This window comes from Micrasema longulum, unplaced genomic scaffold (assembly GCF_059751315.1).
Source record: "Micrasema longulum isolate JH-2025_06_02 unplaced genomic scaffold, ASM5975131v1 h1tg001935l, whole genome shotgun sequence".
Lineage (NCBI taxonomy): Eukaryota > Metazoa > Arthropoda > Insecta > Trichoptera > Brachycentridae > Micrasema > Micrasema longulum.
The window spans coordinates 106,143-213,068 of record NW_028279109.1 but is presented as its reverse complement, the minus strand read 5'-3'; the positions used below and the strand labels follow the sequence as shown (position 1 = coordinate 213,068).

The window sequence follows — 106,926 nt, the reverse complement described above, 5'->3', positions numbered from 1 at the left end:
TCCAGGCTTGAGAAAAATCACATTTATTTTTTTCTGTTCTCACCGGGAATTTAACCCGGAACCTTCCGTGTGTGAGTCAAGCGTCTTGACCACCACACCACGGAGGCCGCCATAATATTTCTAATAAAAATTGTTCATAACTGCAAGGATTTAGACAAGCTCAAAATATTTTTGATAAAACCAGCCGTTCTGAGAAGTATAAAAATTGAAAAATATTTTCAGACGTTGCTTAGTTTCGAATTTTTCGAATCACAGCCTCGTTGAGATTTAAACTTTAGAGCTAAGGGATGCTAGTCAAATGTGCTAATCATTATAGTACACAACAGATATCTCAATTGTAAATGCCGAAAAGTTTGCTTCACCCGCGGGGTTTCGAGTTCGATGCCTAGTGAGTTTGCAAGAATTGAAATATTCTCGAGGTGTTTTCTCGATCTCGCAACCATCACCGAAATTGGGCTCAATAGATAAATTTAAATAGTAAACGGTGTATCAGATTTATGTGGACGCGGAACTCTTCGTCCCTCACTAGGCGAAACAGCCGTCACGTCACGGACATGAAATCTCTTGGCGGGATCATTGATTTTCTTTCGGTAGCTGGTACAAATAGTGAGGGAATTTTCTGCAGTGTGGTATCGGTGTTATCGTGCACACTTACCGGTGCCTTGGACCGAAGCCAACTCTGGGGCAGGCAGATCTGCGGCTGGCGAGGAGCGGGAGGGAGAGGGGGTGACCTTGCGGCGCGGTGACCCACGGAAAGGTCAAGGCCCAACTCTCTGACCTGTTTTTATCCTCCTCTACGTGCCATATGATTGTGTCACACGGACGTGCAATGTTTATGATATTATCTTATCTGCCGACGCCGACCTCCCGAGGGCGATCGTCGCAACATTTTGACATTATTTTTTTGTACCAGTTAACTTAAAATCGAAAGGCCCAATATTATACCGAGGCTTAAGAAAAAAATGGATCATTCCCTTATCTGCACCCAATCGTTCATAGGGCACTGTATCGGTACACCGATATATTTTACGTACAATATACAACAATCTCAATATACTGTCGGCCTCGTGGTGTAATGGTCAGCGCGTTTGCCTACCATGCGAGAGGTCTCGGGTTCGATTCCTTAAATGTTTTTTTAAAATTATTTTTTATTTTATTTTAAATTTCATTGATAAACCCTTACGGGTTAGGTACATACATCTAACAAAATATTTTTTACAATATTTTGAGTTTGTCCAAATTTTTGCAGACAAAGACTGGATTCAACTCCCTGGGGAGCTGTTTATATCAACATATTACAACCGAGATGAAGAACATTTTAGAGAAGGTAATACTAATAACTTCGCAAACATCAACAGATGATAGAATTGAAGGAATATAGATGTTCAAATATAGGCAGAATGGTGAAATATTCCTTCAATTCTTTTATCTGTTGATGTTTGTGAAGTTAAAGAGCTGAAACCTTTATTTATGCGGGTGAGATTCATCTAATTGAATTATTTCACCTACATACTAGGCAATGCTTGAAATTTATTATTTTTTTCAATTTCTATACTTCTTCATGGACCAGGTGGATTTATCAACAATATTTTGAGTTTGTCCAATTTTTTGTAGTCAAGAACTGGATTACAATGTTACACAGTGTGTAAAGTGGTCACTTAAACCAGCCAATGACAGGTCATAAGCCCTGTGTTATTTATCTCTGTTGTAATATGTTAATAAATAATTGTAACAGACCAATGCAGCGCCCTAAGTACCATCGGGCTCAGATAAGGGAAGGGTGTGATGTTTATGAGGATAGTAAAATTGCCCTGGGGAAATTTCTTATTACTTACCCAAACCGTTTACTTTCAGAAAATAGATTATAGTCCTTAAAATGTAACATGATTAGAATGACAGTTGTCAGAAAAAGTGACGACATAACATTGTAGTAACGTCAAAAGAGTTATTTATATTGACACACGAAAAATCATTTAGCGATCATCTGGCGTGTTAATTTATTTTTTTATTACAATGCTTGAAACATAAATAAACATTAATATATAAAATCAGCTTTAAAACTAAAATAAACCTTATTATTAATCTTTGTTTATCATTTTGCAAAAACGTTAGCAATGGGACAAATTGATCGAATAAAAAAAATATTCCTTTGATTTTGTTCATGAAAAAAGTATAAATGTCTCATTTTTTAGTGAACAATTATGTTAAACACACTATAATAGGTTTTTTTTCGTTTTTTATATCAATTTTCGGAAACAGAGTTTCATGATTGCATGAAATAACTGATAAAATCGATTTGATCAGTGATCAGTAATATGCCATCATTCTAATCAAGCTATATTTTAAGGACTATAGTTAATGACTATAGTTTTTCTTTTTAAAAACTTATTATGAAAAAAACATTTTTATTTTGATATAAATTAATTTAACTTAATTTAACTCTATGCAATGGAAGGGGGAGAGTTCGGGGTAAAAGTGGGAAGGAATACACAATAGAGATAAGATATTGAAAGGAGGGTGAGTGCCGGGAACAGGGTGGACGGTGCACTAAAATCTACTTTGGCAAACAAATGTTTATCGCAGGAGGCGAAGCTAGCAGTTCACAATGGAGTTCTAGTGCCGGCTCTAATGTATGGGAGCGAAGTATGGAAATCTGGAAGTGTTTTCAGTTTTCAGGCATTAAGTAATAGGCGACAACTGATAGCTTCATATATACGCTGTTTCAAGGCCAGACCGCGAAACTTCCGAGGAACATTCCTCAAGGTTAACTTTCAAATTAATTCTTATAATTTTTTTCAAAAAACGAGTCTTTTTTATCAGAATCTGAAAATGGAATAAATCCTTAATTTCTCGTGCTAACATCCCTTCTACAAAATTCACAACGCAGTTCACAATGGAGTTCTAGTGCCAACTCTAATGTATGGGAGCGAAGTATAGAATTGGAAAAATAATGATGGAAGTAGGTTAAATGCTGTCAAAATGCGATCGCTCAGGCGAACGAGTGGTAAAACGATGTATGATAGGTGCACAAATGTCGAGATCCGTGAACTGTGTAAGACTGAGACATGCATTATCAAGAAAGTGGTGCTGCGTTGGTTTGGACATGTAGAGCGAATGGACAGCGAAAGAACGGCTAAAAGGATCTACGCGAAAAATATAATCATGCCACAAATGTAAGATATTTTTTTTTTTTTTTTAAAGTTCTCTAAAATTTTATTGTATTGTAAAATTGATTGATACAAGAGAGTAGATAAGGAAAGGCTAATTGAATTTAGGAACTTTGAAATTAAAAAATGAAACAAATTTTATTTTACGTAAGGCGGATATTTTTATGTCATGTTAAATAATATATGATGAGCAAAGTAGCGTTAAAAAATTTGACTACCCTGGCAACACTGAGTCCATTTTGTTTTTTTTGACAATCTGACAGATGGAAAAAATAATTCCTTTTTAGGTAATGCATTTGCTACTCACACATGCATTTGCTACTTACACATGAAATGTGATCCCATCCTGTTTCTTTTTGATCCCAAGCAGTATTTCTACACTTTAAAACATCACAACACGACATAGTTTAATTCAAATCGGGAGTTGCGTACTAGCGACGTCTACAAAGAAACTAATGGGTCAAAATTAAAACTCCCTTAAGAGTTGTTTAGTCGCCTTCTGTTTGATGCGCATTTGCGGTTTCTGGACTGTTCTTAATTCTATGGTTTGTTAATTTTTTTTACATGCTGATATCCCCAATAAAAATTAAAAAAAGGAAATAAGGCAATCTTATGTTTCCAGTTCAGCTTTGACTTAATTTTTCGTGTTAACCTTTTCAAAAACGAACCAGGGACCACATGCATGATAGGGTTGGAAGACAGCAGCCTAACCACTGCACCACGAAGCGCAGGGTTTGTTGATCCTATAGGGTACCTAATTATCTTTTCGAAATTGAGTATTTGCATGCAATTGTCAGTAGCCTTCATCAGTTACAATTCAACCGATCAGTTTCATGCAAATATTGCAATTTTCGTATGGAAAATTCGAATACACAACATCAACAAACTGTAGGAAATTTTGTGTCTATGTATGTTCAAATCTCTGTTGACGAATACTGAATTAAATAATTGCCAACGGATTTTCATAAAGATAAACAATATTTAAATTATCACTGTCTTTACGCAGTGTAACAAATTATTTATTTCATTACCGTCCGGTTTCAGAGCCACTAATTTAGAAATGAATATAATCCTATTTCGTATTATACTTTTATCGGTGATTACATAAATCTAATGAATATCTCTCCTAATCTCACCTCAATAAAGGTTTCAGCTCTTTTACTTCACAAAAGTCGACAGATGGAAGATTTGAGGAAAATTGGATGTTTAAACATAGGCAGAATTGTGAATGTTACACAGAGTGAAAAGTGGCCACTTGAACCAGCCAACGACAGGCCAGAAGCCCTTTAAATGCCTAGACTTTCATATTCCCTTCTCAAAAATGTTTTCCCTCTCTGTTGCAACAAATTTAGAAATTCATTATGTTTGGTTTCACGTTTTCGTATTTTTTCATTAATTCATTAATTTGATTTGACGTTTAATGATCAGTGTGGCAAAGTGTAATCGCATGCAAAAAATAGAAATCTACAAATAAACAATACTCTAGGGGCTAAAAAAGATTCATAATAGAATCGTTACAAACGTATATTCAATACGTACATATTATAAAAAAGAAAAAAATACATGAAAGAGACTCATGTCAAAGTAGTAGGAGAATCCTGCTCCGGAAAACCCCTTCGGATACACGGAACAGATCAATATCCAGAGCGATGTTGTTCAGCATAGCGGTAGCCCTTTCAACAGGCAGGTTGGTCCTGCATATCGGAATATGAAACAATATATGGTGACGCTTTCTAAGGTAATTATCAGGAACATACAAACCAATGCTCATAATAATCTCAGAATTATCGATCACACCGCGCAACAATCAATAAAAATATGTAGTCAAATACACATTCCTTTCAGTCTCTAAACTGTAGTAGCCAAGCATATCTTGAAGAAACTAGAAACTCGGTCGGGTAAAGCCAATGATAATACCCGCAATCTCTCATGTAGAGATATCTCAGAAACTTGCATGTAAATACGCGAGATAAAAGTGTTTTCTACGGCTTCGAGAGCAGTTCAGAATAGCACCGCCTGGACCAGTTGACTCGGCGGACCGCCATTGGTAAAATTGTGTGCCTACAAATGGTGTAAATTAAGCGGTAAATTTACTCCATATTTACACAAAATGGGTAAACAAGAACGATCGTGCCGTTTGTCATTTCAAACCAATTAAAACTACCGGAATTGTGTCTTTATGCTGAGTCAGAAGATTAGCGAAAATAACAGAATTTACCAGATCAAAATAGAGGAATTAGATAATGCAACGTGTACAGGGATTTCGAAACTCGCACGATTTTTGCTGAATGAATTTCAAATGAAAACCGAACTAAACGAGATCCCTCGGGATCAGCGGGGCTACCCAATTTACGTACATACATATAACTTTACTTGTGTACCTATATCTACCAATTTGATTTGGAATACGATAAATATAAATCCATATCCTGAGGTCACATTATTTTTATTATTTTATTATTATTTATTATTGTTTAAAATGTGAAAAAAATATATATCCATACCTACCATACTACATACTATTTTACTCTTATTATTATTATCACTGCAATATTTCACTGTCCCTGGACTGGAACCTGAAGCATAAGATTGATCACCTTACTTTTCATGGAACAAAAATGGTCTAAAGTCTGTTCATTATTATAAGAATTTCCAAATAAACAAACCAGCCGCACACGGCTATCACAATACCCGACGGAGAATAGCCAATTTCACACATATCATCTTAATGTAAACGGCATCGTAAAATTATAGTGGATTGACATTTATTAGATACGTAGCATTCTAACAGAGACCCTCGACCCAGATATAGAAATTAAATGCAGAATTGAGACAGCAAGAGCGGCTTTTAATAAAATGAAATCCCTCTTCTGCAATGCTAATCTCAACATGAAAAAAAGGCAAAGATTGGACTCTGAAAGTGAACACTGTGAATAGGCTTGAGGCTTTTGAGATGTGGTTGCATCGCAGAATGCTTAACATATCTTGGACAGACCTAATCCGAACTCCGAAGTCTTAAGTCGAGCTAGAACAAACAGAGAACTCTTAACCACCATAAATTTCGAAAAATTTCATATCTGGGGCATATAATGCGTAAAGAAAAGTACCACTTGCTTCATTTAATTTTGAAAGGCAAGATTGAGGGTCACAGGGGGGCTGGAAGAAGATAGATGTCCTGCCTGCGAAATATACGAGACTGGACTGGCTTCGGGACTGTGGAGCAGATTTTCCGGGCAGCACAGGACAGGGAGACTTTCGCCAGAGTGATTGCCAACGTTGGGGATACCTGACAGGACACTAAGTAAAGAAGATACGTTAGTACCTATTTAAATTTGATAATATTTATATCTTTAGTATTTTTTTATAAAACTCTATAGTTGATGACTTAGATAAAAATATCAATAAAAACGCTTTGGTTAAAATATTATATAAAAGAAAAAAATATTAGCGTTCTTATAATTTACCCAAATATTCCAATTTTGGTGACCATTTTCAACAAGTTGTAAATAACTCACTATTAGAAAATGGAAATCAAGTTGGGAAGAGTGGGGTTCGGACCTCGGACCTCTGATCCGACAGTCGGCAGCACTAGCCACGGGACTACAACCCGAATCAAATAATATAGTAAAACTTAACAAACGAGGTTTAAATGATAATTTAATCAAAATCATTGTTTAAATTTAGCGAGTACTCTCAGGTAAAAATCATGCAAAAGGAAATCGACTGGAGATTAGTCGGTCTCATAGTGTACGGGTCATTGCATTTGCCAGGCACCAAATAAATAAATAATTGTAAAACAATAAATATCGGTCAACCGTATTGTATTTTATCATGCCGTATAGATTTTGGTCGTAGTGTGAAATTGACCAATAATGCGATATCACGCAGTGGGCTTGTGGTTTGCACGTGCACAGCGATCCAGTCTCCGTGAATATACGGTAGATACGCTGCTAAAAACTGTTTTATTTATTTATTGGATGGATTTCAAACTGTCAGTAGGGTCGCAGTGAGTCGCATCTTACCGGAGGGTGTGATTCTATAAAATGCTGCGAACGCCCTGTTGCATTCCATCGGCGACACTACTGACTGGACCGACTCGTTAACGTCCACGTCGCGTCGCGAACCCCGGGCGATGGGATCACACTCATAACGGTGTGATCACAGCAGATAAGGAAAGGATGAAAGGCGAGTTTCTGGCGCCTCAAAACCAAAACCAACCAGTTAGGGGAAGGTAACCCCGACAGAAAAATCCACCAGAGAAGGCGACGGGAGTTTTCATGTCGCTTATTATCATAATGCAACTACGATTTGAGAAGAGATGAAAAATAGTGTTCTAGTGAGTGCAAATGGTACGGCATGCTCATTCAATCCATTTACAGTTAAAATGTCCGAACTCATTTTTTTGGACTTAGCACGTTTGTCTTCTAGACCATGAGTTTACGGCTAGATCACTACAACTGCGTTGACGATTTGATATAGACTTGGCATTTAATTACACCTATCAATTTCAATTAGCATTAATTTGGCAATGCTATTTACATTCCACGATACGGTGCTAATAATTATTCCATTACAATAATTCCACTACAGTCAGCAGAGGGCATAATGTCCGTGCATAAGGTGAAGTGCGGTATCTGCCGCGGTGTGCGGTCCGCGGTCCGCCGCGCCGTCCGCCGTCCGCCGTCCGCTAGCCGCGATCGTCTTTCGCGGGGAGAAAGTGTGCCAAGGTGGTGATTGCGACTATCGAGCAATAGTGATGGCCGCTTTACTATCGATACTGACAAAAAATCGACAGTCGAAAAAAACAGAACGAAAGCTAAAAAAGCGAATTTTGTCAAAAAGTTGGAAATTTTAGAGTAGAATTTTCTACATATACTGCATTGAAAATTCCAAAAGATTATTTTGTATCATATGTTGAGCTGAAGAGGGCTGCAGAGAATAGAGAGCAGTGGAAGACGAGATGCAGGACTTTGCTGTAAACCGATCCCCAGAATTGAGATTGCGAAGAAGAAGATTAATTAAACGTAGTTAGAACGTAGAAAGCAGCAATTTTGAAAAAATGATATATTGGTGTTATCAGGGGGAAGTGGGGTGCAGTGAGGTCAATTCTACGTTTGGCTAAAAACAGCCAGACAGCTTTCATACAAATACTGTAATAATCACCTTCTGAAAATAGTGTCGATCACAAAAATGGCATTTCTCAATTTCCAGAAAACACCCACAACACAGAAAAATCTTACAGTACTTTTAAAATCATTGAATCTGGTCAAACGCATAATTAAATTTTTGTTTGTTATATAAAAAAAGGATAACGAATTCATTGTTTTTCATTTGTCAAAGTCAAAAACATTCCAACTGTTGTGTACATTTGATTATTCACTATTTTCATAAAAGTGCTATTATCTCAGATTCACTTTTCTACGGCTGGCTGCTTATTGGAGGTTGCGTGGGGAAGCATTTAAAATTGATATTTAATGCCCTTAAATCTATACGCCCACGAGCGTTGATCCTTAAAAATAGCAAAGGCAAAATGCCTCTAATATACGTAATAGTTTGGCAGATGTAAAATAGACATACTTTCAGCAAAATACGGTTAATAATAATTGGCTTTAATCTAAGAAGATTTAGACTTAATCAAATATTCTTTTCTACAAAAAATAAAAATACTTTATGGTTGATCACAGACTTTTATTTTAGTTTTCAACGGTAAAATAATATTTTAACTCCACATTACAACTTCACTGGTTCCTATACCTGTAATTAACTTAATTAATTTTACAATGCCTGTACACTAAACTTGATGCAAAATATTTAGCTCTGTATTGAAACACGCGGGATTGTAAATCTTTGATCCCGCAAATACCCAGATCGCAAAAAGGCTGCGGGATTTGAAGCCCTGAGCGAAATTAAGATCATGTATCTTAAATTTGTAATTTAATTCTTCAATCATTATTTATTTATTTATTCATATTTTTCGCTTACAAACTATAATTGATAATAAAAATAATGTGACCTCACTGGGGTTTCCCGTGCCGAGGACAGTATAGTATATTATAGTAATTCTATTCAAATTCATTTTCTGAATAATAATACACGGTACAGACAACAACAACAACAAAAAACCATCATCCCCGTAGGGATGGGCAGAGAGGATATAAGTCCCCTACTCTTGACATGTCCATCTTCAAATATTTTATGGACTTGATCGTGTCATGTTTTTCTCGGTCTTCCTCGTTTTCTGCATCCATCAACTTTCGCATCGTAGATCCTTTTAGCCGTTCTTTCGCTGTCCATTCGCTACATGTATAAACTAACGCAGCACCCCTTTCTTGATTCTGTCGATAATGCACGTCTCAGCCTTACACAATTCACGGATCTTAACATTTGATTATTCATTTGATTATTATTCATACATCGTTTTACCACATATTTACCTGAGGGATCGCATTTCGACAGCATTTAACCTACTTTCATCATTATTTTTCCAATTCCATACTTCGCTTCCATACATTAGAGTTGGCACTAGAACTCCACTGTGAACTGCTTTGTGAATTTTGTAGAAGGGATGTTAGTACGAGAAATTAAGGATTTATTTCATTTTCAGATTCTGATAAAATAATACACGTTTTTTGAAAAAAAATGTAAGAATTAATTTGAAAGTTAACCTCGGGGAATGTTCCTCTGAAGTTTCGCGGTCTGGCAGCGTATACAGGGTGTTCTTAAACCCTGTCATATCCGAAACCACGATGATCAGTATGAGCAAGAAGACATATTGGCACATTACAATATTTTTTTAGAAATACTAAAATCTTAAAAAATAAAATATTTAAAAAAACAAATGGTTGCTTACTTCTGCAGGGGAGAAACGAGGAGGAGGTAGGGGGAGTCTGATACACCATCAACCGCGCGACCGGGCCCCCCTCGCTTCTCCCCTGCAGAAGTTAGCAACCATTTGTTTTTTTTTAATTTTCTTCGTTCTAAATATTTTTCTTAAATATGCTAATATGTCTTCTTGCCCATACTGCTCATCCTGGTTTCGGATGTGACTGGGTTTAAATAACCTCTGTATATGAAGCTATCGGTTGTCGCCTATTACCAAATGCCTGAAAACTGAAAACATTTCCAGATTTCCATACTTTTATTTCGATATAGTCTACATAAAATGACGATTCCGCGAAATGTCGAGGCTCTACAAATTACTTACGCAAATATTATATAACTATACAACATTTATGCACTCATTCCACTTCCCAGTGCTGAGTTTTCACCCGCTGTAAAATAACCCACTCCACGATCTAACGGAACCTTCGTGGAAGGACACGGCCATTGGTGGAATTCTTGATTCCATATTATCATTCCAGAAAGCCATCGGTGCTCGAATAATATCGAGACAATCCAATATTCACACTCGTTACACTTTGATCCGATACACGGAAATGTAATCCGTAATTTACGCAAATCTAGATTTAATTTAACAAACTCACTGAATAATTTGAATTACCGAGTCAATTCTTGGAAATAAGAAAGCGCAAACAATATTTACTAGCAGGCAACAGTCTCCTATCGCTCCGATGGATATTCACCCCCTCATGCCTCGCTTTATCGGCCCTGCGGGCCTAAGTTGATTAATTAGAATCTCGGACACTGAAATTTCACCCATTGGGGATATTAAACTAACAAACAAAAAAGTTATGCTACATCTGATGTTTTGTATCTTCACGGGATAAAGGAAAAGCTAGACTTAACGCTCTACCACAACTCGGTTCCCATTTTCCAATAGTGAATTATGTATTTATGGCCTCCAAAATTGAATCATAAGAACAATTTTTTTCTTTTAAAAAAAAATACAAAAAGAATAATCAGTCACTCAGAATAATGCTACCAAAACCACATAAAATTTACCGATGTAATATTATATTCAATATCCCGATGGCCTCCGTGGCTCACGACTCACGCGCGGTAGGTTCCGGGTTCGATTTTCGGTGAGGACACAAAAATTTAATGTGATTTTTCTCAAACCTGAGTGTACTGTGCCGTAAATCAAAGTGAAAAAAAACCCATCGCACAATGAATTTCATCGAAATTCTACTGTTTATTAAACATTTTCTATTTTTCCATAGATTTTTTCATTAACTATTTATTCGTCAAAAAAACAGGCAATCCACTTATAAATGAATAAACCAAATATTCTCTTTTTCTGTTTGCTCAGAAAGCTACTTTTTCTGCCATCTGTTTATTTTTAATAATACTATTATTTAAATTTTTGATATTACACCACAACAGGTCAGGAGGCCCAATTACAATGGTGACTTAACCACTAACACCACGGAGGCCACCTATTATGTTATTTATATTATGCATTTATATATTATTATAAATACTACTTATCCTTCGGTCGTACATAATACATGTGTTGATTTGTTAACCATTATTTTCAAAGTTGATGAATTAAAATTATCATTTTCCTTGTAATTTCATGGTTTCTATTTTATTGAATGAAATGTTTTTAACGTAAGTAGTTTCTATTCTGAAATATTGTGATCAAACCAGCTGGTCCAAGAAGAAGTATAAAAAAAATTAAAGGCCATGCCTAGTCGGTATCTCAAATATTCAATCGGATAAATCTTTTCGCAACAATAAAGGCTTCAGTTCATTAACTTCAGTAAAATCATCAGATGGAAGAATTTAAGAAATACGGATGTTCAAACATAGGCAAAATGCTGAACGTTACGCAGTGCATATTTCCTTCTCTAAAATGTTCTTCATATCTGTTGTAATTTGTTAATTGTTCTTTAGGAACAACCAGCATCAAACCGAAAGGTCTGTGACAAAAACCTACGGTAAAATAACATAGGGTGGATTGATTGTGTGTATTTTAAAAATTATATTTATTTATTTAATGCCAGGGAAACGCAACAACCAGTAGAAATACCACTGGGCCGACTAATCATTAATCGATTTTCCTTTGAAGGATTTTTACCTAAAAGTAACCGCTTAGTGAATTTTAAATAAATACAGATGAATCTCTTCACAACAAGCGATCAGGGGCCTAACTCGTTCGTCTTTTGAATCGTATGCGACTTTCGTAATTCGACGAGTGCCAGCATTCTTGAACCACCCCTACGAATGCAGTCGATAGAAAACCAATCGACGTTATCTAGAGTGCCACAAAGCATTCCATGTTGACGATCGAACATCGTAATTTCAGCTGTCAACCTTCCTTCTTGTAAAACGCTCGGTGTACTGCACAAGTCACAGTTTGGACTGTATTCCAGAATCCTGAAGCGAGGGGTAGGTGTTGGCCGTGTCTCGCTGCCGACGTCGCTCTTGGGGTCGTAAATCCCGAAAGTTATGATGTCTTGAAATCCCTCTCGAGTCCGGTGTCACTGCGTAGGCCGGTAGAAGATACTGGTTCGTAGTCCCGGGGTGAAGCGATGGTCAAGTCCAAGGGGTAGATCCGGTATAGTAGAGCGGGAGGTCGGGCGGAGTGACGAAATGAAACGATCTGACTAAGGTGAAGTCTCGAGGCGAACTCTGATTTATTATTATAATATGTACACATTATATAGGGCGTGTTGCGGGCTCCCGCTACCTCCGCCCGAACCGGCTTTAGGCTAATACGAGAGTGGGGGGGGGGGGGGATACCGCCCGCACTATTCCCGGCCGGCGCGCCTCCCCCAAAGTGCATATGGGGAGGTGCCGCACGCGCCACATCAATTACAAAATGCCTTTTTAAAGGCAAACATTAGTCTCGTTTACAAAAGTGCATTTTTTAAGGCAGACCCTAAGGTCTCTACATTAATCTCGTTTACAAAATGCCCTTTTTAAGGCAGACCTTAGTCTCGTTTATAAATACATTAGTCAAACGTTTAGCTCCAGGCCCTTTTTAGGGCCTGTAACATAAATTTCTATTCTAGAGTACCCCGGTATCGCTAAAGTCAGACCCGAAAGTGGAATATTTATCCTTTATTGTAGGTCCAACATTTAGCCGACAGACTATATTATTACAGGGCCCTAACTATATTATTGCATATTACATATTTTTAACCGTCCGTCGCACTCGGCATTCACGTTTGAATGACGAGTGGGTACTTTTGCTGTATTTAATCTTAAAATGTACAACACTGATCAATGTTATAATGATAGCGTATCAATAAATATGCAATAAATATAACTGTATTTATTTTTGATCCACTATCAAATGAAGTTTCACTAGAAACATGATTTAAAAATTACTTTATCGCTCGTCGTATTTGAGATATGTTCGTAAATTATACAACATGTTTTTCAAATCCATAAAATGAATATAAAATATTTCTAATAACATGTAGATGTGTGTTATGTCAAAGGCAAATAATAATTTGCAGTGTCTCAGTAAAACATTTTCTTTTATTTTTTTCATAATAATCCATACACAAAATATTCAACGGAAGAAGTCTGACAAGAAACAATAAAGGTTAGAGAGCTATTGATAAATACTCATTTTTTAGTGTTGTAACTTTCTCATTCGTCATTGTAATTAAGTTGTCGGAGGTTTTCAAGACTAGTATTATGACAAAGCAATCGAGATGCCCAATCGACTATTGTCGAGGGGGTGACAAAATGTCACATCTTGCTCTTTAACTTCACTAAAATCGTCGAAATAATATAATAAATGCCTATCCACCCTAACTTTACCGTGCGTGTGGATTTGGACGAAACGTGAGAAATGGGCCAAACGGTTAATAACGTCACACAAATAACTTCGATGCAGTGACAATATATTGTATAATACGAGTATATCTCAAAATTATAGAGATATAAAAAACAAACAGTCACGCCGCGCTTCTCCGTATTCATTTTTCATAATTGATACAAATCTCCGATTCATACATCCCACGCATGCACGGCACGGCGCACGCTGATTTATCCGACTTTTGACATGTCCACCGTCAAGTTCGTGTTTTTTTTGTTGGAAGTTCATCGTAATTTTGTAGAAATAAAATGACAGGTTGATATATATTTAATCCACTAATCCGATCATTTATAAAGCACATTTTTTTGCGAAAATGTCAGAATCGCAATTTTCACAAGGATCTGCGATATGTAGAAACAATATATTATCGTAATAATATAAATACAGGAAAACTCCATTTATCTGAAATTCAGTCACCCGTAATCAGTCACGTCGTTATTTATTTATTACAACTACTACCATCGCGCTATTTCGTAGTCAGCGCGGAAGATTAGCAGGCAGAGAGAATGTACCGCCACACACGTCTATCCCGGCATATATTTCTAGCTCCACACTCCACACTCCACACTCCACACTCATACATCTCGGCATACATGCCCTTCGGTTCTGTCTGCTTTTGACATGACCAGACTTGAGATTTTGGTTTATCTGATCATGCCACGTCTTCCTTGGTCGTCCTCGTCTCGCGTTACCGTTCATTTTCGCCATACATACTTGTTTTACCATTCTTTCGTCGTCCATTCGTTCTACATGACCGAACCATCTCAGAGACCCTTTTTTAATCTTATCAATTATACTTGACTCAGATTTACACTCACGCCTGATTTCATCATACCATGTCATACATTGATTTCCCACATATTCGTCTAAGAGATCAAATTTCAACCGCGCTCACTCGGCTTTCATCCTTCCTCCGCTAGTTCCATGTTTCACTTTCATATATAAGTGTTGGGACTAAAACTCCGTTGTATACTGCCAGTTTAGCATCGATTGATATATTTTTATTAGCAACTACTGCGCTGTTCATTTTGTTGCCCGTATTCACTCTCCTTTCAATATCTTTTTCTACTCTTCCATCTCTTGAAAACATGCTTCCCAGATACACAAATTCTTCTACTTGTTCGAGACATTCGTTGTTTACATTTATTTATTTTAAAGGAGATGTTATACTAATAACAAATAAATTGAATTGAATTGAATAAATTTGAATGTGATTTCAATTCGTTGTATTAACTTCAAAACCAATAAAAAAAAGTGATCTTGATGTAAATTTTGTGTTTTCCAAAATTTACTTATTAATTATTCCTCTTCTCCCGGTGCCTTGTCGGATTCCCCCGACGTTGTTGAAGCTGTCCTGCGCCACTTTTATATTCCGCAGCCAGGACGACTGCTCGTTGATGCACCAGCCGCGCCGTAGTGATTCCTGGTAAAAGATGCCCAGAGTGGCTTCCCGTTGCCTTCTCTGCTGGATTTGGTTTGGAACAATCACAAGGTTTGGACGCGCCAGAAACTCGCCTTTCACCCTTTCGCTATCTGCTGCGATCATACCGTTACTCAAAACATTGCCTTAATTGAATGTTTAATGAAATTATCCGGATTTCTACATATCCGGATAACGTCTGGCACCCATTAGTCCAGATTAGACTGTAAGATATTAAATGCAACCAGCCCGTGTTGGGTATCCCACTTGTGAATGACTACGAAGATCCGAAGTAGGCCAATGTCGATCTCAACTAGGGCGCTTAATAAGCACCATTTAACTTGGTGGTGATCTTTATTCTCGTTCCGTTTTACTCATCTAACCTGATACTACAATATAAAGACTAGATTGATTGACACCTGTTATTTTTCCTAGAGTTTTTTATTATTATTAATAAAACGTATAATACACGAACAAGATATTGTACTCCCAGGGCTGATATTCCAAACGCTCTCGCGGCCGTATTATCTCGCGTATTTACTTACAAAATACACGAGAAAAACTGTTTTCTCGTGCCGCGACAGTGGTTCATAATAGCACCCTAAGAGTAAAAAAACTAATTTGGGACGATACAAAAAAAGAAATAATTTTTATGACAATACATAAAATCAGTCAATACAATCTGAAATAGTAATAATATTAGAAACATAAGACACAGTGTTCTGTGGGAAAGTGTCGCTAGGAATCGAACCAAAGGTCCTGTTTAAATTTATTTCAACAGAGAGGGAAAACATTTTTGAGAAGGGAATATGGACGTCTAGGCATTTACAGGGCTTATGAAAGGTTTCAGCTCTTTTACTTCACAAAACTCAACAGATGGAAGAGTTGAGGAAATGTGGATGTTCAAACAAGGGCAGAATGGTGAATGTTACACAGTGTGTAATGTGGCCACTTAAACCAGCCAATGACAGGTCATAAGCCCTGTAAACGCCTAGACGTCCATATTCCCTTCTCAAAAATGTTTTTCCTCTCTGTTGAAATAAATTTAAATATGAATAACTCCCTAGGGAGGAATTCCAGCCAGTCGCAAGCATTTGGACATACTCAAACATTGTCAAAGGTCCTGTGTTCGATTCCTAGTAGGGAGCGTGTGAAATATCGATTTTAAAGCACCTGAAGCGTAAGACTGGTGACCTACATATCGGATGATAGAAATAAGCTGCATTTGTTATTAATATTTAAAGCATCAACTTCGTGGTCAAACATATATGTTACTTAACGTTATTAAATATTTGTACCCACTTACCGGTAAGAGACGGGTACGTTTCGAAACCGGTAAACATATAAAAGTCGGTACCTAACTGGTTTTCAAATGCAGTGCCCTATGAATGATAATGATGACGATGGGAAATGAGAATCTTTGTTTTTTTAAGTAGGTATCTCATGATGTGAAAGTAAATCTCAAAAATTCCTAGTCGGTATATACGAGTATATCTATGGGGTTCTCGAAATTCATTATATCTTGCGTAAACTAGACAAGACGGGGGGTTTGAACCCTGTAAATCCTCGCTTATACGTCTTCGTGCCGGTTGAATATATAAATTACACGTACGTAAATGAATATCCCACAAACATAGAAATTTTTATTTTATTTTATTTAAAACATTATTTATGTTTTGAATGCGCGATTGTTGTCAACTCTTCTAGTCAACCGTAGTAGGTACTAGGTACTTGCGAACCAATACGATAACGGCATTGATTGTGAATAAAAAAAAGTAATGTATATTATGTTCCCTATCAAACAGAAATTAATATCAACATTCGTTTTTGTTTATTCATAAAGCGATTAGATTAATTAACAAACTGTTTATATCATACTATTATAATGTATATTATAATATCTGTACCTCAGAGAATAAAACACGGGAGTCCACTGTTTGCCGTTTTGAAGTTAAAAATGCAGAAATGTGTATCAAACATCGAATTTTTTCGTAAAATATTTTTTTTAGAGTTGAAATAAAAGTCCACTTTGTTCTAAAGCAAAAAACATCAGTAGTCCTAGAGATTTTAATGTGTATTATTATCAAGATAATAATTATTTTCCATTGAAAGTTCTTTCTAGATTAAAATGATCTCATTTGGTTCAAAAGTTAAGATGTTTTGGAAATTGCACGATCACAAAATCTTGTTTCCTGGGGTGCTATTCTGAACCGCTCTCGCGGCACGAGAAAAATGGTTTTCTCGAGTATTTTGTATGTAAATACGCGAGGTAATACGGCCGCCAGAGCGTTTGGAATACCACCCCTGAACAGTTTCGATCAATGTGACTCCCGCGGTTTATCCTTTAAGGTACAGTACAGACATGATTATTTATTATGTACTTACCTGTTTCGATATTTTATACTGTATTTATAGAAATTAATATCAACACTTAAGAAGTTGCATTTCTCTAACCTTTCCGAGCGGTGGTGTGGTCGGGCCGGAGCGCACTGAAGCGGCGCTCCGGCACTTTTTATCTGGCGCTCCGGCTCTGGTCAGGAACAAATATTACGTTTCAAAAATATTTCTACTTGAGTCTCTTCAAACAATTCGAAAGAACAACAAATGTATTTATTTCCGATAACTGGCAAAATTATAAACATGTGTTGCCCCCTCCCCCCTCCCACTTCACCATAGTGGTGGCGGTGCGCTCCGGTACTTTTTTATTCAGGACTACACCACTGTTTCCGAGCCTAAGCATAAAAAAATCGTGAGTTCCTGAGAGGGGTACAAAGAATACCTACGCTAAAATACTAAAAATACGATTAAAAAAATAAATAAATATGTATTTATGTTTGTCATGGTAGTATTTATAAAACTGTTTCATAATATTTTGAGTTTTCTGCGAAATTCGTTTTTTTCATAAAATACTGTTGCGAGAGGATGTTAATATATCAACATCGCGCTGCTCTCGTTGTAACACGTTGAACAGCACCGATCTAAATTACAAGCGCACAGCGGGAAGTTGAGAGAGAAATGCATGTAAAATGTAAACCACGAAATCCGGATTTTTGTGGTTGCGGCTGGAAAAAAGCGACCAAATAGCAAACAGCACACGTGCGAACTGACCAACATATCAAAGATTATAAAATTGTAGAGCGATGAATTGTAATGTTTGCTGTTTGCACGGGGTAAAAGCAATAAAAAATGTGAAGTATTATTGAAAAAGTTTGGCAGAAAAATATTTTTATAATTTTTATGCATTTTGTGGGGTAGGTATAATGCAAATATTTTAATCAATATGATTAGTAACAAAAAAAATTGATAATAATATACTCCTGGGGAACCCTAGATACCCCCTTTTAATTTTGTACCTTTTATACAGCATACTCAATTTCCGTATGTTTTTCTATCCTGTATTTGTCAATACTGTACTTTATTTTTTTAATTGTACGTTGTTTATGTACTTATGTGTATGTTTGCCTCATAGGCGTAAACATTCATCATTCCAAGTTTGCTCCCCAGTCGGAGCGTACGATGTCCACGAAGATCCTCCGGCATCTCTGTCAGCCACCAGCTCCTGTTCATCCTCCCTTCAGGTTCGCGTCCCGTAGTTCTGAAATGAACTGCCGACGAACAGTCAGCAGCGGACGTCCAGGACGTCGAGAACCTGATGCCTTGTTAAGTAATAAATAATAAAAATAAAATAAATTATAGAAATAATATTATGGGTACATCTAATGTCACTTTATTATTAAAATATATTATTTACGTGGCGCTTACAATGTGAGGTAATAAAAGAAACAAGTTGTGAATTATGAGGTTAAGTCGCGAATTCACGGATGAAAGGTCCGAGGTTCGAATCCCGATCTAACATACCTTGAATCTTACTTTCAAGCCCAGTGTTATCAAAAGAACGCAAATATTAATTTAGAAAAGCAATTTAGGAATGTTTGTTTTAGGATGTACCGAAAAACATCATCATCATTCCCTTTCCGCACCTAATGGTGCATAGGGAACTGGATTGATACAGCAACCGCAGCGTATCGTGCACATTTTTGTTACATAAAGGTAAGATGATCAGTCTTACGCTTCAGGTACCAGTCCAGGGACTATGAAATATTCTTGTTTATACAACACCCTTTAAAATAAATATTTCATATCAACCATGTCGGGAATCGAACCCGAGACCTCTCGCATGGTAGGCAAGCGTGCTGACCTTTACATCTCGAGGTCGGCAGGAATGTAAATATGAAAGATCTTAGAACTACTAAGTACACCGCAAGACAAATAAATTTACGAGTTCTCAAAAAAAACTAAAATTGACATATAATGAATTATTCTTGATATTTAATTAGTTTTTTTTATATTGTTTGACATATGTGATGACTACTCGTTATTTCAAGGTTAAAATAAAAAATCTTACTCATGAATTGTACTTAGAAATTGCCATTATATATCAGGTATCAGATTACCCGAACCTTAGAGACCCATAACGGTTCATTTATGGTCGAGTGTTTGTGATGGATTAATAAAAGACATGTTATTTTTTAATTCATATTTAAGAAGTAGGTTCTTATCGCTTTATTTTAAATTAAAGTATTTTACATTTAAACATATTTATAACATTTAAAAATATTTAGTACTTAGTGAATTCACCTTTATTTTTTATAACATGTAAAATTCTATTATTTAGAGAAGCGTAAAGCGAATCTAAAATTTCTGATGTTATTTCTTCTTCCCAAACTTGAATTAAGTTTTTTTTTAATTCCTCAATGTTTTTTAATTTTTTTTTCCCGACTTTTTTTTTCATAATCGCCCATAAATTTTCTATCGGGTTCAAATCAGGGCTATTCCCGGGCCACGTCAACGATTTTAAGCCAATTTTCTCCTTGAATTCATTGATCTATAAAAAAACAATAAATTATTTATCATGTGGTCACAAAATGCATTTAAAAATATATATATTTGTACTCACAGTGCGGGCTCTATGGCACGGCGCAGAATCGTCCTGAAAAATTGGGTCCGCGGTATACTGCGTAATGTCCTCGATTGTTGGAATAATATGTTTTTTTAACACTTTTTTGTACTGAATGGCATTCATCGTACCCTGTACAAAATTTAGAGGTCCTAAACCGTATGCTGTCATGCACCCCCAAATCATCACGTAGGGTGAATGTTTAACGGTTCGAGTGACGCACGACGGATGATATCTTTCCCCACGTTTTCGTCGAACTATCTTTCTGCCGTCTGGACCAAAAAGGTTGAATTTTGATTCATCAGAGAAAACAACATTTTGCCAATCCTCCAAGGTCCAATTCTGGTGCTCTTTCGCCCAATCCAGTCTAGCCTTCTTCATTTTGTCCGTGAGTAATGGTTTCTTTGCGGGACTCCGTGCTTGGAAACCATGCTCCAACAGCCGCCTGGACACTGTTTTTACTGAAAATGTTGATGTGCTGGTAGACTGCACCTCTGCGTGTATTTCAGGTGCCGTTAAAAATCGATCGCGCATAACAATTTTTTTTATTAAGCGATCATCTCGGGCAGATGTCACGCGCCCCCGTCCGCTTCCTTTTTTCCGTTCTATGGATCCAGTTTCTTGGATTTTTTTAAATAAAAACCTCACTGCACCTTCTGAATACCCAACTCGACGAGATATTTCACAATTAGATATGTTTTCTTGCGACAATGTGATTATTTTGGATTTTATCGCAATCAACATTTGCTTTGCACTTTCCATGATTGTTGTGTTATGTTCACTCAAACGCGGGTAAAACAAGACTGTTGAGACATTTTAAAATGTAAATATTGTAGAAAGGTGACACATAGTGTCCTTAATTTATTAAACAAAAGAAAGAGGTATCGATAAAGGATTTCTTAGAAAAAGGGTTCAGTAAAGTCAAGGGGCGCGGTAGCAGGTAAACTCGTAATTTTTTTTGTCTTGCGGTGTATATAGGTGGTCAACAAATCACAAAGTCCGAACTAATCCGACAAGTACTGACCGCAGGTTTCGGCTGTGCCGAAGTTTCAACCAAATTTTGGCCGAAACTATTTTTATTGGCGAAACTGACCGGAACCGAAACCTAAACCTAAACCTCTGTCGGTAACTACAAATAACAAGTAGCTACTTTCAATTACATTATCTGCTAACATGTGCAATATGTCTTATGTCCAGGCTACCTTGACAAAGGAACAAACATGTTCTGAAACCAGTCAGCATTATTTTTTTTGTTGTGATTTTATAAAAAGTAAATACGTTGTTTTATATTATTGACTATTTTTTTCTTTTTGGAAAACAATTAAAAAGTTTGTTGTAAGGAAAAAGATGGGTTTTTTATAAGAAAATTAAACGGATCCTGAAACCACATAAATAAATATTTATTTTACATAAAAATATATGAATAATATCAAGCATTTCTTTAAAAATCTAAAGCACTAATAAATCAGTTATAAGAAAAGTTTGATTGAAAATTTGCGTGAAAACACATTTTCTTTTATAAAAAAACATAAGATTTGTGTATAATGATAAATACATATATAAAACTGCAAATAAAGGTCAACCAACACCCACACAGTACTAAAAATAATAATGAATTGAATAATGTAACTACATATTATATGAGTAATGACCCCATGTTGTTTATGCAAAATATGCATGTAAAAAGTAATTGAAAATGTGAATCAGTAGCTAAAAAGAAAAATATGTATTTGGAAAATGCAAAGTAGAAGGTGACAATAAAGATATTAATTTTATTATCACTTATTTCATTTAATTTATTAAACTATAATAGTCACAATAGTCAGTTAAAAAATTAATAGAAATATTTTATTAGTGATGTTGATATATATTATATGTATTCTCATAAGTGTACATTTTTAAGAAAACCTTCGCTTACGTCTTACCTTTGCTTTGATTTTTTATACTTTTTCTGTAATTTTTCAAGTCTCTTTTTTATACATATGTTTTATATTTTAGTCAAACTTAAGAGGAAACACGGTCTCACTTCCTGTATTCTCGTATTTTTCCCCTGGATTATGGCATTAGAGCAATGATTTTTCACACTCTACAGATATTAACCATTGGCGCGTTCCTATCATTTTGTTTTTATAATAATTTGTTTACTGTGGGAACTAGGGTCATTCAAAAACCCTTAAAAGCAACCAGTTTTATCTGCCGTCTTCAAACGTATGGTATGCAAATAGGATAACTATTTTTGAAAAAATAAAAACATACCAACACAGAAAACTTATTTTCGATACTCTTTATTAAAAAAAAAACAGCAAAATCGGTTCAGTTTTGAACTACAGAAATGGGGACAGCAAAATGTCAATTTTAATTAGGCAAAATTAGTCCGTCGTGCTGTTGTCTTTTTCGCACAGTATCGGGGAGGTATTTGTGAGCGACAGAAAAAAAATTAAAATACCTATTCATCAAATTTCTCACAGTCCAAACTTGTACTGTGCAACGAGTTTTTCTGAAAGTCATGTTTTATATGGAAGCGCAGGAAAAGAAAATCGTTAGAAATGTAGTGCTGGCTTAAAAATATGCAAATATTTCATAGTTTTGAGTAAAACAAAACTAATTCGATTCCGAGTAGGAGGCGGATCATCTTGCTGGTAGCAGCAACGGGTATCTCTCATTTCAGGAGGCCATTTGTTTCAAAATATATCAGTTATAATTATTTAATTAATTACTAACTTGAAAAATAGCTGGCCTAGCTCTTTACTTTCTTGTCATTGATGCTTAAATGACTTACCCCATTATTCCTTTAGCTGATATTGGTTGAAAAATGGATGTCCCCTTAGATCCCTATCAATAATAATAATAATATTCACCACAAATAATAACACTCGCCGAAGAAAATTGAAGTGAAATACGAGCAGCAGTAATCCTGATCGCTGATCAGTGGAAAAATATAAAGTAATGAAGCGATGGAAACTTCCGCATTACTGTTTGCTATTAATAAAGTTCACTACAAAAGTACTCAGGTATCCAATAGATTCATAAAAGATGATAATATTATGTTAGTTGTCAAACCCATTTAGATATTTAAAAAAACACTTAATCTCTTTGTTTTCAGATGGTGTTATTTTTATTTTTTTAATGTATAGTTCTGGTCCAAATAATATCCACAATGAATTGAAAACTAATTTCTAATAATCGATATAGAATGGATATTATATTGAAGATGTCGATTGTGTGTTTAATGAAATATATCATTTTCATTAAAAAAAACAAATCATCGGTCGGCGTGCAGTACTTTACCGCCAATTAACTTTTTCCAGGAGACAGTAAAAAGTGTTTTTAAAATCAAATCGAACACATTATTTATTCCGATCCACGGCAGTGTTCTTCTTCAGAAAGTCTGGCTACTATTGATCCCACGGGTGTCGTATGATTAGGGGACATTCAATAAGAGTTAAAAATCCCCCCATATGAAAGGATCATTTTTGCTAAAATTGTAGATTGGCGATATAATATAACGTGATATTGAACAAGAAAAACTGTGATAATTTTTCAATACTGAATAAGCATGCGTAAAAGAGGATGTAAACATTTATATGTCACTCGACCCTTTGAACCCTCGTGTAACGTAAACATCTATCAACATTATCTGAGAGAGCTCTTCCAACCTCTATCACAACACGGACTATCTCTTCGTTCTCTCATTATTGAGAGAACCCCTTTATTACCCTTTCATCAAAACTGGAAACAATATGATCATCGTAACGATATATTTATAAATGTTATTTTAAAGTAGTATTAATAGAATTTCAGCTGGGGTATTCGTGGTACCTTACTAAGACACTCGCCACTCCTCTTCAAGCTCGGAAACATTAAAAGTGATAAAAAAAAAAAATTACCGAGCAGTTTTTCCTTTTATTTCAATTAATGTAAATAGTTTATTGTTCTGACCGGGCCAGTTCTTTTTAAAGTTTATTTTAAATATGAGAATGAAATAAATACATTTCAAAATAGGATGAAATTCTAACTGTCAGTTTTTGAAAAAAACGAGAGAACCCTTTTAATACCCTGTCATTGCTCTAATTTTCTTGCCTCCTCTTTCAAAGTAGTAGCCGCTCGATTGTGGAATAATCTACCCACTAATGTTAGAGACGCCCCCTTCTTTAATTACATTTAAGTAAAGATTGAAATATCACTATCTAAATATTTAAGTTGTTCCTTTATCCTTCTTCTTTCCTTCCTATCCTCTCTCCTCTCTTCATAGTATAGCATTCATTTTTGATTAATCTTTGTTTTTAATTGTGTATAAAATCATAAGATTCAACATGTCCATGTGCTTGTAATTTTCTCAAACTGAACGGTTTGGGTAGGTAGGAAGAAATTGCCTTAAGGCAATATGCCCGCCCTTATATGTATATAAAGTGTAAAATAAATAAACATTTGCATGTATGTATTTATCTAGAATATGTTTTACTGTCATGAATATTGCGACCATTTCACTTTTGATTCCGCATGATATCCTTCAACAAAATGTATCCCTATTGACAGTACATTTTTTTCCCAATAGCATTCCAAAATCTGATAAATTTATCTGGTATTGAAATGATTAATTAAGGTAGTTAATTAAGGTAGTTATTTTTAAACTAAAAGATTTTACAATAATTTTATTTTAATCAAAATTAATAAATATTTTTAAGATACATTAGAATATTTTCAAGCAATAACAAATCACAAAGATGATTATAAGACATATTTTTTTCATAAGTAATATTCTATATTCAGCATTTCATTTGTACGACATCATTATTATAAATCATACTGTTATTAAACAATTTGTAGAGATTATTTATATGATATTTTTGAGCTACAAAAAATACTTCGTACGACCAGAAATCGTTGTTAGTGTTTTTTTTTTGACATAATAACAATATAAACCTAGTTGTTTGTCAAAACTTGAGATTATGAGAGAATTCATGATCATGAATTGAGTCTAATTGGATATAGTGTTCAAGTGTACCAGAAATCAAAAACTAAGTGGATTCTCATTAGTATAATTAAATAATGACTATGCATTTATCTGTGAGCAAAAAGAATTGAAAGATGAGTCACAAAAATCATATGTTGAGTTAGATGCAAAGTATTGCATTAAACACATACATCTTTAGTAAGGAAAAATTAGATTATTCTAAAACATCATTTTAGAAGTCTATTTAACACACTAAAATTCAGTACAGGTTGACATAATACAAGCCTCATAAATATATTAATTAGCACCTGTGTTTCTTGCAAACATTCGATTTAAACCCATCTCTCCTCTTTCCACACAGATATAATTTTGATTAATCACAATGTAACCTTGAATATTTTACAAACACATAAATCGATAAACATTATAAAAAATCTCCCTAAAAATGGTGGCTGCTCAACAACTTATATAAAATATAAATTATAAAATGTATATAAAGTTAACAATCCATAAAGTTTGAAAAACATTTTGAATACATAAAATGCAAGATTCTCAAGTAATCAAAACTGTATTCTATATTTGTTAATGCTGCGGTCGTTCCCTTTCGGTTCCCTACTGAGAGAATTACCTCTGCGACTCTGTGACGAAGCGTACATGGCCTGAAGGCGAGAAGGTGGAGGAAGGGAACTCGCCGAGTTCTCACTCATCGTAGTAGACCCTCCCGAGTCCCTTCCCCCTTTGACTAATGACTCTCTAGAGTTCCCACCCATGGAGATGTTTTTCATTATAGAATCGCGGAGAGACGAATTGTTTCGTATGTCCATTCCTTTCATAAGAGACTCCCTCGAATTAGACGTCGATGCCGATGATGAGCCGGGAGCTGACGGAGTCGTGGATCTGAGAGATGGCTTGCGAAGACTTCTCGGAGTCGGAGAGTCATCGTTCAGCCTTCCGTAGTCTCCCAGCCGCCGCGGCGTCGGTAACAACGGTCGTGCGGGAGATCCCCTGTTGGACCCTCCGGATATCATTTCGTCTCCGCTGCTCTTCTTAACTTCCGTATCGCTGAGTCTGCCGTACTCGCCGAAACGTCGCATGGACGGCTTTCTGGGAGGACGGGGTAAACTGGATGGAGGAAGAGACCCGGATCTCCTGGCTTCGTTTTCAGCTGCGTCCTGCATCCTCTGTTGCTGCGAGCTCAGCCCTTGCTTCTCTAGTAACATGATCTCTTCAGGACGGCCTTGATCGTGAGGCGGTCTGGTGACCAGATTCCCCAGAAATCCCGGCTCAAACAGCGCAGCTGTACCGGAAGGTCCCGTTAAGGGTTTCGTCAGTTTTCCTTTGCGCGGTCCCGTGCTGGCTCCGGAGAATGCCGGAAAACAACAAAGTCCACGCTGAAATTGGAAAAGAGGATTCTAAAACCTCAGAGGTGGCTTGTCAGCAACAAGTACCGGATAGTAAATGTGCAAACACAATATTTCCAGTAGCATAATTAGTAAAAAAAAAGCCAAAACTTACTTGTGTATTTTTAGTGCATTCTCGGGCAATGGGCGAACCAGCGGTATTTATTATTGCAATATGTTTATGTGTGCCCTATTTCAAGGTTCAAAATAAAAACTATTTTAGTTTGTAAAATAAAACACGTGCAGGAATAATATTATAACTAAAGCTGAAGGACGTTGCTTTACTCGGGACGTAAATAAATATGTATGTACGTGTTCAGCTGTTGATAGGTTTATACATACATTCAACACGGGGAGTAAACACTGGGTTAAACTATAAGGTTGTGGTGAAATAAAAGGCACTTACTTTATATTACACAATTTAATAAAGCGTCGCTTAAATTCGAAGCAAACTGTATTTGGTTAACATCATTAGACAAGTTTCAATAAATTAGTTCTATCAAAAATATAATGTTCTCCAAAGAAGAATATTGCTTTATTTACCCAAATCAGATCCTATAATAAAGGCACAATAATATTACGAACTGGTTTTATCCACGATAAAAACAATCTTGGAAAATAAAGGAACTTTTTCTTTAAACCAATATCAAATAATTAGTATATATTTTTGAGTCAACTTAGTTACGCAACAGAATGAGGAAGTTCAGTGGTTTTTTTTATTTGTTGATAGACGATAGTTTTTTGATAAAAATAGGGCAAAATTTAAAAAAATATATATATTTATGTATCGTATTATCGGCGTTATGATTTTTGTTATGAAGTTTCGAATTTTGAAATGACTGACGTCACGAGTTCTCGACGGCGACTTTATTAGGTTAACACTCTAAGATCACAACACTATCATCGGTTGATTAGGAAGAACTAGTAACGTCGTTCAAAGTAGTTCGTTTTGATTAAAATATTTTTTCTCTTCATACATTTTCAAGAAACTTTGCCGTACAATTTAATGTTCTAATTTTTACCGCACGTAAGAAAACATTGTTAATATCCAATTCCCCATTGCACTGAACCTTCTCACTCTTATTTTGATATTTTTAATTAGTTATAAAGACGGTGATTCCAACAAACACATCATTGTAATAACGGTCTTACCTATAATCCTAACGTGATATTTATGACCGGGTTTAAATATATGGAAATGGAAAACATTCTAACACTTTTAACGGAATTCAGATAACATAGTTTTTTTTTAATAAACATATTTCAAGTTGTTCATAAAATATATCAAGTTGGAAAAGTCAAATATCTGAACACGGAATAGTTATGCAATTTTTCATTTCCTTATTAACAAAGTCGATGAAATAATCAATCGGAAATAATTATACTAAGATTTAAACTCAGAATAACGAGTTTTATAAGTAAGACCGCTAATATATTTAAAAATGGATAGGAAAACAATGGTAGAATACATATATAAGTTAGTGGATACTATAATACTGAGGAAATTACGCAATAACACAGAATATAAATGATTCTTATAAGTCAGATAATAATCTATTTCTAAATAACTTTACTGAAATTGTGTGTCACAATTTTACAATCTTTATGCAGTAATTCAAAACCAAACATGACACTCTTCGAATCCTCCACAGAAAAAACTCTTTAATTAGGTTAGCTACTTTAGATTTGACTATTTTTTACTAGTCATTTGGACCGTTCCGTTGTTTCTTTAGGGTGATATATTTTTAATGGATGCTTTTTATTTCTATTTTGAGAGAATAATACCGTAGCGTGATTATAATATATTTTTATTTTAATATTTAGGTTAATTGACAAAAATATTTAATTGATCTATGAATTTTTAACATTTTGATGTATAAAAGAAAATTTCATTTTGAAAATCTAAAGTCAAAAGAAGGACCAATTTGAAGCTGAGATTCTTAAATTTGAAATGTTTCGAAGCGAGGCGAGTAGTGTTAAAATTAATATTAATAGGACTAAATATATAATAAATAAGCTTTGGTTAAGCTAAACAAGGGTATAAAAATTATAATTAGTACTTAACATAAAAGCATTATGTAACAATTTCAAAATACAAACATATTTACATATCATCGTCATTATCTTTCCGCACTTAATAGTGCATAGGGCACTGCATTGGTACACCAATCGCAGCGTGTCTCGATCAGTCCAGGGACTATGAAATATTCTAGTGTGAAAACACCCTTTTAAATAAATATTTCACATCAACCATGTCGGGAATCGAACCCGAGACCTCTTGCACGGTAGGCAAACGCGCCGACCGTTACACCACGAGGCCGACAATTTTATATAATTACTTATTTTATTTTATTTGATCTTCTGATAAGTAATGTAAGTTAAATTTTGAATACTTTTTACAGATACATTTCTGTACCTTAAGAATAAAACACGGGAGTCCACTTTTTGTTGTTTTGTCGTCATGCAGAAATTATCGCAATAGGCTATTTTATTTGCGAATAAATCACCGAAGTTCACTTTATTTTAATGCGAAAAAAATCAATAGTCCCAAATACGCTATTTTTGCATGTACTTTTATTATCAAAATAATCATTATTTTACATTGAAACTTCTTTATATACTGAAATAATCTCATTCGGTTCAAAAAGTTATGACATATTAGTTTTGGAAATCGCACAATCTCAAAATCTCGTTTCCTGAACATTTAGTTCAATGTGACTCCTGTGGTTTATCCTTTTAGGTACAGATTTTAAAACATGGAATGTATTTGTTCATTTGTTTAAAAAGTTTAAAACTTTAAAAGCAACAGTAAAATAAATCAATGTATCGAGAGCATAATTTCTGCGAGAAAAATGATGTAAATATAATGAGGCATCCAATATGGGAGATTACCATAAAAAGTCCATTCCAGATTGTTCTTATAATCAGCAAGTAGAATATTATTTAAAGCGGAATATTAGTTATTATCTAATAAAAAATGACATTTTTCGAGTTGCTTTCATTCCATAATTAAATGCATTTTATATAATTGAAACCGCTATAAAATACAATAGCGCAATTCATTCTGAATTAGTTCGAAACAACTTTTGTTATGACACATTCAAACTACACAACTCTGTTAGTAAACTAACTTACCTAGTCTGATAACATCTCGTCTCGACGAGACATTACTATAAAAGTGTGTCAAAACTAATGACTACCGAAGTCCGTTAAGACGTACAAGAAAATTCAGCGGTTTTTCCATTTCTTTTTTTAAGAATGCCGGCATTTAATGAACAGCCAAGCCGTTCGATCGGGTGGCTGATTAGCGATTTGGAGGCGACATAACTACAATCATAGTAATAAATAAATTGTTATAATTATGAAACAGGGGTCGGGATTATAAACGCTGCCTTTATTGGTAGGTACATATCGAGAGGTTATAAATTAAAATATAAATTTATGTACGAAAATGTGTATATTTGTATAAAAATTTAAGATATCTTCGTTGGTAACCTGTAACTGAACATATTTATTTATTTTTCATACAGAAAACTTAATTTCGCTTTTAGATAAAATTGCAGATAAATGTTAACTTCCCACTAGAATACGGGCCCTGGACTACAAAATCTCGTGACCGTGCGAGAATTGACCCTTTTGAAATGTGGTGTTGGCGTCGTATGTTAAGGATTTCATGGACTACGAGAAGAACAAATGATCCGATTCTCGAAGAACTGCCGGCGTGTAAAACATTTTTTATATCTGAACTTTCTTGCTATTATAAAACTAAAAATGGCATTCATAATTTAATTTTGTTTACTGTAATGTAACACAGTTGTCTACGAACATATCTCTACCTATTATAAAACTAACGATGACTAATGTAAATTAAAATAGATGGGTTAAACTTTATATTCAATATAAATTGACTGACTGGGGGAGTCATCCTTGTAAATAAAATATTTTTTCACTAAATCTATAAAATATTTGGTATATGCCTAGAAAATTACGCAAAAATATATATACACACATACGAGTACTTCGTTGACCGATAAACAAAAATAACATTTCTCAAAATACACCTTAACAAAGAAAGGAAGATCATTGTTGGTACCTACGCATTTTATAAAAATACAATTCTATTATTTTATATTGTAAGCTTAACTCTTAAACTTCCCAACCGAGACTATCATCTGCTCTTTCCAAATTAACAAAAAAAACCCTATCTAAAATAGATTAAATTAAAACATAATTATATCTTTTTCAGTATTTTTAGGCATGCGTGATATAAATTATTAATTATTTATTTACTACCCTACACACAGAACACCCGGGTTTAAGAAAAATCACATTTAATAACCCGGAGCCTTCCGTACGAGAGTTGAGCGTCTTAGCCATTACACCGTGAAAGCCAACCATTAAGGGTGTTACCAAAAATCATAAAGAGGTAATGCTTTCAAATATCAGTCTAACGCTTTAATTTAAGAAAAAAAGAAATGTTTTATTGTCCGCAACAGAAATCATACCCAGAACGCTCAAAATACCAATACAACTTGCTAGACTCTCCATGGTACTAACATTTACTAAACAAAAAACGTGTAGTTATTATATGTACATTAAATATATTTATGGAAACACCAGTGCAATAACTTAATTCTGGTTTTCATACAAAGCAAAACATAATTATGTAAACCTAAAACCCTAGGAGTTTTTCTATATATGTATGTATGTATATGACAGAACACTGATTATATTTTAGTATGTAATTAAAATTTTAATTATAACTTGATGTCAAATCAATATAATTGCCTCATGGATCAACTTACGCCACTGTGGTGTAGGAATATTGTATTTGGATATATTGAATACCCTGACTGATAAAGATACATAGAAAATTAAAACAGTTGGTTTAGTAAAAAAAAAAACATACCATGCAAACAATTAAAATTCTTAGAGAGGAACAATGGTAATATAAAATTATTAATGAATAGGCACACATAGGAAGATTCTTAACTCTAATATAAATACAAACAAATCTCTTTTCTTTTTGATCATGGGGGCTTACCATCTGGGCCGTGCTCTGGAGATTATATTGGGGTCTTTGCCTTACCTGGAAGGATATTAAGTTGGCGGAATTAAGCACAACTGACTCATTTATAAAACTTATGTTAAAAAAGCTTTCGATACAAGTATAACACGCCTTTAATTTAAGCTTTTCACTCCATACAAACGGACACATCGACTCACATCCACATTAGTGAGTTTGGTGAGTAAATACACACTACAAACACAGCCCATAACCAACATCTCTTGTCCTTGCGATATTTTACTATTACTACATTACGGTTATAATTTAAATAAATTTCTGTGCGTACATTTGCTTATTGGGTATGTTTATTGTAGAAGCACCAGAGAGAAAAAATGTTGGTACAATGGCAATAATCATGTTATTATTAGATATCACAATATGCATATAAATCACAAACTTACAGCAATTCAATACAAAATTATTGGGAATCTGCCTATTTTACATACATAATTTTACATATTTTTTAGCTTCCTTACAAGGAATGTTAATAATGTTAATGTACATAGTACATACGCATGTAATATTGAACCACCAGTCTGTTTTAACTTAACTGAACAACAGTTAATATAATATTATTAATCAGATCTTCGTAAAGGCAATCTAGGGAAGGCATCGTACAAGTGACAAGATAAATTTGTGAAGACATATGGCACAGTTATGCAGCAATATAACTGCAGCACATGACAAACGAGGAATGTTCATACAAATCTAACTGTTATGAGATTTCTACAGGAAATTAAACACCACAACTTGAAAAACAGATTAGGAATGTGTTTTCCTACATAAAAAAGCTTTACAGGATTTTGTTTGTAAAAATATATAAGTAATTCGGGGAAAATCACTCAGTTGCGAGTTATTTGGGGGCACTCGAACCACTGAAGAATGGAGATTACTAGAATATTCCATCCAATTTTTAGGATTGAAACGCTCGATCGAATGATAACTGTACAGAGAACAATTTTGCTGATGATTAAGAAAACAATCGACGAAAGAAGAGACGAGCATCACGCGCTAGGCTTAAAGAGATTCCGGAAAATATGTGTGAGATTATCGTCCAGTTGTCTCCATTAGTCAGTGGTATGCGATCAGTAAAAGGTCTCCCGCTCCGGTGGGGGCCGGTGAGCGGGCGGAGGGTTAGGGGCCATCCTGGAGGACAGCGACAGCCGGGAGATGGAGTGACCGACCTTGGACAGGAGTTGGCTGTCCAGCTGACTATCCAGTTTGGCGAGCTCGTTGTCTAGAGTGCGCTTCTTGCCCTCGAAGCTCGTGGGATCTGATGAAATTTAGAGTAATTAACGTAAATATAGTCAAACTTGGTTATGACGCTCACGGGAATAACGAAATCTCGGATATAATGAGGAAACATTAATTGAAATATCATCATATAATAGCAAGTAAGACAGTGCGCCGGGAAAGGGGATCCACGTACTCCACTACGGTAATGTGTCCTGGCTGGAGAATGTCTACAGACTACTCACCAGACTCGGGGAGAGAGTTGGCGGTGGAGCCGTACTTGGGAAGCAGCTGGTGTCCCGGGGAAGGAGAGCCACGTACTCCACTGTGGTACAGGGGAACTGTGTCCTGGCTGGAGAATGATGCGGCAGAAGAAGAAGGACCAAAACCTACCGAAATACCATTGAATTCAGAATGTTATAAAAAACAATCAGTCAGGTTTGGTAATAAAAAACTAAATGTAAAAAATATCTATAAAGAAAGTGTAGAGCCACTCACCCAACTCCTCCCTGGAGTTATTCCTCAGCGAGTGAGTGTGCGAGTGTGTGTTGTAGTGCGAGTCGCTCCCATCGCTGGCGTAGGACATGGTTCCCGCCTGACTCTGCGTGTGTTTCTGCAGAACTTTAATCATAGCATCCTTCTCCGCCACCTTCGACTCTAGCTCCTTCAACCTGTGCACATACATTAGCTATCACAGTAAGATGAGGTTGATCACTCCACTCTCCATTTGAATAACATAGCAAATTAATCATTTACCCGCGGGAAGTTTTATATATTTTACCGTGCCTAATTCCACCTCAACCCGAAAACACGCAAAAATATTACTCTATATAGAGATTAGCGATGGTACGACGGAATACCTCGATCGAGACGGAGTAGTTACCTTCCTTCGAGGTCAGCGCACTTCTTCTGGGCGTCGTGGAGCTCATCCATGTGGCGGATCTTCTCGTTTCTCGCCTCGGCCATCAGGCGCTCCGCCTCCTGGGACGTCTTCTCCAGCGCCGCAATCTTGGCATCCCTTCGAACAAATAACATGTCTTTTATTACTGACATTAATTTAAGTACTGAGGTGGCACAGTTAGATAGATGGCCGTCTGTGAAACCAGGGTTGCGGGTTAGATTCCCATAAATTCCTTCCAAATCCTCTCTTGGCGAGCCTCCAAAAGAGAAGGTTGGGTTGTTACTTTAAAAAAAAAAAAAAAGAATCATTATATGAGTGAAAGATTCTTCAGATACCACATCAAATCGCCAAGAGACTTTTACAATAATCTTCATGGAATTTATATTCTGACTTACATATTTAAAGATAATATTTCCAATCGAGGCATTCATTAAAATGTAATGTTTTATACGTAGGAGTTTTCTGTTCCCAGCCAATTAAAGAATGCAGTACTGCTGCTCCGCTAAAATCCTGAAAAACAAAATGGAGTGGAGCTAAGTCCCTTTCGTGGCTTAGTGGTTGGCATGTTCGCCTCTATGCTTAAGGTTAAGGTTTGATTCCTGGCAGAGTGGGCATGGAATTGGGGTTTCAAGGTGGTTCCTCCATCGCAATATTTCAATGTACCCGGATTGGCACCAGAGGTGTAAAACTGATCTACTTGAGTAATGAGACAAAATTGGAGGATCAATGAAGTGCCGATGCACCACTGGGTGCATTATAGGAGGATAATGAGTTATAGGAGAATTACTCATTATCGCACCGCTCCTATCGGAGGTTGGCGACAATCACTTGAAATACTTCTTGATCCTGGCCCATTCCAATAAGCATTTCTTCATCTCGTATTCTAAGCCAATGTAGAAGATTCGTAAGCCATGATGCTCTTTTGCGTTCCATAACCAGTCTACCCTATATCTTCCCTTCCACTAAGCACAAGGGTATATTTTCCCCGCACATGATGCCAAAGGATGCGTTATTTTGTCTAGAATAACAATCCCTTTTTTGCTCAAAGTAAAAAATTGTTAATGGTCGTGTGTAAAGTTGCACAAATTTTCCCCTTACTTCGGTATCCCGGCCGCGTCGATGGCCGCCTGGCGCAGGGCCGCCTCCTCCAGGAAGCTCTGCTCCCACTTGGTACACTCCCCCTCCAGCAGCAGCAGCCGCTCTTCCTTCTCCCGCAGGGCCCGGCGCAGCTCTCCCTCGCCTCCCCCCGCCCCGACACCGACGCTCCCATCCCGTGACCTGAGGGGAGAGTAAAAGTCCTCATTATCGAGGAAGGAATATCGTCATCCTGACTTCTAAAACTCTTAAGTCCACAAATGTTCAAAAATAATATTTAAGCATTTTTTGTTAGGACTTCAAGTAAACTATGTGTGTAAAATTAGTATATTCTTACAGTGTTGCATTTTTATAGTGAGAAGATCTTTTAATATAATTATGTATCCCCGTACTGCGGGCCAACTGTTTGTGACACCTGATTTTTATAATCCGAATAATTTCTATTAAACTTATATGTTATTCTTATTTATATATTATGTAGGTGCATATAATATGCATTTGTGTGTTCATTTTGAATCAACGTTCGCATATTGTCAAACCTTATTTTATTGTTGTCATTATTTCGTATTTACTGCATTTTGTGGTTACCTACCGTATTGTATAGGACTCGTCGCACATTATTCATTCGATGTGTATCAGTTAAATTTTAAAATAAAATGCTTTTTTTTTTTCAGAATGCGGTTTTGAAATTTGACATAATTAAAAAAAAAAAAAAATACAATTTATATCATTTCGTCATTTGAATTTTAACAAAAAGGTTTCTAACTTTTTACTAAGCTCTTTATTGTAGCATTTTTAATACAATTTACAAGTTTTAAACAATTATTTTTTTATACTTACGCACCCACACACACGCACCCTCTCCTTCATTCATTCCCACATGCACATGTATCCTCTCCCTCATTCATTCTCGCATACACACATTCACATACACATGAATACAAACGTCACACAAATACAATTACTAAACTTCTTTTCTTATATATGATGTGTCATTATATTTACAGTGGATTTTTTTAATTGGCTTTAGCATTGTTAAGATTTTTCTAGTTATTTTGTTTATGTAATAGCTGTAAAAATCCCAAATAAAATAAAATAAAATAAAATTATTAAAAATAATATAATGTGACAAAATAGTCAGCGCGTTAGCCTGCCATGCTAGAGGTCTCGGGTTCAATTCCCGACATGGTTGATATGAAATATTTATTTAAAAGGGTGTTTTCACATTAGAATATTCCATCAAATCGGGTTGCGGTCCTGTGGCTAGTGTCTCGGAATCACGGACCAAAGGTCCGTGGTTCGAATCCCATTCTACCCCAACTCGATTCCATTTTCTAATAGTGAGTTATTTACAACTTGTTGAAAATGGCCCTCAAAATTAAATATTTGGGTAAATCATAAGAACGCATATATTTCTTTTTTTCTTTAAAAAAATAAAAAAGTTTTTTTTGTGGGTGTGAAACTGTCATTAATGAAGTAAAAAAACATAGTCTCACTAACCTTTGGTTCTGTAATTCCTTCTCCAGCTGTGACCTGAGCTTCCTCTCCGTCAGTTCCCTCCTGTCGGAGGCTTGCTGTAGGGAAACGAGCGCTCGTTGCAATTGAGCCACCCTCTCGATATACCCTTGAGCATGACGGCACTGAAATTTCATCCACATTACAATTCTCTTTATAAATGAGAAACAGACTTCATAGTACCATTAAAAATTAATAAATGAGTTGTATCATTACAGTAGCAATATAATTATTTGTCAAAAGCGATATTTTAATAATAGGTTTGATAAAATGTATGCTAAAAGAGGTTTTTTTAAAAATCCCAATTGCAATGGAGAATTACAGTACAAAGCAACTAGGCTTGAGAAAAACCACATTTTAATTTTTGTGTTCTAACCGGGAATCGAATACAGAACTCTTTGTGCGCGAGTAAAAAGTAGAGATTTTTTCAAGATAAAAAGTATTAAAAAATATTGAATACCTCTTCCTCAAGTCGGACAACATTACTTTGCGCATTAGTAAGTGCTGTATCTAAAATATCGATGTGCGTTCGTTGTTCTTGTAGAGTGGCTCGTTGGGCCGCTATTTCAATTTCCTGACGTTCCTTGGCGCAAACTAGTTCCTTATCTGAAATAGAGCCGATAATTTATCATAAAAGTTCAAAGGTTAGATTAATTTCGCCGCAAAGGTTTGGAGGTTGGATTGATTTCACCACAGAAGTGTGAAGGTATCCAAACATTAATTAGATCATTTTGCAGTACTGTCTGTGGCTGAACATACTTTGTGTTATTAGTTGCGCGATGAGCATTTCTCTGTTCTGTAACTCCTTCCGCAGGAGGTCGTTGGTGGGCGTCATGGACTCCAGTTGTCGCATTCCCTGCCCCGACAGCAACTCCACCTGAAATGCAAGGTGCTGATACTGTACACTCTCAATCCGTACCTCCTAGCCAAACAAATTTACATTCAACGGGAAAAATTCATATAAAAATCCAAAAAATTTCATATTGATTTACTGGAGTGTAAAGCTTTATTTTTAAAATTTCTATAATAATTAACCCTTTTTGTCTAAAGGAAATATATATTTCTTCAGAATGTTTGAAAAAATGTGGAACGAAGTTTCAAGAGACAAGAATCAAAAAATAATTTCAACTACATGATAATATTGATGGATATTATTAATAAAGGTTCTTTTAATAGGAATGATACAATTTTAAATGGCTATAATGGCAACACTGCATATTATTTTTTATCATTCCTTATGTCATTTGTGTACAGTATAGTATGCCATTTAATCATGGAAAGATATACGTTTCGACAACGTTTAGACATTATTAAATTGTTTTATCAAAATCAGTATTCATATATGGATACTGAAAGAAATTTAAGAATAATTCATGGACGACATTATTCGGTTAATCGACCCACTATTCGTCATATTGTAGACAAATTAGAAAATGAATTTTCTTTACACAATACAAGAGTACCAGTACGAGAAAGAAATGCACCTACACAAGAGAATATTGATGCAGTAGCAGCAAGTGTAAGAGATAATCCAAATTTATCAATTGAACGCTATCCTCGAGAATTATATCTTTCTCAAACAACATGGGGAATTTCTAGAAAAAAATTGAGCTTACACCCTTACAAAATTCAATTGGTTCAAGAATTAAAGCTAGCAGACTACAACCAACGTCGTTTATTTGCTGATTTTGCTTTAGAACAAATCAATGCAGATCCATTTTTTACCGTTCATTGATGTTAAGTGATGAAGCTCATTTTTGGTTGAACGGTTATGTAAACAAACAGAATTGCAGGATTTGGAGAAACGTGTTATTGGTGAAATAACACCAAATTTATGTGAAAAAGTGATGGAAAATTGGGTTGACAGAATGCGGTATGTACAGAGAAGTCGTGGTGCTCACATGAATGATATTATTTTTCATACTTAATGGCATAATGTAACCTTTCAAATAAAATTAAAAAAATTGTGTCTCACTGAATAATTTATGTATTTTTTTAAAATTTTAAAATTGTATCACTCTTAATGAAAGACCCTTTACTACCTAATTATTTTACCTATTGGGAAATACTTGTCTATTTTAAATATTGCACGCCAGGGGTGTCGGTGTCGAGGGTGTTACACTTACGGAGTGCACAATTGCAGTCTAACATATTTATCTATAATTTCTTATGATTCATCAAAACTGCCGTAATACAAAATGTGCCAGTCAAAACATATATATTAAGTGTGAAAATTAACAATTTATTTATTAGATATTTTTTTTTATATTTGCGGCACTCTGGACGGAAGGGGCGGGGGGTTATGATATCCTTCCAAAGATTTGGTTAGTACCTGTTCCCTGAGGGCTTTGTTGATATCGTTGAGGTGACGACACTCGGCCTGCAGTCGGCTGCGCGCCGCCCTCTCCAGCCGCTCCCTCCGGTCACAAGACCCCACCAACTCCTCGTGAGCTCGATGGACCTTGGACACCTCCTCTTCCAACTGAACAAAAACGGTTTAAGTTGTTAGGACCATTAAGATTGTACCTACTGTTGGTATTGGGGTTTTGTGAGGGATCAATAGTGCTATGGCAAAAGGGAAATTCACGGAGTTCGATAAGGTCATGTTAGGATCTGTGTTAGGACTTTGCAAGTATTGTCTTGATGACTTGATGCACTTATGTGCTTTGGAATGCAAATTGTTTTTCTTTCGCTGTTTGAGTGCCTGTTGTATTGGGCGAATACTTCGAATGTTTATATATATATATATACTAGCGGACCCGACAGACGTTGTCCTGCCCGGACGTTGGTTTGCCTGCTATTTATTTATTTATTTATACTTTAACGTTGTTTGTATTCTATTTTTTATACAGAATAATGTTCCCTCACTGGGGTGTCCCGTGCCGAGAGAAACATTTTACAAAATGTGAAACATGCTTTAAATTAGTTATTTAACAAGGTTAACATAATAATAATAAAAAAATCTTGGAAAAAGACTTTTGATAAGTAGGTACCTAGGTAATTGTTTGTGATTAAATTCCAAAACTAAAAATTGATGATATTCCAATATTGAATTTAAGTAGGTACTTGTTTATGGTTGAATTCCAAAACATAAAATAAATATTTTTTCAAATATGGCATTCTTTTTGCAAACGTCAAACTCCGGACAAAGGGGTGTACTTATGTAGGAATACGATTTTTAAAAATGTATTAAATTTAATATTATTTTAGTGTTACCAAAAATTCAACAAAAAGAAAGAAATGGGTAGAAATTATAAGGAATTTAAGGAAAGAATCTGATTGAGGTCCACAAAAAACAAATGCTGTTTGTAAACATTCAAAAACAAACTTTTTTATACATAAAAAAACAATATCTTTCCATTTTTTTGCAAATGCATTCTCCTCGAATGCAACCCTGGTAGATCGATGAATAAAACATTCATGCTCCTAACTTTTTTTTTACATATTCGATTGAAGATTTTAATATCTACGAACACGCACAGCGCAAAGATCTATATTTCTCTGAAAACCGCACAATTTTATACTCTATTTTTTAACGCGTGTAAGAAAACATTTTTGAATACAATTTCCCGTAGGGCAGAAGTTCCTCGTTGAAATTTAAAGGGACTGTAGATGCATATTTAAAGATTGCTTAAAATTAAACTAAAACATTTTTAATTTGTCGACCGACAAGATACTACGCCTTCTTTGAACCCCTTCAGTAGAATGGTACAGAAGATGCAACGTCGCTTTCCTACTCGGATAGTTATGAAATAACGAGAACCTTATTAGATTTGGCAATCTTCTGCCAAGCGTCCTCCAGCTGATTCTTGAGTTGTGTGTTTTCCCGTACGAGCATGTCCAACATGTCGCTGTAGCAGGCGATGTCCTCCAGTTCCCCATTCTCCGGCCAGCTGCTCTCGCTGCTTCCCGGTATGGGACGCACACCCACACCCACACCCACACTGAAAATGCATCATTCAAATAAATAACATAGACAAGAAAAAATAGCGCAAAATTATTGTGATTGAAAATAACTATTTCTTTTTAAAAAAATAAATTTAAGCTTGCTCTTCGATAACTTTCCTGTTCACTCCATTATTTTTAAATCGATACAATTTTTTTTACTTAAATACTTTGTCATTATTAGTCTGTAAAAATAGTCTAAATTTCAAGAGGCATAATCTGCGGACTAAAAATAATGACATTTTATAATATAAATCTTAAAAGTATATTTTTAAACAGAAATACCTTAGAAAATGATAATTTTTATCAAAAATGTCACTCAACTTTATTTTTTTAATGGCGCTATATAAAAAAAATGCATTTTAAAATGGTAAAATCACGTGATTTCCTCGCTTTCCGTGCATTTAACCAAACTTAATATAATCGTTCCGGACGCGCTGAGAGCGATAAAAGCCATGGAATATTATGTAATTGTTTGTTATAAATAATGTTTGATAGCATAGGTCCTCGGTATATGTGAAAGCCAAGTGCTGAATCCATAATAAAGGCGATTTGATCCACTTTCGTATTCGGTCTCAGCTATACCGAGGACAATGTAGAATAGGATTTTATTTGGATAATTTTATGTTGATTTATGTATTTTGTATATGTTTATTTGTAAGTATTCATTGTTGTATGTTGTGCGCCGCGCGGCATACTATTGACCAAACCCGCGCGCGGGTGGACGACGCTATTTACGTGGCAGGCCGTTGGGGAGAGTAAGGTGGGGGAGGCCGGGCGAGTGGTCGCCCGTACCCCCCCTCCCCGGCGGTGACTCACGTACATGGCGGTGACCGCGCGTTCGGGCGACGGGCAGTGCGCTTTATAATGTGTAGACTTTAAATAAACAGTTAGTTCACTCAAAACAGTACTACTGCGTTTTACTCTCCGCTCCTGCCCTCCACTTCCCGCTGGACTTCGTGCTTCGCTGCTGCCTTTTGCCGTGACTGCCCTGACTGCGCTCGCCTCTTTGAACCAACAGGACGCGTTGGAAAGCCCTTTTCAGGGCTACTGAGGTTGACTTAGCGGTCAGTGCTTTCTCGGTGCGTCGGGCTCAGGCCCCCCATTTACGCCGGGTGGGCCGATTGAACGGAACCAGGGAGACGAAGCCGCCACCCTCCCCTGTAACGGGTCGGTTACAATAATTATGTACATTTTTATTGTTTCTCAACCTGGAAAGATCCGGTTGTGACCTAGAGAGGCTCAGCTTATCCTTGTTGAGCCTCCCACGGGGCTTGGAGCCCCCCTTGGCCGTAGTCCGGGTGCCCCCGGGGGGCGGAGCACTGGGGGAGCGTGAAGAAGGGCTCTGAGTCACCTCCTTGGCCAGGTGCTTCAGAACAGACGATTGGTTCAGGAAGTCATCTGGTATTTCGTTTATTTCCTGGAATTACAATTTCTCGTAAGTAATTGAAATAACAAAAAAATAATATACAGTAGGGCCTCGACAATCAGACGGACAAGAAACAGGACCTCGGTGGATTACCAAGGCGTCCGGATTACTTTTACGGTAATAAAACATTTACGTTTAACTTTAGTAATTTCTTTATTTACCAAAAGACAACCTCGACAATATTAACAATAATGAATAATAACATGCAGGAAGGCAGCGGTGTTTGAAATGAAAATAAAAATATTAAAAATTAAAATCCGTCCGGATTACCGCGATCACTGATGAGTGGGGGTCCGGATTAGCAAGGCTCTACTGTATTCGGTATTTCCATTGGATCTTTTACCAGTAGATTATACTAAAATAATGTTACATTTTCATTCTTTGTACACCAATTTCAGTGTTTTGTACATTTTGAAATTCAACACAGATCATTTTTAGTCTTGTACAATGAGGAACTTCAGCCCTACGGGTATTATTACAATTCCAATGTATTTATTTATTAATGGACTTAGTCCATTCAAAAAATGGCAAACACATATCCTTATAATACTAGGCGCAGTGGAAATAAAATACAAATGAAGAAAATTGAAGCTAGGACAAAAAATTCAATAATAATTACTGCTAATTATTACTATGTGTGTGTGAATGTGGGAATCCCGCGACAGCACTGCTTTTGTTGGTAGTTTAGGTAGATAGAATAATACCATAATATACTATACCTACATTAAAACTAATAATGCCTTTTGCTATTATTATCAGAAATTAGTGTTGATCTGTAAGTTCTTTTACAAACTACCACAGTTAACACTGGTGATATCCATACTAATATTATAAATGCGAAAGTGTTTGTCTGTTTGTTGCTTCATGTCACGACAGAGCTACCGATTAATGTGATTTTTTCCAGAGAGCTGATAAGTGTCACAAGTTACTATTCCTCCTGAATATAATATTAAAACAGAACAACAATGCTACGTCGCCATAGACAAATGGATCGTCGTTTTATTTGCAGAGTTGGAGAACTGGCAATCGATACAGGCTACTTGTTTCATCGGGAAAATTCGAGGAAACTAATTTCTCAGAAATACCAAAAAAGCGAAGCCTCGGATAAAAGCTAATATGTATAGAAATAAAATGTGGCACAAATCAGATTAGGATATTACTATCTTAAAACCTTCACCTGAACTCCATCTGATCCATTGCTGTACATCCACTGTTGAGTGGGGGATGGAGTCTCAATGAAGCTGTTGCTGTTCCTGGGAAGAGAGTTCCTGTCCTTATGCGAAGAGTTCATGGCGAGAGGAATACCGCTCTGCTTTTTACTTCCCTCGGCTTGTCCCAGTACGGAATGGAAACTCGGAGACTGGCTGGAACTGTGGGTCGATATATTGGACGGGTGATCCCTGATTCCTGAAAGCCTGAAAACGAGGATAAAAAACGAAACATTAATATTTTTCGTCAAGAAAATTACCTTTCACGTTGAATTATTATGGAATTTAAAACTTTGTGTTAATAACATTATTTCTCACAGTACTATCTGCCATTCCCAGCAAGAAAGCAGTAGCCATCATGTTTTGAGGGAATTGAGGTTCTATATATTTGTTTTTTTTTTTTTCAATCTTAGATGTATTTACTTATAAAGCCCGTTTTACATTGGGCATAAAATGGTACAAGATCTTGTGCAAGTTCTTGCGCAGTTTTTTGAACAATAATTATTGTACCAAATCTTGGGCCATTTTATTAGCTGTTTTACATTGGGCAGTTTCTTGCGCGTAAGCATGCGCAGTATGTAGTATTCGACGCCATTTGCTGTTTGACATTTGACAGTTTGCAAATCGAGCTATTTAGTGACGACGCCGTTACTGACAACTAACAATATATTATTATTTTTGCGATCAACAACCAACCCAAGGCTTCTAAATCAACATGGATTGTGAACATTTGCTCTTAGCAGCTTTTGCAATATTTACAGTCTGCAGTGTATCTAAAATGCTCTTCCTAAAAAATGTCAAAAAAATTCAATGCCAAAAAAAAGATTTGATCTCAACTATTTTAACTGTTTTCTTCGATTATTGAAGGCATAATTTAAGAAAAATGGAAAAAAAAATATTTTAATAACTTTCCTCTTCAATTCATTATCTTCAAAATCATTGTTTTGTATATTTTATTTAAATGCTTTGGTCTTTATATTTGAGTACCAATGTAGTTTTTAAGCGAAATTTCAAGAGGCGTAATCTGCCGGTCAAAAATAAATTATATTTTAGTTATATACCACTTATAACTGAATTTTTATCAGAAATATCTTTAAAAATGCATAATTATCAAATTTTTATTTATGTTTATTTCATATTTAAAAATTTAAAAAGATCCGCGTTTTAAAATAGCAAAGTCGTATTATATTCTGACTTTTCATCAGACTACAGACGTAACATTTGTATTGTTGGATGCGCGCGCAGATATTGGTTTATATTGGTTGAAAAATACGCGTTCTATCTTTTTCTGAATTTGACCATAGATTTATTTTATTTTACATAGATACTGGAAAAACATACGATTTGTAGATATTGAATTCTACGATATAATTATCTCCTCAGTGTTTCTCTTTGCTTTTGTAATAAATGCCTATTTTAAAAAATATATAAAATGGCTTTGTATATTCAATTTAATGCTTTTGCCAGTAATTTGTTTTTTTTTACGAATAAAAAAATTAAAACAAAGCATTCTTTTTTGTTTATGATCTCTTCAATTCCCTTTTAAATAAAACCCATTCAAAGAAAAATGCCGTGAACTTTTCCTTATATAAATATAAATAAATAGATTTTCATCTGAATAAACAAAATTAATTCAGTTCGTCAATTCAAGTCAGAACTAAGGGATGCGAACCATATTCGAGAGGATGCGCAGGAACTGGCAGCTGACAGAGAGATGTATAGAGGCTTTTTGTGGACACCATATGATCCAACAAGGGAGCAGTAGAATGATGATGAATAACATTATTTGGCACAGCGTTTTTAAATCACGGTTTTAAAATTTGAAAAGAAGTGCGTGTTTAAAATTAATCTTTTCAAAAAGAGTCACTAATTAATTACTATCTCATTAGTTTTGGTTAATATCTCTAAAAAAATATTAAATTTTAAAAACATACAAAAAAAACTTTGTGTACTTTATCTCTCTACTTATTTATTAAGTTTTTCATAAATAAATCGTTGATTTGTTCTTTGTTAGCTTTTTTTCAATTTGTGCATTGGATAAAAAACATAACACAAGCAAAAACAAATAATTTAATGGGCCTTGAAAATTTAAGTTGACAGGTGACAATATGTTTCTTTTTTGGGTGATAAAGTGTGTGTTGGATTTGTTCCGACGTTTCAGCTACCATTGCAGGAGCCATCTTCAGGGTAAACATGGTATCACCCAAAAAAGAAACATATTGATAACAGTGACCGTAAAAATCTTCGCACCTATTTGACAGATGACAGTTAACAATATAACAGTGGGATGCGAGCGCAGATATTGGCTCAAATATTGTATGAAAAATAGGATGTGTTCTAGTTTGACCTCATATTCCATCCAATTTGTGTATGTACGGCACAATATTTATTGGTATGATTTCTTCTTCAACTGCCTTTGAAATAAAACGCATTCAAACATAAATGTCGTGTACTTTTATTTGTATTTTAATGAATAGATTTATATCTGAATTAATAACATCAATTCAGTTTGGCAGTACAAGTGAGAAGTGAGAAGTACGGTACGCGAACCTAATTAGGTAGCTGACAGAAATGCCCGGAGGCTCTTTATGGACACCATATGATCCAACTGGGGATCCGATATGGAAAGATGATGAATAGTATTATTTGGCACAGCGTTTTTAGATTACAGAATGCTCCGGTATTAATCCACTTTTTACAATTTTCGCTAATTGTTGTCTCACTAGCATTGATTTATATTCATATCTAGAAAATAATACAATTCAAGAAAACATAAAAAAACATAATGTAGGTACTCGTAAATATCTACGTGCTTATTTTGTTTTTTCAATAAATAAATTGTTGATTTTACAATAATCTTTCTTAGTTTCCATTCAAATTAAATAAATAAAATTACACAAGCAACAAGAAATAATTTAATACGCCTTGAAAATTGAAGTTGACAGATGACAGTTGACAATATTATAGTGGGATGCGCGCGCAGATATTGGCTCAAATATTGTTTGAAAAATAGGATGTGTTTTACGTTTATGGAATTTGACCACAGATTTCATCCAATTCGTGTATTTTAGACACAATATTTATGTGACCAAATTCTGCACAAGATCTTGTACCATTTACTGACCAATATAAAACGGGCTTAAGAGTAAGTTGTTTAGAAGGATTACAATTATTTATCAGATGACATTAAAAAAACACTTTTTAATTTTTGGTAGATACTGCTCTATTGACAGGTGTTACCAAACTAATACTATATTACAATATTTTGAGTTTGTCCAAATGTTTGTAGACAAAAGACTGGATTTCACCCCCCGGGGAGTCATTAAGATTAACAAATTACAGCAGGGATGGAGAACATTTTACAGAAGAGAATATGGAAGTCAAGGGATTTACAGGGCTTATGAAATGTCGTAAATGCCTAGTCTTCCATATTCCCTTCTCAAAAAATGTTTTTCCTCTGTTGCGACAAATTTAGATCTAAATAACTCCCAAATCCAGCCTGTCCGCAAACATTTGGACATACTCGAAACATTGTTGCGTATATAGTCAGCTACATAGACCATGTCGGAAATGAAACTCGAGACCTCTTGTGCAGACTGAAACACCAGACCAGAGGTTGACAATCTTGCTTTCTACATAATCTTACATATATGTGCATTCTTTCATCACTTTATCAAACCATAAACCAAACCTAGGGTAAAAGATAAAACTGGCAAAAGGTAAATAAATGTTAGTCTCAGCTTTTGTTATCTAAACTAAATACTGTAATAATTAATGCATTACATTGAAAGTGGAAACAGCAGATTGAAAATATTACAAATAAACTTAAAAGACTAATGCATTCATTCAAAATATAATTAATGCAAAGGAACTTTTAAAGATTTATTCTGCATTGTGTCGATCTATTTTGGAGGGTATAATCGGATGGGGCGGTGCGAGTTACACAGTTTAAAATAGTGTATTTGTTGCGCAAAAATCCGTAGTTAAAATAATACTGATAGAGTTCTGATACAGACATCTACTGAAGAAATATTCCACAAATCACCACTTATGACACCAAAGCAATTATACGCTAAAACAATACTCGCTTACAGATTAAAAAACTATTCTTATTCAAGCGTAAGACATATACCCAACAATACAACACATACAAATAATATGATCACTAGATCCTCAACACAAAGACAATTTAAACAAATACCGAGTAATACCACTTTCGGACAAAGGGATTTTGAATATTATGCAATTAAAATCTATAACCTACTTCCATTATTCATTAAAACAATTAGTAACGAGAAAATGTTCAAAAAGGCTTAAAAAAATGGCTAGCGGAGATAGGTATAAGTAAAATGGATTGTCTCATTCGCCCAAACCAATATTGAATCACCCGCTAGACAAACGTATAGTTTGTGTTATGTTTTCGTTCTTTTATTGCACGTTTTATAATTTAAATAATATAGGTATACAGAAATGAAATGTAAACATAAATACGTAGTGTTTAAAACTATCTTAACATTTTGTTATTTCTCTCTGTATATTCTCTTCTTTGTATATTCTCTCACATGTAAAAAAAATAAAGTGTCCTCAGCATGGGTAACCCCAGTGAGGACACATTATTTTTATTATTTGTTATTGTTTATAATGTGAAGAACCGGGTGGTACATAAATATACCACCAGAATTGAGGAATTTATTTTCTTATATTTCGTATTAATAATAAGTTTTGTTACAAGAGCATCGGAATAACGTACGCTGATAGATCAGTCTACCACTCAGCTTTTTCAAATACAATAGATTTATTATCTTAAAAAATAACATATTCTATTAGGTTTGCAAGACGTAAATCAACACAAAACATGTGTCCTATAAAGGGTCAAGTTTACCTTCCAGTCCACGGTTCATCTTGGCCGGCATTATGAATAATCAGAGTGTTGTATGACGATGAAGACACATCTAAAGAGCTCCGATTGCTGTTCCCCCCGCCACCGATAGATTCCTTGAGAGAACTTCTGTTGCTACTGCCTTGTAATGATTCCTATGAAACAAGAAAAATATAATTATTTTGAATTTTTTTATATGTTTTTATAGCCGTTCAGATACACTACGAGTTTTTCTGGATTATTTTGTCATGTATCTCTATGTCCAGGCAGATGAAGAATACAGTTCTACGTGTGAAATAGAACCAGAACCCTGGATGAGTGTTTTCGACTCGATGGTTATGTTTAGTATAAAACAGTATTTATCGATATTATTCCTGGCCGATTACCTTTCTTTCCCATCCTTCCCATGACCAATCCTTATGGTACCTTCTCAACACCAAGACAAAGAAGAAGAAGACTTATACAAATAGAACATTTGGATTTGGAACATTATTAACAAAATTTTGACATTACAACACGACATTTATAGTGAACTTTCATCATTCAGTGCCCAAAATAGAAGAATATCCTCATCGCATCAGAGGTAGGTTCATTTCCGTGCTCTTTTCCTTTACTCCAATATTCCAATCTCACTTAAAATTGAATAATATTCATTTTTTAAATTATACAGTCCGCTTTTCGTCAACAGGCTAATCTCCTGAATACGTCAATTGAGTAAAGATAAGTCCGTTCGAATAATGATGATGATGATGATGCCATGTGTCATTCATCCTCTTTGATGTTTCGGATCGCATTACGGCCTCCATCATCGGGGTTGACACATCAAATAAACATAATTTTTTTTTACATTTTTTTTTTTTTTGCACCACAATAGACCAGGAGGCCTAATTACAGTGGTGAATTACATCACAGAGCACCCAGGCTTGAGAAACATCACATTTTTAATTTTTGTGTTCTCACCGGGAATCAAACCCGGAAGCTTCCGTGCGTGAGTCAAGCGTCTTGAACACTACACCACGGAGGCCGCATTTAATCAATATATATCGAAATATTATCATAATGCCATTTTTATCTAAAATAAATAACTGTCATAATATTAGAAATCAACATTGGTTTTTCCCTCAATTATGATTAATGTACATGCTATAGTTCATAAGATTAATTTTATTTTCTACTTAAGTGCCTTGAATTATATAACTATATAAGGACATTCAATCCATCTAATTTTTACATTTGTTTGAAAATGCCCTAACAAGGCGAAACAATTGTCACGAAATTTTTGTTTTTATATTTGTAAAAATAATATAAAGTGTTCAGTAGACTCAAATCAGTGTTTGATTTCTAATATTATAAGTTTAAATATGGAGTTCTACAAAATAAGCACCAAATCAATCAATCAGTAAATAACTGTGTTGGAAACCAGAAATCGAGTTGCGGCAGAATAAACAATTGAACATGAACCTGTGATCTGAAGTCCACATTACCACAGGACCACGACCCAACTCACAATGAATGTACACACAATGTAGAATAACCTTGATCTCTTTGATAATGACAATAATTGGTGAACCCAACATGTAGATGTAAAGCGTGTGGGAGTACACTCGTCACGTGAACATGAATCGAGTGGTTTACCTTAAGTGAATTTCTGTTGGAATTGTCCTGCATATTCTCCTGCCCCTGCGGTTCCACGCGTGTGGTATGTCTGATAACGTATCTCTCCTCGTTGGAAAGGTTCTCGTTTGACGTGGAAACATCTGTCTCACTTCCAGATAAGCTCTGTGGAAAGCTTCCTGGAGCTACAACGAAACAACGACATTCAATTGACAGATGTTATTTAGCCAAATTGTTATTTAAACTTACAACAATGATTGTTGATGCGGCCATGATAATTAGACAATTTAAATACCAAAAAGTTTCGATGAATGAATGCGATGCATGAACAAGAAAAAATAAATTGAGGCACATTTTTTAGACAAATTAATTTATAAATTCATAAATAAAACTACAAAAATAATAATGGTCTCGAAAACAAAATTGTTATTGTTGTTATGGATAATATATATAGCGCCATTTTTGTAAAAATCACCTCAAGGGCGCTGTACAATAAATAAATATCCCAGCATGTCTTGCAGCTACAGAGTGCATAAACTATTGGGATTCTAGTTCCTCCTTTCCAATTATGATATATTTCAATTATAATAGATTGGAGCTAGATTACAGCACGTCTTGCAGCTACAGAGCGCGTGGATGTTAAGTAATCTAACCCCCATTTACATTATGTTTTAATTTGACAGTGAAGTTTAGTGTTTTAATGATATGAAAATAAATATATTAAAACTCATTTTCAAAAATAGGAGCTGGATTATAACAACTCTTGTAGCTACTGAGCGAATGGACTGTTGAAATTCTAGACCCCATTTACAATAGGACTCCCTTGGGAGGAAATCCAGCCTGTCTACAAGCATTTGGACATGCTCAAAACATAGTTGATTAAACTAAATGATGTAAGAAGTATAAAAATTTGAAAATGGTTTTAAGGCGTTGCCCAGTAGGTGAATTGGTTCAGCCGGATGAATCTCGCCCACATAATAAAGGTTTCAGCTCTTTTACTTCACAAAAATCAACAGATGGAAGAGTTGAAGAAATGTGAATGTTTAAACATGGGTAGAATGGCGAATGCTACACAATAAGAGGTCATAAGCCCTGTAAATGCATTGACTTCCATATTCCCTTCTCACACAATTATAACAAATATTTATTCCAACAATAAGACCACTATTCAAAATGGATTTTGTGTCATAAATAAATAAACTGACACAATAATATTAATTTACCTGATTGTTTTCTGGCCATTTGTACTTTATTAGTAAATTGCAGGAATCTACCCGTATTGTGAAGAGAACTCATTTCTGAAAAGAAAAAAAAAAACACTAAATCTATAGAAACCCATAGAAATTACAAATATTACATTCACAAAAAATTAGACCAAAAAATAAGTCAAACTGAGTCGCCAACTCTACTATTAAAGAGGAAGTAAATAACAACAAAACAGTTTGATTGTACAAGCACTCTTAACGTAATAAACAGGATTACAAGTAGTGTCACTAAAACTATTTTAAACAGCTCAATTAAAAGCTATGTTGGACTCGTATTTTCATTACAATCTATTTTGACATGGCTAATGGATTTATTGACATTACAGTGAACATGAAACCAGTGAATTCAAATTTTATTGCATTTTTATAAAAGGAAATCAAATTGGTAGGTTATAAAGAAATAAAGAATATTTCATCATCAATACACACTAAATCAATAAAATGGCATCTACAAGTAATAAGTTTGTGTTAAAATTAAAGGAAATACTTGAATAATACGGTAGAGTGAAATATTGACAAATAATCATATTTGAGTAGCACTTTCTAAAGCAATGAACAAATAGTATAAGGGATGTTATTTACTTGTAGTGCAACGATGATAATCCGAAGGCAATGATGACAATCTGAAGGCAAATAACATGAGATGCAGATGCTACTTCTTAATACTACACCATTTTACACGAATTACAAATTGTGCAAATGACATCAATTCATAAATTCCTCACGAAGAATGTCATGTCGAATTCTTCTTAAAATATTCTATTCGCTACGATTTTTCTCAACTCGCTTCATGGTTGTCTCACAAAAAATTCAATAAGGCACAATAGTATTTTATTACTTTTAACAATGTTATAAAAAGAACATAATGTTTTGAAACGTCAAAAACATTAAATAAATATGATAATGTTCCACTGTTTTCTATTTTTCTAATATTTTTTTTAGCGAACGAGCACCGGCCATAGATGTAGTGAAATAAAAATTGAAATTGAAACTGGAAATCTATGACATATTATTTGTCTGTGAAAAGACTCATTTTCTGATTTTATCAATATTATATTGTATCGTGCATTCACCACAGACTACAGATATCTTGCATTCACGCGCAATTATCTATGGGATGTCAGCGCAATTCTGACGTTTAACAGTATATTAGTCTACGCGTTTAGTTTTTGATTTTTGGAGATATGAAGTTTATTGCAGTTCGAAAAATTGGATATTGAATGTGTGGAACAATGAAATTGGTTCAGTGAATATATCGTTTTTAAAATAATTTCGTCATTTAATTTACATATAAAACAAAATGAGTAGCGACTCATCAACCTCAAGTTCTTCGTCATCGTCAGACTCAGATTCAAGCTCAGATTCTAGCGATCAATCAATTAAGTAAGATCTTGTTCAGTAGCGTTTAACAAAATATATTATTTTTTAAAATGATTTCTGACACGTTTTGTCTTATTTTAGGAACTCAAAGCACAGTACAACCGATAAGAATATAAGAAATATAAAACAATCTCCAAAATTAAAAGAGTATAGTTTATCAAAAGTAAAATCAGAACGTCGATCTAGATCACCGCATGATAGGCATAGAAAATCCCCGCGGCGAAGATCTCCATCCGAAAAGAAATCTGTACATGAAAATAAAAGGCGATTGAATTCTCCTAAACGACTCGAGTCATCAAAACACAGTACTTCAAGGTACTCTCGCAAATCTCCAAAACGCTTTCCACTAAAAAGGCGAGACTCTGCCGAGAGAAGCATCACTAGTACCGCTACATCAAGAAGGAGATCTCCATCACCTAATGAAGTCTCCAGAAAAAAAATATTACCAAAGTTAAGCAGATACTCGAGGTCAAAGTCACCCCCTTCCCGCAATCATCACAAAAACATATCTAGGGAGTCTCAATCGCCCCGTAAGCCATCAACCTCCTCTAGAAATCGGTCTAGATCGCCTGCGAGACACTCTAAATCACTCAAGAGGCGTTCAGGATCACCCAAAAACCGATCTGAATCTCCCAAAAAACACTCCATATCTCCCAAGAGACGCTCCAGATCTCCCAGGAGACGCTCCAAATCTCCCAAGAGACGCTCCAAATCTCCCAGGAAACGTTCAAAATCACCTGTTAATAGACACATCTCTAGGGTTGGGGAGTCCAAGGCAAGAAATGATTCTAATCGTGATAATAGGAAATATACCGACAAAGTTATTGTTAAGGAAGAGGACAGTAAAAAGCCTGTGGAAAGGTGGCCCCACGACAAATATTACGAAAGCAGAGATGACTATGGGACCAACCGCGGGCACTACGACAATCGCAACGGGTTTGGAGGAGGTGAGACTACATGTTTAATGTATCATTCTTCTCGAGATGGATTGCCTAACTAAAAATGTTATTTAAATGTAAATGGCACCTACATTTACTTGACATAAATATTAAGCTTGGCTTCTTGGTTCTAAAATAATTTAATAAAAAATATAATACTTTATATGTTAGATTTTTGAGTTTATTTTATCACCGTACAACGTATAACTTTTGGACTATATTTTAAGTATTTCTATTAACATTGTTTATAAAAATATGTGACAGCTTACTAAAATTCCTCTTTGAAAAATATTTACATTATGATTTACTTAAGTAGGGGCCCATTTTCCACTAGTCGTAAATAACTGTTCTAGATAATGAGACAATTTGTGGTAGCACTCTTATCACAGGATTAACATTGGATTCCACTGGATTTGAGCCTCAGACCTCCGATCCGTGATTCTGCAACATTGTAATGAAACCACAACCCGGCTCAGTATTTTAATTTTGCATTAGTTTCCATATATTTAAATGTGCTTATTACCTTATCGGAATACAATTTTTATTTTAGGTTTAGGAGGAAGCAAAGGAAACAATGAACCACGCCGATATAAATCTCAAGAGGAAGAATTCTTCGATTCTAGAAGAGAGGAAAGAGAAAAGATCGGATGTATTGGAGTACATTCCCTCTGGGGACATTCACCCCCTAGAATAGAGTATGTTTACTTTTGTTAACAATATTTATTATGAAAACCATCCATTAAAAATTGTAATAGACAGATGAGTTTACTTGAGAACAAAAACTCTTTTTAAAATAAATCATTTAGATTTATTATTATTTACATTGATTTTTAATGATTGCAAAATATTTTTACTAAATTACGAAAATATGTTTCTGAAATAAAGATATGATTGTATATATATTTTTTATGGTCATTCTAATTTCTATCAGAATCAAGAATGTCATCTTATTATTTATATAAACTTAGTTTTGAGAGTAAGTGCCTGAGAAGAATATTACGCATAAGATGGTTAAATTTCTTAACTAATAAACGGAACCAGCAGCCTCCTATAACGAGCGTTTTGAGTGTGTGGAAGTGGACCTGGCTTGGATACGTGCTGCGGATGCCTCAGGAAAGCCTTAACCCAAGTTGCCTCTTCTCACCTATGGGCTCCCGTCGTCCCAAAAGACCATCGATGACAATCTTTGGGCTTTATCCAGCAGAACTAAGGGACGCGGGATGGATGTGAGAAGAAGCGAGAGTGCTGGCTAGCGATAGTGTGTCCTAGAGGCGTCTGATAATGTCAACAGAAGAATCTCAAATGTGATTAGTTAGTTATTTTACACAACGTAAATCACAAAGTTAATGTTTAAAATATTATTTTTATATATTATTACTTATTTTTACTGTAAAATAATTTAATTTCAGATCGGATGAGGAAAATGCTAGTAAAGCTCTTAAGAAAAGCAAAAGTTCATCAAAAGACACAAAAAGGAAGTTGAAAAAGTTGAAGAAAAAACTTAAAAAAGCCAAAAAAGCACGCAAAAATGCCAAAAAGAAGAAGAGCAAAAATAAAGATTCTGATGACAGCTCTGATGGGGAAGTATGGGTGGAAAAAGGACGTAAGTATATCGGAAAATAAACTGTATGTTATATTCATACTTCAAAAAAAATTATCACTAATGTAATAAATCACTAAATTGCAATCACCAGTTTTTCTCAAGATTTTAATTATATAAAAAAACATATTTATATGCATAAAGAATATACATGTCAGTATTGTGACGGCAAAAGGGTATATGTAACACTTTTTCCAAAACATACATTTTTACATAAAACATGCTAAAATCTGATTCTCTTTCATATGGAAAAAGGATATATCTCTCTAGAGCTTCTTTCTAAATGGCCATATAGAATATTAAACTATTAAACTATGGAGTTCACCAGCTCTTTTCACACTTTAAGCCATGTGACAGAAGGATTTATTTGTTTGTCCTGTACAGTTTAGAAAATGACAGATATACTTTTTGCCATCCTACTACCGATGTGTTGCATTTATATTATTACCAAATTATTAAATAAATTGCAATTTTCTTTGTCATAAAATGGTTTGTTAGAATCTGCACAGGCAGGCAGCCTTTGCTATATATATCTCGTGTACTGATTTTCGTGTGTATTTTTTCATTAAAAAAAGCATCTAAACGATTTATAAAATGGTATTGAAATTAAAAGTAACAGTTTGTGTTGGATTAATTTTAATTTCTAGAAGAAACTGTCCAATACCACGAAGATGGAGAAGACGAAGCTCTCGAGAACGGCGAGATGGGTCCGGTCCAGCGAGCCCAAGTCTCCCTCGGGCGACAGGACTTTGGGCGAGCTCTGCTGCCCGGGGAAGGGGCTGCCATGGCAGCCTTCGTGGCCGAGGGGAAGAGGATCCCACGCCGAGGAGAGATCGGCCTCACCAGCGACGAGATCGCCCAATACGAGTCCGTCGGATACGTCATGAGCGGAAGCAGGTATGCAAATTAACTGCATTCTTACATATTAGATTGAGACCAGGACAAATTGGCCAAATATCTCATTTATGAATTTATATTTAAGCTTATTTAACTCTTAAAATACTATATTTTGAGTTTGTCCAAATTTTTGTAGACAAGAACTGGATTCAACTCCCTGGGGAGCTGTTAACATTAACATATTACAACAGAGATGAAGAACATTTAAATGAAGGCAATATAGAAGTCTAGGCATCTACAGGGCTTGTGACCTGTCATTGGCTGGTTTAAGTGGCCACTTTACACACTGTGTAACATTCACCATTCTGCCCATATTTGAGCATCTATATTACTTTGATTCTTTCATCTGTTGATGTTTGTGAAGTTAAAGAGCTGAAACCTTTATTTATGCGAGTGAGATTCATCTAATTGGATTATTTCACCTACATACTAGGGAACGCCTAAAATTTATATTTTTTCAATTTCTATACTTCTTCATGGACCAGGTGGATCTATCAACAATATTTTGAGTTTGTCCAAATTTTTGTAGACTAAGACTGGGTTCAACTCCCTGGGGAGCTCTTTAACTTCACAAACATCAACAGATGAAAGAATCAAAGTAATATAGATGTTCAAATATGGGCAGAATGGTGAATGTTACACAGTGTGTAAAATGGCCACTTAAACCAGCCAATGACAGGTCACAAGCCCTGTAGATGCCTAGACTTCTATATTGCCTTCATTAAAATGTTCTTCATCTCTGTTGTAATGTTAATCTTAAAATACTACTAAAAAATCCCTCTTAAGCTAAATTAATTAAACTTAATTAAGTGAAAGATGACATAATATTTTGCAAATTGAACACATGTATCATTGGCCTAACTTGTAAAATTCGTAAATCCCAAACTTACTTTTATTCAGGGGAGAGTAAAAACTGTTTTGACTTCAGTAGCGAATCGAAGCGAAGCGAAGCTTTTTTTTTATATTGAAAACAAAAATACAACACTGTACAAGTTTTACACATATATAGATTAATTGAAGTCCTTACAGGAAACACCAAAATATAATTTTAAAACATTTGTAGATTAACAAGTTTTACAAGTCAGGGTGACAATTGTTGGGGCCAAAATTGGGCTCGAATCCTGCACCAGCTGGCGTGAACAACAATGTAATATACTTTTGAATAATCTATTTTCCATAATTTGGAAAAATAACCGTGTAATTTAAGACTGTTATAGCAAAATAGGACTAAATTATTTAAAAAAATAAGAGTCAAATATCAAGGCTTGTATTTTATGTAGACTTCTCTCATTTCTATTTTCCCCATATTATGCCCAAACAATTGAGTACCCCTTTCTGAATTTTGTCAGTAACGCTTTTCCGATTCATTTCCAATATATTTTTTGGTTTCCAGACATCGAAGAATGGAAGCCGTACGTATACGTAAAGAAAATCAAATCTACTCCGCCGACGAGAAGAGAGCCCTCGCCATGTTTAGTAAAGAAGAGAGAAGTAAACGAGAGAACATCATTCTGTCACAGTTCCGAGAAATGGTGTCTGCAAAACTAGCTGATAAAGACAAGACAAATACCTGAACAATTCATTTAATTTATTAATCATTATGAAATCAATAAATATTGTGAATCATTCATTTTGTTTTTCTTTTAACATTTTGTTTCAATTCATAAAGTGTGTAACTCCGCTGACATTTAAATTAGCTGGACCGTAAAACTGCGGGTGCCTCCCAAGAACATAAACCATGTTCGCTTACTTTACGAGGCATCAGATATCCACTGCGGATAGTTTGTTGCCAGTTTATGTTACACTACGGGACACGGACCCAACGTGGGAGGACGCATTAAGTCAATAGAGAATCCTGGAGGCTATTTGTAGGCTCCTATGTTCCAACAGGTACATATTATACTAAAATAGTAAATCATCCAAAAAGTCTTGTTCAAAATACTATTTTGAAAATGCTCTCATAAAGAAAAAAATAAAATAAAAGTAAACTTCAGACTTGAAATTGGTGTTTCATTTAATAAGATGTCAGCATAAAGTAAAAATTGAGATAAAGTTAACTTTACAACTCTTTAATGTAAAAAAACATTTCCATATTTTTTAATGAAACACAAGGTATCGTCAGTTTCTATAGAGGTAAATGCATGTTCCGTTTTCTTCCCAATTCATTTATAGATTACCATTATAATATCATTGCCTGCTGGAATAATCATTCCATCCACCTTTGTAAATCATGCAACTGCAAATAAAAATACAAATGTTTTTACAGAAGAGATACATAATCATCATTTTCCTATCCGCACCCAGTGCTGCTTAGGGCATCCAAATTGCATCGTAGAACCACATTTCACATCCACCCTGCCAGGAATCAAACCCAGGACCTTAAGAATGGTAGGCGAACGAGCCAACACCACTACTACTGAGGCGGATTTATCTCCACTCGATTTTCTTTTTCCTGAGAGTTGCTATCGAGTTGAAAACACTTGTCCAGGATTTTGGTTCTAAAATATAAACTTCTCAAATATATTTTTTGTGGTTGCAATATTTTCTATTAGATAAACCCATAGAACTATGTAAGGGGAAAATATAATCATCAAAAGACAATTTACCTTTTTTTTGTTTCCTTTTTTTAAAATTTTTTATATCACTATAATTTCTTTGTTTTTTTTTACAATATACATAAGAGGTAAAACAGAGTATCAAAAAAATAAAGGATAATTACATAGCAATGAAATACATATTAACTGTAAAAATAGTAAACAAAAAAATCCCACAAAGGTGTGGTCTGTTCGTGGGTATACAAGAAATGTTTATGAATTTTTTATAGACAGGTATAATATTTTTGCGTAATATAAGAAAGAGAAAAGAAAATATTCTGTAAAAGATTAGAGGGTACTTTTTTATTTTATAGTAATTAAAAAAGGAAATAAAAAATATAAAAAAACACAAAAATATTCCAACAAAATATATCATAGAAAAATAGAGTTAATATCTTTAGTTTGAATCCAGGATAGTGCGTGTTTTTTAAAAGAAGGAAAATTTTGAAAGTTTGGGATCAATGAAAAAATTAGTAAAAAAAGAATTTTTTTAAATTAGGCCTATAAAATATGTATGTCTCTGTGCTAGCCTCGTTTTACAATGTGGTATTTCTAGCACACGATTCCTTCTTTGACTTGATCTATTTGAATTACTTGTAAATACATTTTGGTACACTTGTAAATACATTATTTTAAACATTGAAAACAATATATTTGTCTTATTTCCAAAAGTTTAGTTTCTTGGAACAATTGAAAAGAGGGAAAAGTGCGATTTTTGTGAAGCATTATTTTTTTTCCTTTCATTGGAAGCTACTTATTTCTAAGTATAGATGCCCATGTTTCCAGTATCAATAAACTCAAGCCACTAGTTCCACACCATCCTAACAACATTATTATTATAATGAGGAAATTTAGTCATCTGTTGACAAATACCAAAACATCAATATGATTGTTCTTACTTAATAAATCCTATGTTTTTAGCAGCTTCCATAGCTTTAGTTGCTCGTCCTCCTTTATTGCAAGAAAATACTATGGTTTTATCTTTACATGGGATATCTTTACCATACTTTTGATAAAATTCATTGTTATTCTTCATTTCCAATGCTGTCACCAAATCTCCAACTGTGCAACATTACAACAACAAAGAAATTACACGAATGTCTCAATAAAATAATATTTTTTATACCAGCTAGATTAGGCGTGTAATACAATACCCAACCAGCCATATAACCAGTACAAAGTATAAAGCAATCACAAAAAAAAGTAGAGAACAACATAATTCATATGAAAATTGCCTGCTCCAATACTGCCACAACCTGGATTCGGAGCAGTATTGGCCGATTATAATATTTGGGCCAGCGGCCACAGCCTTTTTCTGAAACCTGCTATCCGGTGTCGTAGCAGTCCTCCTGAATGAGGATGTCTAGCAGCAGCAAACATCACACATACGCCAAAATGTCAAGTGTAAGGCTCTGTATCCATTCTTGTAGCCTAACCTAACACTTTGTTGGTTGTGTTTACATCATAGCTCATTAGTGTATTGCTGCGTGCAAAGCACATGGCACCTGAAACAACCTGTTCTTCTCTTCCACGGAACATCGATAGAATCTTCGTGCTAGCGTATTGACAAATGGCAAATGTTAATAATTCGTAATGTTTAGAAGCCTTGCTAATATTCTACCATCCAATACATCTACTCATGTATTGTAAATAATAGGTGAAATACTTACACGGAATATTAATGCTTGCGGTAATCCTCCCAGTTTCCAGAACTTCCCCCGTATTTCTTACATCAATAAGTAAAACATCAGGTTTGTCTATAAATGACACAACTTCTTCGTAGGTCACGATACGATCCATTGTGATTTTAGTAAATAGAGAAAGTCTCTTTCAATTATTATTTTAACCTTCTCTCAAATGTAAATTCTGTATTGATATAAAATTATGACACCATGGTGTTATCGTGATAACTGATAATTTAGCTAGTGTTTATCTTGCATAGATAATAAAATGAACTCATAAAATTTATAAATATCTTAGTTTTTAGCACCAATCAAAAGTTAATTTTAAAATTTACCAATAGAGATTTACTTTTTTTTAAGTAATCTATCATTTAATTATTGAAAAAAAACAGTCTCAGCTTGTGGAAACAATTTCATTATTTTAGATAAATAAATTTAAACTACTAGAGCTTTATCATTTTTGTTTTAAACAAGTTAGTATTAAATTATAATTAATCTTTTAATATACAGGTAATAAAATATGTTGTATTTTACATTTTCTGCGGTGTGCTTTAAATTTGAAATCCGAGATCTGTAAATATAAATTTGTCTAATAATCCCTTTGTCTCTATCAAGATCTACTTTATTGTTGATCTTTTTTTTTATTGGTGATGCAAATGTAATGTTATTTAATGTTTATATTAGTTCTTAAGATGTAATGAACTAACTTAATAAAACATAAATAAATTAATATCTTACATATTTTTCATAAAAATGCAACAAGTTCCATTTGTGCTTCACTTAACTTTTTTTATTGTCAACTTTTATCCTAGTATATAATTTATCATTATTCTTTTCTATTGTGAGAAATTTCGTGGGTGAAAAATAAGCAGAATCCTAGACTAGTGTTTTGGACTCGATGACTCCAAGAAAAAAATCCTGAAAAAGAGAATTGAGTGGAGATAAGTCCGTCTGTGTTGCATTTGGCACGTTCGCCTACTATACCATACAGATCTTGGGTTTGTTTGCTGGCGAGGTTGAAAAGAAATGTTAGTTTGAAAAGACTAATCACCTCATCTTCATGTAAAAGATGATCGAGTTTCGCTTTTGGTGTACCAATATAGTGCCCTATACACTCAGAGTAATAATTCAGTACCCGCTTTTGGAGATTAAATTTTGCTCTATCGCATAGAACAAAAGCGGTTTAATAACAAATATGTAATGGACGGATTCGGTTTGCGCTTGCAATTTTCCACCCGAGTACCTAAGACCCGTTGTATCGCTGTAAACTGTAGCTGACTTCGTGATTGATAATCATAGAATGGTTTTTTACCGTATAGGCGGCTCTATAAGTGGGTGGCATTGACCCTATATACTATGCACCACAAGTGGGGGGTAAAATGATGATGATCAGATATTTATTTTTCAATTGAATCAATTATTAAGCAATCAAAAAACTTGTTTCATGCAATGTTTATTTATTTTTTTCAAATTTTAAAAAACCTACATACTTGTTTCTACAAAAAAATATACAATGACACAAAAGTGAGAGTTGAACATCTTTATTTTTCTTGTTTCTGGGCATTATTTTTGCTCACCCAATCGTTCCAACTTCCCTTGTAGACTTTAGAACTGAAAATAAATTATTTGATTGATTCTCAACATTTCTGACACAAAATTGATTAAAACAATACTGAATTGACGGAGATATTTATTTACTTGACGAATCCGAGTTCGACGGCACCTTCCATCGCTTTAGTAGCACGACCTCCCATTTTGCACGTGAATACTACTTCTGCATCTTTCTTGGGGAGATCTCTGCCATACTTTTTCTTGAAATCATCATTGTTTTGCATTTGTAGCGCAGTTTGAACTTCGCCAACTAAAAATAATAATATAAAGATTTCAATATCAACTTCATTTTCTATTAATTTTTCATAGATAGATAGAAACCGAAAAGTTAAAAATGAACTATAATTAGCTCAACTTTTCCGTAAGAACATTCCAACACTGACATAAGAATATTTTAATTATTTCCAATGGTAAAATCACTGGGTCACTCACGCGGAATATTGACACTGGCTGGTATAATTCCAGTTTCTATAAGTTCATTGGGCTCTCTAACATCAACTAAGACAACCGCTGGCTTGTCTTTATATGTTACTACATCTTCATAAGTGACTGTCCTGTCCATCGCTGCTGCAGAGAAATCTCTCACAGATTTCAAATAAGAAATGCGTACACTATTGTACAAGCGTGGACTATCTGAAACACAACAATTAATTATTGTAAATAATAATACTAGTAACTTGTTGATGGGTGCCTAACTAAAAAGTGATTTATTGTTACGGGATTATTTATAACCTGTAACATGCATATGAAAATAATCTTACTAAATATAAGAGAGGGCTTAATGCTTCTGGAGCAGAAGACTGGTTTTTTATTGATACAAGATACCACCGAAACCACATTCAATATGCGCATACGTGACATCGCTCAATAATTAAATAAAAAATCATGACATAAAAATTGATGGAGTTTGAAGTTTGTTATCAAGCGAGAGTCCTTGAACTTACCCAAACCCAAACTCACAGTGTCACAGTTGCAGATTTCTACTTTACCACTTGTTGGTTGTCAAATAAATTTAAAATGTCAAAAAACATTTTTTAAAAACGAAAATTTAAAATTTAAATTACAAATTACCAACCTACTAAAAACAAATGTCAGCAAATAATAGGGTGACTACTTTTTCTTTCGAGGTAATCAAATGAATAATCTCCTCAATTTTGACTGGATAAAAAACGTATTTTAATTGTTTATATCTAATATTCCATCAAATCATATGTTTTCTTATTATTTTCCCTTTACTATGTGCGTCAATAAAGTACTATATAATCTGTGAATAAAGCTAGGGTTTCCTAGGACAGCGGTGCCCGTATCTTAACGGCCGTAGTGAACGGTGATGCGGTGGACAGCCGTCGTAACAATGACTAGAGAGTGGTTTCCTAGGAAAACGGTGTTAATAAATGTTATCAAAACCGTTTTTCTAGGAAACCACTCTCTAGTCACTGTTACGACGGCTGTCCATCGCATCACCGTTCACTACGGCCGTTAAGATAAGGGCACCGCTGTCCTAGGAAACCCTAGCTTAAGTAGGTAATTTATTATAGTTACATATCAGTTATAAAATCAACATGAAGCATTTATGCATGTATACATTTACAATGATTCATAAATGAACAAATTTATAATTGGAAATTTAACTTACTTAATTGTATTTAAACATTTTATTTCATGAATATAAATCTGTTAAATTTTTCGGGTTTGATCCCCGGTGAGAAGATTTAAATGTAATTTTTCTCAAGCCTAGGTGTTCTGTGATGTAATTCACCACTGTAATTGTGCCTTCTGGCCTGTTGTGGTCTAAAAAAAAACTTTTAGACAGATGCGTTGAAAAACAATGCAAACACAACGAGGTGGACTTATCTCTACTCGATTACCTTATTCAGGACTTTTACCTAAGAGCTGCCATCCTGTAACTATTTTTGTATTCTTTTTTTATATTTCTTTTGAAGAAAGATAAAGGCCAGGCGGGGTATGGGACAAAAAAGTGCATCATGGCTCAGTAATCTTAGACAGTGGTTCGGTGTACCGGATGGAGCAGCGCTGATTAAACTGGCCCAGGATCGTGATGAATTCAGAATGATGGTCGCCAACCCCCGGTAGGTGCGGCAAAATAATGAGATATTTATTTATTTCGAAAATATTTTCTGTATATTTCCCGTTTCCCCAATTAGCCATTCTTTTTCAGAGCCACTTTGAAGTACCTGTATATTTTTTAATAAAATAAATGTTTCTTTCAATATTTTTGTATTGATATATTTATATTTTATTTATGGCTTATTTAGTTTTTGTGCAGTGCACAACGGAGTTTTAGTCCCAACGCTTATGTATGGAAGTGAAACATAGAACTGGCAGAGGAAGGATGAAAGCCGAGTGAACGCGGTTGAAATGCAATATCTTAGACGAATGATAAGATTAAGAAAGGGTCTCTGAGATGGTTTGGTCACGTAGAACGAATGGACGACGAAAGAATGGTAAAACAAGTATATATGGCAAAAATGAACGGCAACGTGAGACGAGGACGACCAAGGAAGACGTGGCATGATCAGATAAACCAAAATCTTAAGTCTGGTCATGTCAAAATCGGATAGAACCGAAGGGCATGTATGACAAGATGTATGAATGTGGAAGAGGCTAGGATTGTATGCCAGGATAGACGTGTGTGGCGGTCTATTCTCTCAGCCTACCCCTACGGAGAAATGGCGTGATGGTAGTAGTAGTAGTAGTAGAACAAAAAAATGTTTGATTCGAAAAACTAATTAAATTTACAATATTTTTCAACACACAATCATCATCATCATTCCCTTTCTGCACCTAATGGTGCACAAGGCACTGCATTGGTTTACCAATCGCAGCGTATCTTGATCATTTTTTGTTACGTGAAGGTAAGATAATCAGTCTCACGCTTCAGATACCTGTCCAGGGACCATGAAATATTCTAGCGTAAAAACACCCTTTGAAATAAATATTTCATATCAACCATGTCGGGAATCGAACCCGATACTTCTCGCATGGTAGATAAACGCACTGACCACTACGCCACGAGGCCGACAAAATTACATTGAAATTTATATAACATCGGTAACTTTAATTTCATTACACCTACTTTTTTATATTACTAAATTAATTTTTTTCTTTGTTGGGGTAAAACTGTATTTTCGGGTACCTAATTTTTTCGGCAAAGATTTATATTTTTATTTTCCACAACTCTCCACCAAAACTATGCAATTATGAAGGTATATAGGTAGGTAGTACATAGTATTTTTTACTTCACTTGCAAAAATGGCTCATTTACTGAGTAAAACAAAAAAATGTTCCTAAATAAATAATCATCCGCCCCGTGGTGTAATAGTCAGAGCGTTTACTTGCCACAGAAGAGGTCTCGGGTTCAATTTTCGACATAATTGACATGAAATATTTATTTAAAGCCATGTTTTTACACCACAGTATTTCATAGTCCCGGTCGGCCACCTTACTAAAAAAATAGGAAAATTCCCGTAAAACTATAAACAGTAAAGTAGAAGCTTGCTGATGTTGACTTCTCGTGAATGGTTCGTTCAAGGCCAAAACTTGTTTCTTGTAAAAACTACCCACATCAATATATTAGGTACCTCATACACGCTTATTCACTACTTCCTATAGCTAGTTTTACTATTCGTTTTTCACATTTATGCTCACTACAGACAAGTGTTTTGAATCTTGACGAAGGCAATCCTAACAATAGACACTGAGTTCATATGTTTCTGTGAATACATTTTATACATTTGCCTGTCTCCAACGTAGGTGTAAGATTTATTATAAATAATATTAAATCCATAATAATTATAACATACATTCGAGTGAAACAAGTTCTTAAACCATATTACAGTAGGTAAGTGTACAATATTGTTTTTTTGTTGTTGTGAAAAAAACATCACTTATCGATGGGTACATTCGATTAATCGAACCACGAATGAACATTGTTGCATAATGTCTAGTTTTTTTGACCAAACATTTTTGGTGCAAAAGTAAATAGAAAATTATATTGACCTTTCCCCTAGTTAATAATATTAATTTGAAAACCTGCATAGTCTTTACCTAATTTATTATTTGACTACACAAATTATAAAACCATGTCAACATAGGTACTACGTAAATAACATTATTTTATTAATTCGTTTGGAAAATTTACAATCTTAAGTTTGTGAAAACGCCTTAAAACTGAGTTTTTTTTTTTATCGCATCTTATCATCTATTTTTCGTAAAAATTGACGTAATGGGTTAAATTAAAAAAGTATGATAAAATAACTGATTTTCCCATTTGAAATAAAAAAACGCAACAATTCTTTCACTTTAAACTTTTTTTAATTGAACTTTTGTTGTGAATTTGGCCCTTAATTTTTAAATATTAATTTTGATTTTTTTATCTAGTATTGTATTTATTTTTTAATCACATTGAGGTTATGAATGTTTATTTTTCTTTTCATTTTCTTATAAAACTTCTAAGTACTCAGTTAACATTATATAAGTATCAATATAAAATCTAACAATTTGTATTATTATATAATATTAAATAATGATCCACGATCCCAAATCAAATAGTTACATACATACATTCAGTTGCCGTGCATAAGATTCCGAGTTTGGTTTCCGGTTAGAATAAAATAAAACAATAATAATCGAACTCGTGTTACATTGAACAGGACCCAAATCCGTGTATTTGGCAATTAATTTTTTTATTTTTTTATTTAAATCTTAAAGTAGGGCACACATATCATACATATTGTTTTTTTTTTAATAATAACATTACAAATATATTTAATTTATAAATTGTTTATCACATATGTCTTGACCATTATTTTAAATTTTGATATGTTTTTTTCTTCATAAATATTTTTTTCCATTTCGTAATACTTTTTAATTGCTTTAAATAAAATTGAATTTTGTGACTTTGCCTTTTTCCTAAATGGAAGTCTAATTTTGTTCTTTTCTCTAGTATTGTGATCGTGTTCATGCTGGTTCCGATCAATTTTTTTCCAAAATTCTGTTTTTTATTAGAGTTTATAATTTTATGAACAAATATCATTGTATTGTAAAATATTCTTTGTTAATATTCTTTGTTAGTAAAATATTCTTTGTTAATATGTAATAATAATTTCATTTCATTTACCATCGACTTTACCCTCGTGTATCTGTTTTTTTTCAAAATGATTCTAAAGGCTTTATTTTGTAATACAGTTAGTTTATCTATGTTTTCTTTGTTTGATAAAATTAATATAATAAGATATTTACAAATTATTATTTCTAAAGTGCACTAAGTACGCAGTATTTTGTATTAGTGGGTTAAAAATAATATTTAAGATATTAACTTTATTAGATCAACAGATGGACCGTATTTCACAATATGAAGAAGTTTTGGGGGTAAGGGAATCTCCAGGAACATACCTAATTGAGGTGAGAGAGCTGAATGAAATCCAAGAAACTGGAATCATCCCCGGAAGTATTCACATTCCAAGTAATAGATGTTTATTATAGATTAGTTTAAATACTTTTTTTTAAAGTTTCTAGTTTAAAAAATAATAGTATTGGTCTTTTTTTTAGGTACCTACACTTTTTTAATGCAACGGTGAGCACGTTGAACCACAAATTGCATTGTATCAATCTAGAACTTACCTTATTATTCTCGGTGTTCTAACTAATTTGTAAAAAAAGGCGCATTCTTTGACACTAATATTAATTTTCTAGTCATAACAGTATTGAATACCACGAAAGCAACGAGATAAGGCTGCCTTGTATTGTGCCTAGGTAGTAGTTGGCACGTGCACTTATCATGCTTGAGACCCCGAGTTTGATTCTTGATAGGGTCGGCGATGTTTGTTTTAAATGCAGTTATTTACATCAATATCTCACTATCTCCTAGATTAGAACCTGAAGCGTAAGACTAGTTTAATTTACATGTAACAGATAAATGGAATACGCTGCATTACCAATATGTATACCATTAGCTGATACCATTAGCGGATAAGGGGTATGATGATAATCTGAATTGCTAGACAGGTAGGTAAATACAATATAATCAAATTAAATTTTACTTGTTTCAGTGGCATTAGTAGTGAAAGAATTAACTCAATCAAATTCGGAATATTTCAAAGAAAAATATGGCGTCGAAATTCCGAAAAAAAGTTCTCCGGTTATAATCACATGTCGGTCAGGGAGAAGGGCGGAAATAATTATGAATGAACTGGAAAATTTAGGATTCACTAAGTAAGTTATTCCAAAATCACTTGCTAACGAGTGGAGGCGTATTATATTTATATTTTCAAAAAGTTGATTATTAGTCTGACAAGTATACTTTTATACCGACGATGTCAATTTTTTAATTTTTTTTTAAATGTATAAAATATATATTCCTTGGTACGGAATATCCCAATGAGGAATGCATTACGAGTTATTGTAATTATATTGATATAAATAGTTTGTAATTAATTGATTTGCCAGATTTCAAAAAGATTTAGATTATTAGAAACATAAAAATGTAGATTTTTATAAGAGAAATTTCATTTTTTTAATAACAATGTTTTATTGGATTTTGATTAAAATGCTTTGATTTTTTTACTTGTTGATTGGTTTATAAAAATACTAAAATACTACAAAAATTAGAACAAAAGTGGAAAACTTTTATGCAAAATAAATAAGATCCAAAGCTTTAAATTTTGCAAAGCGTAAAAATTATCTTCGGTATTCTTATACTTTAAACAACTAATAATTCTTATTTTCTAGGTGCAAATATTACGCTGGGAGTTGGTTGGAATGGGCGAGTAAGCAAAAATAGTTGCTTCCAGATTCTTAATGTTAAGATCCCTCCATGTGTAATATTTTTAATAATTTGGTAACACTCTTGTACTCTTGATGTTTATAGTAAATATTTGAATCGCTATTTTTATTTAATTATTTATTTTAATTTTCTTCTTCTTCTTCCTTAGCCTATTTCTATCCACTCCTGTACAAATGCCTCCTCCATTAGTCTCCATGTCACCTTGTCCTGTGCAGACTACATCCAGGTCGCACCGGCATGCGAGCCTCGATCATGTCTCCACCTTAGTTGTGGCCACCCTGTACTTCTTTTTGTTGTTCGAGGTCTCCAAGTCAACATTTTTCGTCCGAGCTTCAGGCTACATGGCCTGCCCATTAAGATTTTAATGTCACTATCTTAGAGTAGGTATATACATCTATGTTTATACTCTAAGGTCGCTATGCGGTAAATGAGAGAACGATTTTTGGATTTCATTTTGTGGAGATTCAAGTTTTTTTTTGTGTAAGTATGGAACCCATGCATATGTAGTTTTAAACACTACCAGCCTCCTATTCCTTCTTGAATTCATTTTTTTACATGCGAGATCCAGTATTATTGACCTTGCTTATCACCATTATCCTCGTTCCCTTTCTGCACCTAATGGTGCATAAGGCACTACACTGGTACACCAATCGTGGTGTATCTTGATCATTTTTGTTACATGAAGGTAGGATGATCAGTCTTACGCTTCAGGTACCATTCCAAGGGTGCTATTCTGAACTGCTCTCGTGGCACAAAAAAACAGTTTTTCTCGTGTATTTTGTATTTACATACATAGATTATTTGCATACGTGAGATAATACGGCGGCGAGAGTGTTTGAAATACCAGCCCTGGTACTATGAAATATTCAAGTGCAAAAACACCTTTTTAAATAAATATTTCTTGTCAACCATGCCGAGAATTGAACCCGAGACCTCTTGCGTAGTAGGCAAACGCGCTGACCACTACACCACGAGGCTGACACGGCCTTGCTTATGATGTACCTATATCAATATTCAACAATATTTACGAATACCCATATTAATTATTTACAAAATAAGTCTCTTAATTAATAACGTTAACTCATGACATTATAAAGTTTCTACAAGAAAAAAAAGAACCCTATAGTGCTTTTAAAAAAATCTTATAAATTCATTTCATACATCTTCTCCATACATTCGAAATTAAAAATAAGTTATTCTTACCAACTATTAATTATTCTGAACGCATTTTTTATAAAAAAATATATTAATCAAGCCCTCTCATCCACACCTGATGACACATAAAGCAGCGCAATGGTAAAATAAAATGTAGTCTAGATCTGTAGTAGATCTTACATTATAAGAAGGTAAGGGGATCAGTCTCACGCTTCAGGTGCTAGTTCAAGGACAATAAAATATAGACAGTGTAAAACCAAATATAAATAAATAAAAACTTCAACGTTAACCTTCCCAGGAATCTAACCCCGGACCTCAAGCATTAAAAGGAGCCTCATCCTCAAGGAATCACTGGTTAAACCTGAGGATGTTAAAGAGCTCGCCCCATACCTAATAGCCCGATACTTCACGGATCTGGGCTTGGAGGGGGAGATTTAGCAAAATGTAAACTCTCGCCTTCCACGGCTCTTTATAGACCTGGGCTTGAAGGGCGAGAACTATTCATGAGGACCCGTCATAATAGATCTTCACAGGTCGCAGTGACGTCAGGAACTTGCATAGCACTGACCCCCACCTCTAAGAATAAAAATATACAAACAGCATTTCGTTCGAAAAGTGGAGATGCTTCCAGCTTCTCTGAGACTTTCTGGCATCTCATTAAACATTCACTGATTTTGATGCCTCGTCGCTGTCGGTGCATCTCAGTTATATCCGTAGTAATTTTTTCTGTCACTATCAATCTAGTTTTATCAATTTTGATTGTGATAGGGTATATCAGTTCATTAGCTTGTTAATATATCGGGAGAACCGTGTCCAATCGGGCAAACCAGAGCCGACACCGCCCCTCCACCGAACAATTTTTAACCGTTCGTATAGAGCAGCCTCAGTCTAGTTACTAGACTCTAGTAGCACAATTTTCAAACGTACCATTTTGAATTTTATTGCCAAATATTACATACGATGACGACAATGTGCGAAGGGCGACAAATATTGTTTGTTCCTAGTCACTCGTTATAACGATGTTTTTACTTTAAGACAACTGGCAACACCAAAAATGGGTGGAACTTTAGAAGGCGTGGAGGTATGTGTCATAAAGTGAATAATAATAAAGTAATTTGTGGTTTATTTCTTATAGATATACGAAATATAAGTAGTTCATCTTAAATTTGTTATATAAATTGTAATCTGAGCTCGCAAGATTATGCTCGCGCCCATAATAAATACCACTTAAAACCGTTACAAAGCGACTGTTTACATGCGTCAAAGGTGCATTGTTTAGATTTTATATTATACAATTTCATAACTTGTACATTTAGGGAGATAATTTTAAATATGCACTCGTAACTTAAGCTTTGTAAAAAATGTTTTTTCGCCCCTTATTTATCTCAAATTAATGTTTTATTTTATATTTTTAGGTGATACTCCACCCCAGCAGAATGAAGTTCTGCTTTCTCGTGCTCTCCGTGAGCGGTATTATAAACGGTCAACTAATTCAGCAGGATTTGAACGCGGATAGAAATGCGGCGCAGAGCAGTTACTCGCAACCGATCAGTTCCCAACAGCAGTCTAACAAGTACATCCAACAGAGCAATTTCCCCCAGTCGAGCTATCCACAGAACGGCAACTTCCCGCAGAGTAACTATCCCCAGTCCAGCTATCCCCAGTCCAGCTATCCCCAGTCCAGCTATCCCCAGTCCAGCTATCCCCAGTCCAGCTATCCCCAGTCTAGTTATCCCCAGTCCGGGTACCCCTTGGATAACTACCCGCAGAGTAACTACGGCGACGATGGCTTCAGCCAGGACTCGTTCCTGGAAGAGGAGGGAGAACGGGGAGGCGGGAGCTACTACGGGGGTGGCGGCGGGCGCGACGTGTTCCAGCAGTACACCTGTCCCCAGCACTGGATCCCCTTCAGGGAGTCCTGCTACCGCTTCATGAAGTCTCCGGCGCGGCCGAGGAACGAGGCTCGTAAGATCTGCCAGGCGTACGAAGCGGACTTAGTGTCCATCGACACTGTGGACGAGCACGGCTTCCTCATCTACCAGCTCATGTGGCAGGACCCGCAACACCGGCGCTGGTACACGTCGGCTCGCCAGCAGTCTCCGCAGTACTGGACCAATGACGGGGATGGAATTCAGCTCAGTAACATGGACAACGCATTCCTCCCTTATCAATATGACACAGTGCTCGGCAAGGATTACCTGGTATATAAATTTTCCGACGACCTCAAGAGATGGGGTTTCCAAATGGTTACTGGCGAAGAGCCCCTGTTGTTTATCTGCGAGGCTCATGTCTCTAAACTTCACTTCTTGATCGGCGACGATAGAACTTACACTTACGGAGTTAATATCGATGATCCGGAAAAAATCCCCAGAGGTCCGTATTTCATTAAGGAACCCGTTGACAATACTTACGACCTGTCCAAGAATTCCTATTACAAAGATGTGTCTTTGAGTTGCCTGGCGGGCGGGTACCCTACACCCACTTACGAATGGTTCAGAGAAGATTACCAAAATGATAAGAAAATTGAAACTAAAATTGACCCCTTGAAGGATGCCAGATTTACCGTAAGCGGGGGGACCCTCATTATTTACGAACCGGATAAAATATCCGATAGAACAGAGTATCATTGCAAAGCCACCAACAGGTATGGATCGATAGTTTCTGAAAGTGTTCTTTTATCTTTCGGTTTCATTCGGGAATTTAACTTGAAGCGTTCGGCGGAATCCGGAAATCAAAATTGGGGAAAAGTATTGTACTGTGATCCGCCTCCGCATTATCCGGGAGTCAAGTATTACTGGGCTCGCGAATACTTCCCTAACTTTGTAGAAGAGGACCAGAGGGTATTCGTGTCTTTTGACGGAGGATTATATTTCTCAGCTTTAGAAACTATAGACAGAGGAAATTATAGTTGCAACGTCCAAAGTCAGGTGTCGGATACCGGAAGAGTCGGCCCATTTTTCCCGCTTTTTGTAAATCCGCATTCCAATTATCAGCAACTTAAGTTTCCAAATAATTTCCCTAAAGCGTTTCCCGAAGCGCCCAATGTGGGAGACGAGGTGAGACTGGAATGTATGGCCTTCGGGTATCCCATACCATCCTACAACTGGACTCGCAAAGGGGCGGAAATTCCCAGGCACGCGTACCAACAAAGTTTCAATAGGATCATGATTATTCCTCACGCCTCTGTAGAAGACGAAGGGGAATACGTGTGCACGATCAACAACGACCGAGCTTCCATGAACAACAGTGTGATACTCAGCATTCAAGCCAAGCCTAATTTCACCATTCCGCTGTCAGACAGGCACGTCGATAACAAGGGCGATCTCACCTGGACTTGCGAAGCCTTCGGAATACCCGATGTTAACTACACTTGGTGGAGAAACGGTGTCGAAATCACAATGGAGAATCTTCCATCTGAAGATAAAGACAGATACCATATTCAAGATAATGTTTTGTCCATTAGATATCTAAATCCGGAGAGAGATCCGGGAATGTACCAATGCAAAGCTAAAAATCAGCTTAAAGCCACATTCTCGTCTGGTCAATTGAGGGTGCTGTCTCTCAAGCCCTCATTCAAAAAGAAACCCCTGGAATCTGAGACATACGGGGCTGACGGTGGAAATGTCACTATTAAATGTAATCCTGAAGCTGCCCCTCGGCCGAAATTTATTTGGAAAAAGGATAACAACGTTATAGGCAGTGGGGGGAGACGTAGAATCTTGGAGAACGGTAACTTAATTATTAGTCCAGTGTCCAGGGATGATGGGGGAGTGTACACGTGCTCCGCTAGTAACCAGTACGGAGCCGACGAGAGTAAGGGACGTCTCATTGTCCTGCAGACGCCGCGCTTTATAGAGAGACTTCCCCCGCGCATAGTGACACAAGTTCACGAGAACTTGTTCCTCCACTGCAACGCACACTCGGACGAGTTGTTAGACACAGCTTTTATTTGGACACACAATGGAATTCGTATAATGGACACAAATTTTGTGGACTTCAACATTTACGACGATAAGAGAATTAAAATTGACGGTGGTCTGCTCGATATTTTTAACGTTTCTCTCTCAGACTCGGGAGACTACGAGTGTATAGTGAAGTCGGCTGTGGGCAGAATATCTTCCCGCACTACGCTGGTGGTGGAGGGTCCACCTGGACCTCCGGGTGGCCTGCAAGTTATCAACATTAAGAAGAACTCTGCTACTATTCAGTGGACAGATGGAGCCACTAACGGAAGACCTATTTTAGGTTACATCGTGACCGGCAGAACTAATTGGAATTCCACCTGGATGAATGTAAGTGGTAATATCTACGGCAGAGAAATCGATAGGTATAATGGAAGAAAGGAAGGAATTATAGAAAATGTTTTAGCGCCGTGGTCTGTGTACGAATTTAAAATCCAGGCCTTCAACCAACTAGGGTTCGGGATGTACTCCTCACCCAGTCCTCAGCACTCCACACCGTCAGACAAGCCGTATCGCGCTCCCTTCAATATTGGCGGTGGGGGAGGGAAGATCGGAGATCTCACCATCACGTGGGATCCTATAACAGCCGCCGAGCAGAACGGTCCCAACATTCACTACAAAATATTCTGGAGACGCACGGAACACGACACTGAATATCAATCTTTGCTACTTAAAGAATATGGCAGTGTCGGAATGTCTATTGTCCACGTCTCGCCCGAATTCTTTTACACGAAATATGATGTGAAAGTTCAGGCAATTAACGACGTGGGTCCCGGACCAGTTAGCGAACCCGTAACTGTGTTCTCCGCCGAAGATATGCCTCAAGTTGCGCCGCAGCAAGTTTCCGCTCGATCCTTCAACTCCACGTCTCTCAACGTGACTTGGTTGCCGATCGATCAAACCAGGGAACGTATCAGAGGAAAGCTCATCGGCCACAGACTCAAGTATTGGAGGACAGCCAATAAAGAAGAAGAATGTGTTTATTACCTTTCTCGTTCCACGAGGAACTGGGCTTTAGTTGTTGGTCTGCAGCCAGATACTTATTACCTCGTGAAGGTTATGGCCTTTAACTCGGCCGGTGAGGGCCCAGAGAGCGAGAGATATATGGAGAGAACCTACCGCAAGGCTCCGCAGAAACCCCCTTCATCTGTGCACGTGTACGGAGTCAATCCTTCCACTGTCCGTGCTGTGTGGAGATATGTGGCTCCATCCCTGGAAGAGGAACCTATACAAGGATACAAAGTAAGCTTGGCAGTTTATGTATTTTATATTTATTTCTAATATAAAGAGATAATTCTATATTTATTTATTTTATCAAAATATAATAGTAAAATAGTTTTATTTGGCCGATTAAATATAAAAGTATTTAAAAATGTCCTTCATTACGTGCGAAAATCACTGAATTAAAATCAAGATTTGGAAGAAGTTTTATCGTAGTATGTAAAAAATGTAAATAACAAAACTTTATACAAATATGTATTCCAATTTTCAAAATCTAGGAAATATTAGTTGTCTATCAATAAATTTATCTTTGTAATTGCAGCTCGGGTAATAGTGATTGTACTAAAATAGCCGCCACTATAATAATAATAAATTATTATTTTCCGAATGTTTGAGTTTGCTGTTTACCATATTCATGTGCCATATTTTTTTAAATTATTATTATGTTTCTGACCCAATATTATATTTGCAGTGATATACTTGTATGTCTGTGTCAATTAATTACTCTTCCCAACTCAACACAGGACTTTTAGTCTCATGGAGTTGGGACTTATGTCTCAAAAAATGTGTAATAAACTACATACTTATAAGTAAATAAATTAATAAATAATTTTCAGGTACGAGTTTGGGAAATAGACCAGGATATGAGCACAGCAAATGATACAATTATACCAGTGGGAGTAAAGCTGGAGGCGTACGTCTACAACTTGTCTCCGGGCAAGACTTATAACATGAGAGTGTTGGCATTCAGTAATGGAGGAGATGGGAGGATGTCTTCACCGGCCATTACCTTCCAAATGGGGGATTACCACACAGCATCTGCCTATAGGAATAGTGCCACATCACTTAACCGGGGAGTAACCATATCGCTGGCCATACTATTATGTTTTGTTTTGATCCTTACTGGTAGTGAGATCAGACTCTGAGACATACCGCATTCAATAAGTGTAATCATTAATCTCGTCTAACTTTTATTTATATGAATCCCTTATAAAATCAAGCAATCTATCTTATTTTATAAATGAATCGAGTGCCCAACTTTTGTTTGCCCAATTCAAAAGTAGCAATAAACATTCCATATTATGTTTACCATTGATTTTATAAAATAAGCGGAACTTTGACTTTTTATGGCAAGTAAAATTTTAGAATTGAACGGTGGATTTTGTAACTTTTTTTTAGTTGCGAGTATTTTTTATTTTCATTGCAAATATTAAATCAATGAAAAAATCGTGGTTATGTATGTAAATAAATATGTAAGTCTAAAAAAATCTCAATCCGAGCCATTTTATTTTTTATTTTAATTTGTATTTTTGATAGGATATAAACTGTTGTAAGTGTATGTAGTTCTTTTTCTATTGTGTTAATTGTAATTATTTATAGGCAAATGTGTTGTAAGGTAATTTCTGTACCTATGTACATATGTGTATTTTGTTGCTCCAGAAAAAAAATGGTGAATTTTGTCTCATTCATCACGCTATTATGAAAATATATCATGTTTATTGAAATGAATAGAATTGAACTTAAAAAATATTGTTATTCGTAAGAAATAATCTCAATTAGTTGAAAAAATGAAGAATTAAATAAACAATCGTGGCACAAAGATAATTGGTCATACAAAATTTTCATAACTGATTCGATGGCGCAACACAAATACATATTTTAAAGAAAAAGATCTGTTTTATCATATGAGTAGTATTATTTTATACTCAGCCGTAGTGTATACTATTTTTTTAAAGTAAAAATATAAAGATTCATACGAACATATTTATTTAATTCAACAAATGTACTACTTGTGATAAAAATTAATCAACAAAACAATCTATATACAATTGATTATATTATCCTTATACTTTACATAATTTTACTTTATAATACTAAAAGAGCACATTCAATAGATCAAATACGTGAAAAATATATTTACAAATATTTCATATACATTATCATAAGGCATTCCATTTTCAATTATAGATCTTATGTGCAAAAACAAACGCGCGAATATAATCATTTGTATTCACAACTAGATTAGTATTGACATTCTGTACCTGTATTGAATTGTTACATGTTTTGTTTTTTTGGATTGGTACATTCTATGGCCTTTTTAATGGAAGACAATAATGCAATAAATGTTCTCCAAATCGCAGCAAATTACGGATGTTTTAAATGTCTTATCATTGAATTGATATTAGAAGTAGTGCACAAACTGTTTGTAATAAAGCTTTCAGGCACTGATATTTGTTTTTTAAATACCAACTATATCAAACTTTCTATTTTAGATATTATACTACCATGTAATGAGTATTGTACAAATTATGAATGACGTACTTTTTACAAAATATATACATTTTTTATGAAGGTTTGTCTTTGATTTTACTCTATGTAATACTATCAAGATTTAAGATTTACAATTATTGCGCAGGTTTAAATCACAGAAATAACCAGAACCACAGAACCAACACTTAAAATATGAAATGTATAAAAACAAACCCATAATCTAGTTATATTCTAAAGAAAAAAATATTTAATCAATTATGAAGCTGATAATATAAAACCGAGGTAAAGTATTTTACGAGACATAATCATTCAATTATTGTATTAAAATTGTTCAAAAATGAATTCTGATCTAAACTGTCATTCATCACACATTCTTCCATCGTAGTAATGTCCACATTTTCAGTTTCCCTCAGGCACTCCATTATACTGACCGAATGGTCGACATTCATGGAATGATCCAAATTAACGGAAAGCTCCTCGTGAATAGAATGATCAGCATTAGAGAAATGATCCTTATTGCTACTTATACTGGTTCCAATTTCTTCTGAGATCTGGTCTATACTCTTGGTTATTCCATTTTGTAATAGTTGCTCCGTATCCTCCGTATGCTCCACCACTTCGTACTGGACGCTGTTACTCTGGACCATGTTCAGGAGAACTTCTCCACTTATATTCACGTAAGAACCGTCTTCTAATTCGAAGAGAATGGGAACGTCAGTGGGCAGTCCGGTGGACTTGAGCACGTCTACATATTCCGACAGAGTGGAACTAATGTGAGGGTTATTGTTCTCATTTTCCGATTGGTTCTCCATCGCCCAGGTGTGATTGTCATCGCTGAACTGCTCCGATATTTCTATACTCTCCGTTGTTTGTTCCTCTTGATTTATAGTAAACTCTTCACCGCTAAAGTTGAAATTAGGATTCAATATACTGTCTACAGCTTCCGATAGATCCGAGCACTCATTCGGTACCTGTTAACGACAAATTAAAAGTTACAAACAATAAGGATGCCAGTAAAGTATTAATAAAATTAGTTACAACGGTGAGGAATAAAGAACTTCCACCGAGAATTTACTTACAATACTCGATATGTATAAAAGGAAATAAATATAACTTTTAAAAAAAAAGTATTTATCATTACCTCAAACTGGCCATGAAAACTTTTAATTTCTTGAATGGTTTGTAAGGAACTTTTTTCCTCCTTTCGTAAAACTTTTCTGGTCGCTCTGTTGAGTTGTCTGGTTCCTAACATGTTACCAGATCTGTGTTCCGGTTTCTGTTAATCAAATAAATGGATGAATATCGACTGCGTGCGGTGTGAATGATCGACAACATACAAAATGGTAGTTTCTTACATTGTAATAACCTCGCCTGCGGGTAATCTTATTCATGGGTATTATATCATTAAACCAATCGTAATGGTGCTGCTTATATTTATTCCTGTTTCTAGATCCTTCCGACCGGTTACTGGCGCCATTATGGCTATTGATGTCAATAGGAATGCGCACTACAACATTGTTTACATTTTTCGGATAGAACGTATTGGGTGGAATTGAAACATTTTCTTGTGGCAGTCCCTCTCCATCAGCGATCTAAAAACATTGTTGTTTTGGTTGAAGGAATGGAATATTTAGATACATATAATATTTCTATATTTTTACTACTGATAATTTATCAGTTTCGTAGTGCTTAAATAATATAAAAATACAACTTGTTTTAATTTGATTTATTTTAATTTACAAAAATGATTAAATTCTTTTAAAAAAGACTAATACACAATAAGATCATAAAAAGGGCCAACATACTAGATAATATTATGGTACTGTAATCTATTTGAAAAAGTAATAATCTGTACCTGGTGACTTTCTTGAGTACTTCCATAAGGCTGATTAAATATCAGGGGTGGCGAAAACTCAGGAAGATTATCTAAATTATAAAAATAAATCATTTTGGGTAACACCATAAGTAAAATGTTTGTATATTATATGAAATACTCACCAGTCCCTTCGTGAAGTTCAGAAAGTCCCTTAATTTTTAAGAATTTTGCTGCTGATATTAATTCATCCATATCTGTCTTAAGTATATTAGTTTTACCACTATATATATATTCAACTAGAGATTTTAGAACAATAAAGTCTATTTTTAGGATAATAAGTAACTCTCCCGGGCGATTCTTTAGAATTTCCTGAAATAATTTGACATAAGTTAAAAATATTTTTTTAAGAAGATTAAATAACGGAAATAAAAAAATACGTACCTGAAAATATAAGCTACTTGCTGCCAGAATAACTTTATGTACTCTTAATGTGTGAGTATTACACATGAGAGTAGTATCAACCAAATTTTGCATTTGCATTAGCTCTCCAAAACCGTTCATCAATGAACCACAGTAATCCTCATACTGTATGCTGTACCTGATGTGCGACATTTTAAAGTGTTTTCAACTAATTACGCTAAAAGAAAACATTTTTATACATATTCCAATGATTTTAATCACAAATCACGCTCCAGACGATCAAAAGAATTTGACACTAAAGATTTGAAACAAAATTAAACTGCAGACAAAGCAAATATTCTAAATTCAAAATGTATTTAAGTTCCCTTAAGCTTTATTATTCACTCATATTATATTTATGTTTACTGCTATAATTGATAATTATCCTTTTTTAATAAAGAATTTAGATAAACATAATGTAGAAAGTAAAAAAAAATTAAATCCCTCTGTTTGTAGAAGTGCAACGCTACATTTCAATTGGTCTAGAGCAATTTTTTTTCTCGATTACAGTAAAACGCTTTTTAATATTATATTAGATTATCTCTTTTGATTAAGTTTTTTAAAGTTAATATACATATGAAGGGTAAACAGCAATAACGGGTTCATTCCTTTTTTTATTATAATTATTTTCGAAATGTTAAAGTATTATTACTTCTCCTGGGTAAGTTTAATATAAACTCTCCTGTAAAAGTCATTATTTATTAATTTGTTCGTTTTTGCTGTGTACCCTTAACATGTTATTAAATTTCAATTGTTTATGAATTATTTGCACATAATAATTTCCAACGATATTATCATGTTTTGGTAAAAGGTTTCAATAAAGGGGAAATGCTTAGGTGTATGTAAAAAATATTTGGGATTTAGATGAACCTAGTTTAAATGTAGCCGTTGGTTTTCAATGTGGCTAGTATGAAAAATACAAATAAATGACTTCAGAATCAACATTAATAAATTCTACATTTTACAGAAACTAGAAATGAAAAATGGGAAGCATTCAATAAGCAATATTTTTCAATCCTTCAAAGTAACCAATCATATTTTGAACGCTAAAATTTCATATGTTTACTGGTCGGTACCTACGCGAAACATGAGAGGTATGTAGAACAACGTACTTGTTGCGAGTAGGTATTCGATAACATGGAAGCTGTCAAATGTCAGTTTTGAGGTGGGGATGTTACGGGTCGTTTGTGTGGATTGTTGTGACGTTTCGTATTTGTTTTCTTTTAGTAATATTGTAGTTTTACGAATCAGATTCTAACTTAAAACATGTCGTTTCATAAATTTATCGTTAATAGGGTAAATGCATTTAAAATTCGGTAGATTTTCTTTTGAAATTCATCTGTGTCAAAATGTATTGTAAATGTGTAGTGAAATGAAAATGTTTGTAATATGGTTTTCCATACCTTTGTCTGGTCATGTATTTTGGAAAAATGTGTTCACACTTTATTGCTACAAGCATGTTTTTTGAATACGATATGAGATAGTGATGTTATGTTAAAAATGTGCAATATAGTTTGGTATGGGATTGTCGCTGCCCACCTGGTTTATGGTGTTTTGGCAACGCCGCTTGACCCCGTACCTATCGGACGAGGTAAGTGAGAGAAGAGAGAAAGGAATATTGTTATTCTTCATTTATCTGTATTTTTGTGACAACAGATTTAAACCTTTGTTAAAACTATTACAACGTCAAAACCTAAATGACACGATTTGTATCGCTTCTGCCTATCTATACCTAGGTATTTATGTTGTTTTAAAGTTCCGCTTTGTTTACCTACCTGTTCTTACGTGGAAAAATACATCAAAGTGCAAATAATTCAATTTATACAAAATTAACATAGCCGTGTTCACGTACTTAAGTAAGTGTAATACAAATGATTCTCCAACATTATTATGTACGGGGCATGTTCAGAAAGTAAGTGCACTAGATGTTTATATTTTTTTAGAAAAAGTGTAATTGAAAAAAAAATACAGGATATTGTTGATACACTCGTTGAAATGAGTCCATGAGCGCCTCGGTGGCTAAGGCCGTGTGAGGACGGGTTCATTTAGTTGGGATGTTTTGAACCACCCCCCTTGGCGCCTTCAGATTATCATCTTTTCACCTCCCCGAAGTCACACATCGGTGGAATCAAATTTTCAACCGACGAGCGGGTGCAGAAGGAGGTTCCGAAGCGGGGAAGCACCTGGCGGGAGAGTTCTTCGAGAAGGGCATAGAAGCTTGCGCCACGGCTCACCACTCACCACTCACCACTCACCACGCGCATTGAACGGGATAGCGATTATGTGGAAAAATAGTCAACGAGTGTATCAACAATATTCTGTTTTTTTTCTTATACACTTTTTCTAAAATTATTTAAAAATCTAGTACCTACTCTTACTTTCTGCACCCGCCTCGTATCTGAGTTAAGTAGGTAGGTTCAAGAAAATGCAAAAAAAATGCACTCAATTTCGTAATTATTCAGCAGACATATTAGATACATTTACATTTTTATTAAGTTTTTTTGTAAATAATTGCTCTTGTTTTTTGCGAAAAACTCCTTAGAAATAATTTATAAGTTTTTAGTGAGGAAAGAATATGTAGCAACGGGAACAGAGTGAACAGTGAACGGTGCACTGATACCAACCTCCGTAAGACGAAATTAGCGGCGAAGTTTACAATCCTATATATATAGGAATATAGGAAATGGAAAAACAAGGACGAAGTAGGCTGACTGCCGTCGAAATGCGATCTCCCGGGCGAACGCGTGGTAAAAATATGTACATATTACGATAGCTGCACATATTAATGTCGAGATCCGGCCGATCCGGGCAGAAAGGGGTGTCACGTTGATTTGAATTTTAATATGAAGCGAGTTATGATTTTACGTGAGTTGGTTTTAAAAGTATACTTGTCCACGTAGAATTAAGAATAGTCTAGAAACCGCATACGCACATCAAACAGAAGGCGACTAAACTACTCATAAATTAGTAGGTTTACGTTTTGACCCATTAGTTTCTTTGTAGACGTCGCTCAGTACGCAACTCCTGATTTGAATTTAACTATGCCGTGTTGTGTCCTTTTAAAGTGTAGAAATACTGCTAGGATAAAATATTCATAAAAAACATAACCAATTTAAATAGACCAATAGAAAAAATTTCATAAACAGTGAACACATTTTACCTATTTGGCTTGATCCACTCATCGATCCGTGCGCAACCCACTTCCACTATCCATTTCTTAATAGCAATTCCCGAAAGGTGGAGTGATATGACTGAACTTAGAGATTCCGAAAATAAGTCTCGCTGCGGCATTCAATACAGTCTGTAGGCGAGTCATTTTATTCATTGGTAGACCTGCCATATTAGAAACAAAATTGGAAAAAAAGGTCTATTGAAAATAAAACTCGTCGTTCAAAAAATATGCCTAAGTTATTGAAGCAATCACATTACTTTGTTCATATGTACTGTATTAATTTCTTAATATAATTTCAACAAAGACAGGCATTTTTCTGAAAAATCAGACTTTTTAGGCACCCGAACAGGCGTCTCTTCAAAAGGTTTCTTTTTTGAGTGATACCGTGTGTGTTGGATTTGTTCCGGCGTTTCGGCTACCGTTGCAGGAGCCATCTTCAGGTCAAACTGTGAAGATGGCTCCTGCAATGGTAGCCGAAACGTCGGAACAAATCCAACATACACGGTATCACCCAAAAAAGAAACGTATTGATAACATTGACAGTGAAAACCTTCGCGCCTATTTAGGCGTCTCTTCATTTTGAAATGGTAAACCCTAGTCGCGAACGAATGTTCCAAATTATCGCCAGTGCAGAAATATTTAGAAAATGTATAGCTCGGTAAAGGTTTACGTATTAATTTAACGACGCTTTTCGTTTTCCGTTAAGTATTTTCAGAATGATTATTAGAACATAAATCATATCTTAAAATGTCTTATTTTGTACATGCCCGCGATACTTAGTAGGTGCGACGCGTTATACGACCCAATTACAAAGCTATTTATTTAAGCCGTCTACATAAAAGCAAAACATCCAAAGTTGTATAAAGTAAGTTGAGTACTCGCACTCACCTAATTCTCATATAAACGTAGTCACAGCTCACAGCACAGTATAACGCGTGGCCATTAAACATGACAAATCCTCTTAGAGGGGGATGTACGAGCATGAAATAGATTCAGCCAATAAGAACCAAATTGGATCAGGGTAGGCGAAAGAGAGAAATATTACTGGCAATACCAGGCTTTAATTAAAGATTTTACCCTCCGATTTATAAGTACCATCATACTTCAATTACAATCCTTGCGTACTTATCTCAGTTTTATATTGATTTTCCATCGAGGGTTGGAACCGAAATCCGAAATCAGATCTCGTGTCTTGCTGACTAAAATAACGTTTTACATGGGTGGGACATTATCAGTCTGATCAAATCGGTTTATTTATAAAAGGCTAATTGCATAAATTGCGTAATTAGATATACCTACCTCCTTACATACATATATTATTTTAAATAAATGAAATTGAGATAATTGGCGACCTACGTGGCCAAGACACTTGACTCACATACGGAAGGCTTCGGGTTCTATTTTGTGAGAACACGAACATTGAAATGACATTTTTCCAAAGCCTAGGTGTTCTGTGCTGTAATTCACCACTGTGATTGGGCCTCCTGACCTTTTGTGGTGCAGAAAATGAAAAATATAATAATTTTTCACCATTATCAAAAAAGAACATTCTAAAGTTACGTGACTACCTATTTTCATCTAATAAGACGTTGTTACTTATGGAGTCCCTCAAGGTGCTTTCCTTGTTCCAATATTATTTACTATGAAAATGGGAAAATTTCACTATTTTTAGTTTCAGTGCTGCAGAACAGCGTTTATTCAATATATTTAAAATGACATAAAACTAATAATTAAGGTTACCCGCCAATTCTAGAGACTTTTCGGTTTGGTGATGTAGGTTGAATGATTTGATGAATTGGGCAATACCAAACGTTTTCAACTTGATATTGATTTCTATAGGGTGGGTGCTATGGTAATTAGACACGCTACGGTAATTGAACATTCTAAATCTAATGGTTAAAAATAAATCAGTGTAATGTGTTCATTTTAAGAAAAAACACACAAAAAAGTGTATTTTATAGTGGAGATAAATTCTTACGTTTACTAATTTTTGACCATTAGATTAAGAGTATCCAATTATTATAGCATGTCTAATTACTATTGCACCTACCCTATTTAAAACTGATTGTAATAAGATTTATTTATTCACTGCCCAGAAATGCCAGACCCGTCAACCTTTTATCGTAATTTTGGTTCGGTTTTATCTTTTTGTTTTTTATACAATAATGTTATACAATTGAAAATGGAAATTCAGTGATTATAAAAGCGTTGTTTTTATTGAAAAATGCATACCTTAACACAAACTTACTGGTTCTTGTTATTTGAAATGACAATGTGTGGGTATTTCATACGGATAAGTAAGTATTTCCAGTAGTCACGAGGAATTTGTTTCGTATTTCGCAATCAGTGTGTGAATATCTCCCGACATTTTTAATAATGACGAGTAAATTTGTTTGTTTCTCTCCACACTGCCACTGTCACCGTATTGAACAGTACCTACCTAAAGATTACTCACCTACTGTAAGTTCTTTCTGTACTGTACGCTACTTGTACTCAGTGTACCAGGGGCGAACCGTGTATAGAAGCGATTATGCGTAGCTTACCATTATATTTGACTATCCGGTTTGGAAAACAGTGTTTCAAACATTATTTCTCAAAGACTATTTTTCTTTGAGATAATATTTTTGACATAATATGACTCGCAACACATGTGGCGCTCGACGCGGTCGTTTTTGGCATTATTCATTTCTAGAACAAATTTTGGCCAGTTGACATTTCAGTCGTAATGAGAATACCTTATACTAACTGAATTTTATTGTGCTATTTTTTATATAAGTTATGTGTTAAATTTATGGATAATAAAGCTACTATAATATTTCACGAAGTTACGTCGTTTAAGTTGATTTCATGGATGAGAGTTGTTGTATCACACAGAACCACAGAAAAATAGCAATTTATAGTATATAACTTACATTATATCATGTACCTACTATGTAGGTACAAATAAATTCTATTTTTTTATAGCTTACCTGTAAATAAAATAACCGTTCGCCACTGCGGTGCACAGTAAGTACTGCACAGCTACTGGCCACCGCCGCGCCGCGCCGCGCCGGCCGCAAACAGGCGCTGGGATTTTCCATTGTTTCGTCGGTTCCATGTTTCGACATTATTTCTTGTAGCCGTTCGCCGGAAAATAATTCGCACTAAAACTGGCAAAACAAAAAAATAATACACTCATCGGTGACTGGGGCAGCGAGAAGAGTTAGGTTAGGTTAGTTTATTGCGTAAGCGATGCTCTCGTTATGTTCTGTTGGCTTTATTCAGTCGAATCATTTTCGTAATTTCATCTTCATTTATTTGGCAAGTAAAATAGGAGCTATGTAGTTGAAATAAGAGAATGTAAATTGTAACATAATTTGAATGTTCAAAAATACGTATCGTTAATGAGGAACTTCAGCCCTACAGGAAATTGTGTACAAAAAAATGCTTTCTTGCGCGCTGTAAAAATTAAAGCAAGTGCAATGGCAAAGTTTCTTGAAAATAGATGGAATTTTTTTTTTTTTTTCAAACGAAGTACTTTGAACGACGTCACAAGTTTAGATGAATTAACCGATGATAAGATAGCTGTGAAAGATATCCAGTTTACTTACCGTGAACGGACCGAGAACAAGCTGAAGAGAACCTCTAACGTCACATGCGGAGTAATGTCAAAAATACAAAAATTTAAAAAAATCGTACCGCAAATAATACGATTTATAAAAATATTTTTTTGGCTAAGTTTAATAGTTTATTGACAAATAAAAAATATTTTGAAATCCACTAAACTTCCTCATTCAAAAGTATTCATAAAATTTCTTCGGTGTCCAAAAAAACCCTTTTGAAGATTTAGAGAACCTGTTTCATTACTCTTCTTTCCATCTATAATTTAATCACCATCATGGGTTTGGCCCTTATCCGCATCCCATTGTTAAGCCAAGTGCAGTGTATCTCGATCATCTTTTACAGGAAGTTAAGGTGATCAGCCTTACTCTTCGGGTGCCAGTCCACGGACAATTAAATACATCCTAAAACCGCCTTTGAAAACTAATACCCATTTCACTTCAAACTTCCCAGGAAATGAACCCGGGACCTCGAGCACAGCACGAGATATAGTTTGAGTTCATATTTCTCATTAGAATCTGTTTTCACGGAAAAATGCACTTTCATTTTTAGCTTAATCACTCTCCGTATTTGGCTTGCTCATTCGAGCATGAGATCATCGATTCGATCGTCGACTGTCAAAAAACAAGTGTTAAAATATCACAATCATTTTATCACAACGCGACCCCACCAATAACCAAATTGGTTTTTTTATCTGGCTTAGTTGATATAAACAACTTTTAAAATAAGGATATAGTTACGAAATGCTTATTATTTGTTAATAATTTTCATTCCTACCCGCTTACAATTGTGTGTTTATAGCATCACTTATGATTTTATTTTTTTACTAGCGTATCTTAAGATAATTTTTATTATATTATATAAATGTTTTACGGTATTGATGTATATTCTTTCATCTTTATAAATATATAAATGTATGGGTGTTCTTTAAACCCTGTCACATCCGAAACCACGATGATCAGTATGGGCAAGAAGACATATTTGTATATTAAAAAATGTATTTAGAACAATGAAAATATTTTAAAATAAAATATTTAAAAAAACAAATGGTTTCTTACTTCTGCAGGGGAGAAGTGAGGGGAGCGCGGCCCAGTATCAGACTCCCCCCTTCCCCCCCGTCGTTTCACCCCGGCAGAAGTAAACAACCATTTGCTTTTTCTTATATATAAATATTTTTTAATTATTCGTTCTAAAAAAATATTTTAATGTGCCAATATTTCTTCTTGCTCATACTGATCATCGTGGTTTCGGATGTGACAGGGTTTAATGAACACCCTGTATATATATATATAAATATAATGTATATATATGTTTTCTTTCCTGGTACCTATATGTATTTGAAACTACCAAATGCTATATTTTATTCTTTACTTTATATCTTTCTGTATGTACTATACTTGTAAAAGCCCTCCGGGTGTTTATGTAAATTAAATAAATAAAAAGTGAATTCTGAAAAAGAACGCATTTTTTAACGTGTCTATAATGCCCAAGTTATATTGAAATGTTTTTATAGGTTCTCTTCATGATCAAACCCGGCATGGTTTTTTGTTTTATTATTTTATATACCTACCAGTGTCTAGAAGTAATGTAGGTATATTATATACTCATCCGCGACTCTAGTAGTAAAATAAACAAATGTAATATCGATATGGTGATGATGATGATGATGCTCACACTTACACACACCTGAACACTTACTCCCACATACACACAAACACACCTATACACTTACTCTCATACAATTACACATAAACACATCCTTTTGTTGTACCACAAATTAATATGTATAATTTTTATTTAGAAACTTCGCTGGTCTGTCCTTAAACCGTATCTTTTTTATGTTATTATATCATTGGCGACTGTTTGTTTCTGTAAAATAAATAAATAATAAATATCTCTGAAGAACATATTCTGAGATAATCGGACATTGAGGTGTGCAAAGGACGTGCCGGAATGAAATTATTTGAAGTAGATTATGAATACTATATTTTCTCATAGGTTAACTGTCTAACTTAAGTATTTTATTAATATGTGGGTTTTTAAAATTTTATTTGGAAGTTCAACAAGAATACATAAAATACATACATTTTTAAAGTAAGCATTACTAACGTTCTTTATATATATTCTCAATTATAGAACTCCACCATCTTTCATAAATTATATAAAATAAGTTTGTAAAATCAATTTAAGTAATAATAAAGATTAAGTTTAGTGAAAGGTAAGATAAGAAAGGTTCATGTCCATGATCGATGAGACACAAGTGCTTAATAATTTCACCTGAAGTATAGAGTCATGACTCCAAGAAGAAACTCAGCGTTTTCTATTGAATTCAACTCATTACATTCTGCAAAACATGAGATCAACGTCCCGCAGTACATTAGCATCGTTCCTACCATGGAGATATGAAGAACAAAGGAACGTGGCCTATAAAGAGACCACAGGGCACAGTCAACGCCCAGTCCAGTAAAGTTCAGTTCGGCCATTTCAGTCAATCAGCATTAGTCACTCAGTTCCTGCATGTAGTTCAAGTGCAGTTACTTCAACTCCTCATCGCCGTAACACTCGCGCGACACAATTCATTATTTATTCGCCATGTTATAAATACGCATTAAACAGTAACCTCGTGTCTTCTGTCAATCTCTAACTGGGGTAGGAGCTCCACCAACCTCAGCAACCATAATCCTACAAATATAATAATAACAAATTACAACAGGGATGGAGAATACCTTAATGAAGAAAATACGGAAGTCTAGGCATTTACAGGGCTTTTGTCTACAGTCTGCAAACATTTGGCCAAACTCAAATATTGTTACATAATAATAATCGTCCCAACTCAACATAGAACTTTTGGTCCCATGGAGTTATGACTTATGTTTTAACAAATGTGTGATAAACTGTTTATAAGTAAATAAATAAATAAAATACTTATTTGAAAATATTTATTTATTTAATTTATTGAGATATCTAAAGGTGTCTAAAAATCGTAAATTTCGGGTTTCTACATATGTCAATGGGTTTAAAATACATATGTCAATCGAAGCTAAACTGGCACTGCACAACTAAGTTTTAGTCCCACACTTATGTATGGAAGTGAAACTTGGAACTGACAGAGAAAGGATGAAAGCCGAGTTTACGCGGTTCAAATGTGATCTCTTAGACGAATGTGTAGGAAATCAATGTATAACAAGGTTACGGACGATGAAATCAGGCGAGAGTGTAAATCCAAGTCAAGTATAATTGATAAGATTAAGAAAGGGTCTCTGAGATGGTTTGGTCATGTAGAACGAATGGACGTCGAAAAAATGGTAAAACAAGTATATATGGCGAAAATGAACGGTAACGTGAGACGAGGACGACCAAGGAAGACGTGGCATGATCAGATAAACCAAAATCTTAAGTCTGGTCATGTCAAAAGCAGGCAGAACCGAAGGGCGTGTATGACAAGATGTATGAATGTGGAAGAAGCTAGAAATGTATGCCAGGGTATGTATTCTGATGGGAAGTTAAAATTTATCTTCAATTTTGTCTACAAAGTGAAATTAAGTGTTCTGTATGAAAAATATAATACGCTTACACTTTTTTTCTGAACATGTTTAATTACTGGTTACTGACGAAGATACTTTGAATTTTCGTACAAATATACACACTTTCGTACATAAATATCGATATTAGTTTATATCATCCGAGTATATACCGATAAAGATAGCCGCGATTATGAACGGCCCAGGATAGACGTGTGTGGCGGTCCATCATCTCTGGTAATGGTAGTAGTAGTAGTAGTAGTAATCTCGCTGTTGCTTCAAGTTAGCGACATGTACGCCAATAGAGTTAACCCGAAAATATGACGAAAAACTCCCACGTTGCAGTGAGAAGTTTTTATGGTATAAGTGAGTACATAACTACCGAAATATGTCATTTTGACTATCAACTTGTCGAACTAAAAGTAAAGTTTATAGTTTGTCTCGTATAAAAGTTGAGATTGCATCTGCAAACTGCAGACTGGAGACTGGAGAGTGGAGACTGCAGACTGGAGAGTGCTGCTGCTGGATAACATACTAAACTGTAGCGTGTATACATGTCATGATGTCATCAATTTACCATAAAGAGGAATACGTACTATCTACCCCTGTGTAAACGACCGTAATATACACGGTAAATCAAGCCATGCGCTTATTTAACTTCAAATGTTCTTGCATACAGTTCTTTGTAACCTAATGTTTGTTAATTACTGATTACATACCCGGACGAGTTATAATTTGTCATGTAGCTCAATTACAAATAACTATCGACGTTCTTAAAAACGTGCTAAACATTTGAGCGATCACAATGAACCAGTGGCGAATTGTGATTTTATTAATAGGTAAGCTATAAAAAAATATCATATATTTGTACCTACATATGAGTTACATAATATAATGTAAGTAATATATAATATAAATTGATATTTTTCTGTGGTTCTGTGTGATACAATAACTCTCATCCATGAAATCAACTCAAACGATGTAACTTCGTGATATATTATATTATTGAAAAGATGTAAAAAATATTATTTTGAACAACAGAGTATAAATGAAAAATGTATATATTATTTTATGTAAAATTAATGTTATAATCCGTAAGGGTTTATAAATAAATTTTCGAATAAAAAAAAAAAAATATATAGATATATTATCCGTTACTTTATTATATAATTCATTAAAAAATAAACAAAAAATACCACTGTGAATTCAGTCGATATTAGGTATTTAATTAAAATGTCAATTGGCCGCATTGTTCTAGTAATTAATAGTGCTAAAAACGGCCGCGTGGAGCGCTATATGTCATGCAATATGACGCATGAAAGTAATTATGGTCTTATGTCAAAAGTACCATCTCAAAGAAAAATAGTCCTTAAGAAACAATGTTTGAAATACTGTTTTCCAAATCAAGAATCCTCAAATAATTTGTGTAATCTGCAAGTTTAATCTAGGAGAAAAAACCCGCACTGGGGTTAATACATTCAAAATATAGTATACTTATTTTTATGAAAAATAAGCTGGAATAATCGGCTAGTTTTTTGGCTCACCGCATGTGCTGGGCGCGCTTTATTGAAATGTATATTTATATTAGGATAAAAATACAAACGGTGGAAACGATTTAAAATAAATGTTAATTATTTATTTGTTTTTCTGTAAATAAAGTTACGATAAAACATTATTATGGTTAGTCAAATATAATGGTAAGCTGCGCATAATCGCTTCTATACACGGTTCGCCCCTGCAATGAACACGCTTAAGTTATCGCAGTCATAAGTCAATGCGTGTGTAATCTCTAAGTCAACGCTCGTGTCGGTTTGTTTTTGTTTTCCTCGTAAATAAATACAGTTTGAAAAATGTGCGCTGGTGTTTTAGCCGATTCAATTAATATGGCTGTCGATCTCTACTAAATAAAAGATCTTTATAATAGTGGACTGTATAAAATATTTATTTTAAAGCACAGTGCGCTCCGTGACGACCGAAGACTTCGAGAAAAAACGAAACAGAGGGAGATTAGAGCCCTTGTGCTATCTTTATATACTGTGCTATTAGCACCCACCAAAGCAACAATACTCTGGTGTGGCACTCACAAAAATAAATATGAATTTAAATTAGGAACTATATTAAACAAAAACTTAACAACAGTTCATGGCCGAAAATCGGCGTTTACTATAAAAAATAATACAATATATTGCATTTGCAAAACAGTAAGAAGTATCGAATACAAAAATGTTAAAATTAAATTACAATTACTATGGCGACTGCTTTTCTTGACAATTGGCTTACCAACCGCCGGCTGAATGCAATAAATAGCGTGATAAATAATAAATAAATAAATAAAAATAGCAGTTTTGAAATACTTTCCATATTTACACCGGTGAAATCCAAATATGTGATTGCGCAGCAAGATTATACGTCGCGAAACGTAAATATTTTGACATTTAATATTAAGTGTTCACGGATGTTCCATCGTGATCGAGAATACGATAAACAACCGTAGCGAGAAATTGTTATCACGTCGCACATTAGCACATCGATGGTTATTTGTGATCGATGTGTCGAGCTACTGGGTATCCGGGGTAAACTGTAAAATATTAAAACGCATTGTAAATGGAACTTGTTCTAAATACTCGTATATGCATGCGCAGAATCTCAACTATAATAAAAAAACACACATAAGTTTATGTTACCTGCGCGTAAAACTGGCTTTGTCAATGCGCTATTGGGTGTGGATAAAAAAAATATTTATATTGTCTCCAATTATTTATTAGGCAGAAAGAGTGCCTAATAAAATCCGTCTTATTTATAAAGCAAGTACTAAGTAGATAAATACTCGGATATCATGTCAATTTAAAAAGCATAGCAGAAAATTCAGTATAATTATACATTATAATGTATAATATATCAGGCCCTCAGTATCAAAGATAGCCAAACGCTAAAAATAGTACCAAAAGCGGTCAACTGCATATTTAATACTTAACAAAAATAGCGCTTCCTGTTATTTTTAATTTAGGTTTTGTTAAAAGTGTTAATGGCACCAAATATTATCAAGTAAAAAAATATTTTTTTTTTATATTTAAATTAAAAAGTGCTTTTACAGATTTTCGATTTTCTCGAAAATACAAATGGGATAGTTTGGCCATTTTCGATACTGATACCCATGCAGAGACAAAACTTAAGGTGAGGAAAGTACATTCTATTGTTTTCACCTTCGGGTTATTCTCTGCATATGAAATTAGAATGTACTTTCCTCACCTTAAGTTTTGTCTCTGCATACGGGTACGAGGGTCTCATATAACTTAATATAAAATTACCAACCTGCATCATGTAGGTATTATTTATTTATCATGTAGGTATGTTTTATTCTCAATAAAAACAAATTTCTCGTTTGATTTACATTTTCCGAATAGAATCTAACTGTCGTGTTATCTCGGATTTGTGAAATGTTATTCAAATTAAAGGAACATGTTAAATATTTTATTGAGCCGTCGAAGAAAAATCGCGTTAAGATGTAAATTTAGCTCAATCCCATTATAAAATTATGGCTCACGAAATTGATATTATTTAAATCAGGTTATTTAAAATTGAAATCCGCCGGAGATGAGATTTGTCGTCTCTCTTAAAAGTGTGTTCCGCCTCTGGTAATACTTTCCCTAGTATGTCCTTAAATTATACATTTTTCAATTTTGAAAAGTTGACATTAAGGTCTTTATGGAAGCTCCCCATCTTCCTTTAAGCGAAACCATTTGCGATACAGAAGATTTTAATATTAAATATGCGCTAAAGACATATTTTTGATGTAGAAATTTCAACAGCAATAGCGGCTTTAAATATGCAACTTATCGAAACGTGAATGCATTTCCCTTACTAATTAAAAAATATATTATAAACAGCGTACTTTATACCACACACACAAACTTGAATGTACCTACATACGATACCTATGTATGCACAGATACAGGTACAGGTAGGTACTTGTGCGGTTGGGCGTTTTCAAAAATTTAGGAAATATACAATTATGTGAGGTCTTGACTTTTGTCAACAATGTACCGTTCGGGAACGGTACCAAAAAATCCCTACCGCGCGGAAGTGGAGTGTTTTAACACGCTAAGTGGGGAAAAAAACATAACAAGTTCTATTTTCTTTGTATCCCGTTAGACAAATTATCCCCCTCAGGTCCTGAATAGCTTTATTTATCGGGTTTTAAAGGAAGCTCGCGCTTTGTACGCGAAACTTTATACCGGATTATAATATAGTGGATTCTCGTAGGTAAAGTTTACCGAAAGCGTATTTACTCCAGAATACCCGCCCATTGTACAGCGAAAACTTTCGGGACTACATTTTCTAAGAAAATTTCCCTACCCAAATTTGACGTTTCGATGGCGTTTTATTATTGACAAAATTGAGTAATTTTACGGCACTTAGCGCGCGAGGATCCACCTTTTCCAGATAGTATAATTCTTTTGTTTACTTTAATGACTAAAGGATAAAGGAACGAAGTCGGCGTTCATTAATATTGATAGAATTGACGAGCCTCGGAAAATATCCTAAAATGAAAGTCGGCTAATCATTTAGAGTTAATGTTATCCCTAGACGCGACGCCCGCCGTTCAATTTTATTCGATATCTTAAAATTCACAAAGGGGCACGCTGCGCCGCAACGTCTGCGGTTACCACCCAGCCGGATACATCCGGTCTTGACCGGATTTTAAGAGCTCAGGCTGGACTCCGCCCGGATTCCATTCGAGACCTGATTTTTCTCACGCCTACTGAAAACTTTTCTCAACATCGAGCGAACTGACTTTTACGAAAAACTAACTGAAAAGCGATGGGTCATTTTCTTCATCGCGTGCGACGACAGCACTGGATTTTCCGAATTACTGAAGATTCGCCAGTACTTTTTTTGGTATTATGACTCACGGCACAAACGTGGATAGGACTGAAACAGATTTGTGAGCTGAGATGAGAACAACATTAATTACACTAAACAATTTCAAACACATAACATGTGACGAAATTTATACCGAAATTTCCGGAAATACAAACTTTATAAATGCTGTTGCGAGTGACTAAAATTTTAAGTGTTAATTTAACAATAATTTTCGGCTAAAGACCAGACAAAAAAAAAATTAGGACTTTTAACCAATTGCGATCGGCTTTTCTATTTTTGCCCCTGACCCTAGCCGCGTCGCACTTTGCCGCGGCCGACTGAGTTCCACAGTCGCGACTGTCCGGGAAATTCATTATGAAAAGTCACTCAGTACACAGTACACAGGGCGCAACAGTCATCCCGTATTGTACGACATAGCAATATCTATTTACTCCTCGTGTGCGAGTATGGGGCCGTTCTCTTGTCAGGTGGCTTTACAGTTTCATTCCTCTCGTATGCGCATGCGCTCTGACTCGCTGTTCCCGCGAGAAATTTCGCTAGAAATCTAGTTTCGACGTAATCGGGAAACTTTTGGAGAAAGAAACTCGGTATATGCAGTAAACAAATATAATATCGATATTAGTAAACCTTTCAAAAGAGCAATATATTGATTTATTTACGCGCTTATTTAGTCTAGTTACCATAAAATTCATTTTTATATATTTAATAAAATACTACTAAAAAAAAAAGTTCGGGCAAATAAAAAAATAACAACCTCGAGACGAGATCTGGTCCATTTTAGTAATCGTTTAAATCTAGAAAGACTCGCACCAAAAAAAACAGATCTTGTCTACGAGTTAATCGGGACATCCGCGCGTGCGAGCCATAGTTTGCGCTGTGTTGATCGAGGAACAGCACATTATTGCGAAATATATTATATTTCAGCGGCTATGTATATTATTTCCGTATCCGGGCGTGTGAAGAATACAATTTTGCGCGTGAAAGGAACCAGAATGCTGGACGAGTGTTTCCGACTCGACAGCTACTCTCGGGCAGTATAATCCTAAAAAGATGGAGAAAAGTCCGCCTCGTAATGTAGCAGTTAGCGTGTTCACCTATCATGCTCTAGGTCCCGGGTTCGATTCCCGGAAAGGTCGACATTAAATAATTGATTTGAAAGTTGGTGTTGCACTGAAATATTTCATTGTCATTGGAATGGCATCCGTTCACCTTACCTTCGCGTAACATGTGATCGAGATACGGAGCATGTGGCGTTCGACTGGAGCGGGCTATGCTCCATCAGGCGCGAATAAGGGTACGATGACGATCGTGTATATTGTTAGTTTTCGCGGTTTCTGCCGCCGCGCCGCGACGCGTAAGGCTCGAGGCGAATGCAGCCGTTATCGGCCGGAGGGGAGACGCGGTATACCTTCCTCGCTTCGCGCGAGCAGCTCGTAGCTCACCGGAGACCTCGAGTGAGGGATTTATCGCTCCCGATCCAGGGTTCCGCCGCAAACTTCGCATGTCGCCCGCCCTAAACCGGCTCCAGATGAACTCGGTAAATGAGCCTCCCGGATCGGACGCGCCGACTCCGTCCCGGCGATATTTCGGTTGTTCCTCTGTTTATGTTTCCCCGCACAGCTTAAAACGCTCGTTTCGTGCTTCGGCGAAATTAACAAAGTTTAAAACGATAGATCGCTCGTTTTATTACTTCGATATCGTTAAACACAAAGGTTTATAGAGCAAAAAACACACGATATCAAGTAGAAAACCGCCAATTTATTACTTCCCCGCGGGTTGATGCCGCCGAAATGAAATTGTCGGTAGTATCGCCCGCAGTTGATTGCCGAACTGAAGCGGTGCGATGTTTGGATTCCTTCTTCTCGTCCTCCCTCTCGACTCTCGACCTCGACACGACTCGGAGTTTTGTTTTGTAAAATATCTCGAACGTTTTCTAAAGATGTTTCTCTACTTGTTCTTTATGTTCACTGCCCGTGAAAACTGCCTCGACCGATTTTATGCGTAAATACGTGTAAATACGTGTATGTTGCACGTGGGGTGGTTGCTACAGTGATTGTACATTATAAATCCAGTGGTCAAAATAAATTAATGTAACGCGTTTATTTTAAGTGTCTATTTTATGGTGGAGATAAATTATTACATTTACTTATTTTTTGCCATTGACATGTTTATTTAATTTTACAATACGCCCAGGGGGCATTTACAAAAGTTATACAGGTAACTACAAACATATTAAGTAATCATTTTTAAAATAAACAACACTTTTTTTGTATACACGTAGAAACAAAAAAAGCATGAAGCAATGCAAAATAAAAAGTGAAACTTTGCATAATAAAAACGAAAAAAAAAAATGGATATAAGAAAAATGATAGAATCAAAAAGCAAATTGTAAATAACTTGTGAAGAGTTTAAACAAAAAAATACGTATAAAAAATGGTATTAACAAATTAGTGTTAAAAACAAATAATAAAAAATAGTTTACACTAGGTATATAAAAGATAATAATATAATATGTATATGGTACACAAAAAAAATTATAAATTAATTTCAGAAAGAGATAAGATAATAATAAAACACATCAAAAATAGAGAAAAAATTGCATGAAAAAGGAAGTTTTATTACGACTTTAATAATTAGTTTTAATCCGTGCATTTAAAAAACGTTTAAAAATGAATAATTGTTTTTTTTTATTAATACATATAATACGTAGACATGCCCCGACCCCTTAAGAATTATGACTCTTAACTCAGTCATGCCCAAACGCTCAGTCATGCCCAACGCGTATTTAGTCGTTATTCGACCACCAGCCAGGCGTGACGTCTTTTAGAATTTAAACAAAATGCCCACTTGTGTCATGAAAACGTGTAAAAAACTTTCGGATAAACTTTGTAAAAAGGATTGTGTTACTTACCATCGGTAAATATTAATTCACGAGTGATTACCAAAGCCTAAAACAATTTAACGTAGTTATGCTGAAAGCAGCCAGCCCACAATTTTGAAAAAATGAGATGTTCTCGGCAAATCGAAGTACCTGGGGTCATTGGTCCGATAGTCCGCAATATTACCACGGGACCACAACCCGGTTATCAAATTATATTATGAACTACATAATTATTGTGCACTGCTGTGATTATTTCTGTAAAACATTTTTTTTAACGTACACCCACTCACAGGCTTTGTGGGCTTTTTTTGTTGTTTGTGTGACAAGTGTATTTTGTATTTGTGACATTGTAAAAAACAACTAAAAAAATAGAGAAAAAATGTATTTTTTCTCAGATCATTAAGCAACAAGAAGACGATATTTTGATCATCGAGTGACATTCGCGTACCTTGTATTATCTAAGATGAATTGCGTGGGTTTAGTGAACTTTTAAAAATCTCCATTTTGTAATAATTCATCCCACCTCCACTCGGGTTCCCGGGTATACGTACGAGTATAATATATGTATGTATCTATACATTTTGTACGCAGCAGCGCGTTTAAATATTCCGTGAAACAAATTATGATAAATTTATCGTCATTTTGTCAGCGCGGTAAAGCTCGCCAAATTTGACAGAATTTATTTGCCGTGAACAGTGAACAGTGAACAGGTACGACATAATTAAATTGTATTTATTCGAGGCTTCCATCATTCTCTCGTCTCATCTCGGCGTGAACGGCAGGTGACAGGAGTGCCTCGAGGCGTTCTGTTTGTGTTCTGTACCATATTCCACAATATGTAGGAGATAATATCTACTCCATCTTCATCTCGAGAGACGGAACTGCGAACATTAGAAATAATAACATCGACTTGGCATGTCTGGACGGTTATACGTTACACGATAAAAATAATTTCTCATTGTAGAAGAAAAATAGGCAAACTTATATCATCAGAGATGCTGAACCTCCTCGAGGAAGGAATATTATGGAAGTGTATAGTTTTACGCGGCTCATGATATTTCATTGGCTCTTGTAAGCGATAACTTTACCCGATGTGTAAATTCACCATTCTCCCTTTGTTCGAACATCATATATTTTTACTATAAATATATTACAGTCTGCAAAGCGATGACTCGAACCAGCCAATGGCAGGATTTAAACCCTGTAAATATGTAGACTTCAACGCAACTTTTTAAAGATCTTTTCCATCTCTAGATATGTTAATTATAATAATGAAAATACGTATATAGTTTTATTCCACTTTTATTTATAAATTTTTACCAGCGATCGGGTTTCGTCGTGACCGACATCGTCAGACTGGTGGGAGACTAAACAAATTTATGTTTTATATTATACAAGTGCAAGCGGGGGTTGTAAATCATGATTTTATATAATTATGGAAATAAAAGAGTTCGAATTAAAATAATTCAAGTAAAAAGTAATAACAATTAAATGAATTTAGGTTTTGTTTGAATGTATATAATAAAAACCGATGAAAATGATATAATTTTATGAAGTTTTATAATGAAAATGTATTTGAATTACATGTATTTAAATTTTATTAAAACTATAACAGGGGCCACTGTATGAAAGTTCCATCGACAGCTATGTCCCCGGGCCCGGGGTAATTAAGTGACTCTCTGAAAGAAAAAAATCCCGGCAGTTAATTCTTATCGCGTAGTTTCATTGTTTGTATTTTATATAATTTATTATAATCAAAATGCAGTTCCACCAAGAAATGTCAGTATAAAAACTCAATCTATCTAGATATATTAGTAAATCTTATTAAAATCTGAGTTCGATACTGTATTCTCCATCCTAGTCGGTCCCTCGTGACTAGAGATACAAGGCGGTAAAATTACCGCGGTATTTTACGGGATTTTTACCAGAATTTGGTAAAACGGTAGTTTTCGGTAAGAAACGAATAATTTGATGTACTAATTTTTATTTTTCAAAGATATTACAAATACGAGTAGCTTTATTTTAGGACACTTTACATGACTGTGAAAACCAGGTTTAGATCCATCGGGTGGTTATCGAGATTTATTATATAGTATGGGACGTTCAAGGTCATTCGGTATGTACTTTTGACTTTTTTTGATAAAAAAGGTTATTATGTTTTAAAACTTAACAGGATCGGTGGACATAGGGTCCTTAGTAAAACCTTAAGTTTGTGACCTCGAACGACCACCGTTCGTTCATGTCGCGATTTTGAAAAAATGGTGCTTAAAATCCGTTTTTGTGTATAATTACGTCCCTGTAGATTTTATGGAAAAAAAATACGGAAATCTGAGAAAATAAAATTTACTTAAAAATCGTAATATTTTTTTTTTCTTTGGACCAATATTTTTCAAGATTCACGTTTAAACATCAAATACATTTTATCAAAATAGCGGAAAAGCGGTATTTGCACTAACTTTTTACTAACTATTTGATAGTCGACCTATCAAAAGTGTGCCGGACGCGACAAGCTTGTCCAGGCGTCTTCCTATCGAACTCGGCCGAGGGTCTGTACCCCAGCTTCTGTTCATGAAGAATGAAGGCGCCAGTGCGTCTAGCTGTCCGGGGTATTCTAAATACGCCTCCGAGTCATCTACGACTATAATATTGCGTTGATGTTTCCGCTTCATATAAAAATAACGTCTCAACAAGATCATTCATTATTAAAATTAATATCCAGTTTTTTTCATTAGATACCCCTGTTAACGAAAAGGCGGACTGTAAATGAAAAACGAATTTCATTCAGTTTTGTGATAGGGAAGTATTTGAAGAAAGGATAGGAACATGGAATGGATACCTACCTGCAATATGATGTGAATGTTCTTCAATTTCGGGCACTGGATGACAAAATGCACTATAAAATGTAACAATGTTTTCAACGACGCGCGACGAATCCAACCACTTTTTATGCGAATTTATGTGAAGTCAAAAATGTTGTTTTGTTTTTGTTCTAAATCCGAATCTTCTAATTTTGAATATCTTCTATCTTGATGTTAGGTAGGTACCATAAGGATGGGTCAAGGGAAGGATGGGAAAGAAAGGTAATCGGCCAGGAATTGTATCGATAAATGCTGTTATTTACTTATAAACCCCTTTGGAAAAATGATTTAAATTTTACCTATTTACAGCCAATACAATTAATAAAAATGATCCAGTAATCGCTTAGTGGGAAAATAAATATGCAGTCTTCATTTAATCAACAATGTTTTGAGTATAACCAAATGTTTGTAGATTGTAATTACGTTATTTTATTTTATTTGGGAAATCAACAGTTCTACATACATATTTATAGTAAACAAACAGATATAGTGTATAAACTCAGAACTAATAACGGATTTCCACATAGTATACGAAGTTAGTTATGTTTATAATAATTTGGATGATATTGCCTTCTCTATACTCGACAGTCTATAGGTTTTAGATACTCTACACTGGCAACAGTAGCAACAGTAGCAACAGTAGCGACAGTAGCAACAGTAGCGACAGTAACAACTGGCATCCGGCAACTAGCACTGCACCGATGCCCTCGTCCTGACGCGAGCAGACGTCGTTCATTATAAATGCGATATGAAGAGTCGCGCCAACTAACTGAACGTTCATAATTTACGAATAATACCCATTTAAGTATCTATTCTCAGTCTGTTTTGCATACTAATTCTCTTTCTGTTGCATAGTCTTCGAGAACACACATCACGTGTTGATTTTTGATATACAATTCCAGCATTTACGATATCATTTCCTTCTATTGTTTTGAAGTCAGTACCCTGTAATGTGGGTTCCTACATTGAGTTTTACCATCTCCAATGGAAGTTGTGAATTTCCCTTCGTGATTTGCTTGTAAAAGTATAGAACAAAGCGAGACAAGGTTTTTTTATAAATCACAAAACTATAAAAACTAAAAATTGCATGTTTTACGTGGATTTCAATTTGTTTTTAAAATTTTCAATAAACGTATCTATTGATGCCGAGAAAGTGATCGAATAACGCTTTGGTTTTTGTTTATTTTGCTTTAATAAATCGTTTTAAAAATAATAATTTGATGTCTACGTACTTTCTGTCTGTAAGAAAATATCAAATTATCTAGTAATATGAAGCAAACAGTTTGCGAGTGAGATAAGAATATTGTTCTCTGTGTGAAACAGATCCGGAAGCCTGGACGAGTGTTTTGGTCTCGATGGCTATTCTCGGGTACAAGTCCTGAAAGAGAATCTCGAGTGGAGAAATCCAAGTCCGCCTTCTAGTCGTAGTGCTGTGGTTGGCGCGTTCGCCCACGACGTTTGGCGTCCCAGGTGCGGTTGCAAGGTTGACATGTATATATTATACATATATATATGTAGTAGTATATATACATATTATACTATAGATTAAAGACTAAAATGGGAAAAAAATATAGCTAAACTAACAGATAAACTCAGATATTTATCTTATGTTTTCCAAAGACTGAAAAATATCTTAACCAAAAAAAATAAAAAATAGTATATTACGCTTTAATCCAGTCTTCGAAAACATATGGTATAATAGGGTAGGGAGGTAGGTAGTCTTGGACGCGCATAGTCGCTCAATAGAAATTGCACAGAAAAATATAATTAAAATAATTTACAAAAAACATAGACTATTTCCTAGTAATACATTTTCCGCAAAGAGTGGACTCCTTAGTTTTAGAAAATTAAATTTATCTCAGTACCTGAAATATGTTTACTTAAATAGGGAATTGTTTAGTAATAATTTAAATCGTATTAGTAATAGATCTGATAGTGTACTGTCAGTTCCAGGATGCAGAACTAAGTTCGCACAGAGGCACTCCTCAAACGTTGGTCCAAGATCATTCAATCTTTTAACCGAGGAACTACAAAACATTAAATCACTAGTACAGTTTAAAGTAGGTTTGAGGTCTTGGATTAGCATGGAAGGAGCAGATAGACACATTCTTAAAAAAAATAAAATGAATACTGCAAATAAATAATATTTTCGTGATTTCAGCATATGTTAATTTGGTTTTTCTTTTATTTTTCTTTTCTTTTCTTTTCTTTTCTTTTCTTTTCTTTTCTTTTCTTTTCTTTTCTTTTCTTTTCTTTTCTTTTCTTTTCTTTTCATAGTCATGTCATACCATATATATGTGCTATAAACTTTTTAATAATTAAAAAAGGAATGGCCTACGCTCAGACGCTGTAGTCTTTGTGGGCATTTTTTTCCAATTCATGTTATAGCTTAATTTTAAGATGTATTTTTGTAATTATATTTCTATGTAAATAATATGTGTATGGAAAAATAAACAAATAAAAATATGTGAAATATTTATTTTAAAGATGCTTTTACTCTGCAATATTCCATTCCGCACGTAGCAAAAATCATAAAGATACGCTGCGATTGGATTACCGACGTAGTGCCGTTTGCATCATTAGGGGCGGATAATGGTATGACAGTGAGTTATTAAAAAATATTAAATCAGTTCGTTGTCGATTTGTAAGAAAGGCGTCGGCTTATCCAGAGACCAATATACGTATAATGAGTTAAAAACTAGCTTAAATATATATTCTCTTCAAGACCGTCGAAATAAATCTGACCTTCTAGTCCTATTTAAAATTCTCAACTCACTCTTCGATGCGCCTGAACTACTGAGTTCGATAAAATTAAATATTCCAACTAAAAACCTCAGACAAAACTTACTCTTTCATACCGATAACTATAGAACTAACTATGGTTTTTTTTTATATTTTTTTTTTATTGAAATAAACGGCACTTAGTGCCTTTTACATATTAGTTACAAATACAATTAAATATACATACATGTAAGCTTAATTTAAGTAATACAGAGCATTTAAAACAATATTATTAATTTAGAAAGTCTAAGAAATATAAACTATATAAAAGAATAAAATATTACCAGTTGTAGAATTATCGATAAAAAAAGATAATTTGGTATTAGAAATACTTTGAACCAGTTAAAAAAATAACAAAGAAGACAATTTTGAATAACATTAAAAAAATATAAATATATGTATTATTATTGAAAACTAATATTTAGGTAAATAGTATATGTTTATGTAGAAAAATATACAATGATGTAAAAAAAATGATAAAGAGAAATATTTTTTACTTATAAATTAATTAAGAAAAGAAACGAAAAAAGAAAAAAAAAACACTAATAAAGAAGTTTAAAACAAATTTTTAATAAAAGTAACAAATAGTTACTTAGAACTATTACCAATAAAATAAAGAAGAAGAGCCGTTCTATATGTAATAAATTTCATGTGAAATGAGTCACCAATGTCCTGGTACTTATTGCCTAGAGAGTGAAGTCTATTGATGACTGCATTTTTACCAGTTTTCATTCCCCTATGCCCAGAATTCTCAGGTCTGCCAACAAACATACCAGTCTTGATTTCTTTGATAACAAGTTGTCTTCTTTCAAACGATCACTGAATCAAATTCAATTATAAACACCTCTCTCCCGCTTACACTCTCACCAAGTCTACTATATACCATTGTGTCTCTACTTTCCGTTATAATATTTTTTTATGTATAAATATGTCCTTAAAAATGCCTATTGGGCGTATATATAAATAAATAAACTATAGTTTTAGAACTATCCTCCATATAACTTTTGATGTGAAAAATGCCGATATTATCGAAAACAGTGCGTATTAAGTATACTATTGGACAAACATTGCTCTTCCTACATAACTGCCATCACCATTGACAAGTCACTTTTTTATTATTTTCCTTCTTCTTGCGGTGCCTTGTCGGGTCCCCCCGACGTTGGCGATCACTACAGCGAAAGCTTCTCGGTCCTGCGTCACTCTTACATTCCGCAGCCAGGACAACTGCTTATTGGATGTACTCGCCATAGTAATTCCTGGGAAAATATGACCAGAGTGGTTTCCCGTTGCCTTGTCTGGTGGATTTTTCGGTCGGGGCTACCTTCTCATAGATGGTTGGTTTTGGTTTTGAGGCGCCAGAAACTCGCCTTTCGTCTTCTCGATTTCTGCCGTCACCACACCGTTTTGAGTGTGAGCCCATTGCCCGGGGTTCGCGACGTGGACGCTAACGAGTTGGACCAGTCTGGAATGCAACTGAGCGTTCGCAGCATTTTATAGAATCACACCCTCCAGCAACAGACAGTTCGAACCCCTTTTTATTATTATTCTTATGAATAATTTATATAGCGCAATTTTTGTGAAAATCGCTTCAAGGGCGCTGTACAATAAGTATCCCAACACGCCTTGGTGCTACATAGCGCATGGACGATTGGGATTCTAGTTCCTCGTTTTCAATTATGATAGAATTAAATAACATATAGGAGCTAGATTACAGCACGTCTTGCAGCTACAAAGCGCATGGACGGCTGGACTTCTTGACCTTCCTCACGCGGGAGATAATATGTTTATTTATTTGTGTGAACCAGTGTCATATGCATCATTAGGTGTGAATAAATGAAAAGTAGCGGAAGATACCCTTTCCGTTTAGCCGAAATCATTAAGTTGAAGAAATGCTTACGAGACGTGTTCTCACTTTTAATAGAGCATGAAAAGGTATCCAATTTATTACTTGCAAAGCCTCCCACGGGCTAATGTAATATTGTACCTGCAAAAAGTGTGTGGCCACCTTTACATTACGTCGAGAGTTTTAGCACGGGCTAAAATGTTGCTACATTTTTTCAAAACTGCTTCAACACGACTCTTCAGAAATGTTTTCTGAATTGGATAAGGGTAAAATTATCGGCCTCGTGGTGTAGTGGTCAGCGCATTTGCCTACATCAACATGAAATATTTATGTAAAAAGGTGTAATAATAGAAACAAAGTTGTTTTATATTTATTTTATTATAATGAAAAACCATTACGAGCGAATAGGAGTATGATTGTGAAGATGGTAAAGTGGGTTAATGATAAAGAATTTATATACATTAAAAGTTGATTAAAATGAAACTCTAAGCATTTACAGGGCATGCGACCTGTAATTGGCTAGCTTAGTTGGCAATTTTACACGCTGTGTAATATTCTAAACTTGGAAAAGAAATTAGAAAAAAAAAGAAAAAAAAAATTTCAGGCGTTGCCTAGTATGTAGGTGAAATAATTCAATTAGATGAATCTCACCCGCAAAAATAAATGATTCAGCTCTTTAACTTCACAAACATCAACAGATGAAAAAAATGTAGGAACATGGATGTTCAAATATGGGATATTCAAAAATGGTGAATGTTACAAAGTGTGTTAAGTGGCCACTTGAACCAGCCAATGACAGGTCATAAGCCCTGTAGATGCCTAGACTTCTATATTACCTTCTCTAGAGTGTTCTTCATCTCTGTTGTAATACGTAAATATTAACAGCTTCCAAGGGAGTTGACTCCAGTCCTTGTCTACAAAAATTTGTACAAACACAAACTATTGATGTTATAGATTAATTATAAGGACATTCACATTAATTTGTTTATTTATTTATTTGACAATTGTAGTCTGCAATATTTTGCAACTAAATATATTATACTTTGGAAATGAATTAATACAAAGCAGAAAGCTGATAAACTGCCGGTATGTACAGAAAAATAGATTCATATTATCCGCAGAAGCCGTATCAGCAAGCGAATTGCCCTATTAATGGGTGAATTATGACTTGCATTCGTGTGCGTGCTTCTGGGTGCGTAAAACAGTGCATGAGATCTCGCTCTTGTATAATTATTGGGAACATACAAACTGATCTCTTCCAGTATATTTGGATTACATTATACTTCCAGGGCCCCGATTACAATGGGAAGTTAACATTTATCTACAAAGTAAAATTAAGTTTTCCGTGTGAAAAGCAGAATATGCATACATTTTGTCTTCTAAACATGTTCAACTATAGGTTACCGACGCGACGAAGATACTTTCAATGTTCATGCAAGTATACTCATTTTCGTACACAAATATCAGTTTTTCTTTATAGACAGTCGAAGATAACTGTGTTAGCTTCCCATTGTAATCGGGGCCCAGGGTATGTATTCTGATAGGACAGACAATTGACATCAACAATTCATATCAACAATTTAACTTGCAAAACAGGAACATTATCGAGTATTTTTTTAAATCAAAAACTTTGTTCTAAAATCAGAAAAACGTCTAATGTATGAAGCTCATGTAACATCTAAAATATGTTATATGCAACAACTACGAGGAACAGAAAACCATAATTACACAAACAGACCACAAAGACAGCAAAATTATGCTTGTGTAAGAAAAGGTTTTAGGCGTATATATTGTTGTGCTATATTTAGTTATAAAGGTGCTAAACTTGCTTTGTTTCTTTGTTGTTCTCAATATGTGTTATTTTCTAAATGTTAATATTATTTATGTCCCGAATTGAGTTGTTGTAACTTCTGGGAATGTAATTCAACGTATTATACTTGTAAAATACTTTGTGTGGTATGATTTATAAATTTTTAAAAATAAAAATATTTAAGTTAGTATATGACCTCAATTATCTAATAGCAACTAAAAAACTCTTTAAACAGACTAAACTATAAAATGTCACTGAACTTTTTTAACTAGAATCCTTAAAATTTATTTATAAATTAGCCACTGATATAATTGTGGACAAAGAACTAAAACCTGAAACAAAAATTTAATAAATACGGACATAATACGAGAATATCAGAACAATATCAAATACAACATTC

At 34.8% G+C, this 106,926-nt stretch overlaps 7 protein-coding genes across 14 annotated transcripts; 3 read left to right on the top strand and 4 right to left on the bottom strand.

Annotated features, from left to right (window-relative positions):
- Positions 1-25,302: 25,302 nt before the first annotated feature.
- Positions 25,303-51,772, bottom strand: LOC148273500 (uncharacterized). Of its 4 annotated transcripts, none has more exons than XM_088238628.1 (18): positions 51,368-51,772; positions 50,744-50,818; positions 49,542-49,705; positions 47,910-48,061; positions 42,997-43,234; positions 41,602-41,810; positions 40,209-40,389; positions 38,778-38,927; positions 37,205-37,337; positions 36,906-37,051; positions 36,431-36,570; positions 34,934-35,113; positions 33,818-33,952; positions 33,433-33,605; positions 33,180-33,323; positions 32,886-32,974; positions 31,678-31,722; positions 25,303-26,624 (listed from the first exon to the last, which is right to left on the bottom strand). In XM_088238628.1, exons 1-18 carry the CDS (start codon positions 51,423-51,425, stop codon positions 25,794-25,796), a joined length of 3,243 nt encoding a protein of 1,080 aa, XP_088094754.1. In that variant the 5' UTR covers positions 51,426-51,772; the 3' UTR covers positions 25,303-25,793. The 4 variants fall into 4 exon arrangements, with proteins under 4 accessions (XP_088094754.1, XP_088094755.1, XP_088094756.1 ...); XM_088238629.1 differs by having other exon boundaries at positions 37,205-37,322; XM_088238630.1 differs by lacking the exon at positions 31,678-31,722.
- LOC148273499 (uncharacterized) lies at positions 50,965-57,228 on the top strand. The gene is made up of 7 exons (XM_088238632.1): positions 50,965-51,170; positions 51,728-52,168; positions 52,247-53,112; positions 53,654-53,798; positions 54,513-54,706; positions 55,351-55,600; positions 56,994-57,228. Exons 2-7 carry the CDS (start codon positions 52,086-52,088, stop codon positions 57,172-57,174), a joined length of 1,719 nt encoding a protein of 572 aa, XP_088094758.1. The 5' UTR covers positions 50,965-51,170; positions 51,728-52,085; the 3' UTR covers positions 57,175-57,228.
- A 368-nt stretch (positions 57,229-57,596) lies between these two features.
- On the bottom strand, positions 57,597-60,122 carry LOC148273498 (rhodanese domain-containing protein CG4456-like). Its single transcript, XM_088238637.1, has 3 exons — positions 59,865-60,122; positions 59,094-59,256; positions 57,597-57,836 (listed from the first exon to the last, which is right to left on the bottom strand). The coding sequence occupies exons 1-3, from the start codon at positions 59,992-59,994 to the stop codon at positions 57,788-57,790; spliced, it is 342 nt and encodes a 113-aa protein (XP_088094763.1). The 5' UTR covers positions 59,995-60,122; the 3' UTR covers positions 57,597-57,787.
- A 1,194-nt stretch (positions 60,123-61,316) lies between these two features.
- On the bottom strand, positions 61,317-62,572 carry LOC148273497 (rhodanese domain-containing protein CG4456-like). 3 transcript variants are annotated; one of them, XM_088238635.1, is made up of 4 exons: positions 62,432-62,572; positions 61,920-62,120; positions 61,575-61,737; positions 61,317-61,487 (listed from the first exon to the last, which is right to left on the bottom strand). In XM_088238635.1, the coding sequence occupies exons 2-4, from the start codon at positions 62,047-62,049 to the stop codon at positions 61,418-61,420; spliced, it is 363 nt and encodes a 120-aa protein (XP_088094761.1). In that variant the 5' UTR covers positions 62,050-62,120; positions 62,432-62,572; the 3' UTR covers positions 61,317-61,417. The 3 variants fall into 3 exon arrangements, with proteins under 3 accessions (XP_088094761.1, XP_088094762.1, XP_088094760.1); XM_088238636.1 differs by having other exon boundaries at positions 61,920-62,116; positions 62,432-62,521; XM_088238634.1 differs by having other exon boundaries at positions 62,249-62,453.
- A 2,579-nt stretch (positions 62,573-65,151) lies between these two features.
- Positions 65,152-68,387, top strand: LOC148273496 (rhodanese domain-containing protein CG4456-like). The gene is made up of 4 exons (XM_088238627.1): positions 65,152-65,349; positions 66,835-66,972; positions 67,559-67,721; positions 68,238-68,387. The coding sequence occupies exons 2-4, from the start codon at positions 66,843-66,845 to the stop codon at positions 68,287-68,289; spliced, it is 345 nt and encodes a 114-aa protein (XP_088094753.1). The 5' UTR covers positions 65,152-65,349; positions 66,835-66,842; the 3' UTR covers positions 68,290-68,387.
- Positions 68,388-70,480: 2,093 nt separating this feature from the next.
- Positions 70,481-76,982, top strand: Cont (Contactin). 3 transcript variants are annotated; one of them, XM_088238622.1, is made up of 3 exons: positions 70,481-70,528; positions 70,863-74,651; positions 75,248-76,982. In XM_088238622.1, the coding sequence occupies exons 1-3, from the start codon at positions 70,502-70,504 to the stop codon at positions 75,554-75,556; spliced, it is 4,125 nt and encodes a 1,374-aa protein (XP_088094748.1). In that variant the 5' UTR covers positions 70,481-70,501; the 3' UTR covers positions 75,557-76,982. The 3 variants fall into 3 exon arrangements, with proteins under 3 accessions (XP_088094748.1, XP_088094750.1, XP_088094749.1); XM_088238624.1 differs by having other exon boundaries at positions 70,495-70,713; XM_088238623.1 differs by having other exon boundaries at positions 70,509-70,557.
- On the bottom strand, positions 76,693-79,434 carry LOC148273494 (uncharacterized). The gene is made up of 6 exons (XM_088238625.1): positions 79,159-79,434; positions 78,900-79,086; positions 78,757-78,827; positions 78,257-78,493; positions 78,043-78,177; positions 76,693-77,872 (listed from the first exon to the last, which is right to left on the bottom strand). Exons 1-6 carry the CDS (start codon positions 79,327-79,329, stop codon positions 77,207-77,209), a joined length of 1,467 nt encoding a protein of 488 aa, XP_088094751.1. The 5' UTR covers positions 79,330-79,434; the 3' UTR covers positions 76,693-77,206.
- Between the last annotated feature and the right edge of the window lie 27,492 nt (positions 79,435-106,926).

Coding starts and splice junctions, on each gene's coding strand:
- Cont (XM_088238622.1), top strand. CDS start 70,502: ATGGGTGGAACTTTAGAAGGCGTGGAG. Junction 70,529..70,862: donor GAACTTTAGAAGGCGTGGAG/GTATGTGTCATA, acceptor TTATATTTTTAG/GTGATACTCCACCCCAGCAG. Junction 74,652..75,247: donor AACCTATACAAGGATACAAA/GTAAGCTTGGCA, acceptor AATAATTTTCAG/GTACGAGTTTGGGAAATAGA.
- LOC148273497 (XM_088238634.1), bottom strand. CDS start 62,348: ATGTCACGTATGCGCATATTGAATGTGGTTTCGGTGGTATCTTGTATC. Junction 62,121..62,248: donor TAAGCCCTCTCTTATATTTA/GTAAGATTATTT, acceptor GTTGTGTTTCAG/ATAGTCCACGCTTGTACAAT. Junction 61,738..61,919: donor AGCCAGTGTCAATATTCCGC/GTGAGTGACCCA, acceptor TATTATTTTTAG/TTGGCGAAGTTCAAACTGCG.
- LOC148273498 (XM_088238637.1), bottom strand. CDS start 59,994: ATGGATCGTATCGTGACCTACGAAGAAGTTGTGTCATTTATAGACAAA. Junction 59,257..59,864: donor CGCAAGCATTAATATTCCGT/GTAAGTATTTCA, acceptor AATGTTGCACAG/TTGGAGATTTGGTGACAGCA. Junction 57,837..59,093: donor AAAAACATAGGATTTATTAA/GTAAGAACAATC, acceptor TTTTATTTGCAG/TTGCATGATTTACAAAGGTG.
- LOC148273500 (XM_088238628.1), bottom strand. CDS start 51,425: ATGTTATTTGCCTTCAGATTGTCATCATTGCCTTCGGATTATCATCGT. Junction 40,390..41,601: donor TCACAACCGGATCTTTCCAG/GTTGAGAAACAA, acceptor ATGCATTTTCAG/TGTGGGTGTGGGTGTGGGTG. Junction 26,625..31,677: donor TCCAGAGCACGGCCCAGATG/GTAAGCCCCCAT, acceptor TTCCAATTTCAG/CGTGGACTTTGTTGTTTTCC.
- LOC148273496 (XM_088238627.1), top strand. CDS start 66,843: ATGGACCGTATTTCACAATATGAAGAAGTTTTGGGGGTAAGGGAATCT. Junction 66,973..67,558: donor CGGAAGTATTCACATTCCAA/GTAATAGATGTT, acceptor TACTTGTTTCAG/TGGCATTAGTAGTGAAAGAA. Junction 67,722..68,237: donor GAAAATTTAGGATTCACTAA/GTAAGTTATTCC, acceptor CTTATTTTCTAG/GTGCAAATATTACGCTGGGA.
- LOC148273499 (XM_088238632.1), top strand. CDS start 52,086: ATGAGTAGCGACTCATCAACCTCAAGTTCTTCGTCATCGTCAGACTCA. Junction 52,169..52,246: donor TCTAGCGATCAATCAATTAA/GTAAGATCTTGT, acceptor GTCTTATTTTAG/GAACTCAAAGCACAGTACAA. Junction 55,601..56,993: donor TACGTCATGAGCGGAAGCAG/GTATGCAAATTA, acceptor TTTGGTTTCCAG/ACATCGAAGAATGGAAGCCG.
- LOC148273494 (XM_088238625.1), bottom strand. CDS start 79,329: ATGTCGCACATCAGGTACAGCATACAGTATGAGGATTACTGTGGTTCA. Junction 79,087..79,158: donor CAAGTAGCTTATATTTTCAG/GTACGTATTTTT, acceptor AAATTATTTCAG/GAAATTCTAAAGAATCGCCC. Junction 78,494..78,756: donor GTACTCAAGAAAGTCACCAG/GTACAGATTATT, acceptor CAATGTTTTTAG/ATCGCTGATGGAGAGGGACT.